The 144,179-nt window shown below is 43.6% G+C and overlaps 4 protein-coding genes and 1 non-coding gene across 13 annotated transcripts; 4 read left to right on the forward strand and 1 right to left on the reverse strand.

Annotated features, from left to right (window-relative positions):
* The first annotated feature begins 2,366 nt into the window (after positions 1-2,366).
* On the forward strand, positions 2,367-47,406 carry LOC106586687 (amyloid-beta A4 protein). Of its 3 annotated transcripts, XR_006761962.1 has the most exons (19): positions 2,367-2,657; positions 19,892-20,059; positions 20,601-20,742; positions 22,721-22,833; positions 30,835-31,019; positions 31,255-31,484; positions 31,660-31,830; positions 35,471-35,604; positions 35,754-35,828; positions 35,949-36,107; positions 42,730-42,858; positions 43,334-43,433; positions 43,576-43,643; positions 43,758-43,902; positions 44,040-44,093; positions 44,212-44,303; positions 44,533-44,679; positions 44,758-44,932; positions 45,011-47,406. XR_006761962.1 is itself a non-coding variant. In XM_014174226.2 (18 exons), the coding sequence occupies exons 1-18, from the start codon at positions 2,598-2,600 to the stop codon at positions 44,857-44,859; spliced, it is 2,274 nt and encodes a 757-aa protein (XP_014029701.2). In that variant the 5' UTR covers positions 2,367-2,597; the 3' UTR covers positions 44,860-47,406. The 3 variants fall into 3 exon arrangements, 2 of the variants coding, with proteins under 2 accessions (XP_014029701.2, XP_014029702.2); XM_014174226.2 differs by having other exon boundaries at positions 44,758-47,406; XM_014174227.2 differs by lacking the exon at positions 31,660-31,830 and having other exon boundaries at positions 44,758-47,406.
* A 983-nt stretch (positions 47,407-48,389) lies between these two features.
* On the reverse strand, positions 48,390-63,825 carry LOC106586689 (GA-binding protein alpha chain). 3 transcript variants are annotated; one of them, XM_014174228.2, is made up of 10 exons: positions 63,549-63,825; positions 60,405-60,507; positions 60,129-60,273; positions 58,448-58,532; positions 58,087-58,311; positions 57,670-57,864; positions 52,879-52,935; positions 52,533-52,661; positions 50,606-50,798; positions 48,390-48,949 (listed from the first exon to the last, which is right to left on the reverse strand). In XM_014174228.2, exons 2-10 carry the CDS (start codon positions 60,479-60,481, stop codon positions 48,733-48,735), a joined length of 1,323 nt encoding a protein of 440 aa, XP_014029703.1. In that variant the 5' UTR covers positions 60,482-60,507; positions 63,549-63,825; the 3' UTR covers positions 48,390-48,732. The 3 variants fall into 3 exon arrangements, with proteins under 3 accessions (XP_014029703.1, XP_014029704.1, XP_045563456.1); XM_014174229.2 differs by having other exon boundaries at positions 60,405-60,502; positions 63,549-63,668; XM_045707500.1 differs by lacking the exon at positions 63,549-63,825 and adding an exon at positions 61,751-63,522.
* A 6,342-nt stretch (positions 63,826-70,167) lies between these two features.
* Positions 70,168-97,152, forward strand: LOC106586690 (splicing factor U2AF 35 kDa subunit). 5 transcript variants are annotated; one of them, XM_014174233.2, is made up of 9 exons: positions 70,237-70,270; positions 76,416-76,503; positions 78,633-78,699; positions 91,362-91,428; positions 92,340-92,389; positions 92,647-92,745; positions 92,909-93,042; positions 96,561-96,656; positions 96,810-97,152. In XM_014174233.2, exons 5-9 carry the CDS (start codon positions 92,360-92,362, stop codon positions 96,928-96,930), a joined length of 480 nt encoding a protein of 159 aa, XP_014029708.1. In that variant the 5' UTR covers positions 70,237-70,270; positions 76,416-76,503; positions 78,633-78,699; positions 91,362-91,428; positions 92,340-92,359; the 3' UTR covers positions 96,931-97,152. The 5 variants fall into 5 exon arrangements, with proteins under 5 accessions (XP_014029706.1, XP_014029705.1, XP_014029708.1 ...); XM_014174234.2 differs by lacking the exon at positions 70,237-70,270 and adding an exon at positions 91,526-91,532; XM_014174231.2 differs by lacking the exon at positions 91,362-91,428 and having other exon boundaries at positions 70,168-70,270.
* Positions 97,153-99,588: 2,436 nt separating this feature from the next.
* Positions 99,589-120,577, forward strand: LOC106586691 (cystathionine beta-synthase). The gene is made up of 14 exons (XM_014174235.2): positions 99,589-99,748; positions 108,307-108,645; positions 109,602-109,708; positions 114,124-114,258; positions 114,637-114,716; positions 114,799-115,003; positions 115,196-115,287; positions 115,644-115,769; positions 115,936-116,020; positions 116,113-116,218; positions 116,360-116,572; positions 116,782-116,890; positions 117,633-117,717; positions 118,980-120,577. The coding sequence occupies exons 2-14, from the start codon at positions 108,314-108,316 to the stop codon at positions 119,144-119,146; spliced, it is 1,842 nt and encodes a 613-aa protein (XP_014029710.1). The 5' UTR covers positions 99,589-99,748; positions 108,307-108,313; the 3' UTR covers positions 119,147-120,577.
* On the forward strand, positions 111,650-111,722 carry trnaa-ugc (transfer RNA alanine (anticodon UGC)). Its single transcript has one exon. It is a non-coding gene; the product is annotated as a tRNA-Ala (tRNA).
* Positions 120,578-144,179: the final 23,602 nt, after the last annotated feature.

Below are 144,179 nucleotides of genomic sequence, written 5' to 3' on the forward strand. Positions count from 1 at the left end.
TAGGAAACTGTCACCACCGACAAATCCACTATAATTGAGAATTTCAATAAGCATTTTTCTACGGCTGGCCATGCTTTCCACCTGGCTACCCCTACTCCAGTCAACAGCACTGCACCCCCCACAGCAACTCGCCCAAGCTTTCCCCAGTTCTCCTTCTCCCAAATCCAGTCAGCTGATGTTCTGAAAGAGCTGCAAAATCTGGACCCTTACAAATCAGCCGGGCTACACAATCTGGACCCTTTCTTTCTAAAATTATCTGTAGAAATTGTTGCAACCCCTATTGTTCAACCTCTCTTTCGTGTCGTCTGAGATTCCCAAAGATTGGAAAGCAGCTGCGGTCATCCCCCTCTTCAAAGGGGGGGACACTCTTGACCCAAACTGCTACAGACCTATATCTATCCTACCCTGCCTTTCTAAAGTCTTCGAAAGCCAAGTCAACAAACAGATTACCGACCATTTCGAATCCCACCGCACCTTCTCCGCTATGCAATCTGGTTTCAGAGCTGGTCATGGGTGCACCTCAGCCATGCTCAAGGTCCTAAACGATATCTTAACCACCATCGATAAGAAACAATACTGTGCTGCCGTATTCATTGACCTGGCCAAGGCTTTCGACTCTGTCAATCACCACATCCTCATCGGCAGACTCAATTGCCTTGGTTTCTCAAATGATTGCCTCGCCTGGTTCACCAACTACTTCTCTGATAGAGTTCAGTGTGTCAAATCGGAGGGCCTGTTGTCCGGGCCCTGGCAGTCTCTATGGGGGTGCCACAGGGTTCAATTCTTGGGCCGACTCTTTTCTCTGTATACATCAATGATGTCGCTCTTGCTGCTGGTGAGTGTCTGATCCACCTCTACGCAGACGACACCATTCTGTATACTTCTGGCCCTTCTTTGGACACTGTGTTAACTACCCTCCGGACAAGCTTCAATGCCATACAACTCTCCTTCCGTGGCCTCCAACTGCTCTTAAATACAAGTAAAACTAAATGCATGCTCTTCAACCGATCGCTGCCTGCACCTGCCCGCCCGTCTAGCATCACTACTCTGGACGGTTCTGACTTAGAATATGTGAACAACTACAAATACCTAGGTGTCTGGTTAGACTGTAAACTCTCCTTCCAGACTCACATCAAACATCTCCAATCCAAAGTTAAATCTAGAATTGGCTTCCTATTTCGCAACAAAGCATCTTTCACTCATGCTGCTGCCAAACATACCCTCGTAAAACTGACCATTCTACCGATCCTCGACTTCGGCGATGTCATTTACAAAATAGCCTCCAATACCCTACTCAATAAATTGGATGCAGTCTATCACAGTGCCATCCGTTTTGTCACCAAAGCCCCATATACTACCCACCACTGCGACCTGTACGCTCTCATTGGCTGGCCCTCGCTTCATACTCGTCGCCAAACACCACTGGCTCCAGGTCATCTAAAAGACCCTGCTAGGTAAAGTTCCCCCTTATCTCAGCTCGCTGGTCACCATAGCAGCACCCACCTGTAGCATGCGCTCCAGCAGGTATATCCCTCTGGTCACCCCCAAAGCCAATTCCTCCTTCGGCCACCTCTCCTTCCAGTTCTCTGCTGCCAATGACTGGAACGAACTACAAAAATCTCTAAAACTGGAAACACATATCTCCCTCACTAGCTTTAAGCACCAGCTGTCAGAGCAGCTCACAGATTACTGCACCTGTACATAGCCCATCTATAATTTAGCCCAAACAACTACCGCTTCCCCTACTGTATTTATTTATTTTGCTCCTTTGCACCCCATTATTTCTATTTCTACTTTGCACTTTCTTCCACTGCAAATCTACCATTCCTGTGTTTTACTTGCTATATTGTATTTACTTCGCCACCATGGCCTTTTTTGCCTTTACCTCCCTTATCTCACCTCATTTGCTCACTTTGTATTTAGACTTATTTTTCTACTATATTATTGACTGTATGTTTGTTTTACTCCATGTGTAACTCTTTGTTGTATGTGTCAAACTGCTTCCTTTATCTTGGCCAGGTCGCAATTGTAAAATGAGAACTTGTCCTCAACTTGCCTACCTGGTTAAATAAAGGTGAAATAAATACAAATTTGATATTGCGTTAAAAACTGCTGCATGTTGGGATTGCCTAATTCTTTTAGGATTGTGAAATTAGGTTTTAGTGGTATGTATGTCTTTGTGTGTGTCATCAGAACTGGCCTATAGGGACATTTCATAAACAAAGAATGAATGAGAGCAGATTAAACATGAGGAAACCTTCATGTTTGTAGGGGACAGAGGGGGGAAAAGAGATATTTCTCTATAGTGTATGACTACGTGTGTTAAACATCTGCTCACCTATATCCCACAATCGGAGCTGGCTGCAGTCCTTCCTCCCTCAAGTTTCTTCCCATAGGCTAGCCTATTCTCTCCGGTCGCAATCACACACTATTGGCCCGGTCAGGTGACAGGCTTTGGGGAAGCTGGCCAGCCTCGTTCTCGCTTTCCATCATCAAACACGCCATCGCCAACCGGGAGTGCACGGGAACGGGATAGAGCATCGGATTTATCGGAATATTTTCCAGATATTGGACGAAACTGATTTAGGGTCAACGGCATGGGCGAGCGAACGGCATTTCTGCTGTTATGGGTTGCGACCTTGACGCTGGCATCTGAGGTAAGAAAAGGGGAGAACAGGTCAGCGTTCTTCGTGTATCGGGAAAAGCACGAACCTCCATAAGCTAGTTCCCGTCCCTGTAGCAGCGGAGGATAAGGGTGAACTGAAGGCAGGACGAGTGAAAATAACGGAATTCAGACCCACGGTGAATCAAGATTGCATTTGGAGGCAGAAATAAATGTTACTAAATTACACATTTCTACAATGTTTTTAAAACACTATACGTTAAACACCATATGTTTTAATGCGATTACTAGGCTACAATTCTCATCTTGTTCCAACCACTCCTTTCTGCTAATTGCAGCCTGCGTAGTAGTGTCGAGAATAGCTTGTTTTTATCTCTCTCATAGCCTTAACTAACTATGGAGTGGAGATCCAAATGCGTAAAGCAAAAACCTATAATATTTATTTTTAGGCCTATAATTGCCCTACCGTATTATCTGTCAACGACACTGGATGGACAGATTGGCACTAGATTACAGGGACCTGGAATGACAAAATAAAGTATTGGTCCGTTTCTCTACTGACAGACTACTCATTTAGCCTATATGGGAAAATGGTAGGGCCTAGCTATATTGTGGGATTGCGTTGTTTCGATGGTGGTACGCGTATGCTGGCGTGTATTAATTAGTTGGATTCCGTTGCAAAACGTTTCGTCTGTTAAAAAACGTTTTGCAACGGAAACCATTTACCATTTACTCTAGGAACCAAACGGAAGCAAATAGAGCAAAAAATAACTGGGAGGGACATACCAGATTTTGACCAATAGAAAGTATAGCTTCCGTTGCAAAACGTTTTCCGTTTAGAGTAAACAATTTCATTTGCAAAATGTTTTGCAAAGGAATCTGACTAATGAATAGTCATGTAATTTTCAAGGGTGTGTGATCCTTTTCAGGAATATTGAACAGATTAGTCTAGACACGCGTTTAGACCTGATAAACCTGATAAACGACATAATTAGGCCTAAGGACCATAAAGCAGTCTATTATCATTTTAAGGTGGTTGACCGGTTCAACTGCAAGCGACGCTGCAACCCATGGGTTATCAATACCCCCCCCAAAAAATCGGTGCCTAAAATTAACCTACCATTAAAGTCGCAATGAACCATGAAAATGATCAACATCAAATGAAGGACCTACAGGTTACATCCTTTGGGCATTTTACACTTTAGCCTTAACTAGCCTAGGGACTCCCAGTGAGCACGTCCGACACCTGCTGTCCATGGACATTGAAAAGTTGTAAAATGTGTTCCGTTCACCCTGGCCTTGATTTCAGTGTCCACAGACGTCCGGCCTCGATTTGTCCCGAACATAGACATTTATGATTTGGTTCTGACAATAATAGATGTCTTTGTTTCACAAGTTTGGACAGCACAGTACAGTAGAGCATAGCAGAGTAATAGTTCAGTACAGTAGAGTAAATGCGTATTTTCAACGTCCAGAAACAACGTTGTTTCACCTTTTCGTTCAAAGCCAAAAATCAACCCGTTTATAATCTTTGTATGTTGGATTCGATTTCAACGTCTTTTCAACATCATTTTTGCTCACTGGGTTACTACAAATGCTGTGACCCATTTTCAAATCTCTATGTTAGATTCACATAGCAGAGTTTAATTTAGTTTATAAATCAGTTTGTGTTAGCCTACTCCCTTTGAGAGTAAGGATACATTGTTGCTTTTCTGATACAAGGAAATATGGAACTGCTGTGCATATGGATACTTATTGAAAGCACATTAACATGATACAATGTTGCATTTGCCACATAACAGGCCAGCGGATGCTGGTGGGTTATGTGGAGCGGAGAATGGAAAAGAGTGAAGCTTGACACAAGCAAGATGGCGTCAGTGCTGCAGTGCTGAGATACACGGTGGCTAGACGGCACTGAGAAGGTTGCTGTTTTTAACAGCTCATTATTCGATTTAAGAGTCATGACACAGCATCAAATTGTCTATGTACGTGAGTAAAGCCTCAAAATGGGCCTGGGTCAATAGTAGTAGCTTATGTTGCATCTAGGCTGTTTTACGCCGTACCTTGACTGTAAGCATAAAACCAACAGGATAATTGCACTGTAAACTAGTAAACAAAGTGAGCATACCAGAACAGTCGGTCAACCCCTACATGCTAAAAGACATGGGCAAGTCTCTGTTTGACAGCTGCTCTGTTAGAAACAAAAAACAATACGTTTAAAGTTTTCTTATCATTTTTAGATCATTTTGAAGGTGTTTAGGGAAAGAATGGTCTACTTTGGTTGCAGTGTGTATGTGTGTGTTCGTACATATGTCTGTTTGTTTTGTGTATCTGTAACTGATGGAGAAAGAAAAGCACAACTGTAGGCACATTTACTTGGCCACACCAAGTAGCCTAATCATTAGCAACATCATCAAAACCCAATCTGGCCTCCCGAGTGGCACAGCGGTCTAAGGCACTGCATCACTACAGCCTGCGGTTCGATCCCAGGCTGTGTCACAACCAGCCGTGACCGGAAGTCCAATATGGCAGCGCACAATTGGCCCAGCGTCGTCCCGGTTTGGCTGTCATTCTAAATAAGAATTTGTTCTGACTTGCCTAATTACAAAAAGGTAACACAAACAGACACACACACTGACCACAAAGTTATTTTGTTGGCATTTACGTACGTCCCCATTACCAGGGACTGTAGTTGTCTCGTACACCTACAGTGCTGGTCATAAAAAGAGCTAGCTAGTTCATGGATGCAAACAATGTTCTTCCCCAAAAACATAGCAAAACGACAATCTGTTTCAGTAGCTATAGTTAGCTAGATGTCATCATCTAAAATAACCCGAATTCATAAGACAGTTCTTATTTGATTAATGGTGGTCGGACCCATCTGTGAAGCTAGCCACAATAAGCATTAGAGGATTAGCCACAGTAGTGGACTTTGCGGTTAGCATTCAAAATAAAAGTATGTCATTGACAGTGAAGCAAATTAATACAAATAGTAGAATTTGACAATCTTTTGAAATCACACTGGATGTATTATACTTTAGAATTGCATTGGGGGCATGCTTATTTCACTGTACAGCCTTACCTGCAAATCATCATCTGCACATCTATCACTCCAGTGTTAATGCTAAATTGTAATTATTTCACCACTATGGCCTATTTATTGCCTTACCTCCCTAATCTTACTACATTTGCACACACTGTACATAGATTTTTCTATTGTGTTATTGACTGTATGTTTGTTTATTCCATGTGTAACTCTGTGTTGTTTTTGTCGCACTGCTTTGCTTTATCTTGGCCAGGTCGCAGTTGTAAATGAGAACTTTTTCTCAACTGGCCAACCTGGTTAAATAAAGGTGAAATATTATTATTATTATTATTATTATTATATATATATTTTAAAATCTGACCACTTTCTTATTGGCTGAGTCACTGGTGCTTCCTGCTATAGGTTTTGCTTGTAAGCAGGAATCAGGAGGATAGAATTATGGTCAGATTGGCCAAATAGAGGGTGAGGGAGAGCTTTGTACATGTCTCTGTGTGTGGAATAAAGCTGGTCTAGAGTTTATTAATTTTTAATTATTATTTATTTTTAAATAATTTTTTTTAAATAAATTGTTATTTTTTTCCCAATCTGGTTGCACATTTAACATGCTGGTAGAAATGAGGTAAAAATGGATTTCAGTTTCCTTGCATTAAAGTCCCCGGCCACTAGGAGCGCCGCCTTTGTGGCGGTCTTAGTGACAGCAGTGGTTTGTGGTGGTATATAGGCAGCTACGAAAAATACAGATAAAAACTCTCTTGGTAAATAGTGTAGTCTACAGCTTATCATGAGATACTCTACCTCAGGCGAGCAAAACCTTGAGACTTCCTTAGATTTCATGCACAAGCTGTTGTTTACAAATATACATAGACCGCCACCCCTTGTCTTACCAGAGGCCGCTGTTCTATCCTGCCGAAAAAGCTTAAAACCCGCCAGCTGTATGTTAGTCGTCGTTCAGCCACGACTCAGTGAAACATAAGATATTCCAGTTTTGAATGTCCCGTTGGTAGGATATATGTAATCGTAGTTCGTCTATTTTATTATCGATTGATTGTACGTTGGCTAATAGGACCAATGGTAGATTACCCTCTCGGCAATGGCTACTTACAAGGTACCCGGATCTTTGTCCTCGATATCTCCATCTCTTTCTCATGTGAATTACGGGGATGAGGGCCTTGTCGGGCGTCTGAAGTAAATCCTTCCCGTCCGACTCATTGAAGAACAAGTATTCCTCCAGTACGGGGTGAGTAATCGCTGTCCTGATATCTAGAAGCTCTTTTCGTTCATAAGACACGGTGGCAGAAACATTATGTACAAAAGAAGTTACAAAGAACGCAAAAAAACATGCACAATTGATTACGGGATTGTAAAACGGCAGCCATCTCCTTCGGCACCGTTCTCATACCCATAATGACTAAGCAACATTTTTGCACATTTTATTCTATATAAATAAATAGATGCCTTATTTACATAAGAATTCAGACCCTTTACTATGAGAGCTCAGGTTTGAGCTCAGGTGCATCTTGTTTCCATTGATAATCCTTGATGGTTCTACAACTTGATTGGAGTCTACCTGTGGTAAATTCAATTGATTGGACATGATTTGGAAAGGCACACACCTGTGTATTTAAGGTCTACAGTTGACATTGCATGTCAGAGTAAAAACCAAGCCATGAGGTCGAAGGAATTGGTCAGGGAGGTGACCAAGAACCTGATGGTCACTTTGACAGAGCACCAGAGTTACTCTGTGGAGATTGGAGAACATTCCAGAAGGACAACCATCTCTGCACCACTCCACCAATCAGGCCTTTATAGTAGGGTGGCCAGACGAATCCACTCCTCTGTAAAAGGCACATGACAGCCCGCTTGGAATTTGCCAAAAGGCACCAAAAGGACTTTCAGACCATGAGAAAGAAGATTCTCTGGTCTGATGAAAACAAGATTGAACTCTTTGGCCTGAATGCCAAGCGTCACGTCTGGAGGAAACCTGGCACCATTCCTATGGTGAAGCATGGTGGTAGCAGCATTATGCTGTGGGGATGTTTTTCAGCATCAGGGACTGGGAGACTAGTCAGGATCGGGGGAAATGTGAATGGAACCAAGTACAGTGATATCCTTGATGACAACCTGCTCCAGAGCGCTCAGAACCTCCAGATTGGGGTGACGGTTCACCTTCCAACAGGACAATGATCCTAAGCACACAGCCAAGACAATGCAGGAGTGGCTTCTGGACAAGTCTCTGAATTTCCTTGAGTGGCCCAGCCAGAGCCTGGAATTAAACCCGATCAAACATCTCTGGAGAGACCTGAAAATAGCTGTGCAGTAACGCTTCCCATCCAACCTGACAGAGCTTGGTAGGAGCTACAGAGAAGAATCTGAGAAACTCCCCAAATACTGGTGTGCCAAACTTGTAGCGTCATACCCAAGAAGACTCAAGGCTGTAATTGCTGCCAAAGGTGCTTCAACAAAGTACTGAGTAAAGTGTCTGAATACTTATATAAATGTGATAGTTCAATTTTATTTTGAATAAATTTGCAGAATTTTTTAAAACCTGTTTTTGCTTTGTCATTATTGGGTATGGTGTGTAGATTGATGGGGGGGGGGGGGACAATTTAATCCATTTTAGAATAAGGCTGTAACGTAACTGTGGAAAAAGTCAAGGGGTCTGAATACTTTCTGAATGCACTGTATGTTATGCAGGAAGAAGTTAGTTATAGAATCCTTTGTCTAGTTTAAAAACAGGTCGTCATCCAGTAGGCTTTGATTACATTTCTAATATCCTCGCCCACGTGGAAATGAATGTGGATGAAGTTTACACACACCTTAGCCAAATACATTTAAACTCAGTTTTTCACAATTCCTGACATTTAATCCGAGTAAAAATTCCTTGTCTTAGGTCAGTTAGGAGCACAACTTTATTTTAAGAATGTGAAATGTCAAAATAATAATAGAGAATGATTTATTTCAGCTTTTATTTCTTTCATCACATTCCCAGTGGGTCAGAAGTTTACATACACTCAATTCATATTTGGTAGCATTGCCTTTAATTGTTTATTATGGGTCAAACGTTTTGGGTAGCTTTCCACAAGCTTCCCACAATAAGTTGGGTGAATTTGGGCCCATTCGTCCTGACAGAGCTGGTGTAACTGAGTCAGGTTTGTAGGCCTCCTGGCTCGCAAACGCTTTTTCAGTTCTGCCCACACATTTTCTATAGGGTTGAGGTCAGGGCTTTGTGATGGCCACTCCAATATCTTGACTTTGTTGTCCGTAAGACATTTTGCCACACCTTTGGTATTATGCTTGGGGTCATTGTCCTTTTTTGGAAGATCCATTTGCAACCAAGCTTTAACTTCTTGACTGATGTTCTGAGATGTTGCTTCAATACATCCACATAATTTTCCTTCCACATGATGCCATCTATTTTGTGAAGTGCACCAGGCCCTCCTGCAGCAAAGCACCCCCACAACATGATGCTGCCACCCCGTGCTTCATGGTTGTGATGGTGTTCTCTGGCTTGCAAGCCTCCCCCTTTTTCCTCCAAACATAACAATGGTCATTATGGCCAAACAGTTCTATTTTTGTTTCATCAGACCAGAGGACATTTCTCCAAAAAGTATTATCTTTGTCCCCATGTGTAGTTGCAAACCGTAGTCTGGCTTTTTATGGCAGTTTTGGAGCAGTGGCTTCTTCCTTGCTGAGCGGCCTTTCAGGTTATGTAGGACTTGTTTTACTGTGGATAGAGATACTTTTGTACCTGTTTCCTCCAGCATCTTCACAAGGTCCTTTGCTGTTGTTCTGGGATTGATTTGCACTTTTTGCACCAAAGTACGTTCATCTCTAGGAGACAGAACGCGTCCCCTTCCTGAGCGGTATGACGGCTGCATGGTCCCATGGTGTTTATAGTTGCGTACTATTGTTTGTACAGATGAACGTGGTACCTTCAGGCGTTTGGAAATTGCTCCCAAGGATGAAGCAGACTTGTGGAGGTCTACAATTTTTTTCTCTGAGGTCTTGGCTGATTTCTTTTGATTTTCCCATGATGTCAAGCAAAGAGGCACTGAGTTTGAAGGTAGGCCTTGAAATACAAACACAGGTCCACCTCCAATTGACTCAAATTATGTCAATTAGCCTATCAGAAGCTTCTAAAGCCATGACATAATTTTCTGGAATTTTCCAAACTGTTTAAAGGCACAGTCAACTTAGTGTATGTAAACTTCTGACCCACTGGAATTGTGATACAGTGAATTATAAGTGAAATAATCTATCTGTAAACAATTGTTGGAAAAATTACTTGTGTCATGCACAAAGTAGATGCCCTAACCGACTTGCCAAAACTATAGTTTGTTAACATGAAACTTGTGGAGTGGTTGAATTATGAGTTTTAATGACTCCAACCAAAGTCTATGTAAACTTCCGACTTCAACTGTATATCTCACTAATTTCTGGATTTTTAAGCCTCCATGTATGCAATTTAGTATTTTCCCAAATTGCTTGAAGGTGATTTCATTTATGATCCATTGGGGTACTTAAAACTGTATTATACTCTCCCACCATAATAATAGTCATTTGTTGCTTGTGAGCTCGAGAGATTAGTATATATCATTTAGAAGAAGTGTGGATCATCATTATTTGGTCCATATAGCTCAATTAGCAACATTTGTTTATCGTCCAATAGCATGATTTAAAATGGTCCACCTTCCTTTCGGATCTGTTTGGACTGTTTGCACATTCTGATCAAAATTGTTATTAATTAACCTGGTGGGGATAGGGGGCAGTATTTACACAGCCGGATAAAAAAACGTACCCGATTTTAATCTGGTTACTACTCCTGCCCAGTAACTAGAATATGCATATAATTATTGGCTTTGGATAGAAAACACCCTAAAGTTTCTAAAACTGTTTGAATGGTGTCTGTGAGTATAACAGAACTCATATGGCAGGCCAAAACCTGAGAAGATTCCATGCAGGAAGGGGCCTGTCTGACAAATTGTGTTTCATCTTGGCTCTTTTTATTGAAAACTGAGGATCTTTGCAATAACGTGACACTCCCTACGGCTCCCATAGGCTCTCGGAGCCCGGGAAAAAGCTGAACGATATCGAGGCAGGCTCTGGCTGAAACACATAATCGCTTTTGGCAAGTGGCCGATAATAGTACTATGGGCTTAGGCGCGTGCCCGAGTCGACCGAATGCTTTATTTTCTTTCGTCTGTTTACCTAAACGCAGATTCCCGGTCGGAATATTATCGCTTTTTTATGAGAAAAATGGCATAAAAATTGATTTTAAACAGCGGTTGACATGCTTCGAAGTACGGTAATGGAATATTTAGATTTTTTTTGTCACGAATTGCGCCATGCTCGTCACCCTTATTTACCCTTTCGGATAGTGTCTTGAACGCACGAACAAAACGCCGCTGTTTGGATATAACTATGGATTATTTTGAACCAAACCAACATTTGTTATTGAAGTAGAAGTCCTGGGAGTGCATTCTGACGAAGACAGCAAAGGTAATAACATTTTTGTTATAGTAAATCTGACTTTGATGAGTGCTAAACTTGCTGGGTGTCTAAATAGCTAGCCCTGTGATGCCGGGCTATCTACTGAGAATATTGCAAAATGTGCTTTCACCGAAAAGCTATTTTAAAATCGGACATATCGAGTGCATAGAGGAGTTCTGTATCTATAATTCTTAAAATAATTGTTATCCTTTTTGTGAACGTTTATCGTGAGTAATTTAGTAAATTCACCGGCAGTGTTCGGTGGGAATGCTAGTCACATGCTAGTCACATGCTAATTTAAAAAGCTGGTTTTTGATATAAATATGAACTTGATTGAACAAAACATGCATGTATTGTATAACATAATGTCCTAGGGTTGTCATCTGATGAAGATCATCAAAGGTTAGTGCTACATTTAGCTGTGGTTTGGGTTTATGTGACATTATATGCTAGCTTGAAAAATGGGTGTCTGATTATTTCTGGCTGGGTACTCTGCTGACATAATCTAATGTTTTGCTTTCGTTGTAAAGCCTTTTTGAAATCGGACAGTGTGGTTAGATTAACGAGAGTCTTATCTTTAAAATGGTGTAAAATAGTCATATGTTTGAAAAATTGAAGTTTTTGCATTTTTGAGGAATTTGAATAACGCGCCACGGGATTACACTGGCTGTTGAGTAGCGTCCCACCTAGCCCATAGAGGTTAATATGATCACCCCTTTTGAGTTTCTTTGCCCATGACAGAAATATATTTCTCCCTCCCAGTCCTTTTTCCATATAACCTCATCTGTAATTGGAGAGTGAGTTTCCTGTAAACAATAGATATTATATTCCTTCTCTTTGAGCCAGGTAAAGACTGATCGTCATTTTTATTATCTGCTAAGCCATTACAATTATAACTAGGTATACTTATTTCACCACTTACCATAATGAGATACAAGTTTCAATTATACTTACCATAATATATGCCTGTAAAGATGCTCAGAATTGATCCATACTTACCAATACTACCTGTATCAATGTCTGATATTTACCCATGTAGCTGTACCATAATATATGTACTGCTAAACATACTGCAGCTGCAACTGACTCTAAGTAAACCTCCAATTGTCTTCCAATATCCCTCCCGTGAAAGCCTCTCCCATCCCGAAGGGGGTGTTGTCCCTGAAACTGTCATTCCACCCCCGTACCCATAACACGCCTTTAGCGTCCTAAAACACACCTTCAACCGCCGATTGGCATGGTCCAGGTAAGAAATCGGGACTGTCCCGTAAACTTGTTTCAATGCTGCCACCCCTCAAGCGCCCAGCCATAAACCCTATAAGCCTATGGCATGACCACGAGAGGAGAATCCTCTTTTGGAATTAGCCACATAACAAATAAAAAACAGAGTGAAAGAATATAAATAAATACATATGGTAGTACTGAGGACAATAAGACCTAATAAACAAATACCCAGACAACCGTAAAATGTAGAACATAATACTACTACTAATAATAAATAATTATATCCTCATTACTGTCATAAAAAAAAGTGATGCACAAATATCCATATGCAGCTGCTCATTATTGGCTCACATTGCAAGTTGGCAGTTGTCAAATACAACAAAGGAAAGCCAAATTCTGCTGAAAATTATAGGCTCACTAATTCACATCCCTACAATCACAATAGAGGAAAGACGCCTTCATTTCATTAGATCAGAATGTCAGTAAAACGAGATGAGTAAATTGAAAACATGGTGTCAATTTCATCCTTGTTGATATTCTAGCATTGCAAATATAATTCGAGGAACCTGCAATAACTGATGGGTATCTGATTTATACATCCCAACACCCTTGAAAATAATACGTAATCCTAATGTATAATTGCCCTTGACACTAAAGGACAAATAGGGAAAAATAATAATAAAACATAGTATGCAGAAATGGTAATTATAGTGATATGTTGTATATTGTAACTTTAGATCTTTATAAAATTAGATTCCAGGACATCCCCTTTTGCACCAGGGTCGCTGTTCCAACGCTGTTTTACAACACGTGGAAAAGGTGTGGAGGGAGAAAGCTAGAGCGTATACAAAACAAATAAGATCAAAATTGTCCGGCACCATGGGAAAATGATGGCACACGAGACACCTGTGTTAGTGGACTAATCCATTGCGGAGGGAGCGGGTATGGCATAGCAGTATCACCAGGAGTACATTTACCGTTAATCCCGATCATTTCTAATCTACGGTTGTTTGGTTACTGTAACTTTTAATGCATTCAATATATTATTATTACAGTCTTACTGTTTTCATTGTAGGAGTTGACATGTTTGCGGAGCGTACAACCTAGGTAACACTTGTGAGAAAAGTTTAGATTTATTTAATTCCATTTGCGAGTTGTCAATTTATTCATTGTCTTTTGTTTGGAGCGCTCCTGTCAATCTTCGGTAAGGACACGCACCTGATTACGCATAGAACTAGGCCTAGGCTACCTGGCCTGAGTGCAAATGTAGACCTATAAATGTGTCCATTTGTGCCCTATTTCTGAGGAGTATTTCTGTCTGTAACAAAGCCCTTTTTGTGGGGGGAAAAAATCATTCTGATTGGCTGGGCCTGGTTCCCTAGTGGGTAGACCTATGCCAACCCAGTCACGTGAAATCCATAGATTAATTAAGGCCTAATGAATTTAAATGTACTGATTTCCTTCTATGAACTGTAACTCAGTAAAATCTTTGAAACCGTTGCATGTTGAGTTTTATTTTTGTTCAGTATAGTTGATTTTATTCAAACATAGGGTGTCTATATATGGAAAAATACACATTTAAAAATGTTGACCAATCGATTGGTCGAAAGAACAGACAACTCTCGGTCGATCAAGATGATTTTCTTTTGTCGGGGACAGCCCTACTGTAAGGACATCTCGCCCTTTACGGATTGTTCACGGCCTAGTAGCCTGATGGAGACCCAAAACAACCGTTTTTACTAAATATTGTGGTAATGCTGTGTATTAGGAACTAGCTTAGCATGGCAGAATTACTCCCAGCCACATTGTAACCTTTGATTCCCTGAAGAGCTGGTTGTTTATGTACAGCTTATCCAATACTAAGCGCACATTCTGTTTCTCTGCTCTGTCTTTTGAAAATGGGATAAAGGACGCGTTGTCTCTATATTATTTCATGGGGGAGTTTTTCGTTGATAGAGAATGGTGTGCCCTTCAACTCCCGACCCCTTTCATCTTGTAATGTGAGAGTCTAGCAAGAATGTGTCAGGGTTTCTGGGGAACCCTTCGACCAAAACGATGCGCCCTTTGGAAATCAATCTTATCCACCTGTTTGTTGGCCATTTTTAAGATTGAAGAAAAGGTGAAGGATTTTACTAAACATTTTCATTCTCTTTCACTCCCTTTATGACTATTTGTCATGCTTCTGCATTTTTAGGTCAAGTAGCTCCACTGTCATTTTAGTGTTATCACTCAGGAGTTTCGTCGTTGATTGTAGGGAGTCTAATGTCGCATTCAAACTTTTGTTTTCAGTCCTTATTTCTTCCATTCATTTGTTGCTGTTATCCATTCCTAGCTTGAGGGCCTCGATGTCCTCCATTACTCTGGGCAATAGATCAAGCTGTTGAGGCAGGATGTACATGCTTGCCATCATTGCACTGTCCTTTTTGGACATTGTTGTACCCGCCTCCTCTTCCATTGTTATGTTTGATTGTTTGGAAGGACGTTTCTCCTCCTGTTTCGCTGGACTAAATAATCCCTCTTGGTCACTTTGATTTGCTGTTCAAGCATATCGAAATGACACTCTATAAAAAGTTCAACGTTTTCTGTTATCCGTAGTGTAATTAGTTATAGGCTAATTTCGCAGATTTTAAGATTCATTGGCCGAATTGTGCCCACCACGCCATCACATGCCATGTCATTTCCCCTCAGGGAGGTGGTTCTTACTCTCTGCTATAGTGCAGCCTCTCCTTGGGATGTCACCTTCCTGGAGATGGTGGACCTGAAGTCAACAGTCTGTCACCTAGCTAGCTAGCTTGCTCTAGTCTCATGGTAGGCTATGGTTGGTACCAGAGTGCTAGTTAGCCAGTGGCAGGTATCAAATCCTGGCAGGGTTGGAACAAGAAAAGCTACATAAACACAAGCTTCCTTTTTGCTAAGTATAACAGGCACTCCCAAGGTCCTAATCATGTGGAATGGGATTTCTGCTGTTACTCCTGTTACAACTGACCCCCTCAATAACAAGGACTTTTCTTGGGATTGTTTTACTGCTTGCATGTCACATACTGTATAATGTTGAGTGACCAAAACCAGGCTGGTCTGTGGCTGATCATGGTCAATGGTGCAGGTGCATGTACTCTCTCTGTTCCGTCCCCACTACTGTTACAGGGATTCCTCCTCTATCAACAAATTGTTCAGAGATCGGCACAGCCTGAGGAAGCCTGTGGAACCAGGACAGCCCTAGCTGACGATTGGTGGATTCAGGGAGGGTATCTGATCCAAGATCTGTGCTTAAGGGAAAAATCCACTCCATAAGCAGTGTCACTTGCCACATCATAATTTGATGTAAAAGGCATCATCATGAGGATGTTACAAATGAGACTGCTTCTTGAAAGTCCAATATCTTGAGAAATGTTGGGACTGTATGAACAGTGGACTAATGAAAGAAATGCCAAAATCTATATTTTAGGTGGATTTATCCATGAATAGCAACTCCTGCATCAACCAGCACCTTAACCTAGTTCAGTGTGCTGACTCAGGCCTAGTGAATCTGCTGACTCAGGCCTAGTGAATCTGCTGACTCAGGCCTAGTGAATCTGCTGACTCAGGCCTAGTGAATCTGCTGACTCAGGCCTAGTGAATCTGCTGACTCAGGCCTAGTGAATCTGCTGACTCAGGCCTAGTGAATCTGCTGACTCAGGCCTAGTGAATCTGCTGACTCAGGCCTAGTGAATCTGTGGTGAGTGTCTTCACTCCTGATGACCAGGTGGTGAATTAAGATTCTAGAAGGCACCAACACCTGCAACCTGGCTGATGCTGTCTCCCTTTCCGTTGCCATACCAACATCGTTGCTATTGACACCATCTTGGAAATGCTGCAGTCCTCTCCCCATCGCATCAGTTGGTTCTGGCATCCCACTACCGCCTCATAATATCAACATCCATTCAGGCTCCGTAATGGATGATAACTATGGTTCATGTTTGTGTTCCTCATGTCAGCCATGTTCCTCGAGGGCCCCTTACAATTAAACACAAATACACTAGACAAAGACTTAATTAACCAGCAGTGTCAAAGAGCTTCCCTGCAGGTAGGCAAGGACTGTCCCCGACAAAAAACAAAATATTGTTTGATCGAGAGTCGTTGGTTCTTTTGAACAATCGATTGGTCCACATTTTCAAATGTGTATTTTTCCAAATATAGACACACCTTGTGTTTTGAATAAAATCAACGATATGTAGGCTACTTTGCCTGACGCTTTAAGCACTGCAATTACAAATGAAGACACACAAATTACTAAAGAGGGAGCCAGAGATCAATATAGGCTAACCAGAATATAGCCTGCCGATGCTGCTGGTCTTCACAGATTCTGCCTTTAATCTCCTGAAGTTGCTGGTAATAGGCTACACCAGCGGTCGGCAACCTTTTCCATGTGGAGTGCCAAGTTATCGTACCATTTCTACTGATCACCTTTTCTTAGAACAGCTTCATTTAATTTATAACAAAGTCTTCATATCTCAAAATCAATGTCATATGATTCATCAAAATTCTATCTAAGTTAAAATGATACAAATCTAAAAGTAACATCTATTGCCAATATGTAAAAAAATTGCCTACATAAAGCCTACAGATAATAACTTTTAACTTGGGTCCAGCTTGAACTGGTGCTAGCAAACTTGCAACATTGTATAAAATATTCTAGGCCCCAGAGTTCCCTGGGCCTGTGAGCTCCGGACAGACAGACACAGCTGTAGGCTATTTGCGCAAGTGATATTAAGTAATCAGGTACGGCTTTTTTATGACATTTCCACCTGATCAGAACAATGAAATGTTTTCCCCTTACATACTGTGTGGTTGTTGAAAGGGAGAGAGCTGTAAAGATGTTTCAAATGGGCTACGTTGAGGAACTATTGTCATTCTCAGTGAATTTAAAACCAGACGTATTTTACTTACTTTCAGAAGCCTAGGCCTAGTTCTATGCGTAATCAGGTGCGTGTCCTTACTCAAGATTGACAGGAGCGCTCCAAACAAAAGACAATGAATAAATTGGAATGAAATAAACCAAAAATAAACATGGAAAGAAATAAACCAAAGCTTTTTCCTCAAGTGTCACCTAGGTTGTGCGCTCTACGAACAGGTCCACTCCTACAATGACGTAGGGAAGACTGTAATAATATATTGAATGCATTAACAGAAATGACCGTAACCAAAGCAACATTGTAGATGAGAAATGGTAATTAACGGTAAATGTGTTACTGGCGTGCCATCTTCACAGCCTCCGCAATGGATTAGTCCACTCAGACAGGTGTCTTGTGTTCCATAATTAAAATATATATTTGCCACTACTCGACTGAAAAAATCTTGGTCGACCAAACAATCGACCTAGTCGACGAAATGGGGTCAGCCCAAAGGTAGCCTATAACAAAACGAGCACCTTGTGAGCGCAAACCAGACTCCCTGAATTCCACAGGGTGTTTGGTCAGACACATTAATAGCATCTATTGAAAAATGCTTGTTTCTTCACTGCTGCTATAAGAAATTAAAGGTCAACCTACAGTGCCTTTGGAAAGTATTCAGACCCCTTGACTGTTCCCACACTTTTTCCACATGTTACGTTACAGCCTTATTCTAAAATGGATTAAATAAATAAAAACTGCAATCTACACACAATACCCCATAATGACAAAGCGAAAACAGGTTTTTAGAAATGTTTGCTAATTTATTCTAAATAAAAAAACATATACCTTATTGACATAAGTATTCAGACCCTTTGCTATGAGACTTGAAATTGAGCTCAGTTGCATCCTGTTTCCATTGACCATCCTTGAGATGTTTCTACAACTTGATTGGATTCCACATGTGATAAATTCAATTGATTGGACATGATTTGGAAAGGCACACACCTGTCTATATAAGGTCCCACAATTGACAGTGCATGTCAGAGCAAAAACCAAGCCATGAGGTAGAAGAAATTGTCCGTAGAGTTTAGACAGGATTGTGTCGAGGGACAGATCTGGGGAAGGGTACCAACATTTCTGAAGCATTGAAGGTCCCCAAGAACACAGTGGCCTCAATCATTTTAAATGGAAGAAGTTTGGAACCACCAAGACTCTTCCTAGAGCTGGCCGCCTTAGCAATCAGGGGAGAAGGCCTTGGTCAGGGAGGTGACCAAGAACCAGATGGTCACTCTGACAGAGCTCCAGAAATCCTCTGTGGAGATTGGAGAACCTTCCAGAAGGACAACCATCTCTGCAGCACTCCACCAATCAGGCCTGGAGTGGCCAGACTGGTGCCATTCCTCAGTAAAAGGCACATGACAGCCCACTTGGGAGTTTTCCAAAAGGCACCTAAAGACTCTCGGACCATGAGGAACAAGATTCTCTGGTCTGATGAAACCAAGATTGCGCTCTTTGGCCTGAATGCCAAGCGTCACGTCTGGAGGAATCCTGGCACCATCGTTACGGTGAGGAATGGTGGTGGCAGCATCATGCCATGGGGATGTTTTTCAGCATCAGGGACTGGGAGACTAGTCAGGATCGAGGCAAAGATGAACGGAGCAAAGTACAGAGATCCTTGATGGAAAACCTGCTCCAGAGCTCTCAGGACCTCCGACTGGTGCGCAGGTTCACCTTCCAACAGGACAATGATCCTAAGCACACAGCCAAGACAACACAGAAGTGGCTTCGGGACAAGTCTCTGAATGACCTTGAGTGGCCCAGGCAGAGCCCGGAATTAAAGAGGATCTGCAGAGAAGAATGGGAGAAACCCCAAATACAGGTGTACTAAGCTTGTAGCGTCATACCCAAGAAGACTCAATCTGTAATCGGTGCCAAAGGTGCTTCAACAAAGTACTGAGTAAAGGGTCAGAATACTTATGCAAATGTATATTTCAGTTAACTTTTTTAAAATAAAAACAGTTTAATCAATATTAGAAAAAGGTTGTAACCTAACAAAATGTGGAACAAGTCAAGGGGTCTGAAAACTTTCCCGAAGGCACTGTATGTGTCCATCTATAACACATGTATTGCATACAAAATGGAAACCATGAATATGGGGAGAAAAGATATAGGACATACGCCCAAGTTTGTGTGGTAATTTATCATTAACTGCAACACTACAGGCTGCAGAAATAACTAGGGCCTATTTTTTTGAATGAGTATCATCAATCTAGGGAATGGATCGTTGTGTTTTTCTTTCACAGGCCATTTACCAGCAGAATGGCAGCAGGCTTCTGTTTTGTTAGTTGGCATCCTTCTTTTCCGACGTGCGTGAGACAAAAAGGAGAGCCAGACGGCCTGCTACAATGAAACGTCCTCCCATTGTATCACGGAACAAAAAGAGTGGGGGAAAAACAATGATCCCAGAATGCTTTGCTTTCAACTTTGTTGGAAAGAGCGGGGGGGGGTGTAGATGTGTATTTTGTTACCGCTGGTTTAGATTTTGAGTGCACTTCAACTGCAAGTTACGTTTTTAAACATTTATTTACAGTAATTTGACTCCCTCCTTCCTCCCACTGCACTCCTCCTTCACTGCAGGTGCCTTCTGATGACTCTGTGGGTCTGCTGGCAGAGCCCCAGGTAGCCATGTTCTGTGGGAAATTCAACATGCATGTCAACGTTCAGAGTGGCAAGTGGGAGTCGGATCCCTTTGGCACCAAGAGCTGCATCGGAACCAAGGAGGGCATCCTGCAGTACTGCCAGGAGGTAGGAAGAGAGGGGGGATGAGAGGGTGGGATAGGTGGAAGTGGCATCAGATGAGGGTGGAATAGGTGGGAGGGTTGGGTGAGAGGGAGGGAGGTGGGAGGATAGGGAGGGAAAGAGTTGGAGGGACAGGTGGGATGGAAAGAGGTGGAGGGACAGGTGGGAGGAAGGGGTAGGTGGGTGGAGGGAGAGGACGGTTAGAGGTGGGAGGTGGAGGGAAGGAGAGGGGTAGATGGGAGGGAGGGCAGGAGAGGTGGGAGGGACGGAGATGTGGGAGAGGGGTAGGTGAGAGAGGGAGGGAGAGGTGGGAGGGAGAGTTGGGAGAGGGAGAAAAAAGTGAGTGGTAGGAGAGAGGGGGGAAAGGAGTGGAAGAGGGTGGTTGAGTGGGAAGATAGAGGGGTGGAAACAGAATGAGATTAGGGAGAGAAAAAGGAACAAGGGAAGCGAAAGGAAAGGGGGAGGTCTGAGGTAAATGTCTGGAATATTAAACCCATAGAAAACAACTGTGTGAAGTACTTTCATTAAAGCCTGCTCCTTCCCCCAGGTGTACCCTGAGCTCCAGATCACCAACGTGGTGGAGGCCAACCAGCCAGTCAGCATTCAGAGCTGGTGCAAGAAGGGACGCAAGAAGGGACGGAAGGAGTGTAGCAGTCACACACACATCGTGGTACCCTACCGCTGCCTGGGTAAGTTGTGTGTGTAGGATATGACAAAGTTTAATGTCCTTGAGGGGAAAATTGGCTTAGACCAACTGTAACGCTGTATACAAAATAGTAATTACTGGTCATTACACACAACATAATACATACACGTCTTTGGAAAGTATTTAGACCCCTTGACTTTTTCCACATTTTGTTACGTTACCGCCTTAGTCTTAAATGGATTAAATAAATACAAATCCCCATGAATCTACACATAATACCCCACAATGACAAAGCGAAAACAGGTTGTTATAATTTTTTTGCAAATGTATTAAAAATAAAAAAACAGGTACCTTATTTACATAAGTATTCAGACCCTTTGCTATGTGACTCAAAATAAAGCTAATGTGCATCCTGTTTCCATTGATCATCCTTGAGATGTTTCTACAACTTGGAGTCCACCTGGGGTAAATTCAATTGATTGGACATGATTAGGAAATGCACACACCTGTTTATATAAGGTCCGACAGTTGACAGTGCATGTCAGAGCAAAAACCAAGCTAAAGGAATTGTCCGTAGAGCTCTGAGACGGGATTGTGTCAAGGCATAGATCTCGGGAAGGGTACCATTGCTGCAGAATGCTGTGGTAGCCATGCTGGTTAAGTGTGCCTTGAATTCTAAATAAATCACAGACCGTGTCACCAGCAAAGCACCATCACACCTCCTCCTCCATGCTTCACGGTAGGAACCACACATGCAGAGACCATCTGTTCACATTCTCTGCGTCTCACAAAGACACGGCGGTTAGAACCAAAACTCTAATGTCCATGGCTCGTGTTTCTTGGCCCAATCAAGTCACTTCTTCTTATTGGTGTCCTTTAGTAGTGGTTTCTTTGCAGCAATTTGACCATTAAGGCCTGATTCACGCAGTCTCCTCTGAACAGTTGATGTTGAGATGTGTCTGTTACTTGAACTCTGTGAAGCATTTATTTGGGATGCAATTTCTGAGCCTGGTAACTCTAATGAACTTATCCTCTGCAGCAGAGGCAACTCTGGGTCTTCCTTTCCTGTGGCGGTCCTCATGAGAGCCAGTTTCACCATAGCGCTTGATGGTTTTTGCGACTGTACTTGAAGAAACTTTCAAAGTCCTAAAAAATGTCCGTATTGACTGACCTTCATGTCTTAAAGTAATGATGGACGGTCGTTTCTCTTTACTTATTTGAGCTGTTCTTGCCATAATATGGACTTGGTCTTTTACCAAATAGGGCTATATTTTGTATACCACCCCTACCTAGTCACAACACAACTGACTGGCTCAAATGCATTAAGATGGAAAGACATTTCACAAATTATCTTTTAACAAGGCACAGTCCTGTTGATTTGAAATGCATTCCAGGTGACTACCTCATGAAGCTGGTTGAGAGAATGCCAAGTGTGTGCAAAGCTGTCATCAAGGCAAAGGGTGGCTACTTTGAAGAATCTCATATGAAATATATTTTGATTTGTTTAACACGTCTTTGGTTAGTACATGATTTCATAGTTTTGACGTCTTCACTATTATTCTACAATGTAAAAAATAAAGAAAAACCCTTGAATGAGTAGGTGTGCCAAGCTTGTAGCGTCATACCCAAGAAGACTCAAGGCTGTAATGGCTGCCGAAGGTGCTTCAACAATGTACTGAATACTGATGTAAATGTGAAATTTCAGGGTTTTTAAAAATAAATGTGCTAAAAAAAAATCTCTAAATCTGTTTTTGCTTTGTCATTATGGTGTAGATTGATGAGGGGGGAAAACTATTTAATCCATTTTAGAATAAGGCTGTAATGTAACAAAATGTGGAAAAAGTCTAGGGGTCTGAATACTTTCTGAATGCACTTTACATTGCACGTTACCTCTGTCATACACGTTGTACGCATGTCATATAGCCACATACGTTATACATATTGCACAATTTCTTTACACATTCTGTCAGTGGCACAAACACAGTGTGTGTGTGTGAGACTCATACATCTGTGTTTTGCAGTTGGGGAGTTTGTCAGTGATGCCCTGCTGGTTCCTGATAAGTGCAAGTTCCTGCACCAGGAGAGAATGGACATGTGTGAGAGCCACCTGCACTGGCACACTGTGGCTAAAGAGGTCAGGACACTTTCATGGCTTATCACACAGTTCTGTTGTGTTCAGGTCTCTCCTCTCTGGTCTCTCCTCTATCTGTCTATACTGAACAAAAATATAAACAATTTCAAAGGTTTTACTGAGTTAGTTCATCGAAGGAAGTCAGTCAATTGAAATAAATCCATTAGGACCAAATGTATGGATTTCACATGACTGGGCCTGGGGTGGGCCTGGGATGGCATAGGTCCACCCATTTGGGAGCCAGGCCCAGCCAATCAGAATTAGTTTTTCCCCACAAAAGGGCTTTATTACAGACAGAAATACTCCTCAGCACCACCCCCTCCTCAGACGGTCCTGCAGGTGAAGAAACTGGATGTGGAGGTCCTGGGCTGGCATGGTTACACATTCTCTGACAACAGCTCTGTTAGACATTCCTGCAGTCAGCATGCCAATTGCACGCTCCCTCAACTTGAGACATCTGTGGCATTGTGTTGTGTGATAAAACTGCACATTTTCATTGCCTTTTTTCCCCAGCACAAGGTGCACCTGTGTAATGATCACGCTGTCTAATCAGCTTATTGATATGACACACCTATCAGGTGGATGGATTATCTTGGCAAAGTAGAAATGCTCACTAACAGGGATGTAAACAAATTTGTGACAAATTCTTTTGGGATGGAACATTTCTGGGCTCTTATTTCAGGTCATGAAACATGGGACCAACACTTTACATGTTGCGTTTATATTTTTGTTCAGTCAAATTTTATATTCTCTCTTAACATTACACACAAAAGAATAAGGACATTACAAATGTCATTATGTGTATATATACAGTGTTGTAACGGTGTGCAAATAGTGAAAGTACAAAAGGGAAAATAAATTAACATAAATAGGGGTTGTATTTACAATGGTGTTTGTTCTTCACTAGTTGCCCTTTTTCTTGTGGCAACAGGTCACAAATCTTGCTGCTGTAATGGCACACTGGTATTTCACCCAATAGATATAGGAGTTTATCAAAATTGGGTTTGTTTTCAAATTATTTGTGGATCTGTGTAATCTGAGGGAAATATGTGTCTCTAATATGGTCATAAATTGGGAAGGAGGTTATGAAGTGCAGCACAGTTTCCACCTCATTTGTGGACAGCGTGCACATAGCCTGTCTTCTCTTGAGAGCCAGGTCTGCCTACGACAGCCTTTCTCAATAGCAAGGCTATGCTCACAGAGTCTGAATATAGTCAAAGCTTTCTTTGAGTTTGGGTCAGTCACAGTGGTCAGGTATTCTGCCACTGTGTACTCTCTGTTTAGGGCCAAATAGCATTCTAGTTTGCTCTGTTTTTTTGTTAATTCTTTCCAATGTGTTAAGGAATTATCTTTTTGTTTTCTCATGATTTGGTTGGGTCTAATTGTGTTTCTGTCCTGGGGCTCTGTGGCGTGTGTTTGTGTTTGTGAACAGAGCCCCAAGACCAACTCTTCTCCAGGTTCATCTCTCTGTAGGTGATGGCTTTGTTATGGAAGGTTTGGGAATCGCTTCCTTTTAGGTGGTTGTAGAAATGATCAGCTCTTTTCTGGATTTTGATAATTAGCGGGTATCGGCCTAATTCTGCTCTGCGTGCATTATTTGGTGTTCTACGTTGTACACAGAGGATATTTTTGCAGAATTCTGCATGCAGAGTCTCAATTTGGTGTTTGTCCCATTTTGTGAATTCTTGGTTGGTGAGCGGACCCCAGACCTCACAACCATAAAGGGCAATGGGTTCTATAACTGATTCAAGTATTTTTAGCCAGATCCTAATTGGTATGTCAATTTATGTTCCTTTTGATGGCATAGAAGGCCCTTCTTGCCTTGTCTCTCATATCGCTCACAGCTTTGTGGAAGTTACCTGTGGCGCTGATGTTTAGGCCGAGGTATGTATAGTTTTTTGTGTGTTCTAGGGCAACGGTGTCTAGATGGAATTTGTGTTTGTGGTCCTGGCAACTGGACCTTTTTTGGAACACCATTATTTTTGTCTTACTGAGATTTACAATCAGGGCCCAGGTCTGACAGAATCTGTGCAGAAGATCTAGGTGTTGCTGTAGGCCCTACTTGGTTGGTGACAGAAGCACCAGATCATCAGCAAACAGTAGACATTTGACTTCAGATTCTAGTAGGGTGAGGCCGGGTGCTGCAGACTGTTCTAGTGCCCTCGTCAATTCGTTGATATATATGTTGAAGAGGGTGGGGCTTAAGCTGCATTGCTTCTCCCCCCACAGCCCTGTGGGAAGAAATGTGTGTGTTTTTTGCCTATTTTAACCGCACACTTGCTGTTTGTGTACATGGATTTTATAATGTCGTATGTTTTTCCCCCAACACCACTTTCCATCATTTTGTAAAGCAGACCCTCATGCCAAATTGAGTCGAAGGCATTTTTGGAATCGACAAAGCATGAGAAGACTTTGCCTTTGTTTTGGTTTGTTTGTTTGTCAATTAGGGTGTGCAGGGTGAATACGTGGTCTGTCGTACGGTAATTTGGTAAAAAGCCAATTTGACATTTGCTCAGTACATTGCTTTCACTGAGGAAATGTACAAGTCTGATGTTAATGATAATGCACAGGATTTTCCCAAGGTTGCTGTTGACGCGTATCCCACGGTAGTTTTTGGGGTCAAATTTGTTTCCACTTTTGTAGATTGGGGTGATCAGTCCTTGGTTCCAAATATTGGGGAAGATGCCAGAGCTAAGGATGATGTTAGAGAGTTTTAGTATAGCCAATTGGAATTTGTTGTCTGTATATTTGATCATTTCATTGAGGATACCATCAACATCACAGGCCTTTTTGGGTTGGAGGGTTTGTATTTTGTCCTGTAGTTCATTCAATGTAATTGGAGAATCCAGTGGGTTCTGGTAGTCTTTAATAGTTGATTCTAAGATTTGAATTTGATAATGTATATGTTTTTGCTGTTTGTTCTTTGTTATAGACCCAAAAATACTGGAGAAGTGGTTTACCTATACATCTCTGTTTTGGATAGATAACTCTTCATGTTGTTTGTTTAGTGTTTTCCAATATTCCCAGAAGTGGTTAGATTCTATGGATTCTCCAATTACATTGAGCTGTTTTCTGATGTCCTGTTCCTTCTATTTCCGTAGTGTATTTCTGTATTGTTTTAGTGATTCACCATATTGAAGGCTCAGGTTTTCTGGGTCTCTATGTTTTTGGTTGGACAGGTTTCTCAATTTCTTTCTTAGATTTTTGCTTTCTTCATCAAACCATTTGTCATTGTTGTTCATTTTCTTCGGTTTTCTATTTGACATTTTTGGATTTGATAGGGAAGCTGAGAGGTCAAATATATTGTTTAGGTTTTCTACTGCCAAGTTTACACCTTCACTATTACAGTAGAACGTTTTGTCCAGGAAGTTGTCTAAAAGCGATTGAATTTGTTGTTGCCTAATTGTTTCTTGGTAGGTTTACAAACTACATTCCTTCCATCTATAGCATTTAATATTACTCAGTTCCTTTGGCTTTGATGTCTCATGATTGAGTATTGCTCTGTTCAAGTAGACTGTGATTTTGCTGTGGTCTGATAGGGGTGTCAGTGGGCTGACTGTGAACGCTCTAAGATACTCTGGGTTGAGGTCAGTGATAAAGTAGTCTACAGTACTACTGCCAAGAGATGAGCTATATCTGTACCATTAACTATGTACATACCCAGCGTGCGACAGAGCTGCAGGAGTTATGACTTGTTTTTGTTGGTTATGATGTCATAGTTGTGCCTAGGGGGGCATATGGGGGAGGGAATGCTGTCACCTCCAGGCAGGTGTTTGTCCCCCTGTGTGCTGAGGGTGTCAGGTGATTGATTTCCCCCTCCAGGATGGAGAAGCTGTCTTCATTAAAGTATGCGGATTCTAGTGGGGGGATATAGGTAGCACACAGGAGGACATTTTTCTCTGTTGAGATCATTTCCTTTTGAATTTGTAGCCAAATGTGAAATGTTCCTGCTTTGATTAATTTAATGGAGTGAGTTAGGTCTGCTCTATACCAAATTAGCATACCCTCTGAGTCCCTTCCCTGTTTCACACCTGGTAGTTTAGTGAATGGGACTACCAGCTCTTTGTAACCTAGAGGGCAACCAGTGGGTCTGTCTCCTCTATACCAGGTTTCTTGTAGGATGACAATGCCTGTATTTTCGATTTCTTTAAAGTCCAGGTTCCTGCTCTTTAGACCAAAGGCAGATGACCTCAGGCCTTGGATATTCCAGGATAAGATAGTGAAGGTTCTGTGTTCCATAAAGTGTCCAATGTTGTTGGTCGAATGGTTTGGCCTCAGGCCAGTAAGTGTGAGCAGAGCCCGCTGAGCATCTGGTATATGCCATTGGCTAGGGCTAGTGTAATATTGAGGGTTGGGTCTGTTTGGGCGTATGTGTGACTTCCATGTTGAGGCCCTCTTTGCGGGGGTGGGGTGCATGGGTTGGGCAGGAGGGGGATAGGTTTGATATGAGGGGGCCTAAATGGGTTGTGGGCATGGTTGACTTGGGGGGGTGTTGATTGGTTGAGATGGGGGTGTGTATGTGGCTGGTGGTGTTGTGGTCTGGATGTAGGTCTTCTCGGCATGGGTCCTCTATGTGTAGGTCCAGGGGGGGTCCCGCAGGTCTGGGAGAGTGTCTCGCTGGTCTGGGCGGGGTGTCTACTGATCTGTTGCTCCTGTGTGAAGTGTTGGGGCTGCGTTTGAGGGCGATGTCCTTTAGAGTCCGGGCGAAGGTGGTGGGCACTGCTGCCTTGTATATGTGGACCTGGTCATAGAGGCTGTTCAAGTCCAGGGTGGAGTGGTGGGCCAGGTAAAACATTTGGTTTTGAGGCACAGTCACGGAAAATACTTGCATTTACCTGCTGTACGGTAGCAAGGTGGAAGTCTTTTTGTGGTATCAAATCACATTTTATTTGTCACAGATGTTAATGCGAGTGTAGCGAAATGCTTGTGCTTTTAGTTCCGACCATGCAGTAATATCTAACCTAACAATTTCACAACAACTACCTTATACACACAAGTGTAAAGGAATGAATAAGAATATGTACATAAAAATATATGAATGAGTGATGGCCGAACAGCATAGGCAAGATGCAGTAGATGGTATAGAGTACAGTATATTACATATGAGATGAGTAATGTAGGGTATGTAAACGTTATATAAAGTGGCATTGTTTTAATGTGGCTAGTGATGCATTTATTACATTAATTTTTCCATTTTTAAAGTGGCTAGTGATATATTTATTACATCAATTTTTCAATTTTTAAAGTGGCTAGAGTTGAGTCAGTATGTTGGCAGCATCCCCTCAATGTTAGTGATCGCTGTTTAACAGTCTGATTTCCTTGAGATAGAAGGTGTTTTTCAGTCTCTTGGTCCCAGCTTTGATGCACCTGTACTGACCTCGCCTTCTCGATGATAGCGGGGTGAACAGGCAGTAGCTTGGGTGGTTGTTGTCCTGGAGGGCAGTTAGTTTGCCCCTGGTGATGCGTTGTGCAGACCTCACTACCCTCTGGAGAGTCTTCCGGTTATGGGCGGAGCAGTTGCCGTACCAGGCGGTAATACAGCCCGACAGGATGCTCTCGATTGTGCATCTGTAAAAGTTAGTGAGTGTTTTTGGTGTCAAGCCAAATTTTTTTCAGCCTCCTGAGGTTGAAGAGGCGCTGCTGCGCCTTCTTCACCACGCTGTCTATGTGGACCATTTCAGTTTGTCCGTGATGTGTACGCCAAGGAACTTAAAACTTTCCACCTTCTCCACTACTGTCCCGTCGATGTGGATAGGGGGCTGCTCCCTCTGCTGTTTCCTGAAGTCCACGATCATGTAGCAGGGTGGAGATAACCACTTGTGCATTGGGGAAAGTAGAAGAAGCTTTTTCAATCACTTCCTTCAGTGCTGTTGCCACCCTTTCCTGCTGTGTTCTCAGGTTGTTTGTGCCTGTGTGTAATATTATGTGGCTAGGTGAACCTAGTTGGTCCTCGGAAAGAAGGTCTAGGGCACGCTGGGTGTTTGGACACCAGAGTTTAGACACACTGTGTTTGGGAGAAAAAAAACATTGTATATATTTCCTGTTTGAGTCCATAAGGAGTACAATCTGTGTCTTGTGTATGTCCTCAGTGGGTGTGGGGGGGTTGTCAGGAGGGCTATCAGGGTGGCTGACGGGGGGGGTGCTCAGAGGGGGTCAGATCCCCTGGGCTTGGGGTTCTTCATTTGTCTGCTGTGATGTCGATGCTATGGTCAGGGTCTGGTGTGGACTGTTCTGCTGTGATGTCGATGCTATGGTCAGGGTCTGGTGTGGACTGTTCTGCTGTGATGTCGATGCTATGGTCAGGGTCTGGTGTGGACTGTTCTGCTGTGATGTCGATGCTATGGTCAGGGTCTGGTGTGGACTGTTCTGCTGTGATGTCGATGCTATGGTCAGGGTCTGGTGTGGACTGTTCTGCTGTGATGTCGATGCTATGGTCAGGGTCTGGTGTGGACTGTTCTGCTGTGATGTCGATGCTATGGTCAGGGTCTGGTGTGGACTGTTCTGCTGTGATGTCAAGACTTTTGTTGGGAGCTGAGAAGGGCTGGTCTGCTGGCTTCTCTGCAGGGGTGACCACCTCTCTAGTGGGTTGTTCTGTCACACGCCACCCCCCTCATCCTCTCCTCCAGCAGTCTGATCCTCTCCTCTAGTGCTCTGTTCTTCTCCTGCTCTTGCTTTTCACATTGTTGAAGTTGTCTCACCTCTATCTATCAATCAATCAATCAATCAATCAAATGTATTTATAGAGCCCTTACATCAGCTGATGTCACAAAGTGCCTTACAGAAACCCAGCCTAAAACCCCAAACAGCAACAATGCACGGTGTTTAGGAAAAACTCCCTAGAAAGGCAGGAACCTAGGAAGAAACCTAGAGAGGAACCAGGCTATGATGGGTGGCCAGTCCTCTTCTATCCATCTTGTATTCTCTCCTCTATCAATCTAGTATTCTCTCCCCTACCGATCCATCTCGTATTCTCTCCTCTACCGATCCATCTCGTATTCTCTCCTCTACCGATCCATCTCGTATTCTCTCCTCTACCGATCCATCTCGTATTCTCTCCTCTACCGATCCATCTCGTATTCTCTCCTCTACCGATCCATCTCGTATTCTCTCCTCTACCGATCTAGTGTTACCAGTCCAGAGGGGTTCTGATCTATGCGGTAGCAAGGGATGGTGTAAACAGAGGAAGAGTCAGCTTTTAAAAAATATATTATATTTAATGTTCACAGAATGGCACTCGGACGGTTCAAGGAAGGGAAACAAAATCCTAGTTCGGTTCAGAGCACTTCACTTACAAACCAAAGATCCTCTCGATAATCAACAAAATAATCTCTTTTGTGACTAAGCTTGGCTTTGGCTCGCAGCTACGGGAATCACTCACGCACATTCATCTTTTAATCCGTTTTGTCTCGGTCTCTCAATGTCCTGTTCTTTCCTTTTCTGGTTTCTTCGTTCTATAGTTCTCCTCATTTCACCCCCCCCCTTCTCCTTTCTTCTCTTTTTTCCTAGTGCGTGTTTTCTTCACTTGTACTGGTAATAAGGGGTGTGTTTGGGGAATCCTGTGAAGTCAGCAGGGATTCCCCGAGGGCCCCTGCCCCTCTGACTCCCATTGACCCCCATACCTCTGGATGATTCACACTATCAGTATTCTCTCCTCTCTCGCTCTCTTGATCTATTGAGTGTTCTCTCGCTCTCATATTCTGAGGGAGTGTGTGCTGGGCTGTGATGACTCAGCCCTTTATCTCGGTCCATCCTCCCATGCAGGCATGACTTCTCTCTGCATGACTGCTCTCTGCTCCTCACCTCATCCGTACTCCTATTATTTTTGACTGATTCTATAAGCTACCAATGATTGATTTCCTTCATATTATTTATTTGTATCACCTTTTTGTCATTTGCATAGTTTTTTCCTGAGCATGTACCTGACCAGGAAACCACCTTGACACTAGTGATATGTAAAGATCTGTGTCTTAAAAAGTGATGTTTTCTAATTACTATTATTATCAGTCCTGCGGAGACCGCACCATGAATCTCCATGACTACGGGATGCTGTTGCCATGCGGCATCGACCGTTTCCGAGGGGTGGAGTTTGTGTGTTGCCCAGCGGAGACACAGCGCGAGTCAGACAGTGTGGAGCTGACTGAGTCTGATGTGTGGTGGGGCGGAGCCGAGACTGAATATACCGATAACAGGTACGCGCAAACACGCACGCACAAACACAGTGCATACACACAAGGCGTGCACACAAAGGTGCAAGCACAGGTGCATACAGGCAGACATAAACATCCAGACATTTAAGCGCACACACACATCATCTTAAATAGTTACTCAAGTTCCTAAACCAGTGGTTAAATCCTTTTGACAGGTAACCTGCACAACCAGACTACACACTCTGATAGACTCACATTCCACCCTCTCTCCCTACAGCATGCCTCGCCAGGCAGATCAGGGGGCTGTCACCACTGAGGAGGATGACGAAGAGGATGCCTTTGACAGAGACGAGGACGGAGATGGTCTTGAGGATGATGATGATGATGATGATAATGATGATGAGGATGATGTGACCGACGAACGGGACAGTGGTGAAGGCACCTCCAACATCGCCATGACCACCACCACCACGACCACCACTGAGTCGGTTGAGGAAGTCGTCAGAGGTAAGAACAAGCCATGGATTGAAAGAGATGATTGTTTGTTTTTCCCCAAGGATTTGTGGAGAGGTTTCAGAGTTGGAGAACATGTGTGTATGTTTGAACATAATGTGTAAACATGCCCAAGCAGTGTGTGTGATTGCTCTGTGTGAGTGTGTGTTTTAAGTGTGTGTCTTCTCAGAGGTGTGTTGGGCGCGTGCTGAGTCGGGCCCGTGCCATGCCATTCTGGAGCGTTGGTACTTCTTGCCAGAGAAGGGCACCTGTGCCCCCTTCCTCTTTGGAGGGTGTGGGGGCAACCGGAATAACTTTGACTCAGAAGAGTACTGCCTGTCTGTCTGCAGCACCAGTGTGTGTAAGTCCCTGGACTGGACCCCCGACATGGACCTCTAGGCCCCTTGCCTTGGGAACTATCCCCCCTGCTGTCTGCCTCTCTGAGCTGTCTGTCTGTCTAACACCGTCTACCTGTCTGTCTGATGGCTCTTAGACACTTGGAGCACAAGTGATGTACTACCTACTCTGAAAGGGGAAGTTTTTCAGTTCTATACTGAACAAAAATATAAAACAACATGCAACAATTTCAAAGATTTTACTGAGTTACAGTTCATATAAGGAAATCAGTCAATTATAATCAATTCTTTATGCCCTGATCTATGGATTTCACATGACTGGGAATACAGATCCATTTAATTGGTCACAGATACTTAACTTCTTACATCTAGACGTTCCGCTAGCGGAACACCGCTCCAATATCCAATGATAGGGCGTGGCGCGAAATACAAACTCCTCGAAAATCCGAAAACTTCAATTTTTCAAACATATGACTATTTTACACCATTTTAAAGACAAGACTCTCCTTTATCTAACCACACCGTCCGATTTCAAAAAGGCTTTACAACGAAAGCAAAACATTAGATTATGTCAGCAGAGTACCCAGCCAGAAATAATCAGACACCCATTTTTCAAGCTAGCATATAATGTCACAAAAACCAAAACCACAGCTAAATGCAGCACTAACCTTTGATGATCTTCATCAGATGACACTCCTAGGACATTGTTATACAATACATGCATGTTTTGTTCAATCAAGTTCATATTTATATCAAAAACCAGCTTTTTACATTAGCATGTGACATTCAGAACTAGCATTCCCACCGAACACTTCCGGTGAATTTACTAAATTACTCACGATAAACGTTCACAAAAAACATAACAATTAATTTAAGAATTATAGATACAGAACTCCTTTGTGCAATCGAGGTGTCCGATTTTAAAATAGCTTTTCGGTGAAAGCACATTTTGCAATAGTCTCAGTAGATAGCCCAGCCTTCATGGCTAGCTATTTTGACACCCACCAAGTTTAGCCCTGACCAAACTCCGATTTACTATTAGAAAATTTTGATTACCTTTGGTGTTCTTCGTCAGAATGCACTCCCAGGACTTCTACTTCAATAACAAATGTTGGTTTGGTTCAAAATAATCCATTGTTATATCCAAATAGCGGCGTTTTGTTTGTGCGTTCAAGACACTATCCGAAGTGTAAATAAGGATCACGAGCACGATGCATTTCGTGACAAAAGATTTCTAAATATTCCATTACTGTACTTTGAAGCATGTCAACCGCTGTTTAAAATCAATTTTTATGCAATTTTTCTCGTAAAAAAGCGATAATATTCCGACCGGGAAAGCGTGTATACGTACAAAGAGAGAGAAAATAAAAGCATGGGATCCCCTCGTGCACGAGCCTGAGTCTCACAGTACTGTGACCAGCCACTATCCAAACGCGCTACTTTTTTTCAGCCAGAGCCTGCAAAGCCACGATTCAGCTTTTTGCCGCCTTCTGAGAGCCCATGGGAGCCGTAGGAAGTGTCATGTAACAGCAGAGATCCCCTGTAATGGATAGAGATAATCAAGAAGGGCAAGAAATGGTCAGACAGGGCACTTCCTGTAAGGAATCTTCTCAGGTTTTGGCCTGCCAAATGAGTTCTGTTATACTCACAGACACCATTCAAACAGTTTTAGAAACTTTGGAGTGTTTTCTATCCAAAGCTAATAATTATATGCATATTCTAGTTTCTGGGCAGGAGTAATAATCAGATTAAATCGGGTACGTTTTTTATCTGGCCGTGAAAATACTGCCCCCTAGCCATAACAGGTTAATCAGCTTCTTGATATGCCACACCTGTCAGGTGGATGCTCACTAAGAGGGATGTAAACACATTTGTGCACAAAATGTGAGAGAAATAAGCTTTTTGTGCGTATGGAACATTTCTGGGATCTTATTTCAGCTCATGAAACATGGGACCAACACTTTACATGTTGTTTTGATATTTTTGTTCAGTGTAAATTTTGCATCATATTTGTCGATGATGGATACTTTAAGGTTTCATTGAATTTCATTAAAGAGATATTCTGCCACTCTTGGAGGGAAGTGGAAGGTCAATAAAAAGCACAGCCTTTTAAGACTTTTATTGATCTTTCGTTTCCCTCCAATAGTAGTTATTCCAGATGAACCATTACTCTGGATAGCTAAGACTGTTTTACTGAGGGTCTGGATCCATCTCAGCTTTTGGGGAAGTGCAGTGTTCCTATCAAAATAGTCTGCTCTAGTGGGTGAACAGATGGCTTGGTACAGACAGAGGTTGACCTTTCAATTATGTCATTCTTATATTTAAAAAAAGATGTATAATGACTTAATCAAGAAACGGACGACATATTAGGAAGTATCTGCTCCGGCATTAGCAGAGAATGTCACTGGTGGAAAATAGCCATCTCTCTCTCTCTCTCTCTCTCTCTCTCTCTCACTCACTCACTCACTCACTCACCCCTTCACTCTTCTGCTTTTGCAACGATTCTCTTACTCACTCACCCCATCACTCACTAACCAACTCAATAACATTGTGTGTGTGTGACAATGTTTGTCTGGTGATTTATGGTGGCCTGACCTGGCAGTGGGTTAATGAGTTGTTCTACCCGGTTTAACCTAACAGCAGCAGTCTCTCTTTAAATCACTGTATCCGTGTGTGTGTTTGTGTGTATGTCAGTTGGTTGAGTCCCTGTCTGTTTCCCAGCCCCAGCCAGGCTGTTCCGGTACTTTCCGCCCAGTTAAGCACAACGCTCCTCAGCGGGACAGGATGACGCAGCGCCTACCCTGATCCTGACTGGGCAGAATTCACTTATCTGATCCCCAGTCTCCTGTATCTCGTGCATGCCTGCATACCCACACACACACACACACAGACACAAAAACAATGTCAAGGCAGACCGGTATATCACCTGTCTCTCTGTGTGGTTAACCTGTCTCTCTGCCTGTCTGTCTGTGTGGTTGACCTGTCTCTCTACCTGTCTGTCTGTCTGTGGTTGACTTGTCTCTCTACCTGTCTGTGTGGTTGACCTGTCTCTCTACCTACCTGTTTGTCTGTGTGGCTGACCTGTCTGTGTGACTGACCTGTCTCTCCACCTGTCTGCCAGGTCTACCTGTCTTTGTGTTTGACCTGTCTCTCTACCTGTCTGTCTGTGTGGTTGACCTGTCTTTCTGTATGTGTTGTTGACCTATCTCTCTACCTGTCTGTCTGTGTGGCTGACCTGTCTCTCTACCTACCTGTCTGTGTGGCTGACCTGTCTCTCTACCTACCCGTCTGTCTGTGTGGCTGACCTGTCTCTGTCTGTCCTGTCTGTCCTGTCTGTCCTGTCTGTCTGTCTGTCTGTCTGTCTGTCTGTCTGTCTGTCTGTCTGTCTGTCTGTCTGTCTGTCTGTCTGACCTGTCTCTCTACCTGACTGCCAGGTCTACCTATGTGTCTTTGTGTTCAGACCCTGAAAGTCTTTGTATATTTTCAGATTACAGTGACAGATAAGGTAGAAATGTGGGAGGAGGATAGGCCACTGTTTAACTTTTGAGTGATCAGTATGTAACAGTTACCTTCTGTCTTTGGACCCTTTTGTGGAAATACCCTTTCTCCCCTCCCCTCTATCGCTTTTCCTTCCTCCTCTCCCAGTGCCTACCACGGCCCCCTCCCCCCCTGACGTGGTGGACCGTTACCTGCAGTCTACCGGAGACGACAGCGAACACGCCAACTTCCAGCAGGCCAAGGAGAGTCTGGAGGCCAAGCACCGCGAGAGGATGTCCCAGGTCTGTGTGTATGAGAGAGAAAGATAGCCTGTGTGTTTGTGAAAGAGGGAGAACGTATGGGAGAGAGAGGGGGGAGAGGGGTCCCTTCTCTGAAGGAGTTCACTACAGTACCCACAGTCCTCAGATGTGTGACTGACGTGTCTCGCCAGGTGATGAGAGAGTGGGAGGAAGCAGAGAGACAAGCCAAGAGTCTCCCTCGCGCTGACAAGAAGGCCCTCATCCAGGTACACTACCGTGTGTGTGTGTGTGTGTGTGTGTGTGTGTGTGTGTGTGTGTGTGTGTGTGTGTGTGTGTGTGTGTGTGTGTGTGTGCATTCTAGTGTGTGTTAATTTTTTTGTGTGCAGCACTTCCAGGAGAAGGTGGAGGCCCTGGAGCAGGAGGCAGCAGGAGAGAGGCAGCAGCTGGTGGAGACCCACATGGCTCGGGTGGAGGCCCTGCTCAACAGCCGCCGCCACGTGGCCCTGGAGAACTACCTCGGCTCTCTGCAGGCCAACCCACCCAGGGTACATATATACAGTGCATTCGGAGTGTTCAGACCCCTTGACTTTTTCCACATTTTGTTACATTATAGCCTTATTCTAAAACGGATTGAATTATTTTTTCCTCCACATCAATCTACACATAATACCACATAAGGACAAAGCAAAAACAGGCTTTTAGACATTTTTGCAAATGTATAAAAAAAAAACACATTTACACAAGTATTCAGACCCTTTACTCAGTAAATTGTTAAAGCACCTTTGGCAGCGATTACAGCCTTGAGTCTTCTTGGGTATGATGCTACAAGCTTGGCACACCAGTATTTGGGGAGTTTTTCTCCCATTCTTCTCTGCAGATCCTCTTGGATGGGAAGCGTCACTGCACAGCTATTTTCAGGTCTCTCCAGAGATGTTCGATCGGGTTCAAGTCTGTGCTCTGCCTGGGCCACTCAAGGACATTCAGAGACTTGTCCCGAAGCCACTCTTCCGTTGTCTTGGCTGTGTGGTTAGGTTAGGTATGGATAATGATGAGAGGAACCTTGTCTTGGGCCAAACTCTGGTTTCTGTACAATAAGAACAGTCTTCACGGCAAATGCTATCTGGCTGGGGGTACTCCCTTCTCATATCATGTAGACTAAGGGGGTGTGTCTTTGCTATAAAATATCTCTCTACCCAACAGTCAAGCGTGTTGGGTTGACCAGCCTCGTTATTGCAGAGCACTCAAATCATTCACGTGTGTGTGTGTGTGTGTGTGGTGTGACCTGCTTTCCTTATTAATAAGTGAGTAAGGATTTAGTTTAAGTATAAGTCTGACTTGTGTGATAAGTTTCTATAAAGAAATAACCACCACAGTTTTCAGGTCAGAGTTCAATCTTGGTTTCATCAGACCAGATAATCTTGTTTCTCATAGTCAGAGTCCTTTAGGTGCCTTTCGGAATCTCCAAGCGGGCTGTCATGTGCCTTTTACTGAGGAGTGGCTTCTGTCTGGCCACTCTACCATAAAGGCCTGATTTGTGGAGGGCTGCAGAGATGTTTGTCCTTCTGGAAGGTTCTCCCATCTCCACAGAGGAACTCGGGAGCTCTGTCAGAGTGGCCATCTGGTTCTTGGTCACTTCCCTGACCAAGGCCCTTCTCCCCAGATTGCTCAGTTTGGCTGGGCGGCCAGCCAGTTCTAGGAAGACTCTTGGTGGTTCCAAACTTCTTCCATTTAAGAATGATGGAGGCCACTGTGTTCTTGGAGACCTTCAAGTTTTTGGTACCCTTCCCCAGATCTGTGCCTCTTCACAGTTCTGTCTCAGAGCTCTACGGACAATTCATTCGACCTCGTGGCTTGGTTTTTGCTCTGACATGCCCTGTCAACTTATATAGACAGGTGTGTGCCTTTCCAAATCATGTCCAATCAATTGAATTTACCACAGGTGGACTCCAATGAAGTTGTAGAAACATCTCAAGGATGACCAATGGAAACAGGATGCATCTGAGCTCATATTAAAGGGTCTGAATACTTATGAATATAGGGTATTTCATTTTTTTTATTTTGAATACATTTAAAAAAAACTGTTTTCGCTTTGTCATTATGGGGTATTACGTGTAGATTGATGAGAATATATATATTTTTTAATACATTTTAGAATAAGGCTGTAACGTAATAAAACTTGGAAAAAGTCAACGGGTCTGAATACTTTCCCAATGCACTGTACACCAGGGGAGGCTGCTGAGGGGAGGACGGCTCATAATAACTGCTGGAATGGAGACACCATTCCACTCGTTCTGCTCCAGTCATTACCGCGAGCCTGTCCTCCCCAATTAAGATGCCACCAACCTGCTGTGATATACACACCCTCTCACCATGCATAATGCACATATTACACTCAGTACACACTGTACACCAGGTGTGCCCCACCTTCTTTGACGTGTGATCTACTTTTTCATTTGCCAGCCTGATGAGATCTACCAGTCTCTAAACCAACCAACAAAATGTATGAAACGCAGCACACCACTGAGTATGGACCTGCTGCTATGAATCCTATTTGATACCCAAATATAATGTGGACCAATAACACGGTCTCCACACAAGTGCAACCAATTTCATTTCCTACCTTCGTGTGACTTTTGGCATTGGGTTGAGGCAAGTCGTTTTTTATAGTCAGGGCTGTAGCAGCTTGTTGCCAGTCTCATGCAGGCCACACGGTAGTCATCAGTCATAGTAGATCTGTACTTGGACTTTATTATCTTCATGTGAGAAAATGCAGACTCACAGAGGTAGGTTGATCCAAAAAGGGCTGATGAATTAAGAGCACATCTTCTTATGTTGGGATACTTCTCCTCCAGCAGTAGCTCCCAGAACTCTTCCTTCATCTCAGTGGTTGTCCTGGATTTCAGCTTAATGTCATTTTGAAGGGTGAGAATTTCAGTTTCTCATATAGTTCTGTCCAACTGAAAAAGTGATCCCATTTTGGAGGCAATGACTTCCACATTTATGTCTGTGCCAAACGGAAAGCACATATAAGTGGCAATAGGCTCAAGTGATGCAGTCAGTGAAATGACTGTCAAACTCAGATGAGATGCTCTGGACTTGCTCCCCGTAACGTGCACTGTCAAGCTGTGCTGCATCCTTGCCCTGACGTTCAGGTTCTGAATGCAGATTTTTACGTTGCAGCTTTCTTGTGAGCAGTTGTAGTTTGCATTTAAGTGTTCACAGAGTTGATCATGTCAATTACATGTTTGCCTTTTCCTTGCAGCGCTACATTCAATTCATTAAGCATGTAAGTTAGGTCAGTGAGAAAAGCTCAATCCAGGAGTCACTGTGTGTCCTCTAGCTGTGCATATTCTGCATGTTTGGGGACCTTGAGAAACTCCTTGATTTCACCGTAGGGAAATCTGAATCTCCCTAAAAATGTACCTTGGCTCATCCGTGTGCAGCAGCAGGTCTGTGTGCTCCGCTTCAGTCTCTTCTAAGTGAGCGTGAAATAGCCTCCGCTGTAGGCTTCTTGCTCGAATAGAACACACAATCTTCATGGCAACATCCATCACCTCTTTCATGTTTAACATCTTCCCGCACAAAGCTTGCTGATGAATTATGCAGTGATAACCAAGAAAGTCCGGGAAAGAATCATCTCGTTTGCACAATGCAACAAACCCTCTAATGCGGCCTACCATAGTGGGTGCCCCATCGGTAGTAATGGAGACAAGCTTACAAAAGGGCAGTTGGAATTTGTTAGACATTTTTCAAGCTTTTATGAAGTTTGCTAACTCCTTTGTATGTCCTTCCAGTGGCAAAATAGCGGAGTTTCTCATTTGTACTCATGTTGTCAAATAAACTCAGCAAAAAAAGAAACGTCCCTTTTTCAGGACACTGTCTTTGAAAGATAATTCGTAAAAATCCGGTGGAATAAATTGCAATGTCCGTACTGTGAGACGTCTAAGACAGCGCTACAGGGAGACAGGACGGACAGCTGATCGTCCTCGCAGTGGCAGACCACGTCTAACACCACCTGCACAGGATCAGTACATCTGAACATCACACCTGCGGGACAGGTACAGGATGGCAACAACAACTGCCCGAGTTACACCAGGAACACACAATCCCTCCATCAGTGCTCAGACTGTCCACAATAGGCTGAGAGAGGCTGGACTGAGGGCATGTAGGCCTGTTGTAAGGCAGGTCCTCACCAGACATCACCGGCAACAACGTCGCCTATGGGCACAAACACACCGTCGCTGGACCAGACAGGACTGGCAAAAAGTGCTCTTCACTGACGAGTTGCGGTTTTGTCTCACATGGGGTGATGGTCGGATTCGCGTTTATCGTTGAAGGAATGAGCATTACACCGAGGCCTGTACTCTGGAGCGGGATCGATTTGGAGGTGGAGGGTCCGTCATGGTCTGGGGTGGTGTGTCACAGCATCATCGGACTGAGCTTATTGTCATTGCAGGCAATCTCAACGCTGTGCGTTACAGGGAAGACATCCTCCTCCCTCATGTAGTACCCTTCCTGCAGGCTCATCCTGACCTGACCCTCCAGCATGACAATGCCACCAGCCATACTGCTCGTTCTGTGCGTGATTTCCTACAAGACAGGAATGTCAGTGTTCTGCCATGGCCAGCGAAGAGCCCGGATCTCAATCCCATTGAGCACGTTTGGGATCTTTTGGATTGGAGGGTGAGGGCTAGGGCCATTCCCCCCAGAAATGTCCGGGAACTTGCAGTTACCTTGGTGGAAGAGTGGGGTAACATCTCACAGCAAGTACTGGCAAATCTGGTGCAGTCCATGAGGAGGAGATGCACTGCAGTACTTAATGCAGCTGGTGGCCACACCAGATACTGATTGTTACTTTTGACCCCCCTTTGTTCAGGGACACATTATTCCATTTCTGTTTGTCACATGTCTGTGGAACTTGTTCAGTTCATGTCTGTTGTCTCTCACTGTCCCTTATCCCCCTGTCTCTCTCTCTGTCCCTTATCCCCCTGTCTCTCTCTCTGTCCCTTATCCCCCTGTCTCTCTCTCTGTCCCTTATCCCCCTGTCTCTCTCTCTGTCCCTTATCCCCCTGTCTCTCTCTCTGTCCCTTATCCCCCTGTCTCTCTCTCTGTCCCTTATCCCCCTGTCTCTCTCTCTGTCTCTGAATATTATGTTCATACAAATATTTACACATGTTAAGTTTGCTGAAAATAAACGCAGTTGACAATGAGAGGTTTCTTTTTTTGCTGAGTTTACCATTCTGATGAAAATGCATAACTGTGCCACATCTACCATATCTGTGGACTCGTCAAACTGGAGGGAATAACACTCAGTTGTCAGTATCCTTCTTCAGTTGATCCTCAAGGTTCTCTGCTATTCCCTCACATCTTCTTGTCTGAATGTAATTGATGGCAGCCATAATTTCAGTCTTATTCTTAAAATCCCCAAACAGCGAGTCTGCAGCCTCAGTAAATGCTTCCTTGATCATCTCCCCATGTTTGAACAACTTTTTATGCTTAGCAGGAACGCGACTCACACGATGAGAGGGTATGGTTACCGCCTCCCTTTGGTCACAGGCCTTGTGAAAGTTGACTGCTGCACTGCCAGTTAGTTGTTTAGTTCTTGTACCTTTCTTCTTCGTAATTCAGTCTTTGCTGGAAAGTCTCTTTCCTGGGTTTTGTGTGTGGTTTTAAAATGTCGTTCTATGTTACCTTTCTTTGGGATAGCGATGCTATTATGGCAGATGAGGCACACACATTTTGAGTTTGACATGACAAAAAAATATTCCTCTTCCCATTCCTTATGGAAATGATACGTTTTCAGGTTTTTTGTATCCTTCCCTTCACTCATTATTGCTGCTGTCAACCACACAACTTAAGAATGAATCTGGCTACACAGTCAGCTAGCTACCTGCCTGGCATCACCGTGACCTCGACTTGGAGTTAGCGTGGTCAGATGCCGCCCGCCAACTAGGCATCTGTCAAGTGGGCAGGACTGGTCAGATTTTATGTAAATCACGTGACTTTTCAGACTGTCGAATTTTAAAACAGAAAGAGACTATTGGCATTGATTTGTGTGGCTGAATTTTAGTAGGTGTATAATCATCTCCTGACTGACTGGTTGGGCACCCCTGCTGTACACTCACTGTGGATACACACTTACAGGTATACGTGCATGATCACTAAAACACATTCTCACTAGTACACACACACGCTGTCCACATCAATATCTCTTAATTCTCTCTTTTTACATCTATCTCTGTCCCTCATCCCCCTAACTCTGTCCTTTATCCTGCTGTCCCTCTGTCCCTCATCCCCCTAACTCTGTCCTTTATCCTGCTGTCCCTCTGTCCCTTATCCCCCTGTCTCACTCTGTCCCTCATCCCCCTAACTCTGTCCTTTATCCTGCTGTCCCTCTCTGTCCCTTATCCCCCTGTCTCACTCTGTCCCTCTCCCTCACTCTGTCCCTTATCCCCCTGTCTCACTCTGTCCCTCATCCCCCTAACTCTGTCCTTTATCCTGCTGTCCCTCTCTGTCCCTTATCCCCTGTCTCACTCTGTCCCTCTCCCTCACTCTGTCCCTTATCCCCCTGTCTCACTCTGTCCCTCATCCCCCTAACTCTGTCCTTTATCCTGCTGTCCCTCTCTGTCCCTTATCCCCCTGTCTCACTCTGTCCCTCTCCCTCACTCTGTCCCTTATCCCCCTGTCTCACTCTGTCCCTCATCCCCCTAACTCTGTCCTTTATTCTGCTGTCCCTCTCTGTCCCTCATCCCCCTAACTCTGTCCTTTATCCTGCTGTCCCTCTGTCCCTTATCCCCCTGTCTCACTCTGTCCCTCATCCTCCTAACTCTGTCCTTTATCCTGCTGTCCCTCTCTGTCCCTTATCCCCCTGTCTCACTCTGTCCCTCATCCTCCTAACTCTGTCCTTTATCCTGCTGTCCCTCTCTGTCCCTTATCCCCCTGTCTCACTCTGTCCCTCATCCTCCTAACTCTGTCCTTTATCCTGCTGTCCCTCATCCCCCTAACTCTGTCCTTTATCCTGCTGTCGCTCTCTGTCCCTTATCCCCCTGTCTCTCTCTGTCCCTCATCCCCCTGTCTCTCTCTGTCCCTCATCCCCCTGTCTCTCTCTGTCCCTCATCCCCCTGTCTCTCTCTGTCCCTCATCCCCCTGTCTCTCTCTGTCTCTCAGCCTCGTCAGGTGCTTGGCCTGTTGAAGAAGTATGTCCGTGCAGAACAGAAGGACAGACAACACACCCTGAAACACTACGAACACGTCCGCATGGTGGACCCCAAAAAGGCTGCTCAGATCCGACCACAGGTACCCCAACAACCCCCAACCACTATAATACACTACACTACCCAACAACCCCCAACCACTATAATACACTACACTACCCAACAACCCCCAACCACTATAATACACTACACTACCCAACAACCCCCAACCACTATAATACACTACACTACCCAACAACCCCCAACCACTATAATACACTACACTACCCAACAACCCCCAACCACTATAATACACTACACTACCCAACAACCCCCAACCACTATAATACACTACACTACCCAACAACCCCCAACCACTATAATACACTACACTACCCAACAACCCCCAACCACTATAATACACTACACTACCCAACAACCCCCAACCACTATAATACACTACACTACCCAACAACCCCCAACCACTATAATACACTACACTACCCACAAGCCCCTACAGCCACTCTGTGTCCTGTGTAACTCCTTTGACCTCTGGACTTTGCCCTTCTGACCTCTAGGTGATGACCCACCTGCGTGTGATTGACGAGAGGATGAACCAATCCCTGGGGCTGCTCTACAAAGTGCCCAGCGTGGCCAATGAAATCCAAGACCAAGTTTGTGAGTGTCGCCCTACTCCTTCCCATATACTGCCGTGTCATGATATTATTCAGTCTATACACTGTGTAGTACTGGGTTGTGTTATTACTGAGATGTTGTACAGATGATGCTTTTTCCTTTCTGCCTCTGTCTGTGTGTGTAGCTGTCCTGATGCAGAGGGTTCAGTCAGAGCTGTCTCAGCAAGTCTCATCTCTGCAGAGCGATGGGAGGGTGAGTTTCACACATACACAGGCACACTCTTGCTCATAAAAATAGTACAATCTCTCCTATCTCACAAACCCACACACCGATAGAAAGTCAGTCATGTGTATCCTGTGTTTGTAGACTGATGGCAGGGTGAGCTATGGAAACGATGCCCTGATGCCAGACCAGGCTTACAGCTCTGCCCCTCTGGACCCTGGCATGGGCCTGGATCGACTGGGCTTCATCCACCCAGAGAGCTTCAATCAGCCCAACACCGACAACCACGGTAACAGACACACACACAACACACACTCTCACAACCAGCCTTAACACGCAGCCTAAGAAACCACAGCAATACACATGCATTATCCATTAAACTGGTCTAAAGCTTTTAGTCAGTGACTGTTTCCCATGTTGAAACAGTTGAGCCTGTTGATGCCCGTCCAGTTCCAGATAGAGGTCTGCCCACTCGGCCTGGTAAGTGTGTCTATGATTGTGTTTATACTGTATTGGCATGTTTGTGGTTTGGGTTATGCTTGTGTTTGTCTCTTTGATGATGTGTGTATGTTTGGATGCTGTCTCGCTGTGTGTCCAGTGTCTGCTCTGAAGCCTGAGGAGTTCCCTGAGGTGCGGGTGGAGAAGGAGGAGCGGCAAAGCGCCAGCTATGAAGTGCATCATCAAAAACTGGTACGGAAACATACAGTAAAATAACTACAGTATACACTGGTACATATTCATACATGTGTATCACAAACGGGCTCAATAGCCCAAGTTCACATGTGTATGATGTGAACATGGGAACATTTGCATTGGAGACTGGTAAATAATGTTGCCTTCACAATATATATATATATATATATAACTGTAGAACCACTCAACACCTCCAGGTTGATTGACAGGTGTTGATTATTACCAGGTGTTCTTTGCTGAGGATGTGGGCTCCAACAAGGGTGCCATCATCGGCCTGATGGTGGGCGGGGTTGTCATAGCGACAGTCATCGTCATCTCTCTGATTATGCTGAGGAAGAAGCAGTATACCTCTATCCACCACGGAATCATCGAGGTGAGTGTTTTCTGTGTGTCTGCGCGTTGGTGTTCTGTACCTGTGTGTTAACCTGGTGTGTGTGTGTGTGTGTTCTAGGTGGATGCTGCAGTGACCCCAGAGGAGCGTCACCTGTCCAAGATGCAACAAAATGGCTATGAAAACCCCACCTACAAGTTCTTTGAACAGATGCAGAACTAAGGAGCTACCATTTGATCCCTCCCTGACCCTGAACTTCCTTTAACCCCTCACACCTAGGGCCCGTTCCATTTTGGTCCATAAACCCCTCACACCTAGGGACCGTTCCATTTTGGTCCATAAACCCCTCACACCTAGGGCCCGTTCCATTTTGGTCCATAAACCCCTCACACCTAGGGACCGTTCCATTTTGGTCCATAAACCCCTCACACCTAGGGCCTGTTCCATTTTGGTCCATAAACCCCTCACACCTAGGGCCCGTTCCATTTTGGTCCATAAACCCCTCACACCTAGGGCCCGTTCCATTTTGGTCCATAAACCCTTCTAACTCCTGCTCTATTGCTGTCAATGGATCTGAAAGGACTGAGTAGGTGAAACCAGTATGACTGAAGCGCCAGAAAAATCTAGAATGAATTGGGTTAGAAATAGTTGTAGTCATATTACTTACAGCTATCCAGGGGTAGTGCCAAGGGGCTGAAATACAACCAAGCCACACTCACCCTTCATCCTTTCCTCGTAAAGTGCAGCACATCAACATTCATAGCTGCTATTGGTCAGACAAGGGTATCCTCATTCACCTGCATATTTTTTTATAATATCCTGTAGTGTTTGTACAGAACAGAGAAGCTCATTGATTGATTCATCTGTCTGTCTATCTGTGGGTGAGCCCTCCCCCTCAGGATAGCACTCGCAGGTCTAAGAGGGTGAAACAGAGGCCCCAAATATCCCTGCAATCTTCCTGCCTCTTCCTCACTCACTCTGACGCACTCTCCCCTCCCCCTCCATCTCTCCCACGCACTCTTCTTCCCTCCCCCTCTCTCAGATGACAGCTGTGCTGTGTTTGGTGATGACATAACAGCTCTTAACACTAGCGAAGGGAGGAGGGGCTCAGTCTGCCCTGAGCTCCTCTCTGCAGGATTATACCACAAGCGTTTCAGGGTTTTTTTTTCCAGAAAAATGTATAAAAAAAACAAAAATATATAACTAATACATCAGAAATATGTAAAAGGCAAAGAAATATTGAATGTTTTTATTTTGTGCGTAATGTATTGAAATAAGGCAGAAAAAACTAGCTGTAACTATATGTAGTGCATGGTGATATTGATGCCAGATATACTTAAAGAAGCTGGCTCCTGTCGCAGGACTGGGCCTCTCATATAGACTTTTAGCAGGATTGTACATTTTCTGTGTCTTCTTTGTGATCTTGTGATATGAAGGAGGGGAAAAAATAATAAGTATTTAGAATCTGTTCCGCTTTGTTGTCACTGCGACAATCTCTAAACAGAACCCGTGGTCTCCTTTGCATCCAGCCCCTTCCTCGCTCTGTTACCTACATGGACCCAATTATCTCTATCTACATGTAGCTAATATAACGACCTGTAATAGTATCTGAAAGGAAGTTGATTGTGTTACTGTTTGCATTCTATGCACTCTGTTTCATTTAGTCTGGTTGTTACTGGTGTTACTGCTTTGTTTGTTGGTATTATGTCCCTTAAATAATATTCCACGACTAGGAATTGTTTCAGCTCCATTCATCATTTTATCATTCCAGAAATCTCAGCATTCCACCCTATCTTTCCTCATTCCTATATAGTCTGTGAACATCATTAATGGAAACAGAAATCATTATTTTTTATTTTTCGGGCTCTCTTTCTATCGCTCCTTCCCTGTCTATCCCATAGACCAACCCCTACAACCAGCCCTGCTCCTCTGTCCCTCGCTGTCCATGCTGTCGGCTTGGTGTGTGAGAGAATTATGTTGAATTGAGAGAGAGAGGGGGGATTGGGAGTGTCAGATCTGTACATTCTGATCATCAAACACAGAACATACACTATTTTTCCATGACATAGACTGACCAGGTGAAAGCTATGATCCCTTATTAATGTACATGTATCAAACAACCAAGGAAAGATAAGAAAAACAGTTTGTGTTCTGTGGTGGATATCCCCCTCTTGCTTGTTTCATCAAATCTCTCATGTCTCAGACATCCTGGCTTTAAAAGCAGAGGCTAACGAAATACTGATCTCAGACTAGTTATATTGATCTCGGGCCAATGTGCGTGAGGCTAAATACTGGGACCCTGTTCAAAAAGGTGCAACTTCACAGAATTTTCAGATATAAATGTGTTATGTGGAACAGATGGCATTCTGTCAGGTAGTTTTGTGTTACATTTCCATCTGCAACATTCTGAATGTTTCACCTAACTGAACGCACCCCAGATCTGGGATCAGTATTGAGGCTGTAGTAGACAAGACATTCCCCATACCCAAAATGGAGCCTCCAATAGACATGAATGTGACATTCATATTGTGCAATTATGCCACAGATCTACACAGTACTACACTCCCTCCCTACACACAAACTGAAGCTCTTAAATCAGGTAAATGTTTTGGTGTTGTCAAGGATACTTGTACAGGGTATCTCCAGGGGTTAGTGGTTTCATTTGTTAATTCTGTGACTTTTTCTGTGTACCTATACAAATCATTTGCTTAGACTGAGAAAAAGCTTTCTACACTATCCCATCAATAAAATGTTGAATGTACATACAAATATCTGGTGTTGAATCTGTGTGTGTTCGTGGTTGAGTACTGGTCATATAGGAAAAACATTAGAACCCACCAGAGTGGTAAGTGTATGTATGCATGCATTACACTGGAGCAGTTCTGCCTATAGACAGACTGCGTGTAGGGTCCCCCCCTCCAACAGTTGTTTTAGGAACTACATCGGGTCTCGTTGAATGAGCATAGTAGAATACACAACATGCAATTTTGTGGCTCTGCATTGGAGCTGTTGGATCAAGGACAGACTCATTCCTTAGGAAAACATCTGCCACTTTATTTCCCCTGGTGGACAACAAAGGTCCAGCTCATTAGGGGGGAAAAAAGCTTAAAATAAAATACAAAACTGATCCTTTTATAAATGGAAAATATGAAAATACACTGCCCTTGTGGCTATCAAAAACATGGAGTACCGGTATATACAATGGAAACTATACGAAGCTACAGATAAAGGAACAAAAAATGCAAAGCTCATTTGATGTTCCAGCATACGCAAACACACTCCCCTCTCTGACACTCATATACACACACTCCCCCTCTCAGACACTCATATACACACACTCCCCCACTCAGACACTCACTCCCCCTCTCAGACACTCATATACACACACTCCCCCACTCAGACACTCACTCCCCCTCTCAGACACTCATATACACACACTCCCCCTCTCAGACACTCATATACACACACTCCCCCTCTCAGACACTCATATACACACACTCCCCCTCTCAGACACTCATATACACACACTCCCCCTCTCAGACACTCATATACACACACTCCCCCTCTCAGACACTCATATACACACACTCCCCCTCTCAGACACTCATATACACACACTCCCCCTCTGACACTCATATACACACACTCCCCTCTGACACTCATATACACACACTCCCCCTCTCAGACACTCATATACACACACTCCCCCTCTCAGACACTCATATACACACACTCCCCCTCTCAGACACTCATATACACACACTCCCCCTCTCAGACACTCATATACACACACTCCCCCTCTCAGACACTCATATACACACACTCCCCCTCTCAGACACTCATATACACACACTCCCCCTCTCAGACACTCATATACACACTCCCTCCAACAAGCATCTCTTCCCTGGTTAAAATAAGAAAACAACCTCCCAATCAAACCAAAAGGAGGACGAAGTTGCCCATAGACATGGATCTAATGTCTGTTCATCATTTCCACCTATTAATGGTAAAGCTTAGGGCAGGTCACAGTAATCTGATCCTAGATTTGTGCCAATGGGCAACTTCTACCTGGGGCAGCCCCATGCCCCTCCCCCCTCAGCTGTCCTGTGCTGAGGTGGCCAGTGTCACCGTGGTGATGGGCTGGCCAATCCCGTGCAGCTGAATGCGGGCCAGCTTCTTCTGCTCACACTCCGTCACCAGGTTGTTGAGCTCGGCAGCGCTGTAGCCAATCAAAGTCCTCAGGTCGCACACAAACTTGTAGACGAAGCGCTTGCCCTGCACCTTGCTGATCATGTCCCCGTCGTAGTAATACCTGAGAAAATTGTCCGAAATTAAAATGACACGACTAGAAAGTTCAAGGTAAGGGAACAAATCATATTATACTGCTCAAAAAAATAAAGGGAACACTTAAACAACACATCCTAGATCTGAATGAAAGAAATAATCTTATTAAATACTGTGCTGACAACAAAATCACACAAAAATAATCAATGGAAATCCAATTTATCAACCCATGGAGGTCTGGATTTGGAGTCACACTCAAAATTAAAGTGTAAAACCACACTACAGGCTGATCCAACTTTGATGTAATGTCCTTAAAACAAGTCAAAATGAGGCTCAGTAGTGTGTGTGGCCTCCACGTGCCTGTATGACCTCCCTACAACACCTGGGCATGCTCCTGATGAGGTGGCGGATGGTCTCCTGAGGGATCTCCTCCCAGACCTGGACTAAAGCATCCGCCAACTCCTGGACAGTCTGTGGTGCAACGTGGCGTTGGTGGATGGAGCGAGACATGATGTCCCAGATGTGCTTAATTGGATTCAGGTCTGGGGAACGGGCGGGCCAGTCCATAGCATCCATGCCTTCCTCTTGCAGGAACTGCTGACACACTCCAGCCACATGAGGTCTAGCATTGTCTTGCATTAGGAGGAACCCAGGGCCAACCACACCAGCATATGGTCTCACAAGGGGTCTGAGGATCTCATCTCGGTACCTAATGGCAGTCAGGCTACCTCTGGCGAGCACATGGAGGGCTGTGCGGCCCCCCAAAGAAATGCCACCTCACACCATGACTGACCCACCGCCAAACCGGTCATGCTGGAGGATGTTGCAGGCAGCAGAACGTTCTCCACGGCGTCTCCAGACTCTGTCACGTCTGTCACGTGCTCGGTGTGAACCTGCTTTCATCTGTGAAGAGCACAGGGCGCCAGTGGCGAATTTGCCAATCTTGGTGTTCTCTGGCAAATGCCAAACGTCCTGCACGGTGTTGGGCTGTAAGCACAATACTCATGGAGTATGTTTCTGACCGTTTAAGCAGACACATGCACATTTGTGACCTGCTGGAGGTCATTTTGCAGGGCTCTGGCAGTGCTTCTCCTGCTCCTCCTTGTACAAAGGCGGAGGTAGCGGTCCTGCTGCTGGGTTGTTGCCCTCCTACGGCCTCCTCCACGTCTCCTGATGTACTGGCCTGTCTCCTGGTAGCGCCTCCATGCTCTGGATACTACGCTGACAGACACAGCAAACCTTCTTGCCACAGCTCGCATTGATGTGCCATCCTGGATGAGCTGCACTACCTGACCCACTTGTGTGGGTTGTAGACTCCGTCTCATGCTACCACTAGAGTGAAAGCATTCAAAAGTGACCAAAACATCAGCCAGGAAGCATAGGAACTGAGAAGTGGTCTGTGGTTCCCACCTGCAGAACCACTCCTTTATTGGGGGTGTCTTGATAATTGCCTATAATTTCCACCTGTTGTCTATTCCATTTGCACAACAGCATGTGAAATTTATTGTCAATCAGTGTTGCTTCCTAAGTGGACAGTTTGATTTCACAGAAGTGTGATTAACTTGGAGTTACATTGTGTTGTTTAAGTGTTCCCTTTATTTTTTTGAGCAGTGTATAAGAGTGCTTGAAATTGTACAACGAAAATGTTAGAGGAAAAGGGAGAGAAACTGTCAGATTGACATACCTGAGCGCTCGGCTGAGTTTCTCATAGTTCATGGTGGGCTTGTTCTTGCGTTGGCCCCATTTCTGGGCCACCAGTTCAGGCTGGTTGAGTTTGAACTCTCCCTCCTCTCCCACCCAGGAGATACAGTCTCTAGCATCCTTATCCGTCAACAGCTCCAACAGGAACTGCCACAGCTGGATCTGACCGTTGTTACCTAAAGGGACAGGTGAGCGGACGTGTGTGTGTGTTCACATCAGATACGAGCACATGCACACTTAAGGCATCCATAAAAAAGCATACCAAGACTACTGCTCGAGGTACACATACAGTTGAAGTCGGAAGTTTACATACACTTAGGTTGGAGTCATTAAAACTCGTTTTTCAACCACTCCACACATTTCTTGTTAACAAACTATAGTTTTGGCAAGTCGGTTGGGACATCTACTTTGTGCATGACACAAGTCATTTTTCCAACAACTGTTTACAGACAGATTATCTCACTTATAATTCACTGTATCACAATTTCAGTGGGTCAGAAGTTTACATACACTACGTTGACTGTGCCTTTAAACAGCTTGGAAAATTCCAAAAAATGGCATGGCTTTAGAAGCTTCTGATAGGCTAATTGACATCATTTGAGTCAATTGGAGGTGTACCTTCAAGATCAGCGCCTGTTTGCTTGACATCGTGGAAAAATCAAGAGAAATCAGCCAAGACCTCAGAATTTTTTTTTTAGACCTCCACAAGTTCATCCTTGGGAGCAATTTCCAAACGCCTGAAGGTACCACATTCATCTGTACAAACACCATGAGACCACGCAGCCGTCATACCGCTCAGGAAGGAGACGCGTTCTGTCTCCTAGAGATGAACGTACTTTGGTGCAAAAAGTGCAAATCAATCCCAGAACAACAGCAAAGGACCTTGTGAAGATGCTGGAGGAAACAGGTACAAAAGTATCTATATCCACAGTAAAACGAGTCCTATATCGACATAACCTGAAAGGCCACTCAGCAAGGAAGAGGCCACTGCTCCAAAACTGCCATAAAAAAGCCAGACTACGGTTTGGAACTGCACATGGGGACAAAGATCACACTTTTTGGAGAAATGTCCTCTGGTCTGATGAAACAAAAATAGAACTGTTTGGCCATAATGACCATCGTTATGTTTAGAGGAAAAAGGGGGAGGCTTGCAAGCCAAAGAACACAATCCCAACCATGAAGCACGGGGTGGCAGCATCATGTTGTGGGGGTGCTTTGCTGCAGGAGGGACTGGTGCACTTCACAAAATAGACGTCATCATGAGGGAGGAAAATTACGTGGATATATTGAATAAACATCTCAACACATCAGTCAGGAAGTTAAAGCATGGTCGCAAATGGGTAATCCAAATGAACAATGACTCCAAGCATACTTCCAAAGTTGTGGCAAAATGGCTTAAGGACAACAAAGTAAAGGTATTGGAGTGGCCATCACAAAGCCCTGACCTCAATCCCATAGCAAATTTGTGGCCAGAACTGAAAAAGCGTGTGCGAGCAAGGAGTCCTACAAACCTGACTCAGTTACACCAGCTCTGTCAGGAGGAATGGGCCAAAATTCACCCAACTTATTGTGGGAAGCTTATGGAAGGCTACCCAAAACGTTTGACCCAAGTTAAACAATTTAAAGGCAATGCTACCAAATACTAATTGAGTGTATGTAAACTTCCGACCCACTGGGAATGTGATGAAAGAAATAAAAGCTGAAATAAATCATTCCCTCTACTATTATTCTGACATTTCACATTCTTAAAATAAAGTGGAGATCCTAACTGACCTAAGACAGGGAATCTTTTACTAGGATTAAATGTCAGGAATTGTGCAAAACTGAGTTTAAATGTATTTGGCTAAGGTGTATGTAAACTTCCGACTTCAACTGTACATTCACAACACCCAAGACACACAAATGGCTACCTGTGCGGTTGCCAGGTGAGCTGCGCTCCTCTCCTCCTGTGATGCGGGGTGTCCTGGGGCCGCGGTTCTGCTTCAGTACCTTGATAGTGGTGGATGTGGTTTGCACGGCAGCTGGGATGATCTGGACTTCTGGGGGCGGAGACAGAAGGTTCAAACAGCCAGAAACATACATGATGAAGTTACCACCTGATCTATGGTCAGTTTGGTGTTTCTACCCATGTTGGTACAAGTAAGGAATTGGGTGAGAGTAAGCTGATCCTAGATCTGTGCCTATAGAGGAGAACAATATAGTGTGGTAGATGAATGCAGGGTGACAATGAGTGAGAGAGACAGGAAATAAACTTACGTTGGTCAATGGTGACTGTGGCCTCCTGGCCAGACTGGTCCTGACTGGCCAACACATCTGTAAAGAACATGGACAGATACAGTATGTGAGCTAAAACCAACTTCAATAAACATGCTTGTCCAGGCTCAGAACAACTCCCATCCCCTTCAAATCAAATCACATTTTATTGGTCACAAACACATGGTTAGCAGATGTTAATGCGAGTGTAGCGAAATGCTTGTGCTTCTAGTTCCGACCATGCAGTAATATCCAACGAGTAATCTAACCTAACAATTTCACAACAACTACCTTATACACACACAAGTGTAAAGGAATGAATAAGAATATGTACATAAAATATATAAATGAGTGATGGCCGAACGGCATAGGCAAGATGCAGTAGATGGTATAGAGTACTGTATATACATATGAGATGAGTAATGTAGGGTATGTAAACGTTATATAAAGTGGCATTGTTTAAAGTGACTAGTGATATATTTATTACAACCAATTCTTTATTATTAAAGTGGCTAGAGTTGAGTCAGTATGTTGGCAGCAGCCACTCAATGTTAGTGATCGCTGTTTAACAGTCTGATGTCCTTGAGATAGAAGCTGTTTTTCAGTCTCTCGGTCCCAGCTTTGATGCACCTGTACTGACCTCGCCTTCTAGATGATAGCGGGGTGAACAGGCAGTGGCTTGGGTGGTTGTTGTCCTTGATGATCTTTTTGGCCTTCCTGTAACATCGGGTGGTGTAGGTGTCCTGGAGGGCAGGTAGTTTGCCCCCGGTGATGCGTTGTGCAGACCTCACTACCCTCTGGAAAGCCTTACGGTTGAGGGCGGAGCAGTTGCCGTACCAGGCGGTGATACAGCCCGACAGGATGCTCTCGATTGTGCATCTGTAAAGGTTTGTGAGTGTTTTCGGTGACAAGCAAAATTTCTTCAGCCTCCTGAGGTTGAAGAGGCGCTGCTGCGCCTTCTTCACCACGCTGTCTGTGTGGACCATTTCAGTTTGTCCGTGATGTGTACGCCGAGGAACTTAAAACTTTCCACCTTCTCCACTACTGTCCTGTCGATGTGGATAGGGGGCTGCTCCCTCTGCTGTTTCCTGAAGTCCACGATCATCTCCTTTGTTTTGTTGACGTTGAGCGTGAATGTTATTTTCCTGACACCCCACTCTGAGGGCCCTCACCTCCTCCCTATAGGCCGTCTCGTTGTTGTTGGTAATCAAGCCTACCACTGTAGTGTCATCTGCAAACTTGATGATTGAGTTGGAGGCGTGCATGGCCACGCAGTCATGCCCTAACCCATCTGGAGCAAGACATCGGTGTCCGTGATGGGGCTGGTTTTCTTTTTGTAATCCGCGATTGACTGTAGACCCTGCCACATACATACAGTGCCTTGCGAAAGTATTCGGCCCCCTTGAACTTTTCGACCTTTTGCCACATTTCAGGCTTCAAACAAAGATATAAAACTGTAATTTTTTTTAAAGAATCAACAACAAGTGGGACACAATCATGAAGTGGAACGAAATTTATTGGATATTTCAAACTTTTTTAACAAATAAAAAACTGAAAAATTGGGCGTGCAAAATTATTCAGCCCCCTTAAGTTAATACTTTGTAGTGCCACCTTTTGCTGCGATTACAGCTGTAAGTCGCTTGGGGTATGTCTCTTTCAGTTTTGCACATCGAGAGACTGACATTTTTGCCCATTCCTCCTTGCAAAACAGCTCGAGCTCAGTGAGGTTGGATGGAGAGCGTTTGTGAACAGCAGTTTTCAGTTCTTTCCACAGATTCTCGATTGGATTCAGGTCTGGACTTTGACTTGGCCATTCTAACACCTGGATATGTTTATTTGTGAACCATTCCATTGTAGATTTTGCTTTATGTTTTGGATCATTGTCTTGTTGGAAGACAAATCTCCGTCCCAGTCTCAGGTCTTTTGCAGACTCCATCAGGTTTTCTTCCAGAATGGTCCTGTATTTGGCTCCATCCATCTTCCCATCAATTTTAACCATCTTCCCTGCCCCTGCTGAAGAAAAGCAGGCCCAAACCATGATGCTGCCACCACCATGTTTGACAGTGGGGATGGTGTGTTCAGGGTGATGAGCTGTGTTTCTTTTACGCCAAACATAACGTTTTGCATTGTTGCCAAAAAGTTCGATTTTGGTTTCATCTGACCAGAGCACCTTCTTCCACATGTTTGGTGTGTCTCCCAGGTGGCTAGTGGCAAACTTTAAACAACACTTTTTATGGATATCTTTAAGAAATGGCTTTCTTCTTGCCACTCTTCCATAAATGCCAGATTTGTGCAGTATACGACTGATTGTTGTCCTATGGACAGAGTCTCCCACCTCAACTGTAGATCTCTGCAGTTCATCCAGAGTGATCATGGGCCTCTTGGCTGCATCTCTGATCAGTCTTCTCCTTGTATGAGCTGAAAGTTTAGAGGGACGGCCGGGTCTTCGTAGATTTGCAGTGGTCTGATACTCCTTCCATTTCAATATTATCGCTTGCACAGTGCTCCTTGGGATGTTTAAAGCTTGGGAAATCTTTTTGTATCCAAATCCGGCTTTAAACTTCTCCACAACAGTATCTCGGACCTGCCTGGTGTGTTCCTTGTTCTTCATGATGCTCTCTGCGCTTTAAACGGACCTCTGAGACTATCACAGAGCAGGTGCATTTATACGGAGACTTGATTACACACAGGTGGAATCTATTTATCATCATTAGTCATTTAGGTCAACATTGGATCATTCAGAGATCCTCACTGAACTTCTGGAGAGAGTTTGCTGCACTGAAAGTAAAGGGGCTGAATAATTTTGCACTGTCAAATTTTTCTGTTTTTTATTTGTTAAAAAAGTTTGAAATATCCTATAAATTTCGTTCCACTTCATAATTGTGTCCCACTTGTTGTTGATTCTTCACAAAAAATTACAGTTTTATATCTTTATGTTTGAAGCCTGAAATGTGGCAAAAGGTCGAAAAGTTCAAGGGGGCCGAATACTTTCGCAAGGCACTGTACATACCTTGTCTCTATACTGACGGTTAGCTTGTTTGATTGCCTTGCGGAGGGAATAGCTACACTGTTTTGTACTCGGTCATGTTTCCGGTCGCCTTGCCATGATTAAAAGCAGTGGTTCACGCTTTCAGTTTTGCGCGAATGCTGCCATCAATCCACGGTTTCTGGTTAGGGAAGGTTTTAATAGTCACCGTGGGTACAACATCACTGATGCATTTGCTAATAAACTTGCTCACCAAATCAGCGTATACATCAATGTTGTTGTATGAGGCTATCCGGAACATATCCCAGTCCACGTGATAGAAGCAATCTTGAAAAGTGGAATCAGATTGGTCGGACCAGCGTTGAACAGACCTGAGCACAGGCGTTTCCTGTTTTAGTTTGTGTCTAAAACACCGCAACAAAATGGAGTCGTGGTCAGATTTGCCGAAAGGAGGGCGAGGGAGGGCTTTGTATGTGTCGCGGAAGTTAGAGTAGCAATGACCCATAATTCTGCCGGCCCTGGTCGCGCATTTGACATACTGATAGAATTTAGGGAGCCTTGTTTTCAGATTAGCTTTGTTAAAATCCCGAGCTACAATAAATGCAGCCTCAGGATATGTGGTTTCCAGTTTACATAAAGTCCAATGAAGTTCTTTCAGGGCCGTCAATGTGTCTGCTTGGGGGGGATATACACGGCTGTGATTATAATCGAAGAGAATTCTTTAGGTAGATAATGCGGTCAGCATTTGATTGTAAGGAATTCTAGGTCAGGGGAACAAAAGGACTTGAGTTCCTGTGTGTTGTTATGATCACACCACGGCTCGTTAATCATAAGGCAGACACCCCCGCCCTTCTTCTTACCAGAAAGATGTTTGTTTCTGTCGGAGCGATGCTTGAAGAAACCAGGTGGCTGTACCGACTCTGATAACGTATCCTGAGTGAGCCATGTTTCCGTGAAACAGAGAATGTTACAATCTCTGATGTCTCTCTGGAAGGCAACCCTTGCTCGAATTTCGTCTACCTTGTTGTCAAGAGACTGGACAGTGGTGAGTAGTATATTCGGGAGCGGCGAGCGATGTGCCCGTCTACGGAGCCTGACCAGAAGACCGCTCCGTCTGCCCCTTCTACGGCGCCGTTGTTTTGGGTCGGCCTCTGGGATCCAATCCATTGTCCTGGGTGGTGGTCCAAACAGAGGATCCGCTTCGGGAAAGTCGTATTCCTGGTCGTAATGTTGGTGAGTTGACGTTGCTCTTATATCCAATAGTTCTTCCCGGCTTTACGTAATAAGACTTAAGATTTCCTGGGGTAACAGTGTAAGAAATAATACATAAAAAAACAAAATACTGCATAGTTTCCTAACAACGCGAAGCAACCATCTCTGTCGGTGCCATGTTGGATACTACCTAGCCTCTAATTTTCAGGCATACTATATGTAACCAATATAATAAGAATAACAATTTGTTTTGGGGGGGGCTTATATTTGTCCTGTTACACACAAGCGTGTAATGTAAATATTTTTATTTGCACATCCCAACTCCCTGAGACACCCGCAGAGAGTGGGATCACAGCCAGGGTCGCCATTGTACAGCGACCCTGGAGAAATTAGGGTTAGGTGCCTTGGTCAATGGCACAGCGACCTTGTCCGCTCCGGTATTCGGAACAGCAACCTTTCGGTTACTGGCCCAACCCTCTAACCTCGAGGCTACCTGCTGCAAGGTTTGTATTATGACTCTAATTAGTCTTGAAATGGTGCTAGCCCTTAACCCAAACACAGTGACTCAACATACAGAAGCTACAACACAAACTCACACTTGCGGAGCAGCTCCAAGTGGCTCCAGAGGATCTCTCCACTGGGGACCCTCTGCAAGAACTCTTCCTGGGTGAAGGAGCAGAGGTCGCGACCCGGGATGTGAATCCCTCCCACCTCCATCTCGTCAATGCTGAACTCCTTCATCACCCACACGGCCCAGTGGATCACCTGGTCCGCCGTCCACTGTTCTGGGTCTGAGAGGAGACAGACACATTACAAGACTGACAATGCTGACTACAGCTTTTCTTGTCTGTTATAAATGGCATGGCAATCGCAGCAAACTGGTCTCACTTTGTACAACGGTGTGTACCTGCCTGATTAATTGTGGTTTTGTGTTTCAGTGTATGTATCTGTATTTGTCTGTGTCCTGCTTATTGTTGTGTTTCAGTGTAAGTGTGTGTTGGCGTCCTCCTCACCGTAGGGAATCCCCAGACGGACCTGTTCCTTGCGGTAGCCCTCTAGGGCGGCGGCCCAGCGTGTCACCTGCTCCGAGGTGTCATCTGACAGGGAGGAGTGCTCCACAGCAATCAGCTGGCCCTCCTCCATCAGGGTGCCCTCCTCCCCTGCCGCATCCGGGTCGATCACCACCTCCACCGTCTCCACCGGCTTCACGATCTCCAGGATGTTCAGCTTCTCCTCGCCTGGATGGAGGGATTTGATGGGAGGTTAGAGTGTGATTAGTATCAACAGCCTCATTTGTATGGTGCCACATTTGTGTGCATCAATAGATTGGGTGCCTGGGTTTTGATTTGGGTGCTGAGACTGTCGTTTGTGTACCTGGCTTGGTGATGATCTGTAGACTGAGTTGCACTGTGCCGTCTGTCTTCACTCCTTGATCAAAGAGGCTGTGGTCTGGATGCAGCTGGAAAGACAGAAAGAAAGAGAAAGGAGAGGGCAACAGGGGAGGACAGGCGAGGGACAGAGCGGAGGACAGGCGAGGGAGAGAGCGGAGGACAGGCGAGAGAGAGAGCGGAGGACAGGCGAGAGAGAGAGCGGAGGACAGGCGAGAGAGAGAGGGGAGGACAGGCGAGGGACAGAGGGGAGGACAGGCGAGGGACAGAGGGGAGGACAGGCGAGGGACAGAGGGGAGGACAGGCGAGGGACAGAGGAAGGACAGGCAAAGGACAGATGGGAGGACAGGCGAGGGAGAGAGCGGAGGACAGGCGAGGGAGAGAGCGGAGGATAGGCGAGGGAGAGAGGAGGATAGGCGAGGGACAGATGGGAGGACAGGCGAGGGACAGATGGGAAGACAGGCGAGGGAGAGAGCAGAGGACAGTCGAGGGAGAGAGCGGAGGACAGTCGAGGGAGAGAGCGGAGGACAGTCGAGGGAGAGAGCGGAGGACAGTCGAGGGAGAGAGCGGAGGACAGTCGAGGGAGAGAGCGGAGGACAGTCGAGGGAGAGAGCGGAGGACAGTCGAGGGAGAGAGCGGAGGACAGTCGAGGGAGAGAGCGGAGGACAGTCGAGGGACAGAGGGGAGGACAGGCGAGGAACAGAGCGGAGGACAGGCGAGGGACAGATATAAAGACAGGCGAGGGAGAGAGCGGAGGACAGACGAGGGAGAGAGCGGAGGACAGGCGGGGGAGAGAGCGGAGGACAGGCGGGGAGAGAGCGGAGGACAGGCGGGGAGAGAGCGGAGGACAGGCGGGGGAGAGAGCGGAGGACAGGCGGGGGAGAGAGCGGAGGACAGGCGGGGGAGAGAGCGGAGGACAGGCGGGGGAGAGAGCGGAGGACAGGCGGGGGAGAGAGGGGAGGACAGGCAGGGGAGAGAGGGGAGGACAGGCGGGGGAGAGAGGGGAGGACAGGCAGGGGAGAGAGGGGAGGACAGGTAAATAAGAAGAGAGGATGGAGATGGAGCAAATGGGAGAGACAGAAAGGGAGAGAAAAAGAGACAACTCTAAACATTTCTCCATTAAATGATCACTCTAAACACATGAAACTCCATCAGCATCAAGTCTGATCAGGTGGGGCAGATATTTTAACCCCATAAATACAGGCCTCCATCAGTATCAGGTCTGATCAGGTATTTCAACTCCATAAATACAGGCCTCCATCAGTATCAGGTCTGATCAGGTATTTCAACCCCATAAATACAGGCCTCCATCAGTATCAGGTCTGATCAGGTATTTTAACTCCATAAATACAGGCCTCCATCAGTATCAGGTCTGATCAGGTATTTCAACTACATAAATACAGGCCTCCATCAGTATCAGGTCTGATCAGGTATTTCAACTCCATAAATACAGGCCTCCATCAGTATCAGGTCTGATCAGGTATTTCAACTCCATAAATACAGGCCTCCATCAGTATCAGGTCTGATCAGGTATTTCAACTCCATAAATACAGGCCTCCATCAGTATCAGGTCTGATCAGGTATTTCAACGCCATAAATACAGGCCTCCATCACCTTCAGGTCTGATCAGGTATTTGAACCCCATAAATGCAGCCCTCCAACAGTACCTGGATGTCCTGTAGACAGATTTCATATCCATCCAATGACATCTGGATACGGGGCTCCAGGAGCTTCTTCAGGTTACCGATTGGCTCATTGATGTCGATGTCCTGTTGGATCAGATCGGCTGATGTAATGGTCTGCTCCTCAACCCTGAAAATGGCATGACCACACAAACGAAAACACACAAATAGTAACGTTAAGTCATCAGTAGTAGGGAGGGAGCTGGGTTTGAATTGATGGGCTTATGGGTGCCTGTTCACATTGTAAAATATATCACTCACCCCTCCTCCAGGCACTCCTGTTTCTCCTGTCCGTCGATCTCAATCTCTATCATCTCCTCTGTCTCACTTTTAGACATTGCTGTACCCCAAGATTCAAACTATTCTAAGGAAAAGACAGACAGACTGGGGTGTATCAATCAACATTAAGGTGACATCAAATGTTTTCAGATGTGATGGTACAAACACATCGCTACAAAGCGTTCAAATCCAATACCATCAAATATACAATAAAAACAACTTTGAGGAGGTATTTTAACCCCATAAATTCAGGCCTCCATCAGTATCAGGTCTGATCAGGTATTTCAACTCCATAAATACAGGCCTCCATCAGTATCAGGTCTGATCAGGTATTTTAACCCCATAAATACAGGCCTCCATCAGTATCAGGTCTGATCAGGTATTTTAACTCCATAAATACAGGCCTCCATCAGTATCAGGTCTGATCAGGTATTTCAACTCCATAAATACAGGCCTCCATCAGTATCAGGTCTGATCAGGTATTTTAACTCCATAAATACAGGCCTCCATCAGTATCAGGTCTGATCAGGTATTTCAACTCCATAAATACAGGCCTCCATCAGTATCAGGTCTGATCAGGTATTTCAACCCCATAAATACAGGCCTCCATCAGTATCAGGTCTGATCAGGTATTTTAACTCCATAAATACAGGCCTCCATCAGTATCAGGTCTGATCAGGTATTTCAACCCCATAAATACAGGCCTCCACCAGTATCAGGTCTGATCAGGTATTTTAACTCCATAAATACAGGCCTCCATCAGTATCAGGTCTGATCAGGTATTTCAACTCCATAAATACAGGCCTCCATCAGTATCAGGTCTGATCAGGTATTTTAACTCCATAAATACAGGCCTCCATCAGTATCAGGTCTGATCAGGTATTTCAACCCCATAAATACAGGCCTCCATCAGTATCAGGTCTGATCAGGTATTTTAACTCCATAAATACAGGCCTCCATCAGTATCAGGTCTGATCAGGTATTTCAACCCCATAAATACAGGCCTCCATCAGTATCAGGTCTGATCAGGTATTTCAACTCCATAAATACAGGCCTCCATCAGCTTCAGGTCTGATCAGGTATTTCAACTCCATAAATACAGGCATCCATCAGTATCAGGTCTGATCAGGTATTTCAACTCCATAAATACAGGCCTCCATCAGCTTCAGGTCTGATGGGAGGACAGTGGCATTATATCAAGTAAAATGTTGTTTAAAATAAAATCTAAAAGGTTAATATCTAGCTAGTGGGTCTTGATGTGAATGAAGTTGTGTCGTAGTCTCGAAACTGTAAAAGAAAAAAAATCTCAGGTGTCATTTTTCACTCACATTTTTCACTAAATTTCTTGAAACACTGAGATTAGGATCCGTATTTATCTATTTCAGAATTATTATGTTTTTGGTCAGATATTATGCATTTCCCAAAAAAATTAAATCGCAAAATGATCATTACCGTAAAAAAAATTTGAAGTCCAAAAAAGTTAAAAACAAATCAATATTCAAATATTTGTCAACATTGCTCACCTAATGACAAGGCCTGAGTAAAGCATAACACTGGACATTAGCTCTTTAGCTGTTTCAGTAATGAGAAGGCCAAGTGGGGTGAGAATAATAACCTCATTCTGAAGGCATATAAGCATATATATTCACTTAAAACTTGTGCTCATCTAAGGACTACTCCTCTAGATGATGCATCATAAAGCTTTACTTTAAAAAGTGTTATGTAATGAGACATGTCCACAAATACGGTTTGCATGCAATAAATAGTAGTGTCATGTAAACTTCAACTAGTGTAACATTTTTATGATTTATGGACAAACTACTGCAATATATTTGGGGTTTTATTCAAATAAATACGTTTTTTCTAAAGAATTTAATCCAGACGCATTTCAGCAATGAGAATTTGGGGTGATAATTTACAAAATACAGGTAAAATGTAACATTTATTTAATATAAGACACTTTCCAAAATCTAGACATCTAGTCCTCAGAATGAAACTTGATTTTTGAAGATGAATCATGGTTTTGTAAGTCAATTTGCTAGACATTTTAAAACTGGATTCATGAGAATCACCCAGTTGAGGGAGCCTCGGTTTCTCATTGGGCGGCAGAGAGTTATGTGCGAGCTAAAGTACTAACGCGAGGGCGAGGCCTCTCCAAAGCATAGGCCGTACTGTGGGCCATTAGTTGATAAATCATTACATAAACTTGATCAATTTTAACTCCTCTGAAAGCAAACACTTCGAAGATATATCGGTAATAATGTTAATTATACGTGTAGCGTAGCTGTACAATACTGTAGCAATACAATGCTAGCTATCCAGCATATTTTTCAGCGATGTTACGTGAGGGGCGAGGCACGCGCAAAACGGGGGTCTGTCTCATGAAATACACAATTTATACTGACTGTAAGAAACACAATTCAATGAATAACTGATTTAAATGACGATTTAAATATACTCTGAAACTTAGAATCTGGAAAACTTTAAAACGGAAATGGAAGAAACGGAAACAAAACAGCAGAGGGGCAATCGCAAAGGAGCCGGAAATCCTGGCTAAGTTTAGTGTTGTCTACAGACTTCCGAGAGCGGTCAGGGGGAAATGCCGGAGTAATTTGCTCGATTAAAATGAAAAATAACGTGATATTTATAACACTGGGATAACGTATTTATATATGGCAAAAAGTATAACGTATCACCAGGGCGAACAACTGGACTACAATGAACAAGCTGTCGTTGGCGTTAGCAATATTAGCTAGCAGCTACCACTGCTTAGTTAGCTAACATGTCGAAAGTTGGATTTTGTATGGACACGTTTGAAGGCAAATCGTAGACAAGCCATTTGGAAAGCTATTTTGTAGTTGGGAAGTAATCTGAAAACCACTCCATCCAGTACATTATTTAGACGTGATGTTAGTGTAAGTTATTGTTTTTAGGCTAATGTATGTGGTATAGCGGATCAACAAGCTAGCTAGCTTTGTAGCCAACGTTCAGCTAGCTAACAGTTTGATACAAAAAGCGGGAAGACCGATTAGGTATAGCTAGTGAAAGAATATACAATTCCGTTCAGATAGACAATGTAATGGATTTCATATATAAATGAAAATTAGTTGATGTTCGTACACATACCTCTTAAAATGTACACTCCAAGATTGTGGACTTGATATATGAGTCGATGTAGAATAGCAAGCTAGCCTTTCCACTCAAATCGATTTCATGCAAGTTTTTGGACAACAAGACAGGGGGGCGGGGACTAGCTTGCTTTTTAGACATATACGAGTTAACTATTGTATCAAAGAAATCATCATGCTATTTGTGTGTGTTATGTGATGTTTGATAGCACGCATAATTATTTACTATAATTATCAGCTTCTACCCCCAAGCCATTTGACTGCTGAACAATTATTCAAATAGCCACCTGGACTGTTTACATTGACCCCACTCCCCTCTTTGGTTTAACACTGCTGCTACTCTGTTTATGATCTATGCATAGTCACTTTACCCCTACCTACATGTACACATTACCTCGACTAACCTGTACCCCCCCACACATTGAATCGGTACTGGTACCCCCTGTATATATCCTCGTTATTTTATTTTGTTACTTTTTATTTTATTTTTTATTTTAGGTTATTTAGTAAATATTTCTTAACTATTTCTTGAACTGCATTGATGGTTAAGGGCTCGTAAGTAAGCATTTCACGTTAAGGTCTACACCTGTTGTATTCGGTGCATGTGATCAATTTGATTTGACTTTAATTTTCAGCATGTAACCCACTTTTACCAGACGGTTGTTGTAGATAAGAACACTCACTGTATGCATGAATTTATGGGGTGTAATAATTGAGCCAGCAGTACTCCTTATTACACAATGTCCCTCCCACAGTGATCCTATTACATTCTAAGTTTTACTATGTATTTATTTGGTCCATCCTATGTCCTGAATTATTTTATACTCAAAGCTATGAAAATTAACCCTTATCTTTAAGGGTAGGTAAACAAACAAGTGTTAATGTCACGTTCACAAGTAGGGTGAAATGCCTTTCTTGCAAGCTCTAAACCCAACAATGCAGTAATCCATATCAATGTAGTACTAAAAATAACACGAGGTAGAACAAAAACACAATAAATAAATGTGTAGTTCATTCTTATTACAGAAAGATGTGTAATTCATTTACAATATGATCTAGTATTATATTAATAGTATCATTATGCTGCAGTGCCTGTTCATAATAAATACATACAATGCCTTCAGAAAGTATTCAGACCCCTTGACTTTTTCCACATTTTGTTACATTACAGCCTTATTCTAAAATGGATTAAATTAAAAAATAATAATCTACACACAATATCCCATAATGACAAAGCATAAACAGGTTTTTAGACATTTTTACAACAAAAAAATGAAATCCTTATTTACGTTAGTATTCAAACCCTTCGCTATGAAACTCGAAATTGAGCTCAGGTGCATCCTGTTTCCATTGATCATCCTTGAGATGTTTCTACAACTTGATGGGAGTCCACCTGTGGTAAATTCAATTGATTGGACATGATTTGGAAAGGCACACACCTGTCTATATAAGTTGACAGTGCATATCAGACCAAAAACCAAGCCATGAGGTTGAAGGAATTGTCCGGAGAGGTTTAGCGTCTGCTAAATGACTAAAATGTAAATGTCCAAGACAGGATTATGTTGAGGCACAGATCTGGGGAAGGGTACCAAAAAATGTCTGCAACATTGAAGGTCCCCAAGAACACAGTGGCCTCCATCATTCTAAAATTGAAGAAGTTTGGAACCAACAAGATTCTAACTAGAGCTGGCCGACCGGTCAAACTGAGCAATCGGAGGAGAAGGGCCTTGGTCAGGGAGGTGATCAAGAACCCGATGGTCAATCTGACAGAGCTCCAGAGTTCCTCTGTGGAGATGGGAGAACCTTCCAGAAGGACAACCATCTCTGCAGCACCACCAATCAGGCCTTTATGGTAGAGTGGCCAGACGGAAGCCACTCCCCTGTAAAAGGCACATGACAGCCCGCTTGGAGTTTGCAAAAAGGCACCTAAGGACTCCCAGACCATGAGAATCAAGATTCTCTGGTCTGATGAAACCAAGATTGAACTCTTTGGCCTGAATGCCACTCATCACATCTGGAGGAAACCTGGCACCATCCCTATGGTGAAACATGCTGGTGGCAGCATCATGCTGTGGGTGCTGTAGACCACACTATTTACCAATAAAGTTTTAATCTATATTCTTCGTAGCTGTCTATTTACCACCACAAACCGATGCTGATACTAAGACCGGACTCAATGAGCTGTATTACAGCCATAAGAAAACAGGAAACCGCTCATCCAGAGGCGGCGCTCCTAGTAACCGGGGACTTTAATTCAGGGAACCTTAAATCCGTTTAACCTCATTTTTATCAGCATGTTTAATGTGCAACCAAAGGGAAAAAAACTCTAGACCACCTTTAATCCACACACAGATGCATACAAAGCTCTCCCTCACCCTCCATTTGGCAAATCTAACCATAATTATATCCTCCTGATTCCTGCTTACAAGCAAAAACTAAAGCAGGAAGCACCAGTGACTCGGTCAATAAAAAAAATGGTCAGATGAAGCAGATGCTAAGCTACAGGACTGTTTTGGCTAGCACAGACTGCAATATGTTCCGGGATTCTTCCGATGGCACTGAGGAAGGAGTACACCACATCAGTCACTGGCTTCATCAATAATTGCATCGATGACGTCTTCCCCACAGTGACTGTACGTACATACCCCAACTAGAAGCCATGGGCAACATCCGCACTGAGCTAAAGGGTAGAGTAGCCGCTTTCAAGGAGCGGGACTCTAACCCGAAAGCTTATAAGAAATCCCGCTATGCCCTCAGACGAACCATCAAACAGGCAAAGGGTCAATACAAGACTAAGATTCAATCGTACTACACCGGCTCCGACGCTCGTCGGATGTGGCAGGGCTTGCAAACTATTACAGACTACAAAGGGAAGCACAGCTGCGAGCTGCCCAGTGATGCAAGCCTATCAGACAAGTACTTCTATGCTCGTTTCGAGGCAAGCAACACTGAAACATGCATGAGACCATCAGCTGTTCCAGACGACTGTGTGATCACACTCTCCGTAGCCGATGTGAGCAAGACCTTTAAACAGGTCAACATTCACAAGGCCGCAGGGCCAGACGGATTACCAGGACGTGTACTCCGAGCATGTGCTGACCAACTGGCAAGTATCTTCACTGACATTTTCAACCTGCCCCTGACTGAGTCTGTAATACCAACATGTTTCAAGACAGACCACCATATTTCCTGTGCCCAAGAACACTAAGGTAACCTGCCTAAATGACTACCGACCCGTAGCACTCACATCTGTAGGCATGAAGTGCTTTGAAAGGCTGGTCATGGGTCACATAACAGCATTATTCCAGAAACCCTAGACCCACTCCAATTTGCATACCTCCCCAACAAATCCAAAGATGATCATCTCTATTGCACTCCAAACTGCTCTTTCCCACCTAGACAAAAGGAACACCTATGTGAGAATGCTATTCATTGACTACAGCTCAGCATTCAACACCACAGTGCCCTCAAAGCTCATCAATAAGCTAAGGACCCTGGGACTAAACACCTCCCTCTGCAACTGTATCCTGAACTTCCTGACGGGCCGCCCCCAGGTGGTACGGTTAGGTAACAACACATCCACCATGCTGAGCCTCAACACAGAGGCCCCTCAGGGGTGCATGCTCAGTCCCCTCCTGTACTACCTGTTTACTCATGACTGCATGGCCAGGCACAACACCAACACCATCATTACGTTTTCCGATGGCACAACAGTGGTAGGTCTGATCACCGACAATGATGAGACAGCCTATAGGAAGGAGATCAGAGACCTGGCCGTGTGGTGCCAGGACAACAACCTCTCTCTCAACGTGATCAAGACAAAGGAGATGATTGTGGACTACAGGAAAAGGAGGGCCGAGCACACCACCATTCTCATCGACAGGGCTGTAGTGGAGCAGGTTGAGAAGTTCCTTGGTGTCCACATCACTAACAAACTATCATGGTCCAAACACACCAAGACATTTGTGAAGAGGGCACGACAACAAAGCCTATTCCCCTCAGGAGACTGAAAAGATTTGGCATGGGTCCTCAGATCTTCAAAAGGTTCTACAGCTGCACCATCGAGAGCATCTTGCCTGGTTGCATCACTGCCTGGTACGGCAACTGCTCAGCCTCCGACCTCAAGGCACTACATTGTTGCAACCACTATTACTAGCCTGTTCAACCTCTCTTTCGTATTGTCTGACATCCCCAAAGGTGGGAAAACTGTCGCGGTCATCCCCCTCTTCAAAGGGGGAGACACTAGACCCAAACTGCTACAGACCTATAACTATTCTACCCTGCCTTTGTAAGGTCTTCGAAAGCGAAGTTAACAAACAGATCACAGACCATTTCGAATCCCACCATACCTTCTCCGCTATGCAATCTGGTTTCCGAGCTGGTCATGGGTGCACCTCAGCCACACTCAAGGTCCTAAACGATATCATAGCCTCGATCGATAAGAGACATTACTGTGCAGCTGTATTCATAGACCTGGCCAAGGCTTTCGACTCTGTCAATCACCTCATTCTAATCGGCAGACTCAACAGCCTTGGTTTCTCAAATGACTGCCTCGCCTGGTTCACCAACTACTTCTCAGACAGAGTTCAGTGTGTCAAATCGGAGGGTCTGTTGTTCAGACCTCTGGCAGTCTCTATAGGGGTGCCACAGAGTTCAATTCTCGGGCTGACTCTTTTCTCTGTATACATCAATGATGTCGCTCTTGCTGCTTTTGATTCTCTGATCCACCTCTACGCAGACGATACCTTCTGTATACTTCTGGCCCTTCTTTGGACACTATGTTAACTAACATCCAGATGAGCTTCAATGCCATACAACTCTCCTTCCGTGGCCTCCAATTGCTCTTAAATGCAAGTAAAACTAAATGCATGCTCTTCAACCGATCGCTACCAGCACCTGCCCGCCCGTCCAGCATCACTACTCTGGACGGTTCTGACTTAGAATATGTGGACATCTACAAATACCTAGGTGTCTGGTTAGACTGTAAACTCTCCTTCCAGAATCACATTAAGCATCTCCAATCCAAAATGTAATCTATAATCGGCTTCCAATTTCGCAACAAAGCATCCTTCACTCATGCTGCCAAACATACCCTCGTAAAACTGACCATCCTACCGATCCTTGACTTCGGCGATGTAATTTACAAAATAGCCTCCAACACTCTACTCAACAAATTGGATGCAGTCTGTCACAGTGCTATCCGTTTTGTCACCAAAGCCCCATATACTACCCACCACTGCGACCTGTATGCTCTCGTTGGCTGGCCCTCGCTTCATATTCGTCGCCAAACCCACTGGCTCCATGATATCTATTAGTCTTTGCTAGGTAAAGCCCCACCTTATCTCAGCTCACTGGTCACCATAGCAGCACCCACCCGTAGCACGCGTTCCAGCAGGTATATTTCACTGGTCACCCCCAAAGTCAATTCCTACTTTGGCCGCCTTTCCTTCCAGTTCTCTGCTGCCAATGACTGTAACGAACTGCAAAAATCACTGAAGCTGGAGACTCATATCTCCCTCACTAACTTTAAGCACCAGCTAGCTGTCAGAGCAGCTCACAGATCACTGCACCTGTACATAGCCCATCTGTAAATAACCCAACCAACTACCTCATCCCCATACTGTTATTTTGTTTTTGTTGCTCCTTTGCACCCCAGTATCTCTACTTGCACATTCATCTTTTGCACATCTATCACTCCAGTGTTTAATTGCTAAATTGTAAGTATTTCACCACTATGGCCTATTTATTGCCTTACCTCCCTTTTCTTACCTCATTTGCACACACTGTATATAGACTTTTTCCCCCTATGTTTGTTTATTCCATGTGTAACTCTGTGTTGTTGTTTGTGTCGCACTGCTTTGCTTTATCTTGGCCAAGTCGCAGTTGTACATGAGAACTTGTTCTCAACTAGCCTACCTGGTTAAATAAAGGTTAAATAAAAAAATACAGAGGGTAGTGTGTACGGCCCAGTACATCACTGGGGCCAAGCTTCCTGCCATTCAGGACCTCTGTACCAGGTGGTGTCAGAGGAACGCCCTAAAATTTGCAAAAGACTCCAGGCACCTTAGTCATAGACTGTTCTCTCTGCTAACGCACAGTAAGCGGTACTGGAGCGCCAAGTCTTAGTTCAAAAAGCTTCTTAACAGCTTCCACCCCCAAGCCATGAGCGCTCAGGACCTCAGACTGGGCCGAAGGTTCACCTTCCAACAGGACAACCACCCTAAGCACACAACAAACAACATTTCTTAATGACCACCAACTGCGGTACAATGGTCTAGGCTAGGTATGTAAAAGCTTTTGAAACTTAATTCCAGTTCATCAAAAACATGCATGATCGATTGATGGCCAGTGTTTGGTTAACGGGGTTCCTGAGTGGCACTGCATCTCAATGCAAGAGGCATCACTGCCTTACCTGGTTCGAATCCAGGCTGCATCACATCCGGCCATGATTGGGAGTACCATAGGCCAACGCACAATTGGCCCAGCGTCATCCGGGTTTGGCCAGGGTAGACCATCATTGTAAATAATAATTTGTTCTTATTTTGTTCTTAACTGATTTGCCTAGTTAAATAAAGGTTAAATGAAAAAAATAATGTAAAAAAGTTCAAATCAGTGAGCAGACGAGACCGGAAGGTTATAATTTCTGACGTCAAAAGTGTAGTCGATACGATCGAAAATGGCGGAGTACCTGGCGTCCATTTTCGGTACAGAGAAAGATAAGTGAGTAAACGTTTTTAAATATATGTATCCTTGCTTATTTGGTCTAACAATCATATTATAGACCTATGAGGGGAACTTCCACACTTGCCTTACTAGGTTATATAACTCACAATTAGCAGTGAAATTGTAACGGCGTTAGCTTGGCTAGCTAGTTAGTATGGTACTTAACGTGTTAGAATGATGGATATAACGTTAGACTATTTGGAAAACGTTAGCATGTTGTTGAACATGTGTGCACAGATGGATATGGGATCTTTGATGTGTGTGCTGAGCAGTTTGCCAGTCTCACCTGTAAAATGTACATTACATTGCTTAGTACCCTGTTAGTCAAAATCTAGACATTATTTTGTGTGACACTAATGATTTTGTAGTTCGGGAAACACTCTTGGCAACTCACTCTGCCATGTGTCCCAAATTGTTAAACTAGCTAGCTATACCAAGATTTTTCTTCTGTTGCTATACATCCAGTAACGTTAGCTATAATGTCAACTAGCTAGCTCCCAAGATCATCCAGATGCGCATAGCATTTGCCCTGTAAAATGTGTGGTGTGTCCAAGGTTGAAGACATTGTGAGACAGACAATATCTCCAGTAGTACTGATGGACCGGTTGACTCAACCCGCGGTTATATCCGTGGGCCAGACGGAATAAAGAGAAACAATACCTTAAAATCCATAAATGTATAATTAGTGTGCAATTTATATAGGCAACATTGAGGTTTTTCTTTCTTTATATTAGGATATCTGGTATTACTGCATAAACCTACATTTTAGGGTTTAACTGTACGTGCGCTAAATAGTCTAGACATCCAATTGCCAAATAATGCTTTTGGGAACGGGTAGAAAAAGTTAACGTCAATCCATGGAGGCAAGACCACGTTGTCGAAGTTTAATTCAATGAGACACAAGCTGCAAAAGGACAGTCGAAAATAAAGAGAAGGGAGGGCCAGATTTGGAAAAGTTTTAGTGAACCGCTAAAAGAGGGTGATGGCAGATAATCCCATAACATGATAATTCCTATGTTATTTGTGATGATTGCTTGTGAGGCTCTATACAAATGTGACAGTCACAAAACGGGACTTCAAACAGACCTATGGCATGTCAAAGGAACTGTCGCCTACTGTTCAGATAGGTTAAATGGAAACAGAAATCTGGACATTGACTAACCAGAAGATTAAAAAATATATATATATTTGTAATTATTATTTTTTTGTCAAACTCAAGTCCTCTGATAATCGTCCCGTGTGAATCGACATCCCTGTATTGTGGGAGAAATGTCTGAGTTTGACAGCTGTTACTTGGGGTTTGAGCAAGAACACAATAACTGATTCGATAAATTTAACGAAGCGCTGCGCATAGCCTATATATGAAGGGCCTACATGTATCTTTCACAGTGAATACTTTTGTTTATACGTTTTGTGCAAATTATTTGAACATTGCCAAATGGATCACTTAAATTATTCCAGAGGTGCAATATTTTTTCAAATATACACTTACAGTGCAGTTTATGATTTGAGCCGATCATGGATTTCAGGAAAAACACCCCCAAAGGGTCAAGTGCTTCAAGTTCCTCGGTGTCCACATCACTGAGGACTTATCATGGTCCTCACACTTATCATTGTCCTTGCACATCAGCACAGTTGTGGAGAAGGCTGAAACAATTTGGCCTGACCTCTCACATCCTTAGTAACTCCATCGAGAGCATCCTGATTGGTTTCATCGCCGCTTTGTATGGCAACTCCTCAGAATCCGTGCAGTGGTGTCGGAGGAAAGCCCTGTTCTCTGTGCTACCGCACAGCAAGCGGTACTGGAGTGCCAAGTCTGGGACCAAAAGGCTCCTTAACCTCTCTGGGGTATGTGGGGCGGTTGCGTCCCACTCGCCAACAGCCAGTGAAATAGCAGAGCGCCAAATTCAAAACAACAAATCTCATAATTCAAATTTCTCACACATACAAGTATTATACACTAGAGGTCGACCGATTATGATTTTTTTCAACGCCGATGCCGATTAGGACCAAAACAGCCGATACCGATTTAATCGGACGATTATTCTTCTTTTTTTGGGGTGTGTAATAATGACAATTACAACAATACTGAATGAACACTTATTTTAACTTAATATAATACATCAATAAAATCTATTTAGCCTCATAAGTAATGAAACATGTTCAATTTGGTTTAAATAATGCAAAAACAAAGTGTTGGAGAAGAAAGTAAAAGTGCAATATGTGCCATGTAAGAAAGCTAATGTTTAAGTGCCTCGCTCAGAACAAGGGAACATATGAAAGCTAGTGGTTCCTTTTAACATGAGTCTTCAATATTCCCAGGTAAGAAGTTTTAGGTTGTAGTTATTATAGGACTATTTCTCTCTATATGATTTGTATTTTATATACCTTTGACTATTGGATGTTCTTATAAGCACTTTAGAATTGCCAGTGTAACAGTATAGCTTCCGTCCCTCTCCTCGCTCCTACCTGGGCTCGAACCAGGAACACATTGACAACGGCCATCCTCGAAGCAGCGTTACCCATGCAGAGGAAGGGAAACAACTACTAGTCTCAGAGCGAGTGACGTTTGAAACGCTATTAGCGTGCACCTGGCTAACTAGCTAGCCATTTCACATCGGTTACACCAGCCTAATCTTGGGAGTTGATAGGCTTGAAGGGGTGGAATGTTCCAACAGGAATCTGTTCCAAAAAACGTAAAGTTAAAGGTTGCCAACCAACAATGCATACAAAGTAGCAACGCATACAAACCTAGCTAACTAGCTGCAGAATAGGCATCAACTCACCACGTAGCTTATTCTTAATGTTTGTCCATAGGCAAACAGACATGTGAGGACAGACATTTTTCGGAATAAACGTGATGAGTGAAAAACGCAATGAAATAGACCACTCCCAACCCGGTATCTTATTCTGCCGCTATACAACTTTGTATGCGTTGTTTAGTTTTTGGAATAGATTCCTGTTGGAAAGTTCCACAAATTATACCCACCCAGGTTGAAGTCATAAACAGCGCGATGCTTGAAGCACAGCGAGGGGCTGCTGGCAAAACGCACGAAAGTGCTGTTTGAATGAATGCTTACGAGCCTGCTGCTGCCTACCACCGCTCAGTCAGACTGCTCTATCAAATCATAGACTTAATTATAATATAATAAACACACAGAAATACGAGCCTTAGGTCATTAATATGGTCGAATCTGGAAACTATCATCTCGAAAACAAAACGTTTTTCTTTCAGTGACATACGGAACCGTTCCGTATTTTATCTAACGGGTGGCTAAGTCTAAATATTCCTGATAGGCATTGATGTTTATGGTTAGGTACATTGGTGCAACGACAGTACTTTTTTCGCAAATGTGCTTGTTAAATCAACACCCGTTTGTCGAAGTAGGCTGTGATTCAATGATAAATTAACAGGCACCGCATCGATTATATGCAACGCAGGACACGTTAGATAAACTAGTAATATCATCAACCATGTGTAGTTAACTAGTGATTATGTTAAGATAGACTCATAAAAAATGATCAAATGCTAGCTAGCAACTTACCTTTGCTTCTTGCTGCCCTCGCGTAACAGGTAGTCAGCCTGTTAATCCTTGTGGAGTGCAATGTAAGGCAGGTGGTTAGAGCGTTGGACTGGTAACCGAAGGTTGCAAAAACGAATCCCCCTGAACAAGGCAGTTAACCCCCGTTTCTAGGCCGTCATTGTAAATAAGAATGTGTTCTTAATCTGACTTGCCTAGTTAAATAAAGGTGTAAAAAAAAAAAAAAATCCAGTAAATCGGTGGCCAAAAATACCGATTGTTATGAAAACTTGAAATCGGCCCCGATTAATCGGTCGACCTCTATTATACACCATTTTAAAGATAAACTTCTCGTTAATCCACCACAGTGTCTGATTTCAAAAAAGGCTTTACGGCGAAAACATAGCATTAGATTATGTTAGGACAGCACCAAGACAAGGAAAAACCACACAGCCGTTTTCCAAGCAAGGAGAGGCGTCACAAAAAAACAGAAATACAGCTAAAATGAATCACTAACCTTTGATCTTCATCAGATGGCACTCATAGGACTTCATGTTACACAATACATGTATGTTTTGCTCGATAAAGTTCATCTTTATGTCCAAGTACCTCCATTTTGTTTGCGCGTTAGGTTCACTATTCCAAATGCAGAAGGCGCGCGCACTAAAGTCCAGATGAAAAGTCAAAGTTCTATTACAGTTTGTAGAAACATGTCAAACGATGTGTAAAATCAATCTTTAGGATGGTTTTTATCATAAATCTTCAAAAATATCCCAACCGGACAATTCCTTGTCTTCATAAAGGAAAGAACTGAGCTCGTGCGCGTAACTAAAATAATGGCCTACTGCCAGACACCTGACTCAAACAGCTCTTATTCGCTCCCCATTCACAGTAGAATCCTGAAACAATGTTCTAAAGACTGTTGACATCTAGTGGAAGCCTTAGGAAGTGCAATATGACCCCATAGACACTATATTGGTTAGGCAATCACTTGAAAAACTACACACTTCCTGGTTGGATTCTTTCCTCAGGTTTTTGCCTGCCATATGAGTTCTGTTATACTCAGACATCATTCAAACAGTTTTAGAAACTTCAGAGTGTTTTCTATCCAAATCTACTAATAATATGCATATTCTAGCTTTTGGGCCTGAGTAGCAGGCAGTTTACTATGGGCACGCTTTTCATCCGAACGTGAAAATACTGCCCCCTACCCTGATGAAGTGAAGTTTCTACCCCCAAACCATTAGACTGCTGAACAGTTAATCAAATGGCTACCTGATTATAATTTTTTTCACTGACTCTATTCCAGAGGCTCAATGTACTATTTTTTTTCTATTTGTTTATTTAGCATTGTTGGTTAAGGGCTGGTAAGTAAGCATTGTTGTATTTGGTGCATGTGATGAATAAAATTAGATTTGATTTGGTTTGGTTCTATCACCGTCTGGTTGCCAACTGCGCTTCATTGGGGGTGATCTCCCAACCATCTAGACTCCAGCCACCCGAGACATCCACTGTTCTACATACTCCTGTCTGGCAGATGGTACCGGTGCATCAAGGCTCAGACCAACAGGCTCCTAAACTGCTTCTATCCCCTAGCCATAAGACTGTTAAGTGGCTAACATCTACTGCGCCCCCTCACACCTACGCCGCTGCTAATTAGATGTATTACTACCACTACACTGCTGTTCATTGATTATTGTTGCCATTATTATTAGTATTTATCTATTTATCCTGCTACTGGTCACTTTCTCCTGTTTACATGTATATATTGCCACAAGTATATTACCATAAGTATTTACATATTCCTTCCTGCTATCAGTCACTTTTCATCCCTGTTTACAAGTATATACACCTACAATGTCATTCTTGCGTACACCCACACACTCACCACTTATGCTGCTGCCTTACTAGTTACTGTTATTTCTCCTGCTTCCTCTCACTTTCTCCTAATCCCCGCTTACATGTACATATCTACCTCAAAAACTCCGCTATTCCTGCACATCGTAAATTTGCTATTGGCACTGACCCTGTATATAGCTTTCTCTCCTATTGTGTATTTATTTATATATATCTGTGTATATTAGTTATGCTATTTTGATATTGACTACTGCCCTGTTGGGTAGAGCTTGCATGTTTTAGCATTTCACTGTACTTGTGGATGTGACAACTTGAACTTGTTTAGCAAAGTTGCACCCTGCGGTTTTCACACTCCGCCTCTGACCTTCCACTTGCATTTCAATTGGCCCGTTCCACAATTCGTGTGTCTCAAAATTCAGCCAGGTGCAACTTTCCTGAACTGCGTACATTAAGTTTATCTTTTTGTATTTGAACAATTGTCTTATATGAAAGTCAATGTTAACAGAAGTGTATCGCGCGCTAGGTGTATTTGTTTAGACTGAGCAGCGTCGGCAAAATCCCTTCAGGTGGCAGCCAGCTTCGTGAAAAGACAGTATAATGTTGAACGGCTCTAGCTAGCTCTACTGTACTTAACAGGCTGCTGTTTTCCTACCTTTATCACATGATGGAAAGTTTCATATTTCTCTTCATTTGCATGTGACAGTTATGCATTTCAGCACTGATTACTTAGGTATTAATCAGCATTTTTTTTTTTTTCTCCCCAGGGTGAACTGTTCTTTCTACTTTAAAATTGGTGCCTGCCGACATGGTGACCGGTGCTCCAGATTACATAATAAGCCAACTTTCAGCCAGGTATGTCAATTCAGTCAATGAAACTTGTTTAAAATATTTGCATCTACCAGAGGCCTGCATTAAAGGGCATGTGTAAAACTTCTCCTGCCAAGATGAAATGGTTGTCATGCTCTAGGCAGGGTTAGGGTTAGTCAAATTGCTACATTATCTTTGGTTTGGGTAAACTTTGATCCAGTGACTGGTGCTTTGTTTAGCTTGTTCTTCTAATCGGGGACGGGGCAAGTTTTTTTTTATCAGCACTCTGGTGTTCTGATAGTGAAGCACCATAGTGTGATTAACATTTTGTGCATGACCCCTCCCCCCATTAACATCTACTGATGTGTTTGTGGGCTCTGTTGTGCACCTTTGACAAGCCCCTCTGTATTTATCAATCACCTTTTATATTTTAGTAGTATTGTTATTAAAATGTACTTTGAATGTAGATGACTAAATACAGTACTAGTTAGTGTCCTAAATATATGAAACAGGAAGTGTTCTTTTTTTTATGCAGCCATACTACTGAAACAAGCACAGCGATACATACTTCCTCCATTTTTGCTGGTCCAAGTCTGCTCTGTGGCCTCGCCTCGAATAGCCATAGCGTTTTTTTGCATACCGCATCTCAGTATAACAAACACGTCCCACACAACATTCTCACTTTTTCTAACCCCAATAGGACAAAAAAATCATGTTTTTTTTTTGTAGACAGTCTGCCCTGAATCTAGGCCATCCTCTTTTACCCTTCCATTCAGTCATGTCTGTCTATTTAACTGAGTATCATGACAACTTGGATTGAGAGCTAGGTTTCACCTAGGGGCCCATGACATAACATTGTGTTGCTAGTGTATGTATACTGAAGAAAAAATAAAAACGCAACAATTTTATTGCGTTACAGTTCATATAAGGAAATCAGTCAATTGAAATACATATATTAGGCCCTAATCTATGGACTTCAATTGATTGGGCATGGGCGCAGCCACTGGGGAGCCAGGCCCATCCAATCAGAATTTGTTTTTCCCCGCAAGGGCTTCATTACATACAGAAATACTCCTCAGCTTCATCAGCTGTCCAGGTGGCTGGTCTCAGATGATCCCGCAGGTGAAGAAGCTGGATGTGGAGGTCCTGGGCTGGCGTGGTTACACATAGTCTGCGGTTGTCAGGCCGGTTGGACGTACTGCCAAATTCTCTAAAACAACGTTGGAAGCGGCTTATGGTAGAGAAATTAACATTCAATTCTTTGGCAACAGTTCTGGTGGACATTCATATAGTTAGCATGCCAATTGCAAGCTCCCTCAAAATTAAGACATCTGTGGCTTTGAGTTGTGACACAACTGCACATTTTAACATTGGTATTTTGTTGTCCCCAGCACAAGGTGTACCTGTGTAATAACCATGCTGTTTAATCAGCTTCTTGATATGCCGCACATGTCAGGTGGATGGATTATCTTGGCAAAGGAAAAATGCTCAATAACAAGGACGTTATCAAATTTGTGCACAATATTTGAGAGCTTTTTGTGCATCTTTCAAAGTTTTTGGGGTATGAATCATGGGACCAACACTTAACATATTGTTTATTTTTGTTCAGTATAGTTAGAGCTGACACTAGACGGTGTCTTAGGGTATTCACTTCAGGTTGTTGGCAGCTCTTTTTGTATTTTTTTGTTTTGACAGAGCTCATAACATTTGACTATGGATCATTGATGTCCCTCGTTCCCTCATTAATACATATTGTGGGATTGCGTTAGACTAAACTTGACTGAAACACTGCGCTTAATTTCCCCACCTCAAAGCCTGATGTGTCCCTCTCAGCGAGTAGAGACGCATGACTAAGTCGCTTAAAGCATCTACTAAATGGCATAAACATTTAAATAAAATAATAAAACCTAGCACAGCAGCTGTACTCTAGGCTTGCTCTAGGTTTCCCTACAGCTCGCCTCCTCCGGACAAAAAGACAGACTTCCCATCGTGTCCTCCGGTTAAGCACGGACTCTTGCTTTGTTTTGTCACCAGCCTCCCCTCCTACAGACTAAAACTTCCTCTACATCCAGGAATTTTCTCCCCCCTCCCCTTTTTCTATAGGTTCTATGTATCAGGATTTGGGGATTTTGTATTTTTATTAAAAATATTTATTTTTATTTTTCCCTCTCCAGACCATCTTGATTCAAAACATCTACCGTAATCCCCAAAACAGTGCGCAGACGGCCGACGGCTCCCACTGTAAGTGCCTCTGCTCCAGTCCTCTCAGCCCTCAGGTCTCTCTAGCTCTCTCCTCCCTCCTCAGATTTTAGGTCTGCGTCTCCGCTGGCTTCCTGCAGGGCTTCTGAGGGTCTGTCTCAGCACTGGTAGCAGGGGGTACCTCAATATGCCGCACCCGGAAAAACGCCCCCTATTTCGCCAGTGATATGGATTTATTGTATTTATCTATGGCCATTCAGGAGGTCTAAGCCTAGGTGTAGAATGACATGCTCTGATGGTGACATTGAGAAAAGGACAAACAAACAAAAATGCCTTGATCCACTAAATTTGCACTGATCCCTTACAGTGAAGTTAATACCTCCAAGCGATCTCCTGGTAGTATCTGTTTTCTAACACAGTTATAGTGCACAAATGACTCACTTTAGGTATTTATCAGGCGCTTTCAGACAAGACTAACAACACTCCGACTGCCCTAGTGCCCAACATTTGTTGGAGGTTGACAGCAAAAATATCGATATGCATTACTGTCCAGACACAGCACGGCTTTAGTTTTGGCTCTCGCCACACTGTCGCCCCTATATGATAGACTGATTAACTTATGTCAGCCATATTGTAAATGTTATAGTACCTTGAAATTGAGCCCCGACTAACAGAGCTGATGCATTGCCACTCACTGCCTCCCAGGTAAGTCGTTGGTTTGTGGTCTTGTTGCTGTCATGTATAACTGTTCTGTTTCTCAGCTGAGCATCTCAGAATGACTCACAAAAAGTTACTTTGAAAATGTATCAAAAGAAACTTAGAATAAAAAGCTCATCTTGGCATTCAATCACCTATGATTCAGCAAGTTCTTGAAGTCATTTCGAGCCCCATTGACCTTATATTGTATGTGTGTGTATACAGTACCACTCAAAGTTTAGACACCTACTCATTCAAGGGTATTCTTTATTTGTACTATTTTATACATTGCAAAATAATGGTGAAGACATCAAAAGTGTTACATTGATTTGTGTATTTTATATTTGAGATTCTTCGAAGTAGCCGCCCTTTGCCTTGACAGCTTTGCACACTCTTGGCATTCTCTCAACCAGCTTCACCTGAAATGCATTTCCAACAGTCTTGAAGGTGTTCCCACATACACTGAGCACTTGTTGGCTGCTTTTCCTTCACTCTGTGGTGCAACTCATCCCAAACCATCTTAAATGGGTTGAGGTCGGGTGATTGTGGAGGCCAGGTCATGTGATGCAGCACTCCATCACTCTCCTCCTTGGTCAAATATCCCTTACACCCTGGAGTCATTGTCCTGTTGAAAAACAAATGAATGACCCACTAAGCGCAATCCAGGTGGGATGGTGTATCATTGCAGAATTCTGTGGTAGCCATCCTGGTTAAGTGTGCCTTGAATTCTAAATAAATCACTGACAGTGTCATCAGCAAAGCACCACCACCATGCTTCACGGTGGGAACCACACATGCAGAGGTCATCTGTTCACCTATTCTGCGTCTCACAAAGACACCGTGGTTGGAAACAAAAATGTCAAATAAAATAATGTCCTTTGCTCATGTTTCTTGGCCCAAGCAAGTCTCTTCTTATTATTGGTGTCCTTTTAGTAGTGGTTTCTTTGCAGCAACTCAACCATGAAGGCCTGATTCACTGATGGATGTCTGTTATTTGAATAATTTAATTGGGCTTCAATTTGAGGTGCAGTAAACTAATGAACTTAGCCTCTGTAGCAGAGGTAACTCTGGGTCTAACTTACTTGTGGCGCCCCTCATGAGAGCCAGTTTCATCAGCGCTTGATGGTTTTTGCGACTGCACTTGAAGGAACTTTGAAAGTTTCTTCACATTTTCTGGGTTGACTGACCATGTTTTGAAGTAATGATGGGCTGTTGTTTCTCTTGGCTCACTTGAGCTTTTCTTGCATAATATGGACTTGGTCTTTTACCAAATAGGACTATCTTCTGTATCCCACCCCTACCTTGTCACAACACAACTGATTGGCTCAAACGCATTAAGAAGGAAATCAATTCCACAAATGAACTTTTAACAAGGCACCCCTGTTAATTGGAATGCATCCAGGTGACTACCTCATGAAGCTGGTTGAGAGAATGCCAAGAGTGTGCAATGCTGTCATCAAGGCAAAGGCCAGCTGCTTTGAAGAATCTCAAATTTGATTTGTTAAACACTTTTTTCCTTTTTTTGTTTTGTTTTTTTGTTAGTACATGATTCCATATGTATTATTTCATAGTTTTGATGTCGTCACTTATTCTACAATGTAGAAAATGGTACAACTAAAACTTTGGAACGAGTAGGTGTCAACTTTGATTGGTACTGTATGTACAGCACATTTGGAAAGTATTCAGAGCTCTTTACTTTTTCCACATTTTATGTTACTGCCTTATCCTAATATCGATTAAATCCCTCCCCAACCTACACACAATGCCCCATAATGACAAAGGAAAAAAACATGTTTTTAGGAATGTTTGCAAATGTATAAACAATTTAAAATCACATTTTACATAAGTATTCAGACTCTTTACTCAAGTGCTTTCTTTAAGCGATTACAGCCTAGAGGTCTTCTTGGGTATGACGCTACATGCTTGGCACACCTGTATTTGGGGTGTTTCTTCTCTGCAGATCCTCTCAAGCTCTGTCAGGTTGGATTGGGAGTGTCGCTGCACAGCTATTTTCAGGTCTCTCCAGATGTCCAAGCTCTGTCTGTGCCACTCAAGGACATTCTGAGACTTGTCCCGAAGCCACTCCTTCGTTGTCTGGGCTGTGTGCTTTGGGTCATTGTCCTGTTGGTAGGTAAACCTTCATCCCAGTCTGAGGTCCTGAGCTCTCTGAAACAGATCCTTGATGAAAACCTTTCTCTCGATCCTGACTAGCCTCCCAGTCCCTGCAGTTGAAAAACATACTCATAGCATGATGCTGCCACCACCATGCCTCACCATAAGGATGGTGCCAGGATTCCTCCAGACGTGATGCTTGATTTCATCAGATCAGAAAATCTTGTTTCTCATGGTCTGAGAGTCCTTCAGGTGCCTTTTGGCAAACTCCAAGTGGGCTGTCCTGTACCTTTTTACTGAGGGGCTGCCGTCTGGCCACTCTACCATAAAGGCCTGATTGGTAGAGTGCTGCAGAGATGGTTGTCCTACTGGAAGGTTCTCCCATCTCCACAGAGGAGCTCTGTCAGAGGGATCATCGGGTTCTTGGTCACCTCCCTGACCAAGGCACTTCTCTCCCGATTGCTCAGTTTGGCCGGGTGACCAGCTTTAAGGAAGAGTCTTGGTGGTTCCAAACGTCTTCCATTTAAGAATGATGGAGGCCACCGTGTTATTGGGGACCTTCAATGCTGCAGAAATGTTTTGCTACCCTTCCCCAGATCTGTGCCTCGACACAGTCCTGTCTCGTAGCTCTATGGACAATTCCTTCAACCTCATGGCTTGGTTTTTGCTCTGACATGCACTGTCAACTGTGGGACCTTATCTTAGGTGTGTGTGTGTGTGTCTTTCCAAATGATGTCCAATCAATTGAATTTACCACAGGTGGACTCCAATCAAGTTGTAGAAACATCTCAAGGATGATCAATGTAAACAGGATGCACCTGAGGCTCCATTTCGCTTCTCATAGCAAAGGGTCTGAATACTTATGTAAATAAGGTGTTTTTTGGGCATTGTGTGTAGATTAACGAAGAACATGTTTTATTTAATCCATTTTAGAATAAGGCTGTAACAATGTGGAAAAAGTCAAGGGGTCTAAATACTTTCCAAAATGCACTGTGCGTAGATTTACACTACGGTTCAAAATTTTGGGGTCACTTAGAAATATCCTTGCTTTTGAAAGAAAAGCAAATTTTTGGTCCATTAAAATCACATCAAATTGATCAGAAATGCATTGTATACATTTGTTAACCTGTTATGGCTAGGCTCGACAATATCCGGTGAAATGGCAGAGCGCGAAATTCATTTTCTTTTAAATTAGAAATATTTACCTTTCATACATTCACAAGTGCAATACACCAAATTAAAGCTGAACTACTTGTTAATCTAGCCATCATGTCAGATTTCAAAAAGGCTTTACAGCAAAAGCACACCATATGATTGTTAGGTCAGCGCCTTGTCACAAAAAACACACAGCCATTTTCCAGCCAAAGAGCAGTAACAAAAAGCAGAAATAGAGATATAAAATGAATCACTAACATTTGCTCAGATGGCACTCAGGACTTCAAGTAACACAATACATGTATGTTTTGTTTGATAAAGTTCATATTTATATCCAAAAATCTCAGTTTACAAAGGCGCGTTATGTTCAGTAATGTTGTGCCTCGAAAACATCCGGTGAATTTGCAGAGAGCCACGTCAATTTACAGAAATACTCATTAACTTTGAAAGATACAAGTGTTAGGCATATTATTAAAGAAACTTCTCCTTAATGCAACCACTGTCAGATTTCAAAAAAGCTTTACGGAAAAAGCACACAATGCAATAATCTGAGTACAGCGCTCAGCCACCAAAACAAGCCACAACATGGCGGGTATCTGTATGGAGTCAGTAAAAGTCAGAAATGGCGTTATAAATATTCACTTACCTTTGATCTTCATCGGAATGCACTCCCAGGAATCCCAGTTCCACAATAAATGTTTGTTTTGTTCAATGAAGTTCATCTTTATGTCCAAATACCTCCTTTTCTTCGTTTTCGTTCATAATTCCAAATGCACAAGTCGCGGGCACTAAGTCCAGACAAAGTCAAAAGTTCCATTACAGTTTGTAGAAACATGTCAAACGATGTATAGAATCAATCTTTAGGGTGTTTTTATCAAATCTTCAATAATATTCCTACCGGACAATTCCTTTGTCTTTAGAAAGGAAAGGGAACGCAGCTCATGGCTGCGCGCGTGACTAAACTAAAGACTTTCAGCCTGACTACTGGTTCAAACAGCTCTTATTCGCTCCCTTTTCACAATAGTAGCCTGAAACGATGTTCTAAAGACTGTTGACATCTAGTGGAAGCCTTAGAAAGTGCAATATGACCCCATTTACACTGTATATTGGATAGGCAATCATTTGACAAACTACAAACCTCAGAAAAATCTAACTAGGAAGTGGGAAATCTCAGGTTTTCACCTGCCATATGAGTTCTGTTATACTCAGACATCATTCAGTGTTTTCTATATATTATATGCATATTCTAGCTTCTGGGCCTGAGTAACAGGCAGTTTACTCTGGGCACGCTTTTCATCCAAACTTCCCAATGCTGCCCCCTATCACTAAAGAGTTAATGTTGTAAATGACTATTGTAGCTGGAAACAGATTTTTTAATATTTTTTTTTTTAATGGAACATCTCCCTATTATCATCAACCATCACTACTGTGTTCCAATGGTAGTTGTGTTAACCTTGGATTAGCTATCATTTTTAGAAGGCTAATTGACCATTTAGAAAACCCTTTTGCAATTATGTTAGCACAGCTGAAAACAGATCTGATTTTAAAGAAGAAATAAAACTGGCCGTCTTTAGACTAGGTGAGTATCTGGAGCATCAGCATTTGTGGGCTTGAGTATAGGCTCAAAACGGCCAGGAACAAAGAACTTCTGAAACTGGTCAGTCTCTCTTCTTTTTTATAAATGTTTATTTTCCAATACAAAATACATTTAAAAAAAAAGACAGAAATACAAACATTGACATTCATTGTAGTGTTGAATGGGATGGCCAATTTTAGAGGATGAAACTTAACTCACACATACAAAAAATAAATCCTATTAGGTGGTACATGTATAAGAAGACAGCATATCGTCATTACAAGCAGTGTAGTTAAGCCAAAAATAAATATTGAGTGGAGTACAGCACATAACCACATTTCAAAGGTCGATTAGTCTCCAATTTCCAAAATTGCAATATGAGCCGTTTGGCTAATAGAGTACAAAGAGACGGCCTTCCCTTCCTGGTTATTCCCATCAACTGTACCAAACAGAAAGATCAATGGGTCTGGGGCTATAAGGCTTTAGATAAGCAATTAAAAATGACAGCCCAGTAAGCATGTAACTTAGGACATGTCCAAAATAAGTGGGTCAACGTCCCCTCATCCTGCTTGCTCCTCTCACACAGTGGTGAGGTGTCCGGGGAATATTTTATGCAGTTTTACTTTTGAATAATGTAACCTGTGTATCACCTTAAACTGAACAAGGTTGTCTGGCATTCACTGAACTGTGGGTTATATTCCTGAGAGCTTCTACTGAGGCCTCATCTGAGATTTCTGAACCAAGTTCTTGTTCCCAAGCCCTTTTAATTGTGTCTGTAGCACATCATACAGTCTAGAGACCGACCCTTTTGAATGGGGTTTGACAAGGATCAGGCTATCTAATGTAGTGTTATTTGGCTTAACTTCTTACATCTAGACGTTCCGCTAGCGGAACACCACTCCAATATCCAATGATAGGGCGTGGCGCGAAATACAAACTCGTCAAATCCGAAAACTTCAATTTTTCAAACATATGACTATTTTACACCATTTTAAAGACAAGACTCTCCTTTATCTAACCACACTGTCCGATTTTCAAAATGGCTTTACAACGAAAGCAAAACATTAGATTATGTCAGCAGAGTACCCAGCCAGAAATAATCAGACACCCATTTTTCAAGCTAGCATATAATGTCACATAAACCCAAACCACAGCTAAATGCAGCACTAACCTTTGATGATCTTCATCAGATGACACTCCTAGGACATTATGTTATACAATACATGCTTGTTTTGTTCAATGAAGTTCATATTTATATCAAAAACCAGCTTTTTACATTAGCATGTGACGTTCAGAACTAGCATTCCCACCGAACACTTCTGGTGAATTTACTAAATTACTCACGATAAACGTTCACAAAAAACATAACAATTATTTTAAGAATTATAGATACAGAACTCCTTTATGCAATCGCTGTGTCCGATTTTAAAATAGCTTTTCGGTGAAAGCACATTTTGCAATATTCTGAGTAGATAGCTAGCCTGTGATGGCCGGGCTATTTTGACACCCACCAAGTTTGGTACTCACCAAACTCAGATTTACTATAAGAAAAATTGGATTACCTTTGCTGTTCTTTGTCAGAATGCACTCCCAGGACTTCTACTTCAACAACAAATGTTGGTTTGGACCCAAATAATCCATAGTTATATCCAAATGGCGGCGTTTTGTTCGTGCGTTCAAGACACTATCCGAAGGGTAACGAAGGGTGACGCGCCCGCGCGTATCGTGACAAATGTCAAAATATTCCATTACCGTACTTCGAAGCATGTCAAACGCTGTTTAAAATCAATTTTTATGCGATTTATTTATTTATTTATTTATTTATTTTTTTTTTTGTAAAATAGCGATAATATTCCTACCGGGAGGAGTCGTTTTCATCAAAGACTGAAAATGTAAAATGGACTCTTCATGTGCATGCGCGCACCCGTGTCATTGTTCTCAGATTGACCACTATCCAAATGCGCTACTGTTTTTCAGCCTGGGACTGCAAAGTCATCATTCAACGTTCTGGCGCCTTCTGAGAGCCTATGGGAGCCTTAGAAAGTGTCACGTTACAGCAGAGATCCTCTGTTTTCAATAAAGAGGCTAAAGAAGGCCAAGAAATGGTCAGAGGGCACTTCCTGTTTGGAATCTTCTCAGGTTTTGGCCTGCCATATGAGTTCTGTTATACTCACAGACACCATTCAAACAGTTTTAGAAACTTTAGGGTGTTTTCTATCCAAATCAAACAATTATAATTTCTGGGCAGGAGTAATTAAACAGATGAAATCGGGTACGTTTTTTTATCCGGCCGTGAAAATACTGCCCCCTATCCATAACAGGTTAATGTCACACTGTGGATATGTGTCCTTAAGAAATTCCTGATTTGGAGGTATCTGAAAAAAATGTGTTGGCATGTTGAACTTTACCTGTAATTGTTGAAATAAAGCTAACTGACCATCCATGTATAAATGACCAATTGTTTTGAGCCCCTTCTCCCTCCACTGTGTGAACACCATATCATCCAATGCAGGGTGGAACCATGATTCAGGCAAATCGGGCTGTCAATGTATACAGTGGGTAGGCATTTTTTTAACAATCTGTTTCCCGATCTTAAGAGTATGACAAATGACTGGAGTAGAGTCACAAGTGGCTTTTTTCACATATGATAGACTTTTAACAAGTGCAGGGAGTGAGGAACGTTGACAGGAGGCCTGCTCAATCAAAAACCATGAAGGCATATCATTTTGTCATATCTCAAGTAAACTTTCCCTCCAGAAAGACACAATGTTCAGATTAGCAGCCCAATAATACAGTTTAAAGTGATGAAGGCCAAAGCCCCCCCCTCTATCTTGTACTTGCATAAATGCTTCTTTGAAATTCTGGCTGCCTTGTTATCCCATAAAAATGGAATTACTATTGAATCCAGTTTCTTAAAATAGCTTTGTGGTATGAAATTGGATAGATGTTGGAAGAGGTAAAGAAACCTTGGTAGGACAACCATTTTAATAGCGTTTATACGACCAACCAAGGAGATAAATTCAGGTAGAGTTTTCCAAAGAAATCTATCAGCTTAAACAAAATATTCATGTACCAATTAGCTTTCAATAGCTGATCAAGGTCTCTTGTTACTACAATGCCAAGGCTTGTGAACTTGTCCATCGCTGTTCTAAATGGGGTAGATTGCAGAAATTGCATATACACAGGCTGTGATATTGGCATCAATTCGCTTTTTTGCCAGTGTATCTTTTTAGCCAGAGAAGGAGCCAAATGCATTTATCAAGTTAAGTAAGGGGGGAATAGAAGTTTTAGGCTTGGATAAAAACTAAAGAACATTGTCTGCATATAGGGACATTTTGTGCTGCGTGTCTTGTATTTTAACAGAAGCTATATCGGCACATGCCTGAATGCGAGGAGCAAGGGGTTCGTTCCATGGCCATGGCGAAGAGAGCAGGCGAAATAGGGCACCCCTGTCGGCAGCCCTAGAACAGGCGGAATGACTGCCACATTTCTTGATTGGTTACCACGGACGCCATTGGGTGTGCATAAATAATTCTTATCCAATTAAAACATTCCTTTCCAAACCCGAAATGCTCCAGAACCGCCATCATATACATCCACTCAATCTGATCAAATGCCTTCTCTGTGTCAAGCTATTACCACTGCCTCAACTTTATGATCATGATACATTACATTGTAAAGGCGTCTCAAATTGTAGTATGTATGTCGGCCTGGGATTAAACCTGTTTGGTCAGGGTGTATGAAGTCAGAAATATATGTTTTCAATTGGTTTGCCAATATCTTTGTCAACACCTTTTTGTATGGGGAGTAACGACATGGGGCGATAAGACGACATCTCCATGGAATCTTTCTTTTTTCAAGATCAGTGCTATTGTAGCCTCAGTGTTTGCAGGAGTTTGGCGTTTTCTTTGGTTTGTTTAAACATTCGCAACATAAGTGGAGCTAGACTGGCGCAGTACTTCTTATAGAATTCTATTACATATCCATCGGGCCAAGGGGCCTTGCTGTTTGGAAATTGTGCTATCGCTGTGTTAATTTCCTCAAGTTATGCCAGCATCGAGTGCAGCAGCCGCCCCCCTGTCTAGTTTAGGAAGTTCACATTCAGCGAGAAAGCATTCCATAGTTTGTCGATCAGTAGCATCGCATTTTGATTGATATAGCTCGGAGTAAAAGTATTGCCGCGATTCTTCCTCTGATGTATAATAAATAATGTAACCTATAATCACAGCCTTTAGAGATTCCCTTAGGGTTGAGTAGTCAACATCCCCAGTGTCGTTAGCTCCGAGGAAAAAGGCAATCTGCTCCTTCAAATACTGACAAAGCCTCATCTTTCAACAGGTATGCGTCTAAGCGCCAAGGTCGCCGACCTGTAGACATATTGTCGAGTTTCAGCACCATGGACAGAGGAGAGTGGTCCGTAATTAGAATAGGGTGGTAGGTAACCGATGCAGCTGCTGAAATTAGTTTTGAGTCCAACAAAAAAATAGTCAATTCTGGAATATGATTTATGAACTGACAAAAATAAAGAATAATCCCTATCTGTTGGGTGCGTCAGTCTCCAAATATCAACAATGTTAAGGTTTGTCATCAATGTATTTACACACTGGCATTTGATTGTTGAAGTGACCTTGATAACTGTTTATCTAAAAAGGATCTAACGTACAGTTAGTCACCTCCAACAATACAAACCTTGGTGTCTAGACATACAGCTTGAACTAACTCGTCGTCTATAGATGCTCCGCATATAAACAAATATTAAGTAACACTTAACTCTCACGTTAGGGGGTGAGTGGCGCTAAAACATGATAGGCTAAATAACGCTATATAAGCCACATCTCACCCATTATTTAAGTCCCAATTTCTGATCGAAAAGATATAGGCAGGAAATTCAAACACATTCCTGGCCTGTATTTGGTCATTTAGCCGATTGACACAGCCGTTCTGTATACTCAGCCAGGGTACTTACTTGACAAGAACAGATCGGCCTCTTTTGGGTTGTCAAACGTACGTGTTGATCCCTCGACTGTCACCTTAAACCGGGCGGGGAAGAGGAATACATATCGGATGTTGGCCGCCCTGCATTTCTTGCGTAACTCATCATACTCTTTATGTTGGTTCCTCACCTCCAAAGTAAGATCTGGGTAGAGACACACACTGGCTCCGTTGTAGTTAAGGGGGAACTTTTGACTAGCCAGCTTGAGGATGAGATCCCTGGTCTGGGGATAGTGCAGCCGTACAATGAATGGCCTTGGTGGCGCGCCCTTGGCCAGCTTTGTTGCCTGTGATCTGTGTGCGCGGTCGATCAGGATGGCCGTTTTGAAGTGTTCACTCCCCAGCAATGCCAGTATCAGCTCCGAGACTAATTCAGTGGGTTTCCCTTTTTCAGTGTCCAACTGTATCCCAAATATTCGGATGTTCTGGCGTCTTGAATGCAACTCAAGCATTTCCAATCGGGCTTTCAGGGTTTTGTCTTTTTTTTTTTTTTACGTTGCGCACTGTTTCTCTATGTCCTGTAGCCTGGCCTCGTGATCGACTGTCGTCTGCTCAACCTCATGCACCCTTCCCTTACTTGCCTTCACAGTTTCAGTCAAAGTCCCAATACTATTCGAGATATCAGCCAACCTTATGACCACCTTCTTGCTTAGTGAGTTTATGGCAGCCAGTATGTCACGTTGAGTAGGCTCTGTGGGGAAGTCTTGGGAGCTAGCATCTTCAGCTAACTCCTCATGGGTCGGCGATGTTGAAATTGGTTCGTTGTCTCTCATTCAAATTATCTTGTTTAGCGCCCCTATTTTTTTGGTGCCTTTTCCATATTGCCAGACAATGTTTGAAGTTATAGGTTGTGAGAGGTTAAGATGACTATTAATTTGTTTCAAAATAGAGCAGAGCTCTAGCAAAGCACGTCTACTCCATAGCACGTTCTCTAGCACCCCCCCCGTCAGTCTATTCTTGTTCTGTTAAATGAAGGCTATTCCATGTGAGAAATTACCAAGAAACTGAAGATCTCGTACTACTCCCTTCACAGAACAGTGCAAACTGTCTCTAACCAGAATAGAAAGGAGTGGGAGGTTCCGGTGCACAATTGAGCAAGAGGACAAGTACATTTGTCTTGTTTGAGAAAACAGATGCCGCACAAGTCCTCAACTGGCAGCTTCATTAGAAAGGGTTTTCTAATGATCAATTAGCCTTTTTAAAATGATAAACTTGGATTAGCTAACACAACGTGCCGTTGGAACACAGGAGTGATGGTTGCTGATAATGGGCCTCTGTACGCCTATGTAAATATTCCATAAAAAATCAGCCGTTTCCAGCTACAATAGTCATTTACAATATTAACACTGTCTACACTGTATTTCTGATCAATTTGTTATTTTAATGGACTAAAAATGTGCTTCTCTTTTCAAAAACAAGGATATTTCTAAACGACCCCAAACTTTGAAAGGTTTTGTAATGTAGTGCATTTGGGAAGTATTCAGACCCCTTCCCTTTTCTCCATATTTTGTTATGTTAGTGTTATTCTAAAATTGATGTAATTTATTCCTCATCAATCTACACACAATAGCCTATAATGGCAAAGTGAAAACAGATTTTGTATTTTTTTGTTAATTTATTAAAAATAATTAAACATGTAAGTAAATTTCTAGGTATTCAGACGCTTTTCTGAGACTCGAAATTGAGCTCAGGTGCATCCTGTTTCCATTGATCATCCTTGTTGTTTCTACAACTTGGTTGACGTCCAACTGTGGTAAATTCAATTGTTTGGACATGATTTGTCGTGTGTGGGGAAACCATTTTATCAATTTTAGAATATGGCTGTAATGTAAGAAAAAAAAATATATATATATATGGAAGAGGTCAAGGGGTCTGAATACTTTATGAATGCTGTGTGTGTATAATATATAGTAAAAATTATATAATTTGCGATAGTCAAATATTGTCATTCTGAGATTGTCGCTTCTTCCAGCTCCCTCTGTTTCGGCGTGGACCAGTCCCATGGATCATCTTAACGTCTTTCAGTCATCCCTTCCTACCCTGGTCTGGGGCTGGTTGGGGCACAATTACACTGTTTTGAGGGAGGGGGATGGGAGTAAATGCACCGATTTTTAAGTAACAGTTAAGAAATCTGCCTGAAACTATCTCAAAAATGTATATTTTGTATTTTCAGACCATTGCCCTCTTGAACATTTACCGTAACCCTCAAAACACTGCCCAGTCTGCCGATGGTTTGCGCTGTAAGTTTCCGACCTGTTAACAGGGACCAGCTGCTATGTTTCCTCTTGATCTCGCATTCTAAGATTTATCCCTTTTTTTTTCTTTTTCCCCCATCAGTGATAAGGTTTGGACCCTTTAAGGTGCTGTACTAGACATTAAATACAACAGGTACTAGTGTTAAGTAAAACAATCCATGTAGGCTACACTTCTGGTAGGTACCATGTAGTCACTTACAGAAATAACCAAATAAAGGTTGATGCATACAGTAGTGTATATTTCTATTAGATTTTGAATTAAGACCTTTTTTCTAGGAAATAGTTTATTCATGATTGTTTCAAGTACTCACTCATTTACACTTCACTAATCCTATTCAATAAGTTAACCCTGCCCCATAGTCTCAGGTCAAACTCATTTATGGAAATGTCTTGTTTTTATTGTACAAAATGTGATACATGGAATGTGATTTTGGGGAGATGAGTATGACTGACTTTTTCCCTAGAGTGTTTAGGCCCCAGTGAGTCCCATTCCTTAGTATTCATTGACAGCTATATTATGTCTGTGACAGCGCCAGAACCTTGCTATTACTACTTAGCACAGAATTTAACTTTAAATGAGTCTCTTAAGACTCCTCATTAGGGAAAATGTCCAGTCTTACTGTCCTTGTTGTGCAGGGGTACAATGAACTGATTCTTGGCACTGACCCTTTGGCTCCGGACACAATATTTCCTGAAATCCCTATTTCATGTGTACTGGACTGTGTGCTATTGGGAAATTCAAGTCATTTGTAATTCAGTAATATTTAGACTAAAATCCTGTCCAATCAGTCCAGACTCGTATGTTTTTAGCAGTGTTTCTCTTGTTAGTTAATGAAACCACAGTGATGATGTCATTGGCTTGTCCCTGATGAGTGTGTTTTTCCTGTGGCCACTAGGTGCTGTCAGTGATGTGGAGATGCAGGAGCACTACGATGAGTTCTTTGAGGTGAGTCAGTGACACGTCAGCTTCTGGTATTATTGCACTATAAATCCACTTAAAAGGAGTGGATGATGCATCTCTTCCCCCACCACACAGCCCATGTGGGAGTCGATGACAAAATACTGAAACCGACTAGAAATATTACAACTTTTTTATTTTCCCCCTGACCATTTTTGGGAAATGCGCTTTGAATTCAAGCAACCTTGAGACGTCGTGTTTTCCCCTTTCTGTCTGCCAATCCACCTCTGTTTCTCTTGTTGTAGGAGGTCTTCACAGAGATGGAGGAGAAGTACGGAGAGGTGGAGGAGATGAATGTGTGCGACAACCTGGGAGACCATCTGGTTGGAAATGTATACGTGAAGGTGTGTCACTGACCATGTAATTGTGTCTTTGGTGGGTTTTGTGCATGTTTGTTGAACACACATTCTCCTTCCATTTAATCACAAACACACTGTCGTTGTCTCTGCCTCTTAAGAACCTAATTTCGCGCACACACACCAACTCTGTGATGGTCTCTGTGTGTAGTTCCGTCGTGAGGAAGACGCGGAGAAGGCAGTGATGGATCTGAATAACCGCTGGTTCAACGGTCAACCAATTCACGCCGAGCTCTCTCCCGTTACTGACTTCAGAGAAGCCTGCTGCCGCCAGTACGAGATGGGGTCAGTACTCCACCTCAGGACCACATACACATCATTTTCAGCTCAAGATGGCGTTAGTGGTGATTACAAATGCTTTGTAATTCATTGAGGTTATTTCAATTAAATAAATACAATTTTATTTGTCACATACACATGGTTAGCAGATGTTAATGCGAGTGTAGCGAAATGCTTGTGCTTCTAGTTCCGACAATGCAGTAATATCCAACAAGTAATCTAACCTAACAATTTCACAACAACTACCTTATACACAAAAGTGTAAAGGAATGAAGAATATGTACATAAAAAAATATATGAATGAGGGATGGTATAGAATGGCATAGGCAAGATGCAGTAGATGGTATAGAGTACAGTATATACATTTGAGGAGTAATGTAGGGTATGTAAACATATGACGTGGCATTGTTTAAAGTGGCTAGTAATACATTTATTATATCAAGTTTTCCATTATTAAAGTGGGTGGAGTTGAGTCAGTATGTTGGCAGCAGCCACTCAATGTTAGTGATGGTTGTTTAACAGTCTGATGTCCTTGAGATAGAAGCTGTTTTTCAGTCTCTCGGTCCCAGCTTTGATGCACCTGTACTGACCTCGCCTTCTGGATGATAGCGGGGTGAACAGGCAGTGGCTCGGTGGTTGTTTTCCTTGATGATCTTTTTTGCCTTCCTGTAACATCGGGTGGTGTAGGTGTCCTGGTGGGCAGGTAGTTTGCCCCCGGTGATGCGTTGTGCAGACCTCCCTACCCTCTGGAGAGTCTTCCGGTTATGGGCGGAGCAGTTGCCGTACCAAGCGGTGATACAGCCGGACAGGATGCTCTCGATTGTGCATCTGTAAAAGTTAGTGAGTGTTTTCGGTGACAAGCCGAATTTCTTCAGCCTCCTGAGGTTGAAGAGGCGCTGCTGTGCCTTCTTCACCACGCTGTCTGTGTAGGTGGACCATTTCAGTTTGTCTGTGATGTGTACGCCAAGGAACTTAACTTTCCACCTTCTCCACTACTTCCCGTCGATGTGGATAGGGGGGTGCTCCCTCTGCTGTTTCCTGAAGTCCACGATCATCTCCTTTGTTTTGTTGACATTGAGTGTGAGGTTATTTTCCTGACACCACACTCCGAGGGCCCTCACCTCCTCCCTGTAGGCCGTCTCGTCGTTGTTGGTAATCAAGCCTACCACTGTAGTGTCGTCTGCAAACTTGATGATTGAGTTGGAGGCGTGCATGGCCACGCAGTCGTGGGTGAACAAGGAGTACAGGAGGGGGCTGAGAACGCACCCTTGTGGGGCCCCAGTGTTGAGGATCAGCGGAACGGAGATGTTTCCTACCTTCACCACCTGGGGGCGGCCCGTCAGGAAGTCCAGTACCCAGTGGCACAGGGTGGGGTCGAGTCCCAGGGTCTCGAGCTTGATAACGAGTTTGAAGGGTACTATGGTGTTAAATGCTGAGCTGTAGTCGATGAATAGCATTCTCACATAGGTATTCCTCTTGTCCAGATGGGTTAGGGCAGTGTGATTGCGTTGTCTGTGGACATATTGGGGCGGTAAGCAAATTGGACTGGGTCTAGGGTGTTAGGTAGGGTGGAGGTGATATGGTCCTTGACTAGTCTTTCAAAGCACTTCATGATGATGGAAGTGAGTGCTACAGGGCGATAGTTCTTTATCTCAGTTACCTTAGCTTTCTTGGGAACAGGAACAATGGTGGCCCTCTTGACGCATGTGGGGACAGCAGACTGGGATAAGGATTGATTGAATATGTCCGTAAACACACCAGCCAGCTGGTCTGCGCATGCTCTGAGGACGCGGCTGGGGATGCCGTCTGGGCCTGCTGCCTTGCAAGGGTTGACACGTTTAAATGTTTTGCTCACGTCGGCTGCAGTGAAGGAGAGCCCGCAGGTTTTGGTAGCGGGCACTGTATTGTCCTCAAAGCGAACCAAAAAGTTTAGTCTGTCTGGGAGCCAGACATCCTGGTCCGCGACAGGGCTGGTTTTCCTTTTATAATCCGTGATTGACTGTAGACCCTGCCACATACCTCTTGTGTCTGAGCCGTTGAATTGCGACTCTACTTTGTCTCTATACTGACGCTTAGCTTGTTTGATTGCCTTGCTGAGGGAATAGCTACACTGCTTGTATTCGGTCATGTTTCCGGTCACCTTGCCCTGATTTTAAAAGCAGTGTTTTTTTTTGTGCTTTCAGTTTTGCGTGAATGCTGCCATCAAGCCACGGTTTCTGGTCTGGGAATGTTTTAATAGACGCCGTGTGTATGACATCGCTGATGCACTTGCTAATAAACCTGCTCACCGAATCAGCGTATTCATCAATGTTGTTCGCCGCAATGCGGAACATATCCCAGTCCACGTGATTGAAGCAATCTTGAAGCGTGCAATCCGATTGGTCGGACCAGTGTTGAACAGACCTGTGCGCGGGAGCTTCCTGTTATAGTTTCTGTCTATAGGCTGGAAGCAACAAAATGGAGTCGTGGTCCGCTTTTCCGAAAGGAGGGCGGGGGAGGGCCTTATATGCGTCGCGGAAGTAGGAATAACAATGATCTAGGGTTTTGCCAGTCCGGGTTGCGCAATTGATATGCTGATAGAATTTAGGGAGCCTTGTTTTCAGATTAGCCTTGTTAAAATCCCCAGCTACAATAAATGCAGCCTCAGGATATGTGGTTTCCATTTTACCTAGAGTCAAATGAAGTTTGTTCAGGGCCATCGATGTGTCTGCTTGGGGGGATATATGCGGCTGTGATTATAATTGAAGAGAATTCTCTTGGTAGATAATGCGGTCGGCATTTGATTGTGAGGAATTCTAAGTCAGGTGAACAGAAGGACTTGAGTTTCTGTATGTTGTTATGATCACACCACGTCTCATTAATCATAAGGCAGACACCCCCGCCCTTCTTCTTACCAGAAAGATGCTTGTGTCTGTCGGCGCGATGCGTGAAGAAACCAGCTGGCTGTACTGACTCCGATAGCGTGTCTCGAGTGAGCCATGTTTCCGTGAAACAAAGAACGTTAGTCTCTGTCTCTCTGGAAGGCTACCCTTGCACGGATTTCGTCTACCTTGTTGTCAAGAGACTGGACATTGGCGAGTAGTATGCTCGGGAGCGGTGGGCGATGTGCCCATCTACGGAGCCTGACCAGAAGACCGCTCTGTTCTACGGCGTCGTTGTTTTGGGTCGGCCTCTGGGATCCGATCCATTGTCCTGGGTGGTGGTCCAAACAGAGGATCCGCTTCGGGAAAGTTTTATTCCTGGTCATAATGTTGGTGAGTTGACGTTGCTCTTATATCCAATAGTTCCTCCCGACTGTATGTAATAAAACCTAAGATTACCTGGGGTAACCATGTGAGAAATAACGCACAAAAAAATTAAATACTGCATAGTTTCCTAGGAACGCGACTCAGGGCGCCGGAAGTAAATGCTAGAGCAAGGGTAACTACTACCAAAATCCACACGCCTTTATCTCCATTCCTTAGATTAGATTTCTTCATATGACCTATTTCATTACCTAACTGCAGTTCCAACTTTCTCTACAGGGAGTGTACTCGAGGAGGCTTCTGTAACTTCATGCACCTGAAACCCATCTCCAGGGAGCTGAGGAGGGAGCTGTACGGACGCCGCAGGAAGAAGGGGTATGCTCCGGCACTCTTACAGTCAACGCTAATCACAGAACTAATGCTGCATTCAAGTGCTCTCCGAAATACACATTTCTGACACGCTAAGGTTTAACTGGGAAAATTCTAGTTTTGAGTTTAACTAGCTACTTTTTCTCTCTTCTTACTCAGAGGGGGCCATCGTTCTCGCTCCCGTTCCAGGGAACGCCGTTCTCGCTCGAGGGATAGAGGCAGGGGAGGCAGACGCGACCGCGAGAGAAGGCGTTCCAGAGAACGCTCTGGAAGGTTCTAAACCAAGCCACCACCACACGTCCATCACTCTCCATCCATTCTCAAATCCCTATATCTTTCCCTCCATTGCGGCCTTTTAATTCCCCGTTGGCCCTTTCATATTGTCCCAATGACCAAAACTAATTGGAAAATGTTGGACTTGATATTTTTCTTTTTTATAATTTTTATTCAAGAAATGTAAAGCTTGCCATGTCAATAAAAAAACATGTTTTACAGGGCGCTACCATTTTAGTCGTATATGCTTACAAATATTTTACTGTGCTGCCTGGAATTTTTATTTGGGAGCACCAGTGCCACTAGGAAGAAGGAGAAAAGAAAATGACCCTGATAACATTTTAATGGAATAGAAAGAAAAGGACTGCTTCTTCAGGAGATGAGCTTCGCAAGTGGCTACATTTCAATCTTTAAAATACAATTTTCTGGTGCTCCTTCACCCTGTATTTTTATCTAATTGCAGGCAATTCTTATCAATAATATGTTGAATATTTTTCTTTGTGCTCCTAAATTTCTTTGTGCTCTTACATTTTTTTCAACTTAGGACCAAATGTGCTCCTTGTAAACAGTGTTGGTGCAGAGCACTGTTTTCTACACATTTCTTCCAACTGGATCATTTATTCTAAATGGTTACTCTGGAGCCATTTTTTTTTTTTTTTATAGTGTACTGCAATTAGTAACTAGGTTACTTTTGCTTCAGGCTGGGTTTAGGGAAGGGAAATATTTCCTGTAGACTGCTCCCTGCCTGATTCCCAGTAACTTGACACCTCAGCTGATTTCTCACTCAGAACATGCTGTGTTCACTTGGCTCAAAAAGACAGTTAGCATAGATTTATTTGAAGGATTATCTCTTAAACCAATTAGCTGTGGTTCTGACTATTTGGAATGGGTCCATATAAAAAAAAGTTTCTAGTTTCCCATGCCTACACTTGCCTGTTTGGATTATGGCTACAAGTACATGTTATTGATTGCATTTACAACCACTGTTTTCAGTGAGTGAAAAAGCTTTGCACATGAGTTGTTTCCATTCAGAATTGACACCAGCACAGTGCCAAAGATGAGAATAGGGACACATGGCATCACCTGCCCCAGATGCAGTATTTCATATGGAAAGTGACGATGTGGATGCAAATTCTGTGTGTTATGACACTATCCCATCAATTTATCACTCTCTTCACCTCTGTAAAAAGAACCATATAATAGGAGATACTGTACATGGTGGGTTGGTAACAGGTGGGTTGGTAACAGGTAGGCCTACAACAGGGCTGTCCATCTCACCCCATGGAGGGCCTAGTGTCTGCAGGTTTTTCCTTTCAGTCAAGCCCTAGACAACCAGGTGTGTGGAGTTCCTTACTAATTAGTGACTTAAATTACAAGTACAAGGGAGGAGTGAAAACCCGCAGAGACAAAGGCCCTCCGTGGAATGAGTTTGACACCTGTGGCCAACATAATGGTCATGTTTACTCGTTATCTCTCCTTTATCTTGAGAGCTACTGGAACACCTAGGGTAGGGTGAATGTCAGAGGATGTCTTTGCCATTAAAGTTGACACTCCCAAAGAATCCTGTTGACTTAGATTGCAATAGCTTCAGAGGGTACAATTATAAGGTTGGTTTTCACAATTTTGTGTTTCACGATAGCTAATGCAGTGAAATGGAATAGGCCATGTATATCTACAACTGTATTCACCCATCTGATTTGTGTGTTCAGACATGAACGTCTACATAGGCCTGCATGGTTAGGGAAGAGCAAAGAAGTGCATTATTAGGCCGATACTTGTTTTTTGTCTTTTTGTGCTGAAGAAGTGCTGTATTAGCTTGTTGAGAAACTTTCTAGTGTAGGGCTTTCCAACCCTGTTCCTGGAGAGCTACCAACATGTAGGTTTTCACTTCAACCCTGATTCTAATATTTAGCTGATTGATAAGCTGAATCAGGTACAGTAAGTTACAACTGGGGCGTGAACCTACAGGAGGGTAGCTCTCCAGGGAAAGGTTTGGCGAACCCTGGTCTAGTCGTTCTTTACACCAGATGCAGATGTGTCAAACCTCAGCACTACACAGCTCATTCAAATAATCAAAGCTTGATGAGTAGATGGTGTTATATAGCGCTATAGAAAGGAAACACTGTTTCGAAGGAACTGAGCACATGTGGGAAGAATGGAGAAATCTGGATGTGATGAAGGGATCTTATAAGCACATGTTAATGTTAGAGCTGTTTGAGAAGTTAGAACAGCTACATCTGGTATTGAGTGGTTGTTAGTCATTGTAAAAATACCTTAAATTGGCCTCCCAGACTAGAAAGGTGAGCTGGAACAGTGTACTGGTCTGCTTTAAGAAAAAATAACGTTTCAAGTTTTGTTTTTGCTTTTTTTCCCACTTAAATCGGCCTGTTCATTAGCAGTTGTTTTGCACACCTTTTTTAGTTCTTTTTGCACACCTTGTGCTTATTTTCAAGGTTGAGCAAAACTTTTCTCAGGGGAAATATCCAAACGTTTATATACCAAAATCATTGTTTATCTTATGGAAGCATGTCTACAAGGGGGCTGGCTACTTTCTAGGCCTTTTGTTTCTATATGTGCAGGACATTCGAAACGAAGGCCCGACAAATGTGTAAGCTCTGATTGGAGGAGCAAGACCAAGTAACACCCCCACTGTAGCCAATCAACGTACACACCAAACAAGGATACTCGAATCAGATTGGGCCGTGTTGTCGGGCTTTAAAGCATGTGAGCTGCTGGGGAAACTAGTATAGTCGCAATCTACGAAATATCATCTTTGAAATTGGATCGCGTACTGGTCCATCACCACTACCTTAATTAACTCAAAGGTGAGTGAACAATGTTATCTACTTCAAAATAACTAGATTAATATAGATATCATTCCTATTCTTCCTGTACTGATCCAGAGCCTCCATCTCTCATGTGCGGCGCTTGAACAATACTAGCGCTCTCTCGTTCCTGCTTTTTAAAAAATGTATTACTATGTTATTTTTAAAACTAGTATTCGTTGAATGTGTGGTGTCGAGTAGCGTAAAGAGACTAGAGCATGTAAAGCTAGTGAGTGACATGAACAAGCATGATGAAATACCAATTACGTCACGGAGTGGTGCACCTACAAGTATACCGCATTCAAAGCAACCGGGAACTCGGGGGAAAAAACTAGCCCCGAATGCGAAAATCGTTTTGAACGATCATAATAGCAGCAAAAAATGTGATGAACTTGTTACCTAAAGAGAGTTTATTTATTTGGCAGCACAGGCTTGTCTGTGTAGTCTACTCTTATCCACTAATGCTGAATATATGACTGACACTTGACTAGATTGACTCCATATAATCAATAACTAGAACCATACATATATATATAGTATTCAATCAATACTAGGTAGAGTAGCCTGTAATTGCGAAACATTTTACGTTTGCGAGTTTAATATTGGATGGGGGAGAGGAAATGACGTGGCTTAATTCCCACTGCTGTAGACTGATGTAAGACCAGTGTGTCCTGGTTAGCCTCTGCAGTAGGGGCTGTAACACTGAGCTGGATGTTACATCCAGTATAGCATCCAGCTCATTTACATCTGGCATCCTGCACTGAGTTACATCCAGGGCATTTCCATTGAAAAGGACCCATGAGCGCCAACATGAATTTCTTAAGAGCATATCAAATTGGGTGTCAAATGAATGAAGTCTATATTTTGGGAGAGTTAAGAAATAGATACATAAAAAAAAAAATAATTACATTTAAAAATGTGGCATAAGTAAAGGCTTTGATTTCTGGATAAACAGGTTTTAGAAAACATCTACCAGAATCTTAAGAGGTATCAGAAATGCATCAAAACACAATGCTGATCTGAAGACCGCTGCCAACTAATAACTTTTTTAAATTTAGTTTTGAATAAAGTACGTTTTTAAGAAATATTGCCTTGTAATTCCTTTACTGTTAACTTTCTTTTCTAATTTCTCATGAGGTGGCAGGATAATTAAAGTTCAGAGAAGTAACAAGTAATGGTAGAGCTACCAATTAGTTATAGTGATTTCACTGATATCAATTTTGTTTATGAATGAAGTGATTAAAACTCAGAATACCATTACCAAATTGGAAATGGAATTACTGCAACTGAATTGGCAACAATTGGAAAGCCATGGTAGTCACAGACCACAGTTGGGTCACATGCTGCTGTCCTCCCTTCCACTGGCATGCTGTTATGTTCAGCTCAATACAGTTTTCTTTGTCTTTCTTTCTGTTGGTCAAACCAAGAGTTTTAAAACAGTCTGTGTCTAGACAACCTCTCGCTCACTCTCCAGTTAACATCACCTCTCTCAGCTCTTACTGACATCTACCCATGAGCCCCCTCTTTCCATTTACTGTTACTAGCATCCTCACCGACCGACACCGGACATCCATGGAGGTTGAAAAGTGTTTGAAATTTGGTCAGTCCACACTGGCGTTGATGTTCACATCCACAGATGGAATGGACCAAATCTGAACCTATGTTTCAAAAGTGTTGGATTGTACAGTACTGAGTAGAGTACTGTACGATGAGTAGGACATAGTACAGTAAAGAAAAGTACTGTACTGCACTCTACTCTGCAGTCTAAATATACATGCCATTCTAAATGTATTTTGGGTTATAGTCATATTATAATGCTCGCTTGAATATAATGCTGAATATATGTTCCTAGTATTGCTAGCTGCAACAGAATACAATCTTGGATACCATTTCATGTCTCTTCATCCAGTATGATGAAAGTTAGAGGTAGTTTCACGTAAGTGCAATGACTGGAAGTCTACAGGAACAGTTAGCATGCTATCAGTTCCTGTTCATCTGACTCTGGCAATGAAGCCTTATATCTACTTCCCCAATCTTGAATTTCAAGGCTTTTTCTATATATTTTGGGATGGGGGGGACTGTTTCAACTTAAATGGTCAAAACCAGATAGAAAACATGCAGAAAAAGATATTGGACTTATATATTTTTTAAATACCATCTTTGAGAACTAACAATTAAATGAAAGCTAGACAGTCGGAGAGTTGAATTCCAAAAGACGGGCGTTCAGTGCACATGGATTTTGTTAATGTTTGAGCAGAGGAACAACGCAATAACCATGACAAAATGCATAGACTTGCAATCACAATGGAATAACAGGTTTTGAAATTTTAGCAAATGTATTAAAAATAAAAAAACATGTCACATTTACTTTGAAACACATTTGGCAGAGATTACAGCCTTGAGTCTTCTTGGGTATGACGCTACAAGCTTGGCACACCAGTATTTGGGGAGTTTCTCTCATTCCTCCCAGCAGACCCTCTCAAGCTCTGTCAGGTTGGATGGGGAGCGTTGCTGCACAGCTATTTTCAGGTCATTCAGAGATGTTAGATCGGTTTCAAGTCCGGGCTCTGGCGGGGCCACTCAAGGACATTCAGAGACAGCCAAGACTCCTGCGTTGTCTTGGCTGTGTGCTTAGGGTCGTTGTCCTGTTGGAAGGTGAACCTTCACCCCAGTGTGGGAACCTGCTCCAGAGCGCTCAGAACTTCATCAATGACCTCTCTGTACTTTGATCTGTTCGTCTTTCCCTCGATCCTGACTAGTCTCCCAGTCCCTGCCGCTGAAAAACATCCCCACCGTATGATGCTGCCACCACCATGCATCACTGTAGGGATGGTGCCAGGTTTCCTCCAGATGTGACGCTTGGCATTCAGGCCAAAGAGTTCAATCTTGTTTTCATCAGACCAGAGAATCTTGTTTATCATGGTCTGAGAGTCTAGGAGAGTCTAGGTGCCTTTTGGCAAACTCCAAGCGGGCTGTCGTGTGCCTTTTTACTGAGGGGCTGCCGTCTGGCCACTCTACCATAACGGCATGATTGGTAGAGTGCTGCAGAGATGGTTATCCTCCTGGAAGGTTCTCCCATCTCCACAGAGGAACTCTGGAGCTCTGTCAGAGTGACCATCGAGTTCTTGGTCACCTTCCTGACCAAGGCCTTCTCCCCAGATTGCTCAGTTTGGCCGGGCGGACAGCTCTAGGAAGAGTCTTGGTGGTTCCAAACGTCTTCCATTTAAGAATGATGGAGGCCACTGTGTTCTTGGATAACTTCAATTCTGCATAAATGTTTAGGCACCCTTCCCCAGATCTGTGTCTTAACACAATCCTGTGTCGGAGCTATATGGACAATTCCTTCGACCTCATGGCTTGGTTTTGCTCTGACATGCACTGTTAACTATGGGAACTTTATATAGACGTGTGTGTGTGTGTGCCTTTCCAAATCATGTCCAATCAATTGAATTTAACACAGGTGGACTCCAATGAAGTTGTAGAAACATCTCAAGGATGATCAATGGAGACAGGATGCACCTGATCTCAATTTCTAGTCTCATAGCAAAGTGTCTGAATACTTAAATGAAATACCTTATATACTTATTTGTTTTGCTTTGTCATTATGGGGTATTGTGTGTAGATGAGGGGGGGGGGGGGGGGGATATTTAATGTGTTTTAGAATATGGCTGTAATGTAACAAAATGTAGATAAAGGGGTCTGAATACTTTGTATGCACACTCTTGGAATTCTCTCAACCAGCTTCACCTGGAATGCTTTTCCGACAGTCTTGAAGTAGTTCCCACATGCTGAGCACTTGTTGGCTGCTTTTCCTTCACTCTGCTGTCCGACTCATCCCAAACCATCTCAATTGGGTTGAGGTCAGGTGATTGTGGAGGCCAGGTCATTTGATGCAGCACTCCATTACTCTCCTCCTTGGTAAAATAGCCCTTACACAACCTGGAGGTGTGCTGGGTTATTGTCCTGTTGAAAAACAAATAATAGTCCCACAAAGCCCAAACCAGATGGGATGGTGTATCGCTGCAGAATGCTGTGGTAGCCATGCTGGTTAAGTGTGCCTTGAATTCTAAATGTCACAGACAGTGTCACTAGCAAAGCACCACCACACTATAAAACCACCTCCTCCATGCTTTACAGTGGGAAATACACATGCAGAGATCATCCGTTCACCCACACCGCGTCTCACGAAGACACGGCGGTTGGAACCAAAAATCTCCAATTTGGACTCCAGACCAAAGGACACATTTCCACCGGTCTAATGTCCATTGCTTATGTTTTTTGGCCCAAGCAAGTCTCTTCTTCTTATTGGTGTCCTTTAGTGGTTTCTTTGCAGCAATTTGACTATGAAGGCCTGATTTCATGCAGTCTCATCTGAACAATTAATGTTGAGATGTGTCTGTTACTTGAACTCTGAAGCATTTATTTGGGCTGGTAACTCTGATGAACTTATCCTCTGCAGCAGAAGTAACTCTGGGTCTTCCTTTCCTGTGGCAGTCTTCATGAGAGCCAGTTTCATCATAGCGCTTTATGGTTTTTGTGACTGCAATTGAAGAAACTTTCAAAGTGCTTGATTTTCCGTATTGACTGACCTTCATGTCTTGAAGTAATGATGGGCTGTCGTTTCTCTTTGCTTATTTGAGCTGTTCTTTCCATATGGACTTGGTCTTTTACCAAATAGGGCTATCTTCCGTATACCCCCTACCTTGTCACAACTCAACTGATTCGCTCAAACACATTTAAGAAAGAAATTCCACAAATTCACTTTTAAGAAGGCATTCCTGTTAATTGAAATGCATTCCAGGTGACTACCTCATGAAGCTGGTTGAGAGAATGCTAAGAGTGTGCAAACCTGTCAAGGCAAAGGGTGGCTATTTTGAAGAATCTCAAATATAAATTTGTTTAACACTTTTTTTTGTTTTGGTTACTACATGATTTCATAGTTTTAATGTCTTCACTATTATTCTACAATGTAGAAAATAGTAAAAATAAGAAAAACCCTTGAATGAGTAGGTTTAATTTTTTTTGGGGGGGGGTGTATGTGTGTATATATATATAACACAGTGCCTTCAAAGTATTCATACCTCTTGACTTATTCCACATTATGTTGTTGCAGCCTGAATTCAAAATGGATGAAATATATTTTTTACACACAGTACCCCATAATGACAGTGTATCTCCGTCCACCTCAGTGTTCTAGCTGCCTCTCCCTCTTGGATAGGAGTTTTCCCTTTTTTATACACTAAATGTCCCTGCTATAGACTAAATGTAACATTTGGTAAAAGCCTGATTCTCTATTGCTGACAGACTAACATAATCCTTGGACAAGTGTGTAAGATGTCGGTTTACATAGGCTTACTTGAACATTCATAAAGCCCTAATCAGTTGACCTATAGGCTCTTCTAAAGTGGTACAGGTCAGAGAAATGTAGCATAGCCGGCCACTTAGATTAGGCCTAATAATGCTGTGCATAATGGCTGAATATGTGCAGTGGTTTATATTTATACACCACTGGGTTACATGGATTGGCCCAGTTCAGGTGTTAAACGATTACGCACAGGTCCATAGCTTTTCCTGTTGCGCTCCTATCATCCTTGGGTTACCTCTTCCTACAGTAAGCGTTTTACCCTCTCCCTAGTTTGATTTGACTTTGTTTATTTGAAGATGGGGGGGAAAAAACCATTGGTTCAATGTTATTACTTTGCTTTGGGAGCCAAGATGCTGGTGGGAAAATGTCATGCATTAGTTTGGCACTGTTACTATCCCAACACATCACTATCGTTTTGAATCTCTCAAAAGGATTTTAGTCACAATAGAAGTGTGGGATGGATATCTTGGCGCCTTCCTGTGAAGAACGGGTTGAAGGAGTGCCCTCTGGGTATGAAAGGCTGGGCGTTGGAGCTGGTCGTCTCTTTCAACGTTTTGGTTGGAAGGCGTGTTCAAATGTCCCTCCCTCCCGTTGGGGGCATGTCTGACATCACGTTTTACCACAATGTTTACTTTTTGCAGAGCAGTGTGGAATGTGGACAAGGTAAAAATAACAGAATCTCTTGAGTAGGTTCAACATTACTCCAAAAAATGTAAAGGTCTAATCAGTGAGCACCCTTTTGCACACGTCAGGTAATTTGTTCGTTTTGTATTTGATACACTAGTGAACTATCAACGTCTTAAGCCTACCCCTTCCATCAGCACGCAATGGTTGGCTGTTCAGGCAAATCTGTCAAATGTTCATCTCATACATTCCCTCTAAACTCCATAACATTTTCAAATGACCTCACACACATTGGAATGGACAGTATCTGTTTCTGCAGACTGTGTTCAGCCACTCAGTATCTGTTACAGCACACGGATGCCCATCTCTCTCTCTCTCTCTCCTCCCCCCCGCTGGTGTCGTGTTGCAGGGTCAAACACCTCAGCTTTATAGATGTAGTCAAAAGAGCGCACCTATTAATAGTCGCTGTAGTAGAAGATTGTGTGGTGTTGCTGTGTTTTCTCCAGTGGTTGTAACTGAAGTAACGAAAGTTTCATTTTTATCTGAGTGTTCACTGCTGCCTCTTCTAAAGTACTCAGTCTTGGAAGAGGTTAACACTGTTGCATCTTATGCTGTTATTGTCTATGTGGGCTAGTCTACATCGTCATCATGTAGGCTAACCAGCCAATCGTGTGTGCAGGCCACGTGTGTTTTGTGTTCCTTTCCCTAAACACTCTTAACAGCTGGTTTTAGAGTTAATGGATACAGACGGTGTGTGTGTGTGTTAGCCAGGGTTGGGGAGTAACTGATTACATGTAGGCTTATCAGTTACTTTTACATTCATCATGGATGACACCTTTCTGTTTTCTCAATGTTATTCAATTCAGCTTTGAAAATAGGCGTAAGTTTTTAAAAAATCCCCCAGACCCAGTCTGGCCACAGGCCTCTTTGATGACACCAAATGCGTTTGATGGATATTTTTTGTCTTCTTGTAAAGCTTCCTTAAGGGGAAAGTAAAACAAAAGTAACAGAAATGAATCGTAATTATGTTACGGAGTTTGGGTAATCCAAAAGTTACGTTACTGATGACAATTTTGGACGTGTAACTAGTAGGCTCACACCAGGCTTGACTAGGCCATATTTTGGTGGCCTTGGTGAGGAGCTCGCAGGGATATGTGGCGTAGAGTAGTGGTTAAACTCAGCCAGGTAGAGGACAAGCAGCTGTGGTCTGCTTGCGAACAAATCAACTGTTCAGCAGCTTTGGTAGGCTACTTCTTCTTTTTAAACCAAACCCCTTTAGTGCCACTGTTGTCCTCACAGGAAAAGCTCTCAGACCACAGTCCAGTTCTAATTGACATTTGATTGAGGTGTTTACATACAGCAGGGTGTTAAAGGACCACATAGATTGGTCTGCTTTGTGTTTTCATTTTTGCCATGGAAAAAATATTGTGATACTGGTATCATCCTTCTCTAGTAGTTTCGGATATACATTCAGTCTAATAGCCATGTTGATGCAATGTTAAAAGGTTATGCTGAAATAACAAGGAAACCATGCTGACTCAGCCATTTTCTTGCCTGCTGGGTGGTAGTAGATAGTAGGCCCAAGCTGAAGGACCGGATGCTCTGCACTGTAACAGTGAGCTAGCGTCAACTGTGGACCATTTCTGCCGTTGTTTTCTCGTGTTGCTACAGTAAGCTGATTTGAGTGTTTGCAAAGAAAATGTTAAGTGTGTTGGGAACTCATAAATCAAGTAAGAACTTCTTACTTGTCCTCAACCATTTTGGTGATGTGAAGGGTTTTGAAATGTAAAAAAATGCAAGCGCCTTCCAACGATACAGTTGAGTGAAGGATTGAAATGTGTTGTGCTTGTTTTAATGCGCTTGAATACTGACGGTCAGTCCTCCTGAGCACGAACAGAATTCACAAATGAACCCTGGACAGAACATCACTGTTTTCCCCCATTGGACCTTTTGTTGGGTCAACGTAGCCTAAAGAGAACTAACTGAACGGGCTTTCAATTGGACCTGTTAGGCTTTCACCTTCCTACACGATTGTTGCCACCGGTTGCAACCTCTGAGAACACTGCTATTTCAAAGAGTACTTTGCTTATCTGGTCATTCGTTACAGACAGGAAGAGTCATCCATTACAGTAATCAGGGGGGGGTGCAGTGCCAGGATAATGGTGGCCCAGCCATCTTACAACGTCCCTCTTTTTAAAAAGGAGACGCAACACACTGCATAGACTGATGTGACGTTTCTCTTGCGGTGAGTGCTTTACACTCTAGTGTCTACACTGTGTAACCTATATAGGATACCTGTGTGAGAATCTGGGTTGCAGTGTATAGGCCTGTGGGGGGAGCATTCTGTTCTCCCTGGCAGTATTCACCTGAACATGTCCTGGTTTGACCGTAATGTAATAATGTATAAATCAACTGAATGTAACCTCCATATGTATGTGAATGGTGTTCTGTTATTAGTTGAGAAGGATCCCCTAGCCTACGCTGGTACATTTTACTAGAGGAATTTCTATCTGTCAGTTACTGTTTGTTTGTCGGACTCACTCATTCTCTATCTCACCCTCTCTCTCAGGTGAGTCATGCCTTCGGTTCCCTCCAGCACGGCCTCTGTGCGCCCTGTGTCCTCCGTCTGCCCCCACGCAGCTATGCTTCACAACAACGCTACCAAGGCCAACGGAGAGGCCGCCATTTTGAATGGGGGGTCCAAGGTCAATGGAGAAGCAATGTTGAACGACCCCAAGTTCTCTATGAATGGATCGGCCCAAGTGAATGGGGAGGAGGGGGAGAACGACCTGGAGAACACAGCCACAGGCACTGAGGAGAGGCAGTGGATCCGTCCTGATCTGCCCAGTAGATGCACCTGGAAATTGGGCGTGTCCTCTGCCGAGTCCCCTCACTGCCACTCTGCAAAGTGAGTCACACACACACTTATCACGAACAGGATTTGCATATGTTCCCCGGCCTTTTCGGTGTAGAGAAGGCTGATGGATATTTGTGGTCAGTGGTCGGTCATTTCTCCACCCCACGAACATGACAGAAATAGAACCACAGCATTTCCACGTACTCTGCTTATCCTCCCTCCTCTTCAAACACCTCTAGTTTACATAGTCCACTAATTCCCCTTGTGTAGCTAAGATATAGTCACCTGCTTGCTTCACTAGCAAGGAGAGCAAAGAACCAATATATTTGTTTTTGTTGAGCAGCAACCTAAAAGCAGGATGCTGGTTTGACATTTAGCCAGGCTCCATTCTCCTGCATAATGACACACCTGCTAGAGCCAGAACCACAAAGAGGACCAAAGCCTGTGGGGCTGGTCTTTCCGACCTGAATCCTTTGTAGGAACCCCATGTGAGCGGGAAGGGTTGGGCAAGGGATTTGGTCTTTCACCATGACTTGGCAATTTCAGATTGTTTTGAGGGATACTGAAAGGAACACTGCCATTGTGGCCTAGGGGAGAAGGGTGTGTGTGTGTGGTAGGCTCATGCTGAGGGTCTGGAATTTCTGGAACAGTCTTGCTGTTTTGACAGTAATCTCTCCATTCGATCAATTTAAGTTGTTATATAAGTTCTATATGGCATCAATAACTCTGTGCGGCTTGGCAAAGGCTTTGTTTATGTCTCACTGCCAGACCGAATCCAGAGGCTACCATGTTACGAAATTAACTCTCGATGTCCCAAAGATAGTGTCATACTGAGGTTACAAAAGTAGCCAAGTTACACAAGTTTCCATCTCACATATGAAACAACTTTCAATACTTGGCGCGAACTTACTCATAAAAGAGTTTGCCTTTTTTCTAATTTGTGAATGATCATGGTTTATATAGATTGCTCTCCTTAACTGAGTCTCCATCCCATCCTCACCTCTCAGGACCGAAGCCCCCAGGATTCTACCCAACATCCTCAGGAAGATTGGAGACACACCTTTGGTCCGCATGAACAAGATACCCAAAGCCTTCGGCCTCAAGTGTGAACTCTGTGAGTATTTACACATGCGCACATAGTCATGATATGACACACAGTCACATGACACCCACTGAGCCTAAAGACAACCAGAGAAAAGCAGTCTGTATTTCAATATCCTTGTTTGTGTTAAGTTACTATTTTTATATAGTGTTATCAGTCTGTGTCCTTTTTAACTCACATTTTCTGTTCCTCAAAAACAATCCTGTGTTCACATGTGTAGGTGTTGGTGTGTGTTTGATTTACACATTGTTGGGCAATCAGCGATGTCGGGGAAGCTAGTCTGAAAATATAGTTTACCAATCTACCAATTACTTCACACTGGAACAAGTTAAGCTATGCTAAAGCTACCCTTAAGAAAAATATTGTTTACTTAATTAAAGTTACTTTGAAAAAGTATTTCACTACATCCAAATGACTTGGTGAAAAATCATAATATCTAAAATGTCATAGAATACAAATGATAAAAACAGCTCACTCTGTGGTCAGCTGTTAACAGAATATGTAATGTATCCTATTAAACACAAAAACATGTTTCAAGTGAGAGTTGGGCAGGACTGATGCTGAAAGAGAAAGGACATTCTTGCCTACTTCACCCATATTTTGTGTAGTTCCAGAAGTTGGCTACTCTGCTACAAAGACTCTACCCTATCTAGATTTTAAATCAGTTCAACTACCATCAAGCTACTGCAAAATGTAGTTTAATTTCTAGTTCAACTACCACCAAGCTACTGCAAAATGTAGTTTAATTTCTAGTTCAACTACATGTAGTTCACTACTCCCAAAACTAGTGATTAGCTGTCTTCCCTACAGCTATTTCTGTTTTTAAAGCATAAATCCAGTGGTAGAGGACATGACAGAGGGAGAAGGGAGATGGTGGAAGGAAAAATTAAGAGGGGGAGGAGGAGAAAGAAACAGATATATGGCGATGACATGGAGACAGGGTTAAATTGGAAGTGAGGGAGAATGAAATAGACCATAGAAGAGTGAGGGAGAAGTTCTTTAGACTGTAGTCTAGTTAGTCTCTATATTAGACTCCTCCTATAGTACAGTTAGACTCTATATTAGACTCCTCCTATAGTACAGTTAGACTCTATATTAGACTCCTCCTATAGTACAGTTAGTCTCTATATTAGACTCCTCCTATAGTACAGTTAGTCTCTATATTAGACTCCTCCTATAGTACAGCTACTCTATATTAGACTCCTCCTGTAGTACAGTTAGACTCTATATTAGACTCCTCCTATAGTACAGTTAGTCTCTATATTAGACTCCTCCTATAGTACAGTTAGACTCTATATTAGACTCCTCCTGTAGTACAGCTACTCTATATTAGACTCCTCCTGTAGTACAGTTAGACTCTATATTAGACTCCTCCTGTAGTACAGTTAGACTCTATATTAGACTCCTCCTGTAGTACAGCTACTCTATATTAGACTCCTCCTATAGTACAGTTAGACTCTATATTAGACTCCTCCTGTAGTACAGTTAGTCTCTATATTAGACTCCTCCTATAGTACAGCTACTCTATATTAGACTCCTCCTGTAGTACAGCTACTCTATATTAGACTCCTCCTATAGTACAGTTAGTCTCTATATTAGACTCCTCCTATAGTACAGTTAGTCTCTATATTAGACTCCTCCTGTAGTACAGTTAGTCTCTATATTAGACTCCTCCTGTAGTACAGTTGGTCTCTATATTAGACTCCTCCTGTAGTACAGTTAGTCTCTATATTAGACTCCTCCTGTAGTACAGTTAGACTCTATATTAGACTCCTCCTGTAGTACAGTTAGTCTCTATATTAGACTCCTCCTGTAGTACAGTTAGACTCCTCCTGTAGTAGTTAGTCTCTATATTAGACTCCTCCTGTAGTACAGTTAGTCTCTATATTAGACTCCTCCTGTAGTACAGTTAGTCTCTATATTAGACTCCTCCTGTAGTACAGTTAGACACGGGTCCCGGTGGCTCAGTTGGTAGAGCATGGTGTTTGCAACGCCAGGGTTGTGGGTTCGATTCCCACGGGGGACCAGTACGGAGAAAAAATGTATGAAATGTATGCATTCACTACTGTAAGTCGCTCTGGATAAGAGCATCTGCTAAATGACTAAAATGTAAATGTAAATATGTATTAGACTCCTCCTGTAGTACAGTTAGTCTCTATATTAGACTCCTCCTGTAGTACAGTTAGTCTCTATATTAGACTCCTCCTGTAGTACAGTTAGTCAGTAGGACTGGTTTCCTATAGGCCCCGCTTGCCATGAATACTGTTATTATTGTAAAGTCAACATTTAAGGTTTCACATAGCCTCCTTTCCCCTCATTAGTCTGCTAGGCTCCACTGTATGATTGTAGGGGTCTTGTCTCAGGTATCTCTCTGGGTGGAGGGGCTTTGGCCACCTGAAAGTTCCTCTGTTCTAAGGGAGGGCTACAAGGTGGGGAGGGAGGGGGGCCGGAGAGGGACAAGGTCTTGTATCAGGTGTCACTAGGCTGAATTGTCAGTCACCAGCTATGGGATGTTTTGGGAAGTCCCGGATGTGGATTCTGGGGGAAATGTTCTTGTCATCTATTTTTATTTATTTCACCTTTTATTTAACCAGGTAGGCCAGTTGAGAACAAGTTCTCATTTACAACTGAGACCTGGCCAAGATAAAGCAAAGCAGTGAGACAAAAACAACAGTTACACATAAACAAACGTACAGTCAATAACACAATAGAAATATCAATGTACAGTGTGTGCAAAAGTAGAAGAGTAGGAAGGTAGGCAATAAATAGGCCCTAGAGGCAAGAATAATTACAATTTAGCATTAATACTGGAGTGATAGATGTGCAGATGATGATGTGCAAGTAGAGATACTGGGGTGCAAAGGAGCAAGATAAATAAATAACAATATGGGGATGAGGTAGTTGGGTGTGCTATTTACAGATTGGCTGTGAGCAGGTACAGTGATCGGTAAGCTGCTCTGACAGCTGATGCTTAAAGTTAGAGAGGGACATATAAGACTCCAGCTTCAGTGATTTTTTTTTTTTTGCAATTCGTTCCAGTCATTGGCAGCAGAGAACTGGAAGGAAAGGTGGTCAAAGGAAGTGTTGTCTTTGGGGATGACCAGTGAAATATACCTGCTGGAGCGTGTGCTATGAGTGGGTGTTGATATGGTGACCAGTGAGCTGAGATAAAGGCAGAGCTTTACCTAGCAAGGACTTATAGATGACCTGGAGCCAGTGGGTTTGGTGACGAATATGTAGTGAGGGCCAGCCAACGAGAGCATACAGGTCCCAGTGGTGGGTAGTATATGGGGCTTTGGTGACAAAACAGATGGCACTGTGATAGACTGCATCCAATTTGCTGAGTAGAGTGTTGGAGCCTATTTTGTAAATGACATCTCCGAAGTCAAGGATTGGTAGGATAGTCAGTTTTACGAGGGTATGTTTGGCAGCATGAGTGAAGGAGGCTTTGTTGCGAAATAGGAAGCCGATTCTAGATTTAACTTTGGATTGGAGATGCTTAATGTGAGTCTGGAAGGAGAGTTTACAGTCTAACCAGACACCTAGGTATTTATAGTTGTCCACGTATTCTAGGTCAGAACCGTCCAGAGTAGTGATGCTGGTCGGGCAGGAGGGTGCGGGCAGCGATCGGTTGAAGAGCATGCACTTAGTTTTACTAGCATTTAAAAGTAGTTGAGGCCACGGAAGGAGTGTTGTATGGCGTTGATTATTGTTGTTATAGCATCAGGTCATTTTAAAGACCACGACTGGGTATTCTGCCCGGCGCTAGCGATTTGAACAGGCAGTACATTTCTCTGATTGGTACAGTTGGCCAATGACGGTGAAGTACAGTAATACCAGACGGTTAATAGGTCAGTTTTGGACCACCATCCACATGTTATTTGAGTTCACTGCATGTGAACCATGTCACGGTCCTCAGTCTAAATATCTCGCCAGTGAGTTATTTGATATATTTTTTACGGGCTTAATTGTTTAAAGTCAATCTCTGGTTGATTCCCATAGCTTAGTGAGACAAAAAGTTTCCATGGCACTTGCATGGATTTTCACGTGATTCGGATTTACTCTTTGGCTGACTAGTCCACAGTGGATTTGGGGCCGTTTGAATCTGTGCCAATCGGCTATTGTACGTGTGAGAGATTGTGTGAGTGAGAAACGCTGGACCTTTGGATGACCTCCCCACCTGAATTTTTCCAAATCGGCTCATGCCAGCTCTGTCTCTTCCCATGATCCTCCATGTCTGTGGCAACTTCTACTGTACTTCCTGGCGTTGCTAAGGGGCTTTACAGTTAACTTGTACAGGGGGATTTTGTTCAAGTCTTCTCTGTGGTATATCTAAAGTACACAATAACATCATAATATAAGCAGCTGCAGTACATATTGATGATTCAACATTTCCTTACACCCTCTCTCTTTCTCTCTGTGTGTAGTGGCCAAGTGTGAGTTCTTCAATGCAGGGGGCAGTGTGAAGGACCGTATCAGTCTGAGGATGGTGGAGGATGCAGAGAGAGCTGGCATCCTCAAACCTGGAGACACCATCATCGAGCCCACCTCCGGCAACACCGGTACGTGTCGCTAGGATTCCCCGAGCGCTATAAACAGGCTTATTCTTGGACAATGGAGAGGGGGGGGGGGGGTCAAATTACCTGCCTGAAAACACTCCTGCCGCTTATGTACATATTCCACCACCACGTATCAATACACACGTCACTAACAGTAGAAAGATTACACACCCAAGTCAAAGGACTTGTGTGTGTGTGAGAGAGTTTAACATTTAGTTTTGCCTGGTAATGTCAAGTAGTCACTGAGACCTCCCAGCTTACCTTTGACATTAGGATCTTGTCACTGTAGCCCTGTGTTCTGCAGTATGGTTTGTTCTGCTGACATGACCTGTTCATCACAGCTGTATTGGCGCCTCGCTCTCTCTCTCTCTGTGTGTGCAGGTATTGGTCTGGCCCTGGCCTCTGCAGTTAAAGGCTATCGCTGCATCATCGTCATGCCTGAGAAGATGAGCATGGAGAAGGTGAGGCTGGTGTTTGTGTATCAGTGCATCCATGCGTCGGCGTTGGAATGTAACTAATTGTAATCTAATCTTGTGTTCCCAGGTGGACGTGCTGAGAGCCTTGGGGGCGGAGATCGTGCGTACCCCCACCGCCGCCCGCTTTGATTCGCCAGAGTCCCACGTGGGCGTAGCCTGGCGTCTGAAGAATGAAATTCCCAACTCTCACATCCTTGACCAGTACCGTAACGCTAGCAACCCCCTGGCCCACTACGACACTACTGCCGAGGAGATCCTGGAGCAGTGCGATGGTGTGTGTGTGTGTGTGTGTGTGTGTGTGTGTGTGTGTGTGTGTGTGTGTGTGTGTGTGTGTGTGTGTGTGTGTGTGTGTGTGTGTGTGTGTGTGTGTGTGTGTGTGTGAATGCGATGGAGAAATTGAGTGAAGAATACCCATTTCCTCCAACTCTTCTAATAGACCTCTCTGCGCCACTCTGCCCTTGCAGGTAAGGTGGACATGTTGGTGGCAGGAGCTGGCACAGGTGGCACCATCACTGGCATCGCCCGCAAGCTGAAGGAGAGATGCCCCAACATCAAGGTAGGCACCGAGTCACTTAACACAACGTCCCAGATCTATAAGAAGGCGATCTATCTGACTAGCTTGTTATCGCTCTGTACTTTGTCAATTGAATTCCATTCAGTCTTGTAGAGCCAATTCCAAACTCCTGTAGCTGAAAGTATACAACACGAGTTCAACCCAAGGCCCACAGTTATACGGCCTGTTGGGCCGAGTCATAAAGTAGGATCAGAAAGTAATATTACATCTGCCTTTGATGAATAAAGCCAAAAGATGAATACAGATCTTAAGTTGCCTTTGTGTGTGATGTATTTATTACCATGTTACTTTGGTTTATTGATGTAATGGTTTAGTTAACAGTGTTCTGTGTTGTGTAGATCGTGGGTGTGGACCCTGAGGGTTCTATACTGGCTGAGCCAGAGGAGCTGAACATGACAGACAAGACCCAATACGAGGTGGAGGGCATCGGATACGACTTCATCCCCACCGTGCTGGACAGATCTGTGAGTGTGGCAGTGATCTCCTGAGTTGAGCGGAGTAGTTGAGCGGAGTTTTCTACTCTGCATCAGTAACAGTCACAACACACAAGTGGAAGGAAAATGACTCCTAAGATAATATTGTATATGGGTGCTGTAGTAGAATGCATATAAATGTTTCTCTCTGTTTCAGGTAATTGACAAGTGGTATAAGTCCAATGATGAGGAGTCCTTTGCCATGTCACGCATGCTGATCAGGGAGGAGGGGCTTCTTTGCGGTAGATTGACATCACACACAATGATTGGTGCTCCCAAAGAGCAAGGGTCTCTCTCTCTCTTGTTCTCTCGCTCTAACTGTCTCTCTTTCTAGGAGGTAGTTCAGGCACAGCCATGGCTGCAGCAGTCAAGATGAGTACAGAGCTGAAGGAGGGCCAACGCTGTGTCGTCATCCTTCCTGACTCCATCCGCAACTACATGTAAGGGAGAAAAGAGGGGGATGAGTGGAGGAGGGAGGTTGAACGGGAAAAGGGAATGGTGGAGTTAAATGTGTGGAGAAGGAGCAAGTATTTTTAACAGGCTATGTAGTACCAGTGTTTTAACCCCCCCGCCGCCGCCAGGTCAAAGTTCCTCAGTGATAACTGGATGTGTGATAAGGGCTTCCTAACCCCAAATGACCTGATGGTGTCCAAATCCTGGTGGTGGAACCTGACTCTGCAGAGTCTGAACCTGTGTGCGCCCATCACCGTGCTGCCCTCCGTCAACATCAAGAAGACCATCAAGATCCTCAAGGAGAAGGCTTTTGACCAGGCACCCGTCGTTGACGAGTCCGGGTACGCTTTTACCTGGTTACCATGGTCACCTGTTTGTCATTCAGGCCGAGTGTCAATGTACCCTGTAGCATGACTGTTAACAAAACATTAGTCCACTTGACAAGACGTCAATACAGACATTTTATTAATCGGTGTGTATATGTTCATGATAGTTTCCTTCACAAGCTGTCCTAATGCTAATGACCATATTCTCTCTCTCGTCTGTGTAGCATGATCCTGGGGATGGTTACCCTGGGCAACATGTTGTCTTCTGTGCTGGCTGGGAAGGTCAAGGCGTCTGACCCTGTCTCCAAGGTGCTCTACAAACAATTCAAACAGGTCAGTTCCTTTACCTACATGCTCAACAACATGCCACACTCTCACAAGAACACTTCAACTCAACTGCTCTTAAATAAAGTTCTCAAACTGAAGGCTATCATTGAGGAGAGCAGGGGTACTCAACTACTATTGGAGAAGGTCTGGTAACTGAAGGCTATCATTGAGGAGAGCAGGGGTACTCAACTACTATTGGAGAAGGTCTGGTAACTGAAGGCTATCATTGAGGAGAGCAGGGGTACTCAACTACTATTGGAGAAGGTCTGGTAACTGAAGGCTATCATTGAGGAGAGCAGGGGTACTCAACTACTATTGGAGAAGGTCTGGTAACTGAAGGCTATCATTGAGGAGAGCAGGGGTACTCAACTACTATTGGAGAAGGTCTGGTAACTGAAGGCTATCATTGAGGAGAGCAGGGGTACTCAACTACTATTGGAGAAGGTCTGGTAACTGAAGGCTATCATTGAGGAGAGCAGGGGTACTCAACTACTATTGGAGAAGGTCTGGTAACTGAAGGCTATCATTGAGGAGAGCAGGGGTACTCAACTACTATTGGAGAAGGTCCGGTCACACATTTCCTAGGTGGCAAAGGTCCGGATGGATACTGCAATTCTACACATTTTTTGGGTTATACTGTAAGGTCTGTCAGTGAATGACATGGAGGAACCCCCCCTGTTCTGGATCCAGACTGTGGTCCGCCTGTTGTAGTTCTGTCATTTTCATTTGTTGCACTCTCCCCCCTCAGGTACGACTGACCGATAGCCTGGGAAAGCTGTCCCGTATCCTGGAGACGGATCACTTTGCCTTGGTGGTGCATGAGCAGATCCAATGTAAGTTTACCCCTCCTTCCTCTCTTCCATCAATCTTCCCGTCTTTCTCGCTTCCTGTTACTCTCTCTCACACTTCCTTATCTCACCATTTCCCCGCTATCTTGTATTGCTCCTTCTGTCTCTTTTCCACCACTGATAGTTGCCTTTGTCAGACAGTAGAGAAGAACATTCCTAGCAACACCTGCTGTCTTCGGTTGACCCTGAACTGGCCCTCCTACAGGGTCAGGGGTCATTCCGGGTCCCTGTCCAGGTAACCGTGTCACCTGTCCGCTGCCATAACAAACACCCACCTGGCCAGAGGCAATGTGGCGGTTGTTTTCCCTCTGACTAGCTTGCTGTTTCGCATCAGCTTAACTTTAGGGGTGGCTCATTAGTTTGGTCAGATAAGCCTGCATAAATAAAATCACAAGTCGTTACATAGCGTATTTGGCTTTCTCACAGCCTAGGGAAGACAAGGTGTAATGATGCCGTCTAATCATCAGTTTTGTGGTCTAGTAGGCAAACAAGGTGTGTGTTGGGTGGCAAAGTCCACCGGTGGTGTTTTGGTGCCTGGCAGTGCCTGGCCACCAGTAGAATAGTGCAATACCCAGACTGTTGTGTAAGGATAGACGAGGGGATATAGCTTAATATGCCATAATGCTTTTTGTCAGCCCACCACCACAACTTCACCAGAGGATACATTTATTTTTTACATATTATTTTCATCAACTATAATTTACTGATTCATCCCAAGGGCAAGTGTTTTTTCCTGACAATGTGCCCTGAGCAGGAAAAACTCTGTCCCTCAGCTATGACTAGGCACCCCTATGCTCCCTATCATAGTAAACTATGTTCATCCTATATTCAGTGTCCCTTATCTAACAGCAGGGTCTCTTCGGAACCTGACTTTCATTGTGACCTAATCCTGTCTCTCAAACACAGGATGCTAGTTGCATAACTTCTTGTAAACCGATATGGTTTGATTCAGTATAATTGCCGGCTATTGTATAATCCATTGCTTCATTCTTGGATAAAGACCTTGGGAAGTTTCAACTTCCTTTGTGGCAAACATTCCCATATGAAAAATGGAGAAGTATTTTGACATAATTTATGTAATCTCTTGCATGCAGGACAAATTTCAGTGGTTCTACAACTCTTAATTCTCCTATTTGTCACAAACGTTCTCTTGCACCTAAAGTCTTATCTCAATAGTACTATTACCCCTCTCTCTGTCTCGCTGTGTCTCTCTCTTTCTCTCCCTTCCTCCGTCTCTCTCTGTGTAGTCATGGCGGACGGCTCCTCCTGTCCGAGACAGATGGTGTTTGGGGTGGTGACGTCCATTGACCTACTCAACTACATCACAACGCATGAGAGGCGGGGAAACGCACGGGAGCGCACGATGTCGGAGTGCTCCATGACATCTGAGTGCTCGCTGACCGACGAGCTGTAACCACTTTCTGTTTCCTGTGCGTAGGAGGAAGTGACCCACCCCCCAAACATTGACAATGAAGAAGAAGATGTAGACTTTTAGGAGGTTGTGGTTTAGTCTTAAAATAATTATTATTTTCCAACCTTCTTGGCTACAGCTGTTTTGTTATTTTTGTGATTAGAATCCTAATTTACTGTAGCCTACCTATGCTGCGATTTAAGTAATTTAGCTGGTTTCAGATACATAGTTTTCCGCTAACTTTAAGGTATATAAATTACATTTTACAAAGTGTGCAACTATACGTTTCCATCTGTCTGCCTCTTCATTATTGAAAGTAACTTTTAGTTTTCTCTTTAAAAAGAATAGTGTTCCTGACTTCATTTTATTGCAGAGGATACTAAAACATTACAATATGCTCGCTAGACTAACGACTCAGTAAATTTGAATCTTTCAGCTAAATGGCCACCTACCTACCATTTTCTATTGCATTGAGATTTCTATGTAACTGATATGTGAATGTGACTTCCATTTTAGTGGGGGAAAAACAAAACATTTCTGAAATGTACTGCTCCCCTTTTAGACTTAAAAGCACATCATAGTTTTTCTTTGATACCAACAGAGTTACATGGCCATCTAGTGATAGCTAAAGACATAGTATGTGCCTAAAATTGTAATTTGGGTTCATCGATCTGAATTGAATACCTATTCAGTATGGGAAAAAAGAGAGGTGTCACATTGACAACATTCAAAGAGAGAGAGTGTCAATGAAGGGTACCTTCTTTTGTTTGAAGGGTTTGGCCTTGAAGGGTAAACAAGCACACAGGGTAGGTCAGGCCAAGGATAGGTGAGTTTGGCACAAAACCAAACTCTAACCCAAACAGTATGACTTGTGTTGGGTCATTTTTTTCTTCTTGTATTGAAACAAGACATTAAATAGTTGGCTGGTTGAAAATATTTAAATTAGCCTAACAGTGCAGGTCTTTTATATAGGCCTGTCTGTGTCTGGGGCAGGTTGGGTTGTTTGACCTTTTCTTTTGCTACATTTCTCTTCTGTTTGACTTCCTGTTTTAATCATGAATGTGTTATGTATGACAATGGACCCAGAGCTGTTATGATCTATTCATTAACTGACATCCACTAGCAGGGCTGGAGGTGTAAATATGACTTTAGTGTCATATTTGCGTGAGGTGGAGCATGTTATGGTTATGAAAGTGATATTTGAACACTATTCCCTGTCATTATTTCCACTCTGGGTTCAGCTGTTTGTTTCATATTTCTCTTGATTTGTCGATTTCAGGTTATTTTGTGATAACTATTATTGCTGGCTTCCATTAAAGGCCCTTTCTCTTGAGCAAGTTTCAAGTTTTATTAGTCATACTGTATGTACGGGATCAGTGGTGACAGTCATTCAGGCAAAATGTTTTGAGTTAATAAAGCTGCATACAAGCATGGTCTCTTTTGTTTTGTTGTTTTCTTGAGTAAGGCAGCTCCAGAATGCAGGTGTTTCAGCCTAGCTCAGTGCCTTCTGTGTTGGAGGGGCAGCCAGCGGACAATATAGAGTGTAGGGGTTGGTAATTGCGCCGTGATTGGCTCACTTTTCTTTTACTAATGGGGACACTACATTACCACAAAATCTACAGGGAGAGCTAGAAAGTTCAAGCCCCTTGGGTGCTGCCATAGATTTACATTAGAAGTGCCCATTCAAGAAGACTCAAGGTCATTGGCCACAAATAAAATGATGTCAAATCATGTTATATCTTCTGTAGCCTTGATTGGACTGAATTTCAAAATCTTAGCTAGCCAGCTAGACAAGCGGTCATCTTCATGAATCACGTCGTCAATCTACTGGAAAATCCTTTTCAATTCTTGTCATATGAAAAATTATTGATAAAACTTATGTGCTCATCGGCCATTGGACATAAACATTACCCAACAAGTTTTAAATTGCAAATTCAACAATGGGTGGTTTGGAAGGAATCAGTGGCTAACTGCAAGCGTTGCAAAGCAATCACTATTTTGCTTGCCCTACTATTTGTTGGAAAGGGTGTGTGGTCCAAGTCTGGGTTTAAGGCTCTCTTTTCCAAGTTTAAAAGGATAAACATTCGCATGCAACACCACGGGCCAGAAAAGGTTGAATACATTGGCCATGCTGTCAATCCAGCATGACTTCTGCCACGTTGAAAATAACTGGAAACTGGGAAATCTCAGACTTCATTGAGTTCAAGACAACTGGGAACTCTGGGGGGGAGATGAGCTCCGACTGAGAAAATACGTTTTGAATGATCATCCAACTCGGATTTCCAAGTAGGGAACTTGGGCCTCTTTCTAGAGCTCTGACCCGAATATCACTGATGTCATGATTCTACCTTGTTTATTTCCAAGTTCCCAGTTGTCTTGAAAGCACCATAAATCCAGAGAATGTCAGACTTTGATGACAGTTTCATGACAAAATTTGCCCACTAGAAGGACTGCCGTGCCACCTTCCTGTTCAAGTGAGCACAGCACAACAAGGTGAGTCCAAAAATCTATTGTATGATGCTGCATAAATTATGTAATATGCCAGGGAGATACAGCATGTATACTGTAGCTAAGAAAGTCATTTTAAGTGTATGATGTGTAGTAAGCTGTTAGTAGCCCATGTTCCTCACCCTAATAATTTGGTCCCTTTCCCCCTCATAACTTAGCCTACTCTCCTGACTTGGTGGTGCACATGTAGCCTAGAGAAATGTCATCATCGAATATTGTAAGAGCTTTCATTGTCTGCTTATATGCCCCCTTTATTTATCCTATGGTTCTGACTTGGTGTACAGGGAGAATACTGTAAGAACGGCCCATATTCTGAATTCTGTCGCTGTATATTTCAAAAGTGCTGAACAAATAGTTTTATTGACTATGTCCGTCTTAGCTCATTCATATCTTCATCGAAATTAGTGATTGCCTCGTATCCTCTTATCATTCCCTTATGCCATTGTTTGTACATCTCAATTGTCAGTAGAAACCACATTTCTTTAAGCAAGTTAGCCATATCAGCTATGTTTTTTAAAAAGGCAGTAAATGAGGCTGAATGAACTGTTTCGCTGCCAAAAAAGGCTTTGCTAATAGCCAGGTGTAATGGTGGTAAAGATTCACTCCATTGTGCTGAAACTGAAGCTCTGCTGTCGGGACAGCTTCATGTAGGTCCTAACAGTTTTTGGGCACCGTTTGTCACCATTATAGTGCAATTAATGTATTAGTGTTGTGTTGTGGCTTGCCCCACCAAGATTTATGCTAAAATCGTCACTGTACGGGATGCACACTTGCAGGTTCCGACGGAATGCTTACTTGCAGGTTCCTTCTCGACAACGTAACAACAAAAAATAATAAAAGATAAGAATACGGACAAAAAGTTAATGACTCAGTAGAATACAATAAACATTTTAGCATAAGTATAATACAGGAAAACACAATTTATTGTCCAATGTTTACACATGTTTTGGGGAAGGGGGAATTGGGGGGCAAGTGTTTAAATTGTGGAGTATTTAGCAATCATAAAAGTCTGGTAGCAGCAGAGGTGTATGTGTGTGCTAAGGTGTGAGGGTCAGTGCAGCTGGTCAGTCCAGTTCAAGTGTTCAGCAGTCTGATGGCTTGTAGATACCAACAGGCTCAGAGACAGTTTCTATCAGACCTCATCATCCAATACAGTCTGCCCGACCGTAAGGGAGTGAACAACTTGTGTGTGGGGTCCTTGATTATGCTGCAAGCCTTCCTCAGGCACTGCTTCAAGTAGATGTCCTGGATGGGTGGGAGCACGGTCCCAGTGATGTACTGGGACATCTTCACCACCCACTAGAGGGCCTTGCGCTTGTGGATGGAGCAATTCCCGTATGCAACAGGTCAGGACTCTCTCTATGGTGCAGCGGTAGTATTTGGACAGGACCTGGGGTGGCATGCCGGATTTCTTCAGAGGCCATAGGAAGTAGAGATGCTGTTGCGCCCTCTTGACAAGAGTGATGGTGTTGTTGGTCCATGTCAAGTCCTCAGTGATGTGGACGCTGAGGAACCTAAAACTCTACTGCAGTCCTGTTGATGTAGATCGGGGTATGTTCCCTGCTCTGCTTTCTGAAGTCAACAATCAACTCCTTTGTTTTGTTGAGTTTTGTTGCCAGTTCACTTACCTCCTTCCTGTAGGCTGACTCATCGTTGTTAGTTATCAGGCCTACAACCGTGGTGTCGTCAGCAAACTTGATGACGGAGTTGGTGTCCTGCAAAGCTACACAGTCGTGGGTGAACAGGGAATACAGCAGAGGGCTGAGGACACACCCCTGGGGGGGCCCTGTGTTAAGAGTCAGTGTGGAGGAGGTGTTGTTACCAATTCTCACAGCATGTGGTCTGCCCGTCAGGAAGTCCAGAATCCAGTTGCAGAGGGTGGCACTGGGATGATGGTGGTCTCCTTGAAGCAGGTGGGGACTACAGCCTAGGACAGGGACAGTTTGAAGATGTCCGAGAAGAAGCCCACCAGCTAGTCAGCACACACTCTGAGGACGCAGCCAGGGATGCCATCTGGGCCGGCGGCTTGTGAGTATTCACTCTTTTGAGAGTTTTGCTCATGTTAGCCTCGGAGAGAGCGAAAGCACCTGGTCATCCAGAGCAATGAGAGTCTTCCTGGATGGCAGTGAGCCCAGGGTGGTGCAGTGAGTTAGCGAGAGAGCTATTGTGCATATGTGTGGACATGTTTTCCTGTTTATCACAGTTTTGCATGTGGGTAGGAGGTGTGTATGTATATATTATGGTCATAGTGGGAATTCCGACCCGAGTTAAGTGAGCGTGAAAGGAATGTAATTGCCTTTTAATTTACTTTTCTATCTATGTGTATTCTGACCTTAAACTTAAGCATGATAATGGTATTCTATTCACCCGCTATTTTTGGGGGGTGGAGATCAAAGAAATGAAGGTGTAGTGGAGGTGTTTCTACATGGGGAGTGTTGCTGCACAGCTATTTTCAGGTCTCTCCAGAGATGTCAAAATCAAATCAAACTTTATTTGCCACATGCACCGAATTCAACTAGTGCAGACTTTACTGTGAAATGCTTACTTACAAGCCCTTAACCAACAGTGCAGTTTAAGAAGAAAATATTTACCAAGTAGGCTAAAATAAAAAGTCATAATAAAAAGTAACACAATAAGAATAACAATAACGAGGCTATATACAGGGGGCGCCGGTATCGAGTCAGTGTGCAGGGGTACAGGCTAGTTAATCTGTACAGTACATGTAGGTGGGGCAAAGTGACTACGCATAGGTAACAAACAAACAGTGAGTAGCAGCAGTGTACAGGGGAGGGGGTCAATGTAAATTGTCCGGTGGTGATTTTTATGAATTGTTCAGCAGTCTAATGGCTTGGGGGTAGAAGCTGTTGAGGAGCCTTTTGGTCCTAGACTTGGTGCTCCGGTATCACTTGCCGTGCGGTAGCAGAGAAAACGCTGTATAACTTGGGTGACTGGAGTCTCTGACAATTTTATGGGCTTTCGTCTGACACCGCCTATTATATAGGTCCTGGATGGCCGGAAGCTTGGCCTATTATATAGGTCCTTGATGTACTGGGCCTTTCGCACTACCCTCTGTAGCGCCTTACGGTCAGATGCCGAGCAGTTGCCATACCAGGCGGTGATGCAACCGGTCAGGATGCTCTCGATGGTGCAGCTGTATAACTTTTTGAGGATCAGGGGACTCATGCCAAATCTTTTCAGTCTCCTGAGGGGGAAAAAGTTTTGTTGTTCCCTCTTCACGATTGTCTTGGTATGTTTGGACCATGATAGTTTGTTGATGTGGACACCAAGGAACTTTAAACTGTTTGATCGGGTTCAAGTCCTGGGCTCTGCAAAGCCACTCAAGGACATTCAGAGACTTGTCCCAAAGCCACTTGTGCGTTGTATTGGCTGTGTGCTTAGGATCATTGTCCTGTTTGAAGGTTAAACTTTGCCCCAGTCTGAGGTCCTGAGCGCTCTGGAGCAAGTTTTCATTAAGGATCTCTCTGTACTTTGCGCCGTTCATCTTTCCCTCGATCCTGACTAGTCTCCCAGTCCCTGCTGCTGAAAAATATCCCCACAGCATGATGCTGCCACCACCGTGCTTCACCATAGGGATGGTGCCAGGTTTCCTCCAGACGTGATGTGACGCTTGGCATTCAGGCCAAATAGTTCAATCTTGGTTTCATCAGACCAGAGAATCTTGTTTCTCATGGTCTGAGAGACTTTAGGTGCCTTTTGGCAAACTCCAAGCGAGTTGTCATGTGCCTTTTACTGAGGAGTGACTTCTGCCTGGTCACTCTACCATAAAGGCCTGATTGGTGGAGTGCTGCAGAGATGGTTGTCCTTCTGGAAGATTCTCCCATCTCTACAGAAGAACTCTGGAGCTCTGTCAGAGTGACCATCAGGTTCTTGTTCACCTCCCCGACCAAGGCGCTTCTCCCCCATTTGCTCGGTTTGGCAGGGCTGTGGTCTTGGTGGGGGTTCCAAACTTCTTCCATTTAAGAATAATGGAGGCCACTGTGTTTTTGGGGACCTTCAATGCTGCATAAATGTTTTGGTGCCCTTCCCAAGATCTCCGCCTCAACACAATCCTGTCTCGGAGCTCTACGTACAACTCCTTTGACCTCAATTCCTTTGACCTATAAATGTAGCGAGGCTACATACAGACACCGGTTAGTCAGGCGGCACAATTGGTTGGGTGCCCGTAAAACTGCTGCCATTTCTTCCGGCTCCATTTTCAGTTCTCATGGCTTTATTTTTTCTCTGACATGCACTGTCAACTGTGGGATCTTATATAGACAGGTGTGTGCCTTTCCAAATCATGTCCAATCAATTCAATTTACCACAGGTGAACTCCAATCAAGTTGTAGAGACATCTCAAGGATGACCAATGGAAACAGGATGCACCTGAGCTCAATTTCGAGTCTCATAGCATAGGGTCTGAATTCTGTTGTAAATAAGGTATTTCTGTTAAAATAAATAATACAATTGCAAAAATGTCTAAAAACCTGTTTTCATTTTGTCCTTATGGGTATTGTGTGTAGATTGCTGAGGATTTGTATTTATTTAATACATTTTAGAATAAGACTGTTACGTAACAAAATGTGGAAAAAGTCTGAATACTTTCCGAATGCGCTGTACGTGGCTTTCTTTCATTGATCCCTAATATTCTGAACCATTTTCTCCATATATTCTAGTGAGTTTGTCAAAGTGTCTAGTTAAAAGGTACACCTAATTTAAAGGGATGGTTTTAGATAAATGTACTGAAAACCCTAAATGAAAACTTTGTGAGGAATCTGCTGGCCATCAAGTGGGAGGGTTTTCAGCTGTTGAATCACATTTAGTGCGCGCAAGGGAACCACACCTGAATAGCCCGTTATGCACTGGCATTAAGTAAGTCTGAATACCAACTACTGAGAAGTGTGTAGGAAAGGAGTGCGTAGGAAAGGCGTTCATTTCCTAAGTCTAAATCGTCCCATCGTGCTTTTGAAAGAATTACAGTGAATGACTGTTGCACAGTCAGTATGCAGTTTCCACACAAGGGGGCAGTAATAGCACATGGGTCCACTCATCGAAGACTGGCCCTTAAGATTTTTCCATGCCACAGTGGACTTGCTGTCTAGAATGCTACTTGGAACTACAAAATAAATGTAACCCTAACCCTTGGTCTAACCTTTACCCCTAACCCTGAATTAAAAACAAACATCTCACGTAGGCTTCTTTTTCAGCTTATGATTTTGCCTGTAATTACTCTAGCGCATGCACGAAGACTCAAGGGTGACCGACTGACTGACTGACTGACTGTGCCCCTGACAACTTTCTTCAAACTCTGTTGTTTAAGCATTAGTTTAAGCTGCCGATATCCTGAAAAGTGAATTGTTTTGCTTATTGACAGAATATCTTAGAGGATGGATGGTCAGGGAGTTTTGTTCAGGTCAACTAATTACATTCAGTGCGTCAAGAGGAAGGTTTAAGTGGTTTGTGTACAGAGAAAAGCACATTTTCATTTGTTATTTGGCCATCAATGTTTTGTCTTGGGCATGTTCATTTATCTTTGCTCAAAAGAACAGAACAACCACATGATCGCTAATCCCTCTCCCCTCCTTTTCTCTCCTCCTTTCATTCTCCCCCTCTCCAGGCCTGTGGGTAATTGATTATTTACCCAGGATTCAGTGGGAGGAGGGTGACATTGGCTTGGAGTGATTCAGTGTTTAAGCCACTTTAATATCTGTCTCATATCTGCTCTGTATGTATGTTCCCCGGTCAGTCAGATACGCTCTGCTCTGTTCCTCCTGCTAAGAGGCTGCTCTACTCAAGCTTGTCCTCTTACTGACCCCACATACAGTATACAGATTACATTGTCTGGATCCCTGACCCACTGGATCCCTGACCCCAATGTCATGTAGTTAGGTTGTCCCTATGACATGTAGTTAGGTTGTCCCTATGACATGTAGTTAGGTTGAGTCCCAGTCCCTGCCGCTGAAAAACATACCCACAACATGATGCTGCCACCACCATGCTTCACTGTAGGGATGGTGCCAGGTTTCCTCCAGATGTGACGCTTGGCATTTAGGCCAAAGAGTACAATCATGGTTTCATCAGACCAGAGAATCTTTATGTGCCTTTTGGCAAACTCCGAGTGGGCTGTAATGTGCTTTTAACTGAGGAGTGGCTTCCACCTGGCCACTCTACCATAAAGGCCTGATTGGTGGAGTGCTGCAGAGATGGTTGTCCTTCGGGAAGGTTCTCCCATCTCCACAGAGGAACTCTTGAACTCTCTCAGAGTGACCATTGGGTTCTTGGTCACCTCCCCGACCAAGGCCCTTCTCCTCCGATTGCTCGGTTTGGCCGGGCGGCCAGCCCTAGGAAGAGTCTTGGTAGTTCCAAACTTCTTCAATTTAAAAATGAAGGTCACTGTGTTCTTGGGGACCTTCAATGCTGCAGAAATGTTTTGTTAACCTTCCCCAGATCTGTGCCTCGACACACAATCCTGTCTCGGAGCTCTACAGACAATTATTTCAACCTCATGGCTTGGTTTTTGCTCTGACATGCACTGTCAACTGTGGGACCTTTATATAGACAGGTATGTGCCTTTCCAAATCATGTCCAATCAATTGAATTTACCACAGGTGGACTCCAATCAAGTTGTAGAAACATCTCAAGGATGATCAATGGAAAAAGGATGCACCTGAGCTCAATTTCGAGTCTCATAGCAAAGGGTCTGAATACTTATGTACATAAGGAATTTATTTTTTATTTATAACACATTTGCAAAAATTCTAAAAACCTTTTTTAACTTTTTCATTATGGGGTTTTGTGTGTAGATTGATGAGTAAAAAAAATGAATTTTAGCAATTTTAGAATAAGGCTGTAACGTAACAAAAATGTGGAAAAAGTCAAGAGGTCTGAATACTTTCCGAATGCAGTGAATATTGTGTTCCCTATAGGTTATAGAAAAGAGCAGAAGCTCTGAACTATCCGTTCAGACCCCAGTCCTACTTACCTACCTACCTTCCTTCCTACCTACGTACTACAGGTTATTGACATTTTCCCTTTTAGTATTAGTCCAGTAGGTTTCCTGAAGGCGAAAGCCCCCACTTCTATGTCAAAGATAATAAAACACAATAGTAAATAGTACAGTAAATACTAAAGTAATATCTGCTAAAACAATACAGTAAATACTACTGTATACTAGTCTGCAAAAACACTACAGTAATTACTCTAGTATATACTACAATATTTATACTAAACTGTAAATACTACAGTATACTACAGTCATATCCGCAACACCTTAGTAAATGTTTTTGCGGACTACAGTAAAGTCAGATAAAACAGTACAGTGAATAAGATAGTATTTATACCATAGTATGTGGATATACATAAAACAATGACTGAGTTGTGACGAATGGAAAGTAACAGACAAGTTTTGCTTCCCACCACTAACCACTTGGTGTCTGTACAACTGAATATAAAGTGTGACGCTGACCCTAACCTTTCCTCTAATCCCTCCAAACTAATTTCCTCTAATCCCTCCAAACGTAACGCCACGTCCACTGACATTAGTTTAGTCTCCGCAATGAGACTGGATCTGAGTAACTCCCCGTTGCTTTCTAGAACGCAAACACGTTCTAACCATTCTGATTGGTCCCAGAAATCGATGGGTTTGGCCAGAGCCAGAACACACATGGGTAAATTGTTGATGACTTTGTTTTGGAAAACACCCCTCATTTTGACGTTACAACAAACGACTTCAACGATGATAGTTTCAGACTGAGGTATGTAGCGAACAGAGCTGCAGGAAGAATTCAGTTTGAGTGGCCGGGACATCTGTCCTCTTCCCTCCCTTTTACTTTAATGACTTGTTGTGGAAAACTCTACTTCCTCTCCTCCACCATCATTCATGTCAGCAACTCCTCTACATCTTCCTGTTCATCTTCCTGTTCATCATCCTGTTCACCTTCCTGTTCACCTTCCTGTTCATCGTCCTGTTCACCTTCCTGTTCACCTTCCTGTTCATCTTCCTGTTCATCTTCCTGTTCATCGTCCTGTTCACCTTCCTGTTCACCTTCCTGTTCACCTTCCTGTTCACCTTCCTGTTCATCGTCCTGTTCACCTTCCTGTTCACCTTCCTGTTCACTTTCCTGTTCACCTTCCTGTTCACCTTCCTGTTCATCTTCCTGTTCATCGTCCTGTTCACCTTCCTGTTCACCTTCCTGTTCATCTTCCTGTTCATCTTCCTGTTCATCTTCCTGTTCACCTTCCTGTTCACCTTCCTGTTCACCTTCCTGTTCACCTTCCTGTTCATTGTCCTGTTCACCTTCCTGTTCACCTTCCTGTTCATCTTCCTGTTCATCTTCCTGTTCATCTTCCTGTTCACCTTCCTGTTCATCTTCCTGTTCATCGTCCTGTTCACCTTCCTGTTCACCTTCCTGTTCACCTTCCTGTTCATCTTCCTGTTCATCGTCCTGTTCACCTTCCTGTTCACCTTCCTGTTCATCTTCCTGTTCACTTTCCTGTTCACCTTCCTGTTCACCTTCCTGTTCACCTTCCTGTTCATCTTCCTGTTCATCTTCCTGTTCATCTTCCTGTTCACCTTCCTGTTCATCTTCCTGTTCATCGTCCTGTTCACCTTCCTGTTCACCTTCCTGTTCACTTTCCTGTTCACCTTCCTGTTCACCTTCCTGTTCACCTTCCTGTTCACTTTCCTGTTCACCTTCCTGTTCACCTTCCTGTTCACTTTCCTGTTCACCTTCCTGTTCACCTTCCTGTTCACCTTCCTGTTCATCTTCCTGTTCATCTTCCTGTTCATCTTCCTGTTCATCTTCCTGTTCATCGTCCTGTTCACCTTCCTGTTCACCTTCCTGTTCACCTTCCTGTTCATCTTCCTGTTCACCTTCCTGTTCACCTTCCTGTTCACCTTCCTGTTCACCTTCCTGTTCATCTTCCTGTTCATCGTCCTGTTCACCTTCCTGTTCATCTTCCTGTTCACCTTCCTGTTCATCTTCCTGTTCACCTTCCTGTTCACCTTCCTGTTCATCTTCCTGTTCATCTTCCTGTTCATCTTCCTGTTCATCGTCCTGTTCACCTTCCTGTTCACCTTCCTGTTCACCTTCCTGTTCATCTTCCTGTTCATCGTCCTGTTCACCTTCCTGTTCACCTTCCTGTTCACTTTCCTGTTCACCTTCCTGTTCACCTTCCTGTTCATCTTCCTGTTCACCTTCCTGTTCATCTTCCTGTTCACCTTCCTGTTCACCTTCCTGTTCATCTTCCTGTTCATCTTCCTGTTCATCTTCCTGTTCACCGTCCTGTTCACCTTCCTGTTCATCTTCCTGTTCATCGTCCTGTTCATCTTCCTGTTCACCTTCCTGTTCATCGTCCTGTTCATCTTCCTGTTCATCTTCCTGTTCACCTTCCTGTTCACCTTCCTGTTCACCTTCCTGTTCACTTTCCTGTTCATCTTCCTGTTCACCTTCCTGTTCATCTTCCTGTTCATCTTCCTGTTCATCGTCCTGTTCACCTTCCTGTTCATCTTCCTGTTCATCTTCCTGTTCATCGTCCTGTTCACCTTCCTGTTCACCTTCCTGTTCACCTTCCTGTTCATCTTCCTGTTCATCGTCCTGTTCACCTTCCTGTTCACCTTCCTGTTCACTTTCCTGTTCACCTTCCTGTTCACCTTCCTGTTCATCTTCCTGTTCACCTTCCTGTTCATCTTCCTGTTCACCTTCCTGTTCACCTTCCTGTTCACCTTCCTGTTCATCTTCCTGTTCATCTTCCTGTTCATCTTCCTGTTCACCGTCCTGTTCACCTTCCTGTTCATCTTCCTGTTCATCGTCCTGTTCATCTTCCTGTTCACCTTCCTGTTCATCTTCCTGTTCATCTTCCTGTTCATCTTCCTGTTCATTGTCCTGTTCACCTTCCTGTTCATCTTCCTGTTCTCTGAGTGCCTCTTCCTCCTCTCTTTCCTGATCTCCCCCATCTTTCGCAGAGCTCGTAATCACACTGGGCCTTAAACAAAAATGCACTACATACACATAGGCCTGGACATACACAACCTTCTTTATAAAGACAGACATGACCCTGACATACAGACTCTCATTCACGCTCACACCATGGGCCTATAACTCATTCAAACTCCCAGCATTAAGACAAAACACGAGAGCGAGATAAATATATATATTTGACACCTGTGAGAGGGAGAGAGTCAAGACACTGTATTCATTACAGTAAATGTATAACAGAGCGAGAGAGATGTGCGCACACACTCACACACACACACACACACACACACACACACACACACACACACACACACACACACACACACACACACACAGGTGGTGTGGATAACATGTCCCTGGGGTGTCTCTTGGTTGCACTAATTGAGCCCTATCAGTTTCAGCACGGGCAAAGGGGCGTAAGCGATGACGATGAGTGCTCGTAACTGGGCCCTCGGCATCGGTTATGTCACCCGATTAGACGCAGGCTACCTGTCCCTGAGCACCAACCCCTCCGGTACACCTGATCACCGCCTCAGATCTGTCGTTAGCTCACGCCAGAACAGTCACATGATCTTACCACCAGGGTCACAACACAGGACCCATGCCTTGAATGTTACGTCAATGCCCCAACGCCTGTTACTGTGCCTGTCATTGTCATGTACACGCTGTAACTGACGTACGTCATGTATGATGCACTGAGGACAGACTCTGATGTTTGTGATGCTGTTCTTTAAAGAGGCCATTGATAGAATCAGAATATTCAGTTTGTGCATAAGAGGATGAGACAGGGTGTCGGTGTAGAGGGAGACGCAGAGTGGTGAGATGATGATGTAATGTAATGTGAACACCAGACTGTGCTGTCGCTGTCTGTCTCTCACAGGTCAGTGGACCTCCCCTTCTGCCCGTTTGCCACCCAAACAGCCCTCCATCCCACCATTCTACCCTCAGGGAAACGGAACAGGCTCAGGGTAATACATGATGTAGACCAGTGTTTCCCAAATTCAGTCCTGGGACCCCCCCTGGGTGCACATTTAGTTTTTTTCCCTAGCACTACACAGCGGATTCAAATAATCAAAGCTTGATGATGAGTTTGTCATCTGAATCAGTTCTGCAGTTCTAGGGAAAAAACCAAAACGTGCACCCAGGGAGGGCCCCAGGACAGAGTTTGGGAAACTGATCTAGAGTGTTAGGGTGTGTATGTGTGTTGAGGTCTGACTGTTTGCCTTTTTTCTGCCTCTGTTCTGTTTGTGAGAAGCGTGTCTGCTGCGCACGTGCGCCCGGCCATGTGCACGCCTGTGTGTGTCTATCTCTATGGACACTGGCCAGTTTATACATACTGTAGGCTACAGTCCTTATCTGTCAATCTCTGGTAGCATCAGAGTAACCTTTTCCCTTCACTCACCTCCCTCCCTTGCTCAACATTCAGACATCACGTCCACCATTTTCAGGGGCCAATCCCTACCGGGAAATGGCTCTTTAGTCAGCAGGAACAGGGCACAATGGAGCGCGTTGTGTGAAATCACAGGATTTTTATAAGGACAGACCAGGGAGCAGAGATGAAGCAGAGTAGGGGAAGAGAGCATGTCTTTGGTTTTCTTCTCCCCCCTTTTGCGTCATTCCCCCTCAGTCAAAGCATATAAATCAAAACGCCACATCCCATGCAACGTCGCCCTCCCTTCTCCACCTCCTTCTTCTCCTCCCTCCACCTTCTTCTCCTTTCTCCACCTCCTCCTCATTCTTCTCCTCCCTCCACCTTCTTCTCCTTTCTCCACCTCCTCCTCATTCTTCTCCTCCCTCCACCTTCTTCTCCTTTCTCCACCTCCTCCTCATTCTTCTCCTCCCTCCACCTTCTTCTCCTTTCTCCTCCTCATTCTTCTCCTCCCTCCACCTTCTCCTTTCTCCACCTCCTCCTCATTCTTCTCCTCCCTCCACCTTCTTCTCCTTTCTCTACCTCCTCCTCATTCTTCTCCTCCCTCCCTCCACCTCCTCCTTCCACCTCCACTTCCTTATTTTCCTCCCTTCTCCTTCTCCTCCCTGTCCTCCTTCTCCTCCTTCTTCTCCTTCTCTGTTTTCTCTAACTGTACAGAGTTTGAGAGGGTTCTCTAAGACAAAGAGGGAGTGAGTGAAAAAGCAAAACGAGAGAGAAGATGAGCAAGAGATAGTTTCAACAGAGAGAGAGAGAGAAGAGAAAACAGCTGTTTTTAGTTTACTCTCATTTGCATGTTTGTGTCAAACACAGGCCCTTGGTGCAGAACAGCTAATAGCTAACCTCTAAACCTTACAGTGGTGAGTGGGTTGGCTACTGCAGGGACGTCTACCACAAGTCTGCATACTGTTACCTAAAGCACGACTAGCACACACACCTCCTCCCCACCACCTCCATTCTGTGTGTCTTCCCAAAGGACCTCTCACCGCCTGTGACCTGTCTGCTCTGTGGAGTGACCAGGGGAAATTGGAACAAACCACTAAGTGGCCATGTTAATATCCTCTGAAAGGGATTCTCACTGACCCATGAAGATTGACCTTGACCAAATGTGGTCATACCATCACAGAGGGCATCTAGAGAAAGATATGACCCCGACCCACACTGTCCAATAGAAGCTGAGGTGGCGAAAATATGCTCTTTGTTGAAGCATGATGCTCAGATTAAATTAATTTAAAGTGCAAATGTAAAAAGATGCACTGCGCAATGTTTTTGCCTAGTTCAGAAATATTATGGTTCACTGATATCTATGTTAACATGATAGAACTTTGTTAGAGAAAGTGAGAACTTTCTATCTCTGTCTCTGTCTCTGTCTCTGTCTCTGTCTGTCTCTGTCTCTGTCTCTGTCTGTCTCTGTCTGTCTCTGTCTCTGTCTCTCTCTGTTGAAACAACAGTAACTGGCTCACAAGTGCGCACGTAGGGGCACACACAAAACACACACAAAGTTGCTTCCGTGGAGAGTTTGATGCTGATGAGGGGTGAGAGGCAGAGGTGGTGGATTAGAGAGAGTTTAGTTCTGTCTGTCATGAGTCAGACTGGTTGTACTGCCAGCTCAGACAAACACTGTACTCTGTTCTCTAAGGGGTAGCATCATCTCTCTACATCACAATGCCTCTGATTGAAGGACAAGCTCTTCCATTGATGCTCAATCATAATTCAATCACCATAATAATTGCTTTCCCAAAACAGGATTATTACAGGGTTTAAAAGTGTCATGCAATTAATGCAAATGTTAATATCAAAGCTCAGTTCATAATAAGATGCTGCCCATGAGATCTAAAGTAGCAGTGATGGCCTTTCCCAGAAACACTAGAGGTATTCTGTGTTCACATTCTGTTCTCAGACAGAAAATAACCCTTTAATACAATGTGAAGCCTTAGAATAAATGGAAACTGCCTAGATTCCAATGCTTTGTTGCAGGGTTGTAGCGCTTGTTGTCAACCTCATTTAACCCAATCAATTCAGGAAGTGAACTGAAATTCAACTCATGGATTCATGTTCACATGATTGAATTCTCTCATAGATACGGTCTCTAATAGCAATGCTAGCCTGTGCGTAAGTCTAACACACATCATAAGTGCTTGATCTCTGCCATGCTGTGTACCTTAGTTCCTCTGCTATCTGTAACCTTGCATATCATACCCCAGTGTTACGTAAGTCTCCTTTCACTCAGGTGTAAAGTAAGCTGCTGTCACTGGAGAGCAGAGGAGGCTGGTGGAAGGAGCAATAGAAGGACGGGCTCATTGTAATGGCTAGAATGGAATCAATGGAACGGTATCAAACACACAAAACATTTGGAAACCACATGTTTTACTCCATTCCATTTATTCCATTCCTCCACTGACGTAGAGGCAGGCAGGGCTCCATCAGGGCCAGAAGGTCCATAGTACTGTGTGACCTAGTACTGTGTACTAACTAACTTACGACGTTACCAGGCCTCTCATTTACCACTTTTGATTATCTGGTTAAGAGCCTGTTTGGCATGTTACCTCACAATCTTTATGGTTGTCTTTTGCATAGGAGAAGCTGATTTCAGATCACTTTGGGAAGAATTTCTGATGAAAAGTGGCAGGAATGTGTGAGAAAACATCTGAGCCGGCCACCTCTTTGTGCTCTGGAGACATGGATAGAAGAGAGTTTCTCTGTGTGTGTAGGTGTGTACTGTGTATGTGTGTGTGTGTGTGTGTGTGTGTGTGTGTGTGTGTGTGTGTGTGTGTGTGTGTGTGTGTGTGTGTGTGTGTGTGTGTGTGTGTGTGTGTGTGTGTGTGTACTGTATGTGCTAATGGAGTAAAGTGCATATTTCTTTTCAGTCAGACAGAATGGACAGTTATTCCATTTTGGGAGCCCCTGTCCACCCACCATGCTTTACGTCAGTGGATGTCAGGACCTGCACGTCACAGAGAGAAAGGGCTCTCCCACTCCACAGTGATCCACTGTCTACCTGCTTCCAGCCCTGCAGGCATTCATATCTATTTTAGTCCTCACGAAAGATACAGGCTGACTGGCTGCTGCAGTGATGAAAATCTTAGTTGAAATTACAAATATATACTGTACAGTGTGTTGAGTCCTTTTGGAGTGCTTTTCTAATATTGGTGGTGTCTGTGTGTCACTTTTAGAGAGAGAGAGGGGGTGGCAGCTAATATCACCAGATTCAAGAGGGCCACATCTTCCTCTCCTCCAATCAGATCATTCGATGCCCCCACGCTGGCCCCTCCCACGCTTGACCCACTTCCCTGCCCAACCTCTGTCTGGTTGTGCAAACACAGATGACCCACTTCGCATGGTCCAGTGAATTTTTTTGTTGTTGAGAGATACTACATTGCCTTCGGAGAGTGTTCAGACCCTTTGACTTTTTCCACATTTTGTTACGTTACAGCCTTATTCTAAAACTGATAAAATAAAAAAATGTTCCTCATCAATCTACACACAATACCCTGTAAAGACAAAGCAAAAACAGATTTTTTTTAAATTCTGCAAATGTATATGAACCCCCCCCCCCGAAATATCACATTTACGTAGTATTCAGACCCTCTACTCAGTACTTTGTAGAAACACCTTTGGCAGCGATCACAGCCACAAGTCTTATTGGGTATGATGCTACAAGCTTGGCTCACCTGTATTTGGGGAGTTTCTCCCATTCTTCTCTGCAGATCCTCTCAAGCTCTGTCAGGTTGGATGGGAGCGTTGCTGCACAGTTTTTTTTCAGTTCTCTCCAGAGATGTTAGATCGGGTTAAAGTCCGGGCTCTGGCTAGGTCACTCAAGGACATCCAGAGACTTGTCCCGAAGCCACCCCTGATTTGTCTTGGCTGTGTGTTTAGGGTTGTTGTCCTGTTGGAAGGTGAACCTTCGCCCCAGTCTGAGGTCCTGAGCGCTCTGGAGCAGGTTTTCATCAAGGATCTCGGTCTGAGAGTCCTTTAGGTGCCTTTTGGCAAACTCCAAGCGGGCTGTCATGTGCCTTTTACTGAGGAGTGGCTTCCATCTGTCCACTCTACCATAAAGGCCTGATTGTTGGAGTGCTGCAGAGATGGTTGTCCTTCTGGAAGATTCTCCCATATCCACTGAGGAACACTGGAGCTCTGTCAGAGTGACCATCAGGTTCTTGGTCACCTCCCTGACCAAGGCTCTTCTCGCCCGATTGCTCAGTTTGACCGGGCGGCCAGCTCTAGGAAGAGTCTTGGTGGTTCCAAACTTCTTCCATTTAAGGATGATGGAGGCCACTGTGTTCTTGGGGACCTTCAATGCTGCAGATATTTTTTAGTACCCTTCCCCAGATCTGTGCCTTGACACAATCCTGTCTCGGAGCTCTACGGACAATTCCTTCAACCTCATGGCTTGGTTTTTGCTCTGACATGCACTGTCAACTGTGGGATCTTATATAGACAGGTGTGTGCCTTTCCAAATCATGTTCAATCAATTTCATTTACCACAGGTGGACTCCAATCTCAAGGATGATCAATGGAAACAGGATGCACCTGAGCTCAATTCAAGTCTCATAGCAAAGGTCTGAATACCTACGTAAATAAGGTATTTCTGTTTTAATAATTTAGCAAAAAATCCTAAAAACCTGTTTTCACTTTGTCATTATGGGGTATTTTGTGTAGATTAATGAGGATTTTATTTATTACATTTAACTTTTTTTTTTTTTTTTTTTTTTACATTTACATTTACATTATTAAAATACATTTTATAATAAGGATGAATACTCTGAATGCACTGTACATGAAAGAGATAGTTGTTAGTTTGAGTTAGACCTGAAAATGTGTAAAGTGCCTTTGTATTCACTGAGTGGTGGTGTGACGTCAGAGCAACACTGGGGGGTTGTCACTAGGCTGAGCCTGGTTCTGCTGTGTCCACTGTTAGCCTGGGGAGGTGACAGACAGACAGACAACCATTACAGCTACCAGTAAAGAGGGAGGGGTGGGGTAGAAAGGGAGGGAGAGAGAGAGGTGGGGTAGAAAGGGAGAGAGATAGAGGGGTTACCATCACAGTCACTAGAGAGATGGAGGAGAGCTAGAGGGTGGGGTTATAAAGGGAGAGACAGAGAGAGAGAAATTACCATCACTGTCACCAGAGAGATGGAGGAGGGCTAGAGAGTGAGGATAGAGAGAGGTGGGGGGGTACAAGAAGTGGGGAGAGAGATATGAATAGAGAGAGGGCAAAATGACCTTGAAATATTGAGTTGCACCCCCCCCCATGTTCTATGTGTGTTATTTCTATGCTTCCCATTCTTACATTTTGTTTTTGCATCTTTTACTTTCAGGTTTTGTACACCAGCTTCAAACAGCTGAAAATAAAATGTTTTTGGTTATGGAAAAAAAATTCACAGTAGTTTAGATGGTACAATGATTCTCTAAACTATACTTGATAGTTAACTGGAACATTAACTGGAACTAGGCAAACTTTTCTAATTTTAGCAACCAGGAAATGGCAGAGCGATTTCTGCATAGTGCATCTTTAATGTGAAATAATTATTACACAGTCCTGACAACTCACTTAACTATTCCTGAAATATTCAGTTACTAGAAACAATTTGAATATCAAACTCACAAAAGTTATAATTATTAATTACACACACATGTCCATAACACTTGCAATTTTTTATGGCAGCCATTTTTTTAAGAACCAGGAAGATGACGTTGTCAAGGTCACATCCCCACACGTCATATCATTAAAAAGCCTAGAATATCTTCTCAAAGGGACAACATGACTTAATGCAGTGGCTTGTATGGCCTCATAGATATGGATCAATAAATGAATGGCTGGGTATCAGGAGGATATCATGGAAACGCGCATGTGAACGTCGCTTTTTACATGTGCCATACATTAAAAACATTTCTCTTCCACTCTTGTGATGGTCTTATGCGTGATAGAAGGTGCGAGCTCCCTGGGGATTTACCAGAGAATCTACCCGTTGGTCGTGCGCGAGCCCAGTGACGCACCCTGGTCCCTCTCTTCCCCCTCCTCTTCCCTCCTCTTCCCCCTCTTCTCCTCCAAGTTTCCATTTGACAACGTGTGCGCAGCTATCCTCTCTGTGCTGGTGTCATTGTTGCTACCGGCCCCAGATGAAGCAGTTAGCTTGGATTCAGTCTAGTGACGTCAAACTGTATCTCAAGATAAAGAGCCCATAGACATCAACGTATGCAGCCTACCACAATCTGGTCTAACAGGAGAGAGCGAGGTTATTTTTATTGGTTATCAAAAAAGCGAGTATTGACTTAAAAGAAACAGCAGGCATTAATATATCGATGCAATCTGTATGGCGGAAGATCCGCAGTATAACGCGATTGAAATTTAATGGGACAAAATCAAAAGTAACCATCAGTATCTGGTGTGGCCACCAGCTGCATTAAGTACTACAGTGCATCTTCTCCTCATGGACTGCACCAGATTTGCCAGTTCTTGCTGTGAGATGTTACCCCACTCTTCCACCAAGGTACCTGCAAGTTCCCGGACATTTCTGGAGGGAATGGCCCTAGCCCTCACCCTTCGATCCAACAGGTCCCAGACGTGCTCAATGGGATTGAGATCCATGCTCTTCGCTGGCCATGGCAGAACACTGACATTCCTGTCTTGCAGCAAATCAAGCACAGAACGAGCAGTATGGCTGGTGGCATTTGTCATGCTGGAGGGTCATGTCAGGATGAGCCTGCAGGAAGGGTACCAGATGAGGGAGGAGGATGTCTTCCCTGTAACGCACAGCGTTAAGATTGCCTGCAATGACAACAAGCTCAGTCCGATGATGCTGTGACACACCGCCCCAGACCATGACGGACCCTCCACCTCCAAATCGATCCCGCTCCAGAGTACATGCCTCGGTGTAATGCTCATTCCTTCAACGATAAACGTGAATCTGACCATCACCCCTGGTGAGACAAAACCGCAACTCGTCAGTGAAGAGCACTTTTTGCCAGTCCTGTCTGGTCCAGCGACGGTGGGTTTGTGCCCATAGGCGACGTTGCTGCCGGTGATGTCTGGTGAGGACCTGCCTTACAACAGGCCTACAAGCCCTTAGTCCAGCCTCTCTCAGCCTATTGTGGACAGTCTGAGCACTGATGGAGGGATTGTGCGTTCCTGGTGTAACTCGGGCAGTTGTTGTTGCCATCCTGTACCTGTCCAGCAGGTGTGATGTTCGGATGTACTGATCCTGTGCAGGTGTTGTTACACGTGGTCTGCCACTGCGAGGACGATCAGCTGTCCGTCCTGTCTCCCTGTAGCGCTGTCTTAGGCGTCTCACAGTACGGACATTGCAATTTCTTGCCCTGGCCACATCTGCAGTCCTCATGTCTCCCTGCAGCATCCCTAAGGCACGTTCACGCAGATGAGCAGGGACCCTGGGCATCTTTCTTTTGGTGTTTTTCAGAGTCAGTAGAAAGGCCTCTTTAGTGTCCTAAGTTTTCAAAGCTGTGACCTTAATTGCCTACCGTCTGTAAGCTGTTAGTGTCTTAACGACCGTTCCACAGGTGCATGTTCATTAATTGTTTATGCATGGGAAACAGTGTTTAAACCCTTTGCAATGAAGCTCTGTGAAGTTATTTGGATTTTTATGAATTATCTTTGAAAGACAGGGTCCTGAAAAGGGATGTTTTTTTTTTGAGTTGATATATATATATGCTTTTTTTACTCTTTTGATTGTGTGTATTGTTTTGTTTTGCTAGATATTACTGCACTGTTGGAGCTAGAAAACACAAGCATATCTCTGCACCTGATAACATCTGCAAATCGATGTATAAACTTTGGTTTGATTTTAGACTTAGCTATGGGTACAAGGACAGACCATCCTGACCAAAAAAATTATAGTTTTAACCAAGATTGGAGGCTATACAGTGTTTGTTTACATTTACTTTGTTTACAAACATCACAGTAAAACAAGCTTATATTTTGGGTTCTGATGGGGTTAGACAGTTGAACTAAGCTCATATATTCTTCAAGAAGCAATGAGTATCATATCATTAATTTATAAGTCCAAAAATGTATGTAGCAACTGCAGATTTCCCCTTTAAAGGTAGTTTCCGATTGAGCGTCATACGGTATGCAGTGTTTACTGTGAATGCAGTCTCCACAAACACAGGAACATTGAAGTTAACGTTCTATAGGCAGACCTTCCTTGCTCATATAATCCCTCTCAATGTGTGAGTGAAGGGAGGTAGGGAGGAGAGAAAGGGACAACATGAAGGGAGGTAGGGAGGAGAGAAAGGGACAACATGAAGGGAGGTAGGGAGGAGAGAAAGGGACAACATGAAGGGAGGTAGGGAGGAGAGAAAGGGACAACATGAAGGGAGGTAGGGAGGAGAGAAAGGGACAACAGGAAGGGTAAAGTAGGGAAAGAGCACAGAGATAGAGTTGCAAACAGCAGGTGTCAGTTTCAGTGTGGGTGGTCATGTTTTCCTCTAGCTCACGATCCTGCGGCTGAGCAAAGAGTAGATGCTGGGTGTTTGATATGCAGCACTCATGGCAAGGTGCAGAAACGTGCAGAGAAATGTGAGACCAGAATGGGGGGGCTTGCGTGCGCAAAGAATGTCACCCTGGACGGTGCCCAGGGCAATGGTTGGCTTGTGGTATCTCATTCCCTTGTGGATGTACACACACAAATATGCACACACATACACACTCTAGCATACAGTACCAGTCAAAAGTTTGGACACACCTACTCATTCAAGGGTTTTTCTTTATTTTTACTATATTCTACATTGTAGAATAATAGTGAAGACATCAAAACTATGACATAACACATATGGAATCATGTAGTAACCAAAAAAGTGTTAAACAAATTAAAAAATATTTTATATTTGAGATTCTTCAAAGTAGCCACCCATTGCGTTGATGACAGCTTTGCACACGCTTGGCATTCTCTCAACCAGCTTCACCTGGAATGCTTTTCCAACAGCCTTGAAGGAGGTCCCGCATATGCTGAGCACTTGTTGGCTGCTTTTACTTCACTCTACGATCCAACTCATCTCAAACCATCTTAATTGGTTTGAGGTCAGGTGATTGTGGAGGCCAGGTCATCTGATGCAACACCCCATCACTCTCCTTCTTGGTCAAATAGCCCTTACACAGCATGGAGGTGTGTTGGGTCATTGTCCTTTTGAAAAACAATTGATAGTCCCACTAAGCACAAACCAGATGGGATAGCGTATCGCTGCAAAATGCTGTGGTAGCCATGCTGGTTAAGTGTGCCTTGAATTCTAATAAATCCCAGACAGTGTAACCAGCAAAGCACCCCCACACCATCACACCTCCATGCTTCACGGTGGGAACCACACATGCGTTGATCATCCTTTCACCTACTCTGCGTCTCACGAAGACACGGCAGTTAGAACCAATAATCTCAAATTTGGACTCAGCAGACCAAAGGACAGATTTCCACTGGTCTAATATCCATTGCTTGTGTTTCTTGGCCCAAGCAAGTCTCTTATTATTATTGGTGTCCTTTAGTAGTGGTTTCTTTGCAGCAATTTGACCATGAAGGCCTGATTCACGCAGTCTACCCTGAACAGTTGACGTTGAGATGTGTCTGTTACTTGAACTCTGTGAAGCATTTATTTGGGCTGCAATCTGAGGTGCAGTTAAATCTAATTAATTCATTCTCTGCAGCAGAGGTAACTCTGGGTCTTCCTTTCCTGTGGCGGTCCTCATGAGAGCCAGGTTTTAGCGACTGTACTTGAATAAACTTTCAAAGTTCTTGAAATTTTCCTAATTGACTGACCTACATGTCTTAAAGTAATGATGGACTGTCATTTATTTCTTTTTGATCATCCAAGATGGCATAGCAGTCAGACGTCCTTTGTCCTCGTCTTGTCGTGTCCCGTGTATATATATATATTTACATCTTTTCTTCGCATATCTTTTTATATATTTTTTTCTAAAAACTCAACTTCAAAACACTCTCTTGCAACCCGCCTCAGCAATTTAAAAAAACATATTATTTACCTCAAATCTGAAATCCACAACAGAAGCTAGCCAGAAGTTAGCCAGTTCACTAGCTAACGTTAGAATTCAGCTAGAATTCAGCTAACCACGGTTGGCGGTCATCAGCTATCCCTTAGCTGGAAAAGCTATCGCCAGTTTTGTAGTACGCGACTCAGACCAGAGCATACCATACCTATTTTCTCTCCATATCCCCGGATTTCTACCGCAAGCTCTGGACATTTACACCTGGATCTTGCAGCTAGCTAGCTGATATCCGAGTGACTATTGGCTAACGTCGGTCCCGGAGCTAACATCAATTATTCCGGAGCTATCCAGCTGAAGAGTTCCATCAGCCACTCCTGGGCTACAATCACCTATCCGGACCCGTTTTACTGCCGATGCGGAGCACCATCTGGCCTTCATGAATGGACTACCGACGTTATCTGCCCGAGGGAGTTATCCAACTGGCCCCTCCGTCGCGACGTAACCTGAACGCCCATCTGCGGCCAGCTAATCGTTAGCTGTCTTAACGGCTGCTATCTGAATAGGTCTGTCGGCCAATTTTCTTGGGCCACTATAACTATAACTATTTTTGCCAATTAGATTGGTCCCATCTACCACACGGAACCCCACTAATCTACCGACGGAAACGCACGAGGTGGCTCAAAACAGACCATCTTCTGCCAACTTGCTACCCATGGCCCGGCTAGCTGTCTGAATCACCGTGACCGCAACCGACCTCACTACTCACTGGATCCCTTTGATCACTTGGCTAAGCATGCCTCTCCTTAATGTCAATATGCCTTGTCCATTGCTGTTCTGGTTAGTGTTTATTGGCTTATTTCACTGTCGAGCCTCTAGCCCTGCTCATTATACCTTATCCAACCTCTCAGTTCCACCACCCACACATGCGATGACATCACCTGGTTTCAATGATGTTTCTAGAGACAATATCTCTCTCATCATCACTCAATGCCTAGGTTTACCTCCACTGTATTCACATCCTACCATACCTTTGTCTGTACATTATACCTTGAAGCTATTTTATCGCCCCCAGAAACCTGCTCCTTTTACTCTCTGTTCCGGACGTCCTAGACGACCAATTCTCATAGCTTTTAGCCGTACCCTTATCCTACTCCTCCTCTGTTCCGCTGGCAA

Source organism: Salmo salar, chromosome ssa25, assembly GCF_905237065.1.
Source record: "Salmo salar chromosome ssa25, Ssal_v3.1, whole genome shotgun sequence".
In the NCBI taxonomy this organism is placed as follows: domain Eukaryota; kingdom Metazoa; phylum Chordata; class Actinopteri; order Salmoniformes; family Salmonidae; genus Salmo; species Salmo salar.

What these genes read in the sequence shown, in the direction of transcription:
- LOC106586687 (XM_014174226.2), top strand. Translation starts at nt 2,598, where the DNA reads ATGGGCGAGCGAACGGCATTTCTGCTGTTATGGGTTGCGACCTTGACG. An exon ending in GCCCAACACCGACAACCACG is followed by an intron (nt 43,903 to 44,039) that starts GTAACAGACACA and finishes ATGTTGAAACAG; the next exon opens with TTGAGCCTGTTGATGCCCGT. An exon ending in AAGTGCATCATCAAAAACTG is followed by an intron (nt 44,304 to 44,532) that starts GTACGGAAACAT and finishes GATTATTACCAG; the next exon opens with GTGTTCTTTGCTGAGGATGT.
- LOC106586689 (XM_014174228.2), bottom strand. Translation starts at nt 60,481, where the DNA reads ATGTCTAAAAGTGAGACAGAGGAGATGATAGAGATTGAGATCGACGGA. An exon ending in CTTGGAGCTGCTCCGCAAGT is followed by an intron (nt 52,936 to 57,669) that starts GTGAGTTTGTGT and finishes TGTTCTTTACAG; the next exon opens with ATGTGTTGGCCAGTCAGGAC. An exon ending in AAACTCAGCCGAGCGCTCAG is followed by an intron (nt 48,950 to 50,605) that starts GTATGTCAATCT and finishes CAATTTTCTCAG; the next exon opens with GTATTACTACGACGGGGACA.
- LOC106586690 (XM_014174231.2), top strand. Translation starts at nt 70,227, where the DNA reads ATGGCGGAGTACCTGGCGTCCATTTTCGGTACAGAGAAAGATAA. An exon ending in ATAAGCCAACTTTCAGCCAG is followed by an intron (nt 76,504 to 78,632) that starts GTATGTCAATTC and finishes TTCCCTCTCCAG; the next exon opens with ACCATCTTGATTCAAAACAT. An exon ending in GACGGCCGACGGCTCCCACT is followed by an intron (nt 78,700 to 92,339) that starts GTAAGTGCCTCT and finishes TGTGGCCACTAG; the next exon opens with GTGCTGTCAGTGATGTGGAG.
- LOC106586691 (XM_014174235.2), top strand. Translation starts at nt 108,314, where the DNA reads ATGCCTTCGGTTCCCTCCAGCACGGCCTCTGTGCGCCCTGTGTCCTCC. An exon ending in GACTCCATCCGCAACTACAT is followed by an intron (nt 116,219 to 116,359) that starts GTAAGGGAGAAA and finishes CGCCGCCGCCAG; the next exon opens with GTCAAAGTTCCTCAGTGATA. An exon ending in TCTACAAACAATTCAAACAG is followed by an intron (nt 116,891 to 117,632) that starts GTCAGTTCCTTT and finishes CTCCCCCCTCAG; the next exon opens with GTACGACTGACCGATAGCCT.